Source organism: Chamaea fasciata, unplaced genomic scaffold (assembly GCF_029207755.1).
Source record: "Chamaea fasciata isolate MVZ Bird 193981 ecotype frontalis unplaced genomic scaffold, bChaFas1.0.hap1 SCAF_8, whole genome shotgun sequence".
Lineage (NCBI taxonomy): Eukaryota > Metazoa > Chordata > Aves > Passeriformes > Sylviidae > Chamaea > Chamaea fasciata.
Genome location: NW_027094093.1, coordinates 24611117 through 24751967, shown reverse-complemented (window position 1 = coordinate 24751967; position 140851 = coordinate 24611117). Strand labels below are relative to the sequence as shown.

The window sequence follows — 140851 nt, the reverse complement described above, 5'->3', positions numbered from 1 at the left end:
TGCATGCTTCTATGATGCATGTCTTAATAACATTAGTAATGGCTCTAGGGCTGAAAGCCATGTGGTGGGGCCATATAAGAAGGCCAGGTCTTGAAAACAAGTGAGTGTATCTTGGAGGAGACTGTTAGGAAACTGCAGGGTTGGAATGCTGACATTCCTGATTTTGGTGAATGCTGATGATCACTCACAATTTGGTCAAAAGGCCTTTTGTACGTGCAAAGGACCTGATCCTGAGGCATGTGCCAGGCAGTCTGAGCAGACACATCACCTCCTAGTCTGTCATAGCCTCGGTCGTGCTGGCTGGCAGTTGTACACATTACATGAGGTATTCAGAATCCCACAAATTTGAGGAAAGGAAAAAAAATTCCATGCATCTTGCAGAGTGTAATTTGTGAGGGCATTTGAGGATTCTAGCACGTGCCTTTTAGAGGAACAGCATTTGCTTTGTTGCCTGTTCATTTGCCTACATCAAAATTAAAAAAAGAGAATTTAGAAAGGCTGGTTGCCATTTCCAGCAGAGAGATCTGTTAGCTGGGAACTGTTTGTAGAGGTTAATGTCTCTTTGCCTAGTTGCTCAGTCATCTTTATATAAAGGTCACTTCACTAAAAACTGTCTCTTGGATGAATCATGCTGGTGGCAGATATATCTTAATCACTCTCCCAGCTCATGTACAGAACAATAGCAACAGAATTATCAGTGAGCAAATTGTAGCAATTATGCTAACACATAGCTTGGTCTGTGAGTGTAATAACAAGCTTGTGCTGTTCTTTGGGTGGAGAGAGTTCCTGCTATTAAAGAAGCAGAAATTAAACTGGAGAGTTTAAAAAGTTTGGTCATTGCCCAACCACAAATGGAAATCTTTTCATATGTATATTTCCTGGAATTGCTTTCCCCCTTTATATGGCAGGGGTCCATCCTGCTGTTTTCCTCTTGGAGACAACTGAATTAAAAATACCTAACTGAATTCCGGTGCATTTACTGCTGGTATAGTGAGTTCTTTTTTTAGTTGTTTTTCCAGGCAGGTTTTTTTATTGTCTTCTGGACTTCATATACAAACTGACTACTAAAGAAAAAAGGAATTTGCTTCCTGCAATAAAAACCTGTCCACCTGCATTTCTGTTCCTAGTGCAGAGGTGTCTTTGACTTCATAGTCACTGGACAAAAATTATTAAATAAGTTTTCCTAGTCACAGCTCACTGTGTGTTTAAAACTGGTGTTTATTTTCTTAGAAATTAACTGTTGGATTAAAAAGAAACACTTTTATTTTTGAGGGGATGGGGTAGAGAGGCTGCTGGAGGAGACTAAAATAAGGTTGTCCAGGGGAGGATTGGCTAGATGCTGTGATCATTGTGATGCATGGGTTGAAAAGATGAAGGCTCTGAGGTCTTGGCATAATGGATGCTGGGGATCCCTTTAGTCCAGCTGGGAAGGTAAAGTTGTGAGGCTTCATGGGTGAAGGAACAGTAGTACTGAGGAACTGAAGTGGCTGCCTGTAAGCTCCTTCTGTCCAGGAGAACAGCACTGGCCACCAGCTGAGCAGGGAAGTGCTCTTGGTTCTGAAGGATGGTTGTTGGAGTGCCGCTGCTGGTGGTACTAGAGCTGTTTCTCAGAGCCTTGAGATGCTTCCTGTTCTCTTACCCAGTGTGGTAAATAAATGTGGTAAAGTGGAGGCAGAGCCCAACTGTGTGAATTCAGGGAATAGGAGGAGAAAAGAGTTTTCAAAATTGAAGATGAATGATATTCTTTAGGTAACTGTCTTGGGTCACTTCTGATGGTTTTGGCTCAGTGGGAACCTCAGAGGTACAGAATCCCAAGGTCAAGATAAAGATGTCCCTGCTTTCTAGGCTTCAGGAGCTCTTTTGTTCAAATCTGTACTCTCATTTTTGAGTAGTGTGCCCTGAGCTGCCCTCAGCATGAATAATCCAGCTCCAGCTGTATTAGTAGCAATCGTCTCTGAATGATGGCATCAGAGTTTCAGTTTTTTTACAACCAAATCTAAGTATGATGGGAGGAGATGTGATTCATCATGTGGTTCTGAAATAGACTTTAGGGAAGAGGCCAGGCTAACTAACACCTGTGCATGATGCCATGATTTCTCTGAACTGTCTCAGGATAGGAAATTATATTTTTGATGAGGTTGAAGGTTGTGTCCTGAGATCCGTAATGTAAGTTGTGTGTATGTTGTCCTTTCAGATAATAAACTGCTCTGTTCTTTGCAGTGAAAATGTTACTGAGTCTCATGTCTGTAGAAGTGGAGCCACTGCCAGAAGCAGTAATTAAGACCTTTGCTGCTCAACTCCAGAGATCTCCATCACAGACAGACATTCCTGATGCTGACCTTTCAGTAGTGGACTCCAAAATTGTGACGAGCCTCATGCCCTTTCAGCGGGAAGGTGTGAAGTATGTCCTTTTTGCATGCTAGTCCTTGTCTAGAATTGCGTAGTTTATATTGGTACCCAAATTCCCTTCTTGTCCATGCAGGGTTCTGCATTTCTCTAGAGTGTGGGTCTATTATACTCTGGGACTTTGGGCTTTTGATCGTTTGGTATAGCATGGTTTGTTTGGGATTATTTTTTTTTTTTTTTAATTTTTTAAATTATTTTTTGAGTGACACTTGTGTTTTATTTCTGGATAGAATTCATCATGAATCAGGTGGAAAATAGTATTTTGCTACTCTAAAAAAATTGTTCAAATGATAAATCTGTGATCTTCGTTTTGTGATTCAGTATGTACATAATTGTCATATGATTTTTTATTTTGTAAGGTAATTGTTTTTTTTTCCCAAGTGCGTCTCTTCAGTTGTTGTTGTTTTTTGAATATTAAATACACATGGGAAGGGACCAGGAAATGGGACCCAAGCCCTAAAATACTTAAAATTACTAATTACATGTACAGATAAAAATTTAAATGTCCCTGTCCCCATCATATATGATCATTAGTTATTGGTTTCAACATGCAGTCTAGGACAGTCTGTACTTAATGGTCTTAAATTGCTGTTGTTTTCAGTAATAATTTCTTAGCTCAGCCAGAATGAACTCTGAAACACATGTGAGTAATACAATGGAAAGAATGTGCTTAAAATAGTTGTAAGGTCTTGAGACTACTTCTCATATGAAATCAAAATCTCTGAGGACTGGGCTGAACCACTCTGGTCAGGAGCTTCCATGCTTTGAGAGATCTGTGAGAGCTGCTCCCTTATATGAAGACTAAAGGAGAAAATCCAAGTTTACTGAAGATCACTTCCAGGTGATCCTCATTCGAAGCTCAGTCATGACTTGAGATCATCTTGGTTGCCAGATAGTTTTTGACTATTTCTTTGACCCATTTCTTGACTCCTCTTTCCCTCTCTGTTTTTCCCAGTTTTGCAATTTCCAGGAATGGACGTTTGCTGCTCGCGGATGACATGGGCCTGGGCAAGACCATCCAGGCCATCTGCATTGCTGCCTATTACCAGCAGGAATGGCCCTTGCTGGTGGTCACTCCTTCTTCTGTGAGGTTTACGTGGGCAGAGGTACTGTGAGCTTGGGCATGTGCACGGGCTCAGTAAAGAGCCTGTGTGATGGTTAGACTGTATTGTGCTTTGCAAAAGTTAACCTTCTAAATGTATTAACGCAAAGAAACAAAAAATTGTACTGATGTAGAAACTTGATGGTGGGGAATTATTTGATGTTGACTGTATGGTATATGCCTATTTTTTTTTTTTTTATTGGCTGATTTTCTTTTTGTAGTCCAGCTGATCTGTGGGGAAGAGGGCCAGCTAGAGAAAGTGTGTCCTCTGACCCTCTGTTAGCTTTGTTCCTGCAAGTCAGTTGGCTCCAAGGGGGCATTTTATTCATCAGTGTCAAAGATAATAGTTACATTCAAGCAATAGTCTTGTATTCGAGCCCATCATAGCAGTATTTGCCAGTTTCTTGGCTGGAACAGAGGCCCAGATGCTGGGATTCTCCACTCTGTTCAAAAGGCCCCATTATCATCATCATTAAGTGTCTGTCATAGTATGTCTTTTGGCCTGTCCAGTGTATGGTGCTGACTCCTCTGAGTACTTTATTAATGTTGGTCAAAGCCCAAGAAAGCTTGTATGGTTGAGAAATGTGTCTTGAAATAAAATCACTGCCATAGTTTGTACACTGAGACTGTTGGGTTGCCATAGGCTAGAGAAATGTTCTCTGTGGGAGAAAAAGGTGAGCCAGAGCTTTTAGGTCAGTAAATTCTTTCCAGAGAAGGAGGAGGTGGGAATTTAGCTCTTCCTGAAATATGAAATTGATGAGAAAAGTATTGATTTGGGTTTGCTGGTTTTGTGCTATAACCAGGTTTTTAGAGCACCTTGGTGTGTGTTTTGATATCCAGTAATGCAGCAAAATGCAGGGTGAAAAAATAAAGTTGTTTACTGAAAAAGGGAGTGATGCACCTCATACTTGAAATCTCAAGGTATATAGACCTGTGGAACAACACTGAAGCTGAATCCATTGCTTTTGTGGGATATTTACCAGGAACAAGTTGGGCCCCAGTTTCCTGAAGTATTGGGCAACTGTAGGTAAACTTCTACATTCTGCTTCAGGAGATTTAAGAAATATGAGGCATTTTTGTCTGATTGTTTTTGGTATTTTTTAATTTGAGTGCTTGGTTTCTTCCTTCCCCTATTCCCAGCTGCCCAGAAGGCTCTTGTGGGAGATGTTTCGTTAGGACATTTGATTTAGAGATCTGGTTGATTTTTGAGTGTGTGATGGATGCAGATGTTAGAAAAATGTGTCACAGAAATCCAGAAGGTGAAATTTATTCTAGTGTGTTATCTACTCAGTTCATTCTTTTACAGATGTGTTTTAACTGTAATGGTAGAAGCTTTTGTGATGTCTCTGGAACCAATCTGGCTGAAATTTTCTTCATCTTAGCAATATCAGTGTTCTGTTTTGGCTTTCTGTGCTCAGGCCACTGAGTGACTTTATAGTCAAGGTGCCATAGGAAGCTGGTGGGAAGGGGCAAGGTACTCTTGGGTCAGAAGTGTTGCATGCACATGCATTTGGAGTTCAGCATTGATACTTAAATAATTAAGATGGTAGTTTCATAGCACTTCTTGTGGACTTAAGTCAGCACTCTGTGAAAAATTCAGGATCAATTTTATGGTGTAAATTAGTCCCATGCCTTTTATAAATGGAGAGGGCAGTACTGTAGGAGTTCCCAGGTACTTTCCTTTGTTGCCACCTTTGTCTTAAATTTTGACGTGGTGTCAAGTACATACTTTTTTTGGTTGGTATCTAACCTTGCCTGCATGTTTGCTGCTCATTTTGGTTGTGGTGCTTTTAGTAAGTGGAGAAGGATAGTTAATTGTTACTTTCTTACATACTGAGAAATATCAGAAGCTCACATTTAACTCCTGGTGCTGCTGCATGAGGTTGCTGATGAGTGGAGAGCAATGATTGTGGTTGGGGGATTTCAACAGGCAAAGCTCCTAGAGACAGAGATGGCATTTCTCATCACCATTTGGTTACATTTCTGTAGGGACCAGATCCTGATGGGCCCAGACAGTTTTCTGCCGAGCAACATCAGCAGAACTCAAATGTTGCAGGGAGCTTGGTGTCAGTGGGGACAGAATTACAAGGGAAATAGTGGGTGGTCTGGCTAACAGATGGGTTTGGGGGAGGATATCTTGCTCTGGTGTGTGGAGCATTTCAAGAGGTTGATTGAATGACAATTACCACATGAATTTCAGCTGCTGTCATAGAGCAGCTGGTGTGTTGTTAACTTGATCTTTTCATTTTGGGTGGGTTTCTTTTTTGTTTGTTTTGGGGGTTTTTTGGTGGACTTTTTAAGGAGAGGAGGTACTGTAAATGTTCATCTGGGTGAGTTGTACTTCACCCTCATGATGGAGTAAACATTGCTGTAGTGATAGATGTTTACTGCTTAGAAGTCTGTGTTTCACAACCTTAGGTTTCCTATTGAGTGGGAAAACTAAATTTCCCTGTAAGCAGTGGTCACAGTAGTCTCTGGCTTCTGAGCATAGCAGGGAGCTTTCTCAGGAAGTTATGCATATTTCCACTAAAGATCAGATTTTTGGGTTTTTTTGGGGGCATATTACTGGGGTTGGTTTGTTTTTCTTTTGTTTGTCTGTTGGGCTTTGGGTTTTTTTTTCCAGTAAGAAGGAATAGGGTTTGAGCTTTCTTTGCTGTGTAAAGTAGATGTTGCCTTGTAGCCTGAGTTCTGTTCTTGATGTTCCCATCACCAGGGAGGTTGCCATGGGAAGGCTGCTTACCCTTACTGTGCTCCAGAGTGATGTCTAATGGTGGATGGCGTGGGTCCGTGTTCTAAGTAGTCATGAGGATGTTCTGTGTAGTGCTTTGGGATCTTGACAAAGAAGATAAGCATCAGAATGCTTTTAATTTCTTTCCTCTTCTTCCAGGCATTTCACAGATGGCTTCCATCCTTGAGTCCAGAAAGCACCAATGTCATTGTGAGTGGGAAGGACAACCTAACAGGAAGCTTGATCAACATCATCAGTTTTGATCTCCTCAGCCGGATGGATAAGCAACTTAAGAGCACATTCCAAGTAGTTATTGTTGTAAGTGGTACATGAAAATTTTCAAGTTAATTCTGTGCTGCAAATGGGGTAGTCTGTACAGCAAAGAAGGGTGAAGTGGGCCTTATTTAGGACTGAAAGTGTCTTGTAATTGTGTCTGTGATCACAGCTGTCTTCATGAGTACAAGCATGAGGTTTCTCTGAAACCTTTTGAAATAGCTAGTAGAGTTTAATTCCTTTGTGATTCCTAAGGCTGTTTTTTCACTTTTACTGGTTATGGGGCCTCTCTGATTTCATTGTGCTTGGTCATGTCCTCTGCTGGAGAGAAAAGTGTTTAATGTGGTGTGTCAATACAGTAGTCTTGGAATTGTATCTTCTTAAGTCTTGGACTTAAGGGTGGTGTTAGTGTTTATCCAGTAAAGCAGATAACCTTTCCACATCAAGTATGTGGGTAAAGCCTGAAAAAAATCTCCCTTAGCTTGTGTTCCACTGACAATCTGCATTAAGCCTTCTTTGATCACTTGTATCGTTTCTTTTGTAAATTAGTTCAAATTCCAGTTCTTATCTTTTTACAGAGCCACAGTAAATCCATTTTTCTGGATTTCAGTTACTAAAAATTCAAAATATCTAGTGTTTCAAATCCAGCTTGGATCAATAGAGAGCAAAAGTGTGTATGTAGCTCACTATGAGTATTTGATGTTCTCAGTCTAGTTTCCAGCACATATACACACCTGCCCAATGATCATGACAACTGGAACATAATAGTCTTTCTGTTTCTCAGCATCAGATGGGAATGTGGGAATAGATGGAGTCAGAGACCAAGCTACTCATGGGGGAACAGACCTTTTTCATTTTTATATTTTTTCTCCTACACACACTCTGACTAAACATTCTGTCAAGGTGGAAATGCAGATTATTAGTTTTGTAGGCTGGAGGCTACTGCCTTAGAACTTCTAACCAGCCCTGAACTGGCAGATGCTCTTTTTTTGTGTTTATATGTTCAAATTTGGACCCTTTGTAGGTTTTTACAGATGAGAGTAGTCTTACTGAGCTTTCCTGCTTTTTCTTCCAGTCTTCTTTTGGTGGCTGGGAAAATTAATGTAGCTTATTTGTTATTTAGGAGGGGGAAGGCTGTGCCTGAGAGGCTAAGCAGTTGTGTTGTCTTTGCATGCTTTTTTCTATATGCATGGAAAGATGAGATATACCCTTGGAGGGTGCTGATTGCTTTTTTTGCCTTAAGTTCTGCCTTACTATAACATTAGAAGTGAAGCCCATTTGAGGGTGATGTCTGAAGTAGGAGACTATTACCCACCTGGTGAGCCCTATCAGCAGAACAGTTGGATCTTAATTAGATTTCTTTTTTCCTTATCATTTGCATTAACCCCTTATTAAGGGAACTGGCACTGGATAGGCCTCCTATGCTGGCTGCATTTAAAAGATACATAGGGGCAAATGAGTATCAGTTATGGAAATAATATTCCTCTTTCTCCTTCCCTCTCCAGCCCCCTCTGCTCACTTTTTTTTGGTGTTCATTTATGATTCATGCCTGCAAGGTTTGAATTCTGTTCTGTTTGCTTGCAGCTGCAGGTTTGAGTGCAGGAAGCCTGCTACTCTGCATCCTGCCTTTTTGTTTAGAATTTGATGTGACTATCCCAATGCCTGAAATATCCTGAATGAAAGGCCTGTAATACTAGATAGCTGAGAACACTGGGAATTTGTTCTGTAACCTGCATTTGGAGTATGGATCTGAACTGACTTCACTTTCATGCTTGTTTTGTTTCAGGATGAATCTCATTTCCTGAAGAACACAAAAACTGCACGCTGCCAGGCTGCCATGCCTCTACTCAAGGTGTGTATGCTGGGAGCCAGAGCTCTGATTGCTCACATCAGGCTCCCAGGGCAGTGTGGCTCCACCTAGCAGGTTTAGGAGCCAGCAGCTGAATTCTTTTTGTCTGCAAGGGGAAATCCAGGTAATAGTGTACATCCAAGACTGAAGTTTGGCTTTACCACTTCTTTCCATACAAATATTAGATGGCAAAACCTAACTAAACAACTTGAAAAGCTCCCTTGATATAATTGTGGTACTGCCACTGATGAGTTCTGTGGTGATAAGGAAAAGGGAATGTCAGAACTTACTGAATGTATTCAGGGAGAGTAGAAGGGAGTATAGTGGTGTCAAAATACCTTGTTATATGAAAATAATCATTATCAATTACTTCTTGGCACACAAATTGCTGCTGTGTGTCAGAATGGCATTGCCTAAACCCTTCCCTGGTTTTAGAGTTCTAAACTGTTACTGCAGGCTTCCAATGTATATTTGTGTGGCTGAGGCTTAGGAACATTCCTGCTGGTCACATGCACAGAGCCACTAGGAAATGGTAGAATGTGAGATTAGTGGGACAAGTGGCCCACAGAAGGGAAGCAATAGTCAATTATAAGATACCAGGAGAAATGTAAATTCCAATGTTTGCCTGTTGTCCTGGGATCAAAGAATCAAACTCACCCTGGTAGCCTCTAACAGATTTAAGTTGTGGGTAGTTTCTAGACACTGCAGGGTCTTTGCATTAGAAGAAGGTAAATGCAATTCCTCTTCAGCAATTAATCAGCAGTATGTATAAAGAGAAGATGTGATCTGTGATGGCTTTATAGCAACCAACTTTAATATGCAAGATTCTTAATGGCATGCTGAAGATGGTTGTCCTTGAATAACTTGGTTGTTCTCCTTAAAGGCCTGACTCATATCTTCTCTTGGTTTTCAAATCACTTCAGGCTTTTAATGTTTGGAAACTTAAGTAGGAGGTCCAATTCTGTGAGCAGTTTGAAATACAGTAATTAGTGTGTATGTCTGAAATTGTGGAAAATAACAAATTCGCCCTCATTTTGAGCAAAATGCTCAAAAAGCATCCTTTGCTACTTGAAGCTTTGTAAGGATCAGCTTGTCAAAATTATATGTAGGCTGGAAGATACAAGAGTGAAAGATGGTAGCTGTTAGGCAGAGGTTAATTGCCTGTATGCACTTCCTGAGAATTTATAGTTTTATGCTGTCACATCACTGGTCTTAAAAAATTGAGAGCTGACGCTTCTGAAACTGAATTTCAGTCTTCCCAAAGCATTAAGAGTTTCATGTTCATATTGTGCATAATCTCACCTGCAATGAGCATTGCAGTACCGGATGTTTTCTGTTAGATGTTCAGGTAAACTCTGTTTACCTGGTTGCTGACTAAAATTTCTGAAGTATTTGCTGTAATAGCCGTTTTTCTTCTCTCCTTGCTTTCCAACATAGGCATTTTGCTCTAAAACTATCCCCTTTGGCAGCTGTGTCGTCAGCTCCTAATGAGTGATGCTGTGGTCACTACTGGCACAACATATCACATCACACCAATGTTTTTGTATTTGAAAGAATTGCCAGAATATTAGGAGCTTTCATCACTTGAATACTGAATTTAACAATTATACTGTGTGATACCTGCAGTGGGGTAGAAATGGGAGTTTTTCATTATTTTATGTGATACCTTGAAATTACTGAATAAGGGGTGTGGCTAAACACACTGCTGAGGATAATATTCTTATTCTTGCCTTCTCTATCTTAGAAGGATTTGAGCAGCAATAGGGCTCTTAGAAGAGACCAGAAAAAGATGTAACCGTAGGCAAGTCCTTGAGACGTAAAACTGCTTCAGTACTTCAGTCCCTGCCTTCAGGTCAGTGCAGCTGTGCCAGTGCTGTAACCAGAGCCCTTGGAGCTAACTCATGCCTTACTAGTCTACCTTCTAAGCATTGCCACTTCTAACTTTTAGCATAATACTACTTTATACTATTGGAAATGGCCATAGTTGCTGGTATTTCCTGTGAGGATCTCAATGTCCTAAAGCATAAAAGCTTGAACTGACTTTTAGGGACAGAAAAAAAAGAAATCTACTTGGAAATGTGATCCTTACATGCTGCAAAGATTTATGAGTCCACAATGACACCGGACAGATCTAAGTTAAAATGTTCTGGAGACAGAAATGTTTGTCAGTTCTATCCATACTTAATTAATTTTTTTTATTTTGATAAGATCTGCTCTTTTGACTTCTCCATTTGAATAATGAATAAAATACATAAATTGTTGCAAGTGTTTATACAGAACTGCACAGTAATTGGATTAAGTTAGTACTTTGATAATTAAGATTACACACCTTGGATATTAGTTTCTAATTTGTCTTGTTAGATAGCCAAACTGAATCTCCACCTCTCAAATCTTTAGCTCATGGTTACAGCATTTAAAGCCTTGTTTTAGTTTTCATATCTGATACTGACCCTTTGCCTTTTTTCTCTCAAAATCCTATCTCCCTGTTAGCAGACAAATTCAACAAATATAAAACCACCACACAAATAGTACCATAACTCAAACAAGCAAACCTAAACCATAACACCGGTTTTCAAAATGAAGTGGTGTTTTTAGCCATTCAGTCATAATTCATCTTTTCCTGCTCTCTTGTATATTTTGCAGAGCAAGTGTGGTATGGAATTGTCAAGCAAAGTCATGTATTAAACATGTCACCTAAGTCTGCCGGTTGGGAATTTTTAGACTTTTTTTTAATATTAACAAAAGCAAATTTTGTGTGCAGCACTCAGTATCTTTTGTGACATACTTAGCTGCCACCCTGACAGATTCAGAAAAGTTTTACCTGAGACAGAGGAAGAAATTTTTTAATGGCTGGATGTATGCAGTGGCTGTGCTCGCTGCCTCATGGCTTGCCCCAGGTTGTCAGTAGTTTAGAGTAAATATATAGACATGTTATGCCAAACTTACCGTTAGCGGACTGAACTTTGAGAGAAACTTATAATTGCATGAGCAGTAAGGGTGAAATAGTAGCAGTAAGATGTTTAGGCCATATTTCTTATTCCCTTCATATTCCAGTGGATGTGCAAATTTGTGGGTGTGCAGACTTGTACATGGGGGAGAATGCTCTGTCTGCCTCTGTGAAAGGAGGTGGTGGAGTTTGCACACAGTCTGTGTGCATCCCTGCAGAATTATGGAGAAGGTTGGGTTGAAAGCTGTAGTAGAAAACAGTCCTTTGATGTTTGGTCATGTGGCAAAAATTCTGCTTTCAAAGTCAGCCAGCTTTCACACCAGCAGGTCTATGCTGGCAGCTGCCTGAGATTTGTCCCCAGCTGCAGCACCTCTCACAGTACTCAGGGGCCAGGGGCTGCTGAGTTCAAAGTGGTTTTTGTGTCTTGTTTCCATGCACTTCAGAGTGAGAATAGCTTCATACTGTTGGGCTGTGGTTGAGTCACAAAAAGGCCTGGCTAGGCCTGGCATGTCCTTCCCCCTGATTCAAAGCTGTGTCAATTCGTAATGGGACCTACTTGTCATCTTGCTGTTTTCTGTAGTTTCATGTTTGGGACTAAGTTGTCCTGGGCATACTGACAATACTGGTTGTTCCCTTTACCTCTGCCCTTCATCCGCTTTCCTCAGAGGCAGAAAGTATCAAGAGTATTACATTTCTTGTAAGCATTTTGTTTTTTCCTTCTAAGATGAGACTGGCTGAGAGACATAAACTTAGGAGAGGGAGTATACATACTACCAATATCCTTAAACCAGCAAAGCCTCAGGGATGTGGATGGAGAAGAAACAAACAAAACCGAAGCTTTTCACTGATCTGTAGTGGGATCTCTTGGGGACCAGAGTGGAAAGGATTCTACTTGTTTTGACCAGCCAAGGTACTGCATGGTCTTTACTTCATGGAGTACTGCAAGGCATGGAAACTAGGGAAGGTTCCAGTGGAAAATGGATGAGTTTTTTTGAAGCATGACAGGAAGTAGTGAAGAATTACATTGAAAACTGAGAAATAAAAGGTACTATCTAATCGAAAATTCCAGTGGCATTAAATGTTCTTATATTCTTTGTGGTCTCTATCAGCATTGCACTCCAACACACGGATAATATTACTAATTTGATTGTTCCCATTGAGCTGCAGTTAATAGTCTGATGCACATCCTGATGTTTGCAGGATTAAAGGTCTTCGGTTTTGTTATGGGAGTCCAAATACACTGTGTGGCTGGAATCTAAAGCCTTTATGCTTGGTGCCCTAGAGCAACTTGAGAATAGTGGAGAGAAACAGGTTCATGCTGAAGGTGGAAGGTGAGGAGGGAAGACAAAAATTTCTGTTTCTGTCACGAAATAAACAGCAGCTGTCTTTAGGTGTTACAAATCTGTTTGGATTAGATAAATAAACCTTTCCTTATTGTCACCTGCTGAGAGAAGGAACTTTATCTTAAAACTGAAGAAGCTGTGGGCCCTTAGGGCTTCATCTTCAGATCTGCTCTTACCTTCCAATTTTTTTTCCTTCTTGGAATAGGAAGGCAGGTTAATTTGTTTCAGTCATAGCTTATCACTGCTGTTTGACACACATTGTCTGTCTACATGTTGGTTAACAATAGGGAAAGTATTTATATTTTTTGGAATAATTACTGTAGGATCATCTTAGGAAATGCAGAGCCCAATCTATTGCCCAAGAAGAGAAACAGACTCCTCAAAGCAGCTGCTACTCCTTCCCTTTATCACATCTTCTGTTTCATCAGGTGATTATTTTATTATGGTCCTTCTCAGATTTTTCATTTTGCAGGATAAGCTATTCTTAAGCTAAGCAGTTTAAAATGACACAGTAAGCAAAAACTGGGGACACGAGTAATTGTACAGCCAGAACCAGCCACACTTATTTTAAAAAGTATGTCAGTCTGATAGCATATGGCAGAGCTCCTGCTGTGAAATTCACTTAACACAGAGACAGTCATTGTATGTTAATGAGGCTCTTTGTGTGTTCAATTATTTGTCTGTCACATAACCCCTTCGCCTCACCTGCTCCCCTTTGAATGGTTGGTTGCTGGGTCTTGACCTCTAAAGTAAGTGCCATCATTTCATAAATTATTCTTTGACTTTCAAAAGTGACTTTTGTAAATGTTTTCACAGCTGTGGAATTAATTCTCGCTGGTGTATTGTGTAATGCTACAAAGCCACATTTGTCTTAGGCTACTTAGTAAATGAGAACTGCAGACCAGGTCTCCACCAGTTCTGTGAACTTCATGCCTAAATGCATGAGCAGCTAATATTAGTTCATCTATGTAGAAATATGTATCATTTGATTACAAGATCTGATTTTGTTAGAAAGTCCTTTCTGGCCCCTGCAATCTTATTTTCTGTGATGTTGTTCCATATTATTGTTACAGACCTTTGAAGAAGGAGGCTACGTGCTCACTCTTGGCAGCACAGAAGGTTCAGCAGGAAACAAGAATTAAGCAGTGATCAGCAGAGACTTCTCTGCAGGAGCAAATCTTTATTGGCATCTATTCAAAATGAGTTGCCACTAGAAAAAGAAAAGGGAATCAAAGCCATTTCTTTCATCCAGAATTTAAGTCAGCCTTCAACACTTGGAAATTTGTCGTCCTAGGATTTTTTTTTTTTCTTCTGTTCTTTCCTGAGCTCCATCTGTCACGGGTTTTAAAACTGAAAGGGACCTTTGGGATAATGAGTTAGACCACCTATGTTCCATGCAATTTTCTGGAATTAATTTCTGAAGTTCTTCACAGCTCTTGTAGAGTTAATGTCTTTGGAGATTTGTTTGTTTGGTTGATTTTGTTGTTGTTGTTGTTATTTTCTTTTATTTTTTTTACTTTTCAGTTTGATTTAAATGGTTAATTAGAGGACGTGTCACAGCCCTTGGTAAGAGCTTGCAGTGGTTGGATACCTTGTCTTTTCAGAAATAAGTTACACACAGCAAAGCAGCAGCTGAACAAGTTTAGAATTCAAATAACCTGTAACTTTGTGATCCTCTCTTTTGACACCTATTTAGGGACTGGGGAAGGAGCCTGAATAATTGTTTTGACTACTGGGGAATTAGTGTTCCAACTTCATCTTGTGCATCTTGCAGGGAACACTCTCTGAGAAGCACGAACCTTGAGAACTGCATAAACCCTTTCAACATGGTTGGGTTTATGTTGCATTTATTATGTCCCTGGTCTGTTTTGAGTGTGTTCTTGCTTTAGCTTGATCCAGAGTTTTCTTACATGAGATGTCTGTCATCCATGCCTTCATGCTTCCCTTTTTCTGGCAGTTAACCTTCTGTTGGTCCATGAGGAACAAGTTTAATTTGGAGGTTTCTTGCACTTGTGGGACTTGCTTGTCTTGCTTTTCCACAGATTTCTCAGGGTAGTGTCAGCTTCCTCTTCAAAGGTTTCTGCTAGGTGTCAGATACTGTCTAGGTTCTGTTCAGTTGTCCTCTAGTGTTACTTTAATTTTAAAAAATGATCTAATTTCTGCTTGATCACTGTTTTGTCATGGGATCTGGTATCTCTGGTCCCTGTGACACCTTCCTCTTCTGAGTAGCATCAGCACCTGTCTTGTGCAAACTCTCACCTTCTGACATGCTCAAATGTTTGACCTCTCCTCTTACTTAATTCAGTAACTATTCTGCTGTTTTAAATGTTTATGGAAATTGTCTGATCCTGGTGGTGATCACATATCCCTCTGGTCGGTTTAATAGGGATTATTCAAGAAGGCAAGTCCCACCTTGATCACAGCCTATATAAAAATAGCTGATAGAGTCTTGAAATTAATTTCCGGAACTCTTTTTCCACCAGATTTGGTTGGTAAGTGGATGAAACAGCTGAATAGATCTGGGTGACTTGTTGATCTCAGTGAAATGATAAAAGAATTTAATTTTCTTTTTCATTTAAATGTGAATGAGCTGTTGGTACAGATGTCACTCAACAATCTTTTTGTTATTCTAATGAACCTGCATTAAACCATGTAGGAAATTGCAAGGCACATGTAATTTAACTACAATATGTGAATTTATAGCAGTAGAAATTCATAGCTTATATCCAATAATAGAATTAGATAATAGTGGTAGTATGAAGGTAGAAGTGTATCTTGGAGACTTTAATGTCTATGGTGTAATTTTTTCCCTGACTTCTCAGGAATACCTACTTTAGATCCAGGCTCTCCGTCCTCTTCCTGTCTCCCCTACAACAAATTTTACAGTCTTCTTACATGATTTGTATTTATTCTCTCGTGTTCTAGCATCCAGCCAGCTGTGCCTACACTCACCATTGGCTATCAGATATTCTTCTGGCCCTTCTTCAGAGAGCTTCATTTTTTCCTCCTTGCTAGTGTAATTTTAAAAAAAAATGAACAAAAAAGTAAGAAAAAAGTCCTCCTTCTTTGTATCTCTTCTGCTTTGGGAAAGACAGTCTGCTTATGGCTTGCTGTGGCAGGTTTCTTATGAGAGAATTTATTTTGGAGGTGGGGATGTACCTGCGAGGGTGTGTCATTTTCCTGTGATAGCTGATGCCAAATGAAAAGTGGAGCCAGGCATAAGATACTAATGTGTCTAGTGGGTAAACGGTGATTCAGAAAGTACTGTAGTAAAAATGGATATACCCTTCTTTTAGAGCATGTGGATGGCTATTAAGAAACCATGTGGCTTTTCCTACTCCCTGGAAGTTTGAAGCATTGTCCTTGAACATCTTGAGGCAGTGGTAGCTGAAAGCACCTGTGAAAGTGAAGCACTCCTCCATTTAGGGTACTTTCACAGGGTGGTCTGGGATTTTCTTTCAGGACTGGGGTGACTTCTCAAGTTCTGCTCTGTGGTGAGCTGTATGATAATGATGCCCTGCTTGGTTTTCCCAGGCTGCCAAGAGGGTGATCCTGCTTTCGGGAACACCGGCCATGTCTCGGCCAGCGGAGCTCTACACGCAGATTGCGGCTGTGCAGCCAACCTTCTTCCCACAGTTCCACTCCTTTGGCCTGCGCTACTGTGACGCCAGGAAGGTACTTCTGGGGGAAGGTGACGCACTGGGACTCTGCAAACAACACTGTAATTTTTTTTCACAATGTGGAGGCTTTTTCCTTTCTTCTTTCTGCATGATAATATGTCTTTTTTTGAGAAAGTTTCTCTGCAGAGTAACATTCTGAAAGTTCTTAAGCGGAGGGGGTCTAGATTGTGCAGCGAGACATGAATGCAGTAGTTTCTCTTGCCTTGAAAGCCATGGAAACAAAAATGGGGAAAAATAATCCCCAAACAAATGTGGCCATAACTGGTGAAAGGAGCCTATTCTTATCAGATCTTGCCCCCTCGAATTTTTTAAAGGGGCAGGGTAACTAAGGAGCCTTTAAGCAGCTGCAGATTTGGGCTAATTGATTTTAAAAAAATAGAAAACAGCAAATAAACTAGTTTCTAGTCTTAGTCACTGATCCATTCAATTTAAAACTAGTCTGACTAGATTCTGTTTCAAGATTTTATGACAGAAAATTGCAAATGAAAGTTTGTAATTTTTTATTAATTCAACCTCCCAGTATCTGTACTTTTAACAATGCAGCAAGTGAAATGTCACCTGTTATTTACAAGATATCCCAAGACTGTTTCCCAAAATACATGCTGTGAATTCATTTTTCAAACTGGCTGATGTTGGCAAATATTAGGTAGTTTCTATCTGAGCACATGCTCTTAATTTGTAAGAGTTGGCAGCTCCTGCTAGCACTGTAATAAGTTTACTGACTCATGGAAGATGCTGTAACACTTTAGTAAGAAAATCACAGTTGGACGCATGTGTTCTGGAATGTTACGGATCAAAGCCAGATGCATATTTTGGCAAAATAAATTCCCCTCTCCCCTCCCCTCCTCCACCCCTTAATACAGTCAGTAGCATGACTAACCTTATAGCTAGTATGATTTTTTTTTTTTTTTTGTCTCATGCATTCTAGGAGAGGATGGAGGATGCAGTGAATACTTAGGGGCTTCTTTCTCTTTTATTTCCATTTATGTGTTGTAGCAGTTTTCTCTTGGGAAAGACAAAATCAGTACAGATTTTTAAGGTTAAATCTATTTTATCAATTTATGTAGCTGATCAAGGTGATGAGGCTCCTCACATCTCCATTATATGCATTTCAGGAGGGAATATGTAGTGGCTTACTTTGGATTGTTATTCCAAGACCAGAGGTTGTATTTTTGGATACTGCCAATACTATTTAGAACTAGAGCTGTGAGAAAGATTTCACCGCTCTCTCCACTTCGATTTTCGGTATTCCTGTAGCTGTATTCCCTATATTTACATGTGAAATTGCAGCAGAAAGGTTTCTTTTTTTCCCTTGCTTCACCATTAAAACTGTATTGGTCTCTTCTCTGAAAGACAGTTGTTTGAAAGGTGCTTCTTTTGTGGAATGTACCAATTTTGATGCCACTGTTCTTTCTCAGGGAACAAAAGATAGGCTGGTAGGAGAAGTGATGAGCTAAGCTTAGTTGAACAGGTGTATATTGCCTGCACACAGGATCTTGGAGGATAAGCCAGGTTCAGAGGGGGGTGCTTCAAGGAGGAGTAAATGAATGGCTTGTTCAGAGGAGCTTCCAAGTGATGATGCTTTGAAGAGACAATGTTTGGAGTGATGTCTTCTGAGCCACAGTTTATTTCTGGTTTGCTTGAGTCTGAGCCAAACACAGTAATGGCAGAAATCGAGTATGTCAGGAAGCAGAGCAGGAGTCAGGTCACAGTGGAGCACAGGCAGTTCTGACCTAGCATGTCAGACAAGTGTAACAGCTCTGTAAAGGCATTTGGGTTAAGAATGTTTGTCCTCATGCTGTTAGAGAATATTTTTGTGTCTTTCTGATTAGAGCTGAGATAAATGTGCATGCACAGAACTGCAGTGAGTTCTTTTGGCCTGCTCAAAGCTGCAGGTGGAGAGCAGCAACACCTTGTCGTGTGAGAGGGAATATCAGGGCACAGGGCTGGAGTAGGGATCCCTGCCACCTTTCTGCATAGTCGTCTTCCCTGAACCTCCCTCAGCTCTTGTAAGTAGGAAGAAGGGAAGCTTGTAAGTAACCTTTTCATGTTGAGTGGGTTAGTTTGTATGCTTCTACCTTATTGCCATTTTTGTCAAATCTCCTGCTGACCGTTAAGTTCTTGCCTTGTCCACATTCCCTGGAAATTTATTCTGCTTTTGGATTGTATGCAGCGCAGTCTCTTACAGGTATGACACTAATAACTGCTTTGATCTTTCCCAGATGCCATGGGGTTGGGACTACTCTGGATCGTCCAACTTAACTGAACTGAAAATTTTGCTGGAACAGTCCATCATGATCCGACGTCTGAAATCAGATGTGCTTTCCCAGCTTCCAGCAAAGCAACGCAAAATGGTTGTGGTGGCTCCAGAAGGCATTAGTGCCAAGACCAAAGCTGCATTGGCAGCTGAAGCAAAGAAGATGGCCAAAGCATATGAAACTGTAAGTCAGAAACTTATTTTTGCAATGAGCCATTGCTATTTCATGTGGTTTTATTTTAAAAAACTTTTTTGTGAAAAAGCAGTACCCTGAGTTCCAAGGGTCAGAGCCACACCTCATGTGAAGGCACAGTTTTAAATGAGTGTACAGCACAATCAAAACGAGCTGAGCTTGATTTGCTTTTGATCTAAGTGGTCTACTGTGTCCCTTTGTGTGAAATACCATTTCCTCTCTTTTGTTTTCTCTCTTTTTAGTAATTTCTAACTGTCTTTCATATCCTCTGCCTCTCTACTTACTCTCCTGTCTAGCCTTGTTACCTCATTCAGCCTACAAAAACAGCCTTGTTTGAGTTGTGTTGTGAACAGAGCAGTAGCCAAAAATGTGAAGCGTTTATTTTTTGCTTTTCTTGATTGTTTTCCTTGTATGGGTGGAAAAGGCATGTTCTAGGCTCCTAAGTTGCTAATACAGTTCTGTAAGAACTTTGGGGTTTTTCCTTGCCATTTTAGTTGGGACACGCTTTCTCAACTAAAACTGCACTTGTGATACGCTTGTCATCCAACTGGTAGGAGTTGAGTGGGAGGTAGGAAGGGAGGTGTCAGGGCTGTGTATCTGCAGTACCTAATGGTGAGTAGGAGACTTCCCTTCCCGGCCTCTATTGTTGTGCTTTTTTAGGCTGACTTTTTTCCTAGCAAAGTGTTTACTGGCAGCAGCAGAAACACCAGATCTGTAAGCAAGAAAGAGAAAAGGCATTTTTGAGACTCAAATTTGTTTATGTCTTCCTTCTACAGAAACAGCAGCAGAAGGAAGCTCTTCTTGTCTTCTTCAGCAAAACAGCAGAAGCTAAAATCCGCTCAGTCGTGTAAGCTCCGTGTCACTGCTTCATTCTTGCCCAGTAAAATGTGGTTTTCTGCTGAGAACAGGGAGACAGTGCCTTTGAGATAACAGTGCAGGGACATGAAGCATAGCCTCAAGTCAGTCTAGAAAAACTTGTTTGTAATTACAATGGCACTAAACGTTTTCTTCTCTTGGGGTTCTTTGGCTGAGTAAGTCTTCTAATTTCATTCCAGATGCAAATCTAAACTGTCATTTGAACCATTTAAAATGACTTTGTGTTTGGGACTAGGATCAAATTCCCTGGTCTGGACCCTTTTTCAAACTAAGAAGCGGGGGAATAATGAAATTAAAAACATAAACTGAATTTCAGAAAACAAATGCTGCAGTTCTGCTGCAGCAGGAATCCTGAACCAAAAAGCTTATGAGATGGGCAGAGCTTTAGTTGCTTTAGGAATCACACAGCTCCTATTGAAGTTCTTGGCTCTTCCACAGGGCTCACATGGGATCTCAGTAAAAGTTTTGTACCACAGGTGTGCTTTTAACTCTCTCTTCCCTGGAAGTAATTTCTTTCTGTGCCCTTTCATCCTTTGCCTTTTTGCTGGAACTGCAGAGGAGTTGCTTTAGGTCATAGCATAACTTTCTAATAGGTAGTATGGTAATAATATGAAAATGGTTTACTTTCCACAGCTCTCTGAATGTAAGGACCAACTGATGTGCACTGTGTGATTTCACAGTCATAGACCTTGCTGCAAAATTTGTTTGGCACAGAACTGCACTTCATAGTCCCAGCATTTATTTCTGTAGAAGAGTTTCTTCCTTTTATGTTAGTGAACAGTTAGAAGACTTTCTTCTTTTTATTTCAGTTGCAAGTGTGAACTGAATATAAAACCATAAAGTGCCATTTATTTGACTTTCCTGTAGGAAGTAGTCCATTTTTTCCTGGGGTTTCGTAGTATTTAAAATATCAGTTACTACAAGTTGCTAAGGTACAGTAGCATCTAACCAATGGTACTGTCCTATCATCAGCAGCACTTTCCGTGTCCTATCCTTAATGACTTACCTTCCATTGTTTCCATTGAAATGACTTGTCATTTGTTAAATAGAATGTGGGAATGAAATATAAAATAATTATGATGTGTTGGTTGGCATCTGCTTACTACTCTGAATGTTTGCTTTGATATTTGTTTTAAAATACAGCAGTCCCACTTCTCTCCCAGATTTCTTTGTTAAAAATACTGTCATGTCATGGGGATCTGGATGACATGAACCCTGCAAACTGCTAGGAGTCCTTCTTGGTCCTTTGTAACAGTTGCTGCTGACCTAAGATGTGTTGACTTTAGCAAAGGTCTTGGTATTCCTGATCTTCTCAACAACTTTTCTGTTCCAGAGAAAAAAAAAAAGGCCTAATCTGCATGGGCTTATAGGCGTTCCTCAGGCTCCAGTTAACCTGACTGTAATACAGGTTGCCACGTAGAAGTGCGTTCTGTAGCTGTGCTGCTAGTACATGGGAAAAGCTAGATGTTTCCATTTAAGTCCTTTAAAAGGAGTCTTGTTGCCTCTCATTGGCCATTAGCCTACATGCATGTGGAAAACTCCTCGAAATAGCTGACAAATTTAGATACTTAAGCTGGAGTAACTTGTCAGGGGGAACCTTTGCAAGAAAAGGGTTTTTTTTCTAATCAGTGTGTTTAGAGGTGTTTTCTTCTGATATAAAACCAATCCCAAGTTAACCCAGGAAGTTTAGCTGCATACAGATTATTTTAGTGTATTGTGATTGTGCAGAAGTTAGAAATACAGATAGGTGAGTGAGATTGTAATTAAGTATAGATGACCTTCAGTCAACTAGCCTGGGATGGCATATTCCAAGTAGGATATAATAAACTGATTCTCTTTGACACCCAAGTATAATGTAGGCAGCTTGTGTGCCTGTGGTGAAGAAAAAAATGAGGGAATTTTCCTTTCTGTATTTTAATTTATAGAAGACTTGACTTCCTACTTGCACTTTACTGCAGCTTTTATGCTAGCCTGTTTCTTTGTGTTAGTGTATAGATGGGCAGTATCTTCAAAATTTGTTGTGTGCAAAGTCTGTATTTCCTCAGCATGTAATCTTATAGTGTTTTGGTGTTTTTCCTTTTTCATGTAGAGAATACATCCTGGAGTTACTGGAAAGTGGGAATAATAAATTCCTGGTGTTTGCTCATCACAAGATAATGCTGGATGCAGTAGTTGCAGAGCTGGAGAAGAAAGTAAGTGACTGATTTGTCTTAACTTTATCACTGTTCCAGCTTCAAAGCTGTTGAACAGCCCTCTGGATTTATGGCTGGTCAGATAGTTTACGACAGTTAGTGTCAGAGATGATTTCTGCTTGCTGTGCTTCTGACTGTGCCCTTCACCAAGGGAGCCGAGCTGTCAGGGTGAATGCCTCACAGCATCCACTTTGTATTAGCTGAATGGCTTTTACTGTATTTAATGTTCTTTAATTCCACTGTCTGCCCTGGAGCTTGTGAATTCTTGGAGGAATGTTACCCTGTGTTGCCACTGTTCTTGAAGCTTTCCTCAGAGGGAGAATGAGACTACCCAAGCCCACCATCCTTGCCAGCCTTTACCTCTGTGGTGCTCTTACATTTTTGAACTAAGATACTGTAGGGAGACTTGATAGACCTGCCAATCATTTCTCTTTGCTTCTCTTGTTTGTCTAACTTTTCATGTGATATTTCCATGGATGCTTCTAAAGCATGCTGCATCATGCTTGGGGCAGTGTGAAGAATGGTTTAAGGTAACATTCTGGACCATAACCCACAGTGCCACTGGTGGCTTTGCTCAGTGGCAGCACTGGACATGGAATCCACTAAAACATGGAAGGAGTATACAAGAAAGGGGAGACCAGGTCCCTAAACAGCATCTTCTGCCTTTTCACAGCACATTGAGCACATTCGCATCGATGGCTCTACATCTTCAGCTGAGCGGCAGTCTCTGTGCCAGAAGTTCCAGTTATCAGAGAAGCAGGCTGTGGCTGTCCTTTCCCTTACTGCTGCAAACATGGGCCTGACATTGTCTGCTGCAGATCTGGTGGTGTTTGCAGAGCTCTTCTGGAACCCAGGGGTAAGTGTCCTGGAGGGAACGGGTTGGATGTGATTAAGAGATGTAATGGGCAGGCAACTTTCTCTAGGGTTTGTCTCTTTTTCTGATGTCTGCTGGCTCTGCAACCACAGGTGCCTGGGCTTGAACCTGTGAGGCTGGTTTACACGGCTTGCTGGCAGGGGAAGGTGGCACAAAAGGGAAACACGCTTCTGTCTTAATTTGACAGAGCTCTTAAGGGTTTGCCCAGCCAAGACCCGAAAGGGTCCATCATCAGTGCTGACCTTGTACTTTGGAAAACTGTTCAGTGCCTTTTGGGAACCTGGTGTACCAGATTACTTCTTGGCTTAGTCTGTTTGGGAATACAGATCTAAACAGGATCCAGATAAGAAGAGTTTTTTAAGCAGAAGAAGTGAGATCTTCTGTTCTGTGGTGCTTACACTGTTTCTCAGATATTGCAGTTTTCACTTTTTATTTGTCATGTTTTTACGTTAAGATTTTGATCCAAGCAGAAGATCGGGCACACCGAATTGGACAGACCAGCTCTGTTAATGTTCACTACCTGGTGGCTAAAGGCACAGCAGATGACTACTTATGGTAAGAAGAGAGAAAGACACTGTGGTTTTCCTGACATGTGTTCCCACTGTTTGTCACATCTGTGGTGTGAGGGGTTATTGCTAGTGCTGATTTCCACGGCCTGTGAGGGGAGGATCAATATGTGGCAGGGCTGCTGCAAGCTGGTGACATGGCCTGGCTGCAGTGGACATGACTGAGTGGCTGACAAGCAGGAGCAGTAAAAGTAGTTACCTGACAAAGAAAGGGCTCTTAGAAATTTTGAGAGAGGTGATGTATCTAAAATCTTCACAGTCTCCATGTAAGGAGGAGGAATTAGATAACAGCTCAGAACATTCCTGTGCTAGGGTACTGTAAGTGCTGAGACTTTCAAACAAAGTCAGCAGACACTGGAGATGGTTCACTGTATTGTAGATCAGTTCTGAGGAGCAATCCTGGCTACTATGTGCTTGGACAGGGAACTGTGGAGGACTGCACTGTTGCCTTGCTCTTGCTCTTTAGTGAGCCCTTTAGATTGGTTAAAAAGGTGCTATTGACCCACCTTTGGATAGTTGTGGTATGAGGCTTTTTGGCTGCAGTGAAAGTGGACATTAGTCCTTGGAGCTGGGGAATCTAACATCTGGGGGTGGGCAGGATCTGAGGAATCTTTAGTGCTGCAAGGGAGCTGACCTGCAAATGATGAAAAGAAATTAGCCACCAGCTGCTTCATTTAAAGTCCAAAATTCCATCTTTATTACCTTGTTTAAAGGAATGAATGAACTACGTGAACTTGTGCAGTTCCCAGAGTATCATGATGGCAAGTAATTATAACCCTACAATGCAAGGATCTGGAAGCTGATGTATCACCCAAATCTCATGGAAAGTTAATGACAGTAATTCTGCCTTTATTTGTGAAATGCTGTGTGTGCAGTCATTAGTGCTTAATGGGGAAGAAATATGGCTCTCGAAAGGACAGTGGCATCTTTTTAAAGACAAGAAAAAGAACAAGAGGATGAGGCTATTTGGTAAATGCATTAATTGTGCTGTGGCCTTGGCATCTTTCAGTGTCCAGTGTGCAGGTGTGGCCGGGACCTCTCAGCCTCATGTGCCAGTGATGGATTCTTCCTCCTGCTGTACATTGGGAGTTTTCCTTGAAATGCTGATGCATCTGTTGTTGGAATTTACCACTGCTTGGCTTGGAGACTGAGCACACAGGCTACTAAGAGGCCCTTTTAGCTGCATGTTTTTGGTCTGACTTCATACCATTGGTGTGGCCTCAATCAGCCAGTTTCTCTGTTGAATGTGTTCTCCAAATATTTATAGCCCAGAATCCTCTAATTGTTACCAATTTAATTGATTGGTATCTCAAGACAGCATACAGTGATTATAACCAAGAGCAGGACAAGTTAAGGAACCAACAAAGCTTGGTAGAAAAGCCATCTTTATAACCAGTTGTATCTATTTTTAATCTACACATAGTAAATGAAGAAGTGTCCTTGGGTTTTTTTCCTTTCAGTAATATCTGTTTATCACTCCCAGGCCAATGATTCAGGAGAAGATCAAAGTGCTGGGTGAAGCTGGTCTTTCAGAAGCCAATTTCTCCGAAACAGCTGAGTCAACTAATTACTGTCCTAAGGTAATTGACCTGAAAGAATATTGGTGATCCCTGGGAGAGGCTGAATGGGCTTTGGCTTGTGTACATCTGGATTGTCACAGGTGACCTCACACCTGTTCTGCCCTTAATGCTGCAGACCAGATTGTTCAACTCCTCCCAGGATCCATGCCTTGGCTTGGACTCTCCACAGAAGTTCCAAGCCTACTACTTGCACGGAGACCTGGTAGCATCCATGTTACATATATGTATTTGAGTATATATGCATGAGATACATATGTGTTTGTATCATGTATGAGCCGTACACACATGTGCACTGTGTAGGGGGAGTGTCCTCTGATTTTGCTTACTATTTTTTACATGGAAATGTGGATGTAGATCCTGTTCTGTTCTGTTTCCTCAGCCAGATCCAAAGCAGAAGACAATCTATGACCTTTTCCAGAAGACCTTCTCTGAAAGCAGAGATGACGCTGATGATATTTTGTTTTTGGAGGCAGCTGATGCTGGCTGTGAGTTTGACTCTGGCAGTGCCTTGCAAGACAGAGAAGCAGAAACATGTTCAATGAGTCCCAAAAAAAAGCGGCGTATTGAGGAAGAGTAAATGGTGATAGCTAAAGAGATGGCGGATAAGAGATTTTTTTTTATTAAAAAAGAAAAACCAAAAGCAATCATGTATTATTTTTTTAGTTTTTGAAAATAAAAGACTTGAAGTTTTCTTTATCTCTGGAATGTTTCATCTCAAAGGATGAGAAGGCAGTCTGACAGTATGACAGATGTGCAGCACACACCTGGCAGCCTGCAGGGTTTGCAGTCCTGGTTTTGCTGATGACTGAATGGACATGGGCAAGTGTCATTCCGCTGTCATTCAGCAAATCGGCTTCCACAGTCGTTTTGTTTAAAAAGCAGATAATGGTTGTCTCTCCCCAAGGCAGAATTCATGAGAAAACCAACTCAGCAGCAGCTGCAGAGTGCTTTTAGCAACGTTTCTCATTCCCAAAGTCTGTATTTCTTGGAATTTGTTCACTGGCAAATTTGGCCATTACTTGGATCACTCACAGACTGGCTCTTGGGTATTCTCTTTGGCCACGAGGAAAAAAGATCCAAACAGATCTTGATGTTTTGTGGAGGTGGGGAAGAGGAGGGAAAAGAGTAAGTTACCACCTTGAAGCTAAGTAATGTAGCTGCGTGCCAGTAAGTCTGCACTGCCTGTTTTAGGCACATGTCTGCCTCTGCACACCCATCTCTGGCCTTGTGCTGAATATTAGGACCTGCTCCATGACATGTGCTTCTTCTGTCAGTGGAGGGTGAAGCTTGTGCTTGACTGCCAGGGATTAACCCTGACTTCTCAGGGAGGGAGGGCGTGTGGGTGGGTGTGTGTTTTCTTCAAGACTTCACTGATTTCTACAGGTGAGTGAGGAGAAGGGGATACAGACAGACTTTTGTTCTGTAAGAAACTGATTCTGGACTGAACTGTTTAAATAAAAAGTTGTTCTAAGTTGTGACTCCCAAGCTTTTGGTACTTCTTCTGTTTCAGCATTCCATCTCCCAGTTAGCTGTGTTTTACAACCGTAATCTGTAGAAAAGGAGGCAAGCTGAAGCCTTATATTTAGCTCCTGGAGGCCAGCAGCTAACGTTCTCTAGAGGTGATGTGCCTGGCTCTGTGCAGATACCAGACACTGCCAAAAATCCCTCTCTTGCAAGGCAGAGGAGAAAAATGTTTGTGCCGTAGGATCAACCTAATAACATTAGGTATTTTTTCCTGCAATGAAGGGTTTGATTGTTCCATTTTCAGCTGGTGTCGTCATGGAAATGGCCCACAGGCTGCGTGTACAATTGTGCTGGGTGGAGAACTGCTTTTCATTCATGACTGCAGATGGTGCTTTGGGGTGAGCAGATGGGTGTGAGCAGTAGCAAGGGGTGTTGTGACTGGGCAGCTGGAGGAAATGCTTTATCTCTGGGTTTGAGGCTGAGAGTTAACCATCACTGCTCTTACTTCAACAGCTGGCCAGGTGATGAAGGCACGCTTTTTGACATTTTTGAATGTCTGTCATCTTGAACACAGAGTATTTAATCTGTCTGTAGGACGAGTGATCTTTCTACTTGCAAAGTGGGTTGTTCTGAGTAAGGGGTGAGAAATGTTGCTGTCTGCTGACTGAAAAAAATGCAAAAGGCATTATTTGTGTACCCATATTGTTGTCTGCTATAGAAGTAGTTTTATTTATAAAGCTACAGCTATTTCAAAACAGTACTTTTTTAAGATACACTGAAAGTACCCTTGGAGAATTTCTTCTGCTTCTTATTAACTCGATTTATCTTGTCTGGATGTTGGTAAATCCCAGCCCTGCTAGAGGAATGCTAGGTGTACCTTCCCTTTGTTAGGATCCATAAAATCTCAGCTGGTTTGCTGCACAGATTCAGAGGTTTTTCAAATACACCTGAGATTCACTTCATCCTTACTACATGAAAAAGGGGAGAAGAACCTTGGAGAAAAGTGCTGTTAGTGATTACTTGGGATTGGAGAGACTGCAGCCCTTATCCCAGTGGCACCATTACTCCCTCATTAATAGGGTGAGGAGGTGGCTGGGCAGCTGGAAACAGGCTCAGACAGGATCTCGAAGGCTTGCTGACAAGAACCTCTACAAAGGCAACGTGCAGGATGCCAGGGAGACCCACAGCAAGCTCAGGAACATGGAGCACCCCTGGGGCCTCTTGTGCCTGCCAGCTTAAGGTGATAGAGCTGTATTTTTTTTTGGCTTTATCTAAAACCAGTAGAGGAAAGGGAAGGATCCATCTTACTGGATCTTGGAGCATCTTACTGTGGCTGGATGCCTACATCAGTGCTCCCACCCGTGTTGGAGAAAGGTGTGTTTTCAAGGAAGATGCCAAATAGCAACCACTGGTTAGAAAAGCAATAGGCTGGAGCAGTTCCTACTAAGTGTTCTGTGTTCCCCAGGCTGGCTAGCTTCATGAGTTGAAGAGTTCAAGGGGGTGGACTGTCAAGGCAAGGCTGTGCTGGCTTGTCTGTGTCCTTCATCTTCTCAGTCCCTTGGAAATGTGTGTTTACTTTGGCAGTGCTGGGAATGGCTGTCACCCAGGGTGGCTGGGTTTGGTTGTTTTGCTGGAGCTGTTGTAGATGATGGATATGACCATGTGCTGTATTGTCACAGCAAAACTGAAACCCAAAGATACAGACCGCAGAACAGCAGTAGATTTCTTCTCTGGATGTGTTGGCTTACAATTTTCATTTTTTTTTTTAACCATATCGTCACTAAGCAGCCAAAGGAACTTATATTTTTTCTGCTTTCTAATATGTTGGTATCAAAGCTGTATCCTGTGAGTCATCATTTTGACGAGTATCTGAAAAGGGCAGATATATTCGTAGGATATATCAAATGAAATTTTGATTCAACTGAGGGAGATATAAATACCATTGCCTAAAGCCTTGCTGAGCCCTCATCTCAAACATTGCTCTGGCCCACCAGCTCCCCAAAGAGCTTGCAGGGATGATCAGGGAATGAGGAGTCTGGCATGACAGAGGGAATTAAAAATGTCAGTGTTCAAACCCTCAGAGCAAGAGCCAGGAAGGGATACGACATCTGTCCATGAGCATCTCTTGAAGTACAGACCCCACCCAGGGAAAAAGTAACACAGTGGCTGGGTACACTCGATTCCTTGATTCCCTCTTAACTAAGCAGACTGCAAGTGAGGAGTGCTGTCATTGGTCGAGGCACCCGTGGTGGGTATGGAGGAAAATTACCTGCAACCATTACCTGGGGACGGTTTCTCTAGGAGGACTGGGAAGCTCCGGCCCTCTCCTGGCAGGAGGGGATGAACCGTAGCTGGCTCTGCACATCAAAAAGCTCTCAGGCTAACTGGATTACATTTCTTAATGGAGGTTAATGAGTTACTAATCCCCTTACAAGCATTGCAGCTCGGTGGCACTGGTGTATTTTTCCATCTGTGTTTTGGTGCTGGGAATCACCTCTGCAGCGGCACACGAGGGATTTCAGGGCTGGTGGTTTCAGCACTGGGTAACCCCAAGGAAATTAGGAAGTTGGCTTAACCTGACCTTAACCTGATGCCAAAACTCTTGAAACCTCATGGTTTAGGGCTGGTATGTGTTATGATAATAATTCATCCCCATTGACTTCTATATATATTTATTATGATTTACTTTTTCTGCAATCCTGGTCACGCGTTCTGTTCCTGCTTTGACATCTACGTGCTGCTTATTCTCTTTTAAAACGAGGTGAGTGAACGGAACTCCTCCTTCTCCTCTTCTGCTGTGACCTCCCTCGGTGGAAGCCCAGCAATGTGAGCTCCGGCGGCGCCGGCGCTCACGCACGGCCTGGGTGTCACACTGGGCTCCACAGGCTGGGTCAGGCTGCAAGGGGCGGCGGCGCTCCTCTGCTCCAGCCTCCCTGCTCGAGCATTGCGGAGCGCACGGCACTCCAGACGGTTCGGAGGTGTCTCCATTCAGTGAGGGAGGCTCCAGCAGCTCTCTGAGCAGCAGTGCGGCCGCCCTTGCTCACAGACTCTCCCTCGGGGCTGTGCCGTGTCCCGCGGGCAGTTCTCAGCGCCCGGAGCCGCATCCCGCCCCGTCACTTCCGGCCGCGCCGGCCCGCCCGCACCTGCGCACCGCGGCTCCTTCTCTGCGTCGGCGCCGGCGGAAGATGGTGAGTGAGGCCGGGCCGTCGGCCGCCATCCGCCGCCATCCGCGCCGGGGCCGCCGCGCTGAGCCCGCGGGGCGCGCCCGGGGCAGCGCGGACCCGGGGCCGGGCCTGCGCCGCCTCCCCGAGCCAGCCCCGGCTCCGCGCTGCGCCGCGACAGCGGCTCGCTCCGTCCGGGCGGCCGCGGGGAGGCGGCCTGGGTGAGGGGAATGGCAGCCGAGGCGCGGGGGACGGAGGGGCTGCAGCTCCCCGTGCCACAGCGGGCTGGCCCCGGGACGGACCGGGCTCTGCTCGGGCTTGACGGCCGCACCGCTGCCCGAAGTGCCCCGGCAGGAGCTGGGGGCTGCAGTCAATGCATCGCTAATTAGCTCATGCAGCTAATTTCATCGCTGATGTTCCAGGGGAGGGCGGCGAGGAGGATTGGAGGACTGGAACAGCTCTCATGAGCACAGGCTGAGGGCGTTGGGCCTGTTCAGCCTCAGAAGAGGCGACTGAGAAAGATTCTCGTTATATAAATGTATAATAATTAGATAGTTAAAGTAGTGTACGAGTATCTGAAGGGGGCTGTCAAGAGGCAGGAGCAAGGCTCTTCTCGGTGGTGCCAGGCAGTGGGACAAACGGGCAGAAAGTGATGCGCAGGAAGTCCCACCTGGACACGGGGAAGAGCTTTTGTGTGCACTGACCGAGCACTGGGAATGGGCTGCGCAGAGAGGGTGTGGAGTGTCCCTCAGCGCAGCCGCTCCGGCACCGTCTGGATGCAGTCCTGTGCCGTGTGCTCTGGGCTGATCCTGCCTGAGCAGGGAGGTTGGCCCAAGTGACCGCTGGGCTCCCTCCCTGACCCATTCCATAACGCTGTGGATAGGCAGTTTTCCCAGCGGCAGGGGGAGGCTGCAGCCCGGCGTTAGGGTGCTCAGCACTCAGCCGCCATGCCGGGAGAGGGGAGCAGCGAGGAGGAGGCTGTCTCTGCAGAGATGAAGCTCATTCTGGTTTGCTTCCCAACAGGCCAAGCGCACCAAGAAGGTCGGGATCGTGGGTAAATACGGGACCCGTTATGGTGCCTCCCTTAGGAAAATGGTGAAGAAGATTGAAATCAGCCAGCACGCCAAGTATACCTGCTCTTTCTGTGGCAAGGTGAGAAGTCTCCAAAAAGTCTTTAAAAATCACATTGTTCTTGATACTAGAAAGGTGATTTGATGTTTCAGTTGTTTTTGTACTGAAGAGAAACATGCATAGTTCCAAGATAGGGACTAGTGTATAGTGAGCTTTGGGCTACTGTCAGAGTCCTTCAAAAAGAGAGTAGGCGTTTCACATAAATGTTTAGTAGTAGTTAAATGAAAACAAACATTATTACATTTCATGATACAAAAGAGCGAGCAATGTTTTATTAATTATGTTTTACATAATTAATAAAATAGACCTGACAGAATTAAAGCATCACAGTTGTTATCTTGATAATTAAGGCTTGACTTGGGCTTTTTTTTCCCTTCAGTAACTTTTTACAGCACACCTGATGGTGAAACAGGTTGCTATTCCCACGTTAAACTTCTGATGGCAGTTGCTTACTTTTGTGTGCTGCATAACTCGGGATGGGGAATATTTCTGATAGGAAGTAATCTTAACTGCATGTGTACATAATTTACGTTCGCTGTTAAATCTAGTTTTTGATAGTTTGAAAGGCCCGTTACCTTATACTTTGCACAGATATTTTTTACTGATATCTTAAAAGTGGCTGGAAGTTTAAAATATTTTCGTTATGGGGCTTTTTCTTGCTTTGATTTGTTGCTTGGTTTTTGTGTGTTTTTAACTTACTTCCTTTCATGTATGAAGTGAGAATGTTCATAGTTTTGTCTGCAGAGCTGCCTAAATCAGGCATAGGTGTGGGCAAACCTGTTGTCACCTCTGCAAGGTGATAGATACCTGCATGGGGAAGGGAGTTCTGTACCCACCACTCACCCTTTAGATGCTGTTTGAAGTGGGTCTGTGTTGAGCAAGATGGGCTTGCCCAGGGTGGCTTGGGAGCAGTGGTGTTACATGAGCACCAAACCAGGTGAGAATATCAGCTGTTGTGACCAAGGTAACTCCCTACTATTTTTCTCCATCAAAATAAGCTGAATTTTTAATGATGCTTTCAGAAATGACCCAGTTCGTATCTGAATGGGAAAGTGTTTCAGAAGTGTCTGCAGAATTTGAGTAAAAGGATTGTCTGTCCCTTTCTTGTCTTAACTTGGCTTATAGGAGTACTGTGGTGTGATGCTGAAGTCCTTGTTTGGCTTTTTCAGCTGATGGAGAGTGACTTTCTTTTTTTTCCATTTTTTCTTCTGTTCCAGACCAAAATGAAGAGGAAGGCTGTGGGTATCTGGCACTGTGGATCCTGCATGAAGACAGTTGCTGGTGGTGCCTGGACTTACAAGTAAGGAAATGAAGAAGCTCCAATCAGAGTTTATTCTCACATAGCTGAGGCATAATAGAGCTTTTGACTTTCTGGTTTTTTTAAAAAAATTGATATACTAACCATTAAGCAGATCTATCTTCAGGTAGTGAATGGCCTGTTCTGTTAAAATTTGATTGCTGTGGATCAAAAATTTGATGGCTGTTCTTTGCAATAGGCAAAGCCAGACTTACTCCAAGAAAAGTTATTTTCATGTTTTCCTGTCATTGTAAAAGCTAAAAAAAAAAAAAGAATTATAATAACCTTTTTTGTGAGGGTGCTGTTGCTACTCCCTTTCTTTGCTCTCCTTCCCCCACAGTTCTGTAGAAGACACTCTGGGCCCAGGCAGAGCAGTCGTGAGGGGTCTGAGCTCACGCATTGGTGCATGTGGTCGGTGCATGACTGGGAAATTTGGGTTGGGATGTAGCCAGTGAAGTTCTGTGTGCTTTGTGGACCAAGGCCTAAGTTTTGCTGTCAGGAAAACAAGTGGAGTTGGACCCTGTTTGGCAGTGCAATCAGATGACCACAATTTGAAATGATTAGTGCTATCTCAAAAATAAGTAACACCAGCACCGTTGTTGTGCCTCATGCAAATGACTGCTTCTTTCTCCAGTACCACCTCTGCGGTGACAGTCAAATCTGCCATCAGAAGACTGAAGGAACTGAAAGACCAGTAGAAGCTACTTGGTGAAACATCCTTTTTTCTCCACTGTCAAGATCTGTCCTTTTATCAATAAAAGGGTGATAATGGAGTGGAATCATGTTTGTCTTTTCTGCAGAATGTCCTGTCTGTGTGGTGAGTGCCAGGTGCGCACCAAAGCTGCCTCATCATTGCCTTCCTCTACTGGGCAAGGGAGAGAAAATAAAATGAAAGGTCTGTGGGTTGAGGTAAGGGCAGGGAGAGATTCCTCACCAGCTACTGTCAGGGGCAAAACAGACCCGACTTGGGGGAACCAGTTTAATTTATTACCAGTTCTGTCAGAGTAGGATAATGAGAAAACCAAATGTTAATTCCAGTCACCACTCTCTTTTTCCCAGGCTCAACTTTTCATTTTCTTGCCCTCTCCAGCAGCTGCACAGGCGGATGAGGAATGGGGGCTGGGTCCATCACATGCTGGCTCTGCTGCTCCATCTTCCCCAAGGGGAGGGCTCCTCTCACTTCCTCTGCTCCTGCGTGGGTCTCCCATGGTGTCACCAGTCCTGCCAGCAGACCTGCTCCAGCATGGGCTCCTCTCCACAGAACACAGGTCCTAACACAGGCCTGCTCCCCTGTAGGCTTCCTGCAGTGTCACAGCCTCCTTTGGATGGAGCCCTGCTTCAGCATGGAGCCTCCATGGGCTGTAAAGCTGGGATAGCAGGTTTATTTTAGAATTTGGTTGCAGTGGAACGGAGGTATGTAGCTGTTTTGGTTAGCTATGGAAACAACAACATTAAAGTATAAAAATACTACATATATAAGCAAATCATGAGAAAAAAGTGTAGGAAAGGGAAAAAAGGAAAAGAGAAATACCACCACCCATGGATCCAGTGATAACACTTGATTGTGGGTGATTTCGATATCCCTTAGTCGAGGTGATGGTCAGAATCTTGATCTGTGGGAGGCGGGGGAGCCCCTGAAACACATAAACTCACCAGGTTAGTGTCTTTAGGTGTGGTGGGAATGCCCAGGTTCCTCCCTGAAGAGGGTGGGGTTTCCACTGTTACGTAACATTGTGGATCATGTGCGATCCCAGGCCCAAAATGTGTCTGTGGTGCTACGGTGCTCTTTGTTGGTTTACGACCCCTTCTAAGACATTGACAGCTCCCCCACGCCAGCGTGGCTGAGCCAGGGAGGAATGCTGTCAGGCCTATGTGAGCATCCCAATGTCTTCCAGGGGAGGGGGGAAGGGGAGGAGTTTTACATCTCATCCAGTTTTGTGAGGGAGGACATTTGCATGATGAAAAGCATTACCCCAACTCAAAGGATCTGCTTCTTGATGGCCTTCTCCCTCATCTGGCTCAAAAACAGTTTGTTGCTTAACAAAAGTAGGTTTAAAGTTGTGCACCCCACCAGCTGCTTTTGAAAAGGCCTAAATTTCAGTGTCAAAGGCAGGCACCTGGAGCATCTCCTGTTTCAGTTTCAGCTGCACTGGCCTGGGTACCTGCAGACCTGTTCCTCTCACACACTCTCGCTCCCCTCTCTGGCTTCAGCTGCTGTTCTGTGAGGTTTTTTCTCCTTAAATCTGTTACCCCAGACACTACCATCACTGCCAATGGGCTCGTCCGTGGCGAGTGGGGTGACACTGGTTCTTTCAGACCCAGGGGAGACTTCTCACAGAGGCTGCCCCTGTAGCCCTCCCACTGCTAAAACCTTGCAAACACGGTGCACTGTTCTGTATTTATAGGTGTAACCATGGAGACACTCGTAGTGCTATCCAGTAGGTTGAGTGGCTCTTGTTACTGGTGAAACCATTAAAAACCACTTTCCTTTCTAGTTAATTGCACACGTTGCTTGAATGCGCTGAGGTGAATCTGAGGAAAGCTTAAATAACTTGAAGAAGCTTGGCTCGTCTTGTTATGTCCTTCACATCTGTGCCTCAAGGAACAGCAAAGAGCTCCATGAGTGGGGGAATGGGCAGGTGTAAGGGGGGGAAGAGAGAACACATAAAGCATCTCTGCCTTTTCGCATTTCCTCAAGGGACTGGGCCATGTGCTGCAAGATGGAGAGAAAAAGAGCATCTTGACTGGAATAGTAAAAGCAACTCATGCTCTGCTGCTGGCTGATTCTTCAGCACCACCCACAGATAACTGTACTACAGCCTGTGGTGTTCTGTTGTGTGCAGATCTCAGGGTTAATCCACCTCAACGCTTTGCTCCCCGTGGCTCATTCCCTCTTGGTCTATTAGCAGGCTCTGGTGTTGGATGTTTGAGTCGCCTAATCCATAGAGTTGCAACAACAAATTTTCATGTTGAGCCAATCCTTTGGACATTCAGTCGTGGTGAAAAAGCTGCTATTTCAGTTAATAATGGCCTCCAAATAATCCATTTAAATTGTCAAGATTCAGGAACATCTTTTATGGCCTGACTTGAGAGTTTCAATTTGGTTTTGGTGGCTGCATCTCCCATCCCTAACAATCCCTAACAGGTCAGAAAACCAAAGTCTTGTTAATAACTTTGGTTATTAACAAAAGTTATAAACAAATTTTCCTGCTGGAGGAAAAAATAGTAACGAAGTAGCAGAGGCATGTTCTTGCTCCAAATTAAGCTTTACATGGATTTGGGTAGTGATAAGCTGCAGCAACAATAATTCATTAATGAGCCTGATATCTTCAAAAGATTAGTTCAAAGCTGGACCTAAGTAGGAACTTTTTCCCAAGCTGCAAAAAGTCTGTGGCTCACAGGTTTAACTGCAGTGACCCTGAACTTGTTTTCCAAACTTTTTTCTTTTTAATTAAGTGCTTCAAACTTCCCTTACTAAAGTCAATTCATGTGTTCAGGTATCTGGGGTCATGCGTACCAACCTGCATATCCTCATATCCCAGCTGGCTTGGTGATGTAACCACTTCCCTGGGAAGCCAGTTGCAGTGCCCAACCACTCTCTGGCTGAAGAACCTTTTTCCTTATACCCAGCTTAAACCTCCCCTGACACGACTTAATTAACATTCCTTTGGGTCCTATTCCAGATCACCAGAGAGATCAGCCCCTGCCCCTCTGCTTCCTCTTATGGGCAGGACAGTGTGGTTCTGCATATTGCTTTTTATTCTTGGTTCAGTGTTCTTGGGTCACATTTTCCATGTGGTGAGACGTGACTCTGCACACCTCTGCTTTCTTCATTAATGCAGAGGTCGTAATTGAAGTACAGGTTTCTGATGAAGCCTTCTCAACTGCTCTGAAGTAGCCATTCATTAACAGGTGCAGAGGATATGTTTCACTGTGTTGATATCCCAGGATGGCTGCACAGGTATCTTATCTGAGATGACTTCTATTCCTGTTGAGGAGGTTATTAATTACCCTTTGGGTTTATATTTGCAAAGGGAGGAAGCAGGGCAGGGTAGAAATACAAAGAGAAGATAAGGATGTGAGACGATCTTTTTGACCTGGATTGTGCGGTCCTACCTGCATCTCTGTGGGATGGGCTGTGGCCGCAGATCCCCTGGGCTTCTTGTGCCGCGGTACCCCGGCGTGCTCCTGGGCAGAGGCGTTTTGTGTCGGTGAACCTTCGAGGCTGCCAGCCCTGCCTGGCGGAGTGGGGGCGGGAGGAGGCGGGATGCGCCGGCAATGCTGCGGGCGGCCAGCGGGCGCCACTGCCGCTCTGCCGCGCCGTGTGCGGGCTGCCGCAGCCCCGCGGCTCCCCGGCAGCGCCTCTGCTGCAGCCGCTCGGCTCTGCGCTTCCTGCTCCCCCCCGAAACAGGCCACGGAGGTCCATTTCGATTGAAGCAAGAGTTTGTGACAAAAGACATCGGGAGGTTGAAATCGGAATGGGCAGGCTGGACAAGAGGATTTTGTAGTCATTTGTCACCTCTAGGAAAGCTGAATTTGTGTCAGTGATCAGCCAAATTCTGTGTATATACTACGAGAAATTTGTATTGACAACTATGTGAGTTGGCCAGGTGATCCTCCAAATTTGTCGTTTCCTCTGGGAATCTAGGGTGAAAACAGGAATTCTAAACAGTATTGCTTACTGCTTTCAGTATATTTGCTGTTAAGCCTTAGTCAGGAACTTGGACAGAGTTGTCTTAGATGGATAAGCAGAGAGCTGATAATGTGTCCTGGAGGGCATGAGCTTATGGCAATGTCTGACCCATCTGGATTACAACAGCTCTGGGAACTGGAGAAGGGTTTGATGGAAACAGACTTTAAATCTACCTGAATGTTCTGTAGATGTGGCTGTGCAGGTTGGTTTATCTTTGTTGCTTTTGAAGAGCAGGTGAGAAGGGGACCTCTTTCTCAGAGCAATCTGTCAGTCCCATGGGATTTTTCTTTCAGGATCAAGGGTATAACCTAAGGGGATGGTAGCTGTGTGGTGGCATTTCAGGTACCAAAAGGTGTTTCAGGAGCCCAAAGGAACTTGGAAATAAAAAACCAAACAAGCTTGGGGCAGCTTTCCTCATTCTGATTTCTGTTAGGTATCTCTTTTTTTCCAAAACAACATAACTGATTTGGCTTTACCCTATTTGTGCTTCCTGTCCCCTCTTGGTCACCGACACCCTGTTTGGTCTGTAGGGGATCATAATGCTAAGCCTTGGGGGCACCACTGGTGTTATGCCATGTATTAAAGACTTTTAGGGGTTAAGGGCTTACAGGAATGAGAAACCCCAGCCACAGGCACTGGTTGCCCTTTCTGCATGTCCTGACTTAAAGGTAGTGTGAATTCAGCCTGTGTGCAGGTGCTCCCTTTTGGCTTGGTGTCTCAGGAATTTGACTCTAATACAGCCTGGCAGTTATAAGCAATGGACACCATGTTTTAAGGAGTATATTCCAGTGTGATTTCTAACTTTCATGACCATCAAATATTTTGCTCTTACTGTATGGTCAGCCGCTTTCCTCCTTGAGTACAACGAAGGGTTGCTCATGGCCTTCCGAAGTTCCCTCATGCCCCTTCCTCCATGCTGCATCCCAAGGAGATTTCAATGGCACTTCAGAAACAAGAGTGACTGATGCGGGTGAATCACCTTCCTGGTGCAGACTAACCCTGCTTGGGATTGTCTTCTAGGTCTCTCCCTAGAAGGAAAGGAGATTTAGTGATGAAGTTTATTGCTGGCTTTGCATGCAGCTCAGAACACTGGACAACAAAAGAAGCAACCAGATTTAAGGAATGATGTGAGCATCACTGTGGACCTGATATTTTCTGAGCCTGAGAATTGCTTTTCTTTTTCCCAAAACAACCTTGTGTAAACAATATTCCTTTCCCATAACAACAGGTGTTGTTTGCTATTTCTGTTACTTAGCCAATGGGAGAGGTGTCAGCCCTATGGACCAATAACGTGTCTTCTTAGTGCAGCATGTTGTAAAAGGGCTGAATGAATTTTAAATAAAGCCTTCTGATTACTACTGCCTTCTGACTGGAGTCAAGCATCTTTATTTCGTGTCCTGTTGCGACACACCACTTCAACAGGCTGCAAGTCACCGTCTGATTTTACATACTATCCTAGCTTCCACCTGCTGCTCATCCCACCTGGATTTTTAGCAGCTCCACTTGGGGAAAAATTGCATTACAGAGCTGGCCCAGCTCCTGTGGATGAAGTGGAGAGGAAACATCTCTCTGCTACCCAGCTATGCAGTGGGGCTCCCAGCTTTCCTTGGAGAAATCGTTCCTAAAGGATGCTACAAAATGATTTGCAGTGGCATGAGATTGTGTATTTCCAATGGCTTGAGGTGCCTGCTTGAAACTGGCCCCAGTGCTCTGGAAGTGGGCAGTTGCCATCGGTAACACATCCTTCCTCTGAGTATTTGATCTCAGCGGATGTCTTTTGAGGCATGGAGTGTGGCAGAGTTGTGGATATGCCTCAGGTGCCCTTATTAGATGCCTGGATGCATTTTGAAAATGGCTGCTTAGAAAATGTCTAATTGCTATTCCACATATTCAAAAAGGTTTTTTTTGTTGTTGGTTTTTTTTTTTTTTTCTCTTGTCAAGGCTTTGGCATGCCTTGGATTGCTAAATATACTTTCCTCTTGCAAATTCTTGGCAGGAATCTGTGTAAGGAATCATGCCAAGCAGTCTCTTCAAATGTTAACAAGCTCATCGGTGTGGCTTTCCCAGTGCAGGGTTTGTGCTCTTTTTTTTTTCCACCTTCCTTCCCAAAAAACCCCAACCCTTCTTTTTGTACACTGTTGCTCTAAGCACATGAACTATGGCAGCTCTACAAGAAAGGATTTTTCTAACCAGAGCCAAAAAAAAGTGCTTGTTTCGTGTTCAACAGTTTGGTGTCACATCCCTGCTCAACCTCTCGGGGCTCCTGTTGAGTAGGAAGTGTGGATTTTGGGGTGCTTGTGGAAAACCTAATCCATTTCCTTTCGTCCTTTGCCATTCTTGCTTTTCCTCTGTTCTTAGCAAGCTGGACTGTGTCCTTGCATGGTAATTGTAAATTTGATGTCTTTCTTCCAGAAGCCTATTAGCAAGTGAATAAGGCTGTCATGCTCCCCTTTTGTTTCCTCCCCAGCGCTTATCCGGGTGCAGAAGCAGCCCTGGAGGTGGTGCCTGCAGCCGGGCAGGACCCACAGATTAGAGCTTCAGGCTGGGCTGCTTCTCTCCCTCTGCCCCAGGCAAAGAGCAGCGCTGCTTTGGCATATGGAATTTACAAAGCAAAGAAAGCAGTGAGAAGCCAGTGCAGCATCCCTGAATGTCTCCCCAAAGGAAACCTTATCTCAGGACTTGGGCATTCATCAATTCGAGGTTACACACCTCCCTTGAGTTTCACTGGAGACAATTTTGCATGAGCATTTGGAGAGCTTTGCCTCTGACTTGCTCTCCTGGCCTTCAGTCATCTGCTGGACGCACCTTGGGAGCAAGCCTTTGTGTTCAGGCTGAGATGTCGAATTCCCCTCCCTGTGCTCCGTCCTACCTCCTCCTCATGGAAAGAGCTCAGTGTGGGATGCAGGGAAGGTGCTGCACAGGAATAGAGTTGTGAGGCCAGAGAGCCTGAGTTCATCACACTGCAGCCTGGAATGAGCAGTGGTGTTTTTGAAGGGACCTCCGTTCACACCGAGGAATATTTATTTATAACTCATAAATTTGGTTTCAGGAATTTGCTCTGTGACCCTTCTCCATTTCTTTGATTAAACCTCCTATTGTAAGAGGAACATTTTATTTTGCAGTCCTTCCCCACCCTGAGTCAAATGTCCTTCAAGTCACGGCTTCGCTCTCCCCTTCAGGCAATTCTGGAATAGCTTCAGCTCTCTGAAAGTGTGGAGAGACAACCTGATTCCTCCAAGTAAATATCCTTGATGCTAAGTGATGGACCAAGAGGGCACTTGCCTTTTACACTGAATATACTTCTTCCAAGTAGCCACCTACTACTGGGCCTCACCTTTGCAGGAAGAAGTTCTGATGCAATGCAGGATTGTCTGTAATATCCCAGCTGTGAGGCCAAGTTGATTGCTTGAAGATAGGATCTTGGGCTCTATCAATCATGTCTGTTTCCATTCAAGTGGCTGCATTTGAAACTGTCGTTACTGTGATGGATTAGATTTGAGATTAAAAGGCAAATCTGTAAAGGGAACGTTAAAAAAATCCTTAAATGAAAACTAGAACCAAGTCATACAAGGGAAGAAGAGGAACAAATAAATAATCTGGGCATTAAACAATTAATTTTTAACCTTAGTCAGCTGAAGATGTATTTTTCTTTTTGCATGAGGAATATGAAACAAAGAAATGGAAGTTCCTGTAGCAAGCAAGAGATGCTTGCTACAAATTAGGTCCACCTCTGACAGAAATGTTGTGTATGCTGTGGTGCTCCTTGGGGACCTCAGGTGAAGACTGTGCTGGTACCTGTCAAAACAAAGAATGAAAACAGTCTAAGGAAAAGATAGAAGATGGTAAACAATCAAACAGATATGGAAGATTCACAGCCCTAAAAACAGACTTGTTTTCTGAGCCCATCAGCAGCCTGGCCATTGCTTTGGTTTGGACTATTATTACTGCACCAGTGCTTAGCAGTGATGGTTTTACAACATATACCTTAATCACTGAAAAGTCATTTCACATTGCTTGGAGAGTCTGAGGTAGAAGAAATGGTGGTAGAGCTGCTGGTTGTGTTACTTTTTTTGTTCTCAAAGGGTAGAGAGTGATTGTACATGGTAATCAGGCTACTTTGTTTGGTCAGTGTTCTGTCCTGCCCTTTCCCACTGCTTCCCTTCTTTGGTGTGTTTGTACCTTACATGGACCCTTCTTGATGTTGTGAGGTCCTTAAGGCGTGAAATATCTTCTTGTTTTGGGGCAAACTGAGCACAGAGACTCCTGCATGCTGCCTGTTACCTCTGTTCACCTGGAGCATGGAGATCACCCAAGCCTTTGAGAATATATTTCAGGAGCATTCCCTGCCATCACAGCAGGAAGATGGTACCTTTATCTAAGGGAAAACTTGGCATCACTTGCAGAAAAAGGGGTTGCATAGAAATGAGACACACTGACTTGTGGATTTGCTCTAAATCAGCTGCATTTTTAACATTCAGAAGCCAACAAAGATGAAAGACTCCTGGTCAACTTCTCTACTCCCTTGGAGAAAAAAGTAAAAAGACTTGATAAATATTTTGCATTAATAAATTCCATTTGTCTTATAAAACAAAGTTTGCCAGCTACCAAAGCAGGAAAAATATTTTACATAACTCTGAGTGCGACGTCTAAAAGGTTGCTATGAGCCTGGTTTGAACAACTCTTTCCGTATCCCAGAATATGAAGGAATGCTAAGCTTCATCCAAGCTAGGAACAAGCTTGCTGCATGTATCTGTGTGGTGGTTCAACTCTGGCTGGTTGCCAGGTGCCCATCAAAGCTGCTTGACTCAGCTTGGGGAAATTATTTTAATTTATTGCCAATCAAATCAATGTGGGGTAATGAGAAAATGGAAACCAAACTCTTAAAATACCTTCTTCCCACCCCTCACTTCTTTCCCAGGCACAACTTCACTCCTGATTTTCTCTCCCTCCTCCATGGCCTTGGCCAGCAGTGGGTCCATCTCGGAGCGGGCTGACATTGGCTCTGTTGGACACAGGGGAAGCTTCTGGCAGCTTATCACAGAAGCCACCCCTTGCCATGCAAACCCATGTACTTTTCTGCCAGACAGTTAGATTTATTGCAGGCTGGTCCAGCAGGTAAGAGGTAAGCCATGGAAAAAGAGATAAAGATGTGTACACATCCCAGAAGCTGTTTGTGAACCCAAAACAATGTCCCTCATTGTGCCGTGGGAATGTTGCTATAAAAGGCAGGAAAAGCACAGCTGCCTACTATTATTATTTTGTTATTAATTTTTAAGTGTGATGTTGATTAATTAGTGGAGCAGATTCCCCAGGGATATTTCTTGGTCTGGACTACCAAGTTTCTGATTCTCAGGGCAGGAATTGAGCACTGGCTGTTCCTGCTGATCCTGACAGGGTCCATGTGATAGTTTGCATCGCCCTGCTGTGGTTTTGTGTCAGGCTGTGGAGTGTCAGACACCAGCCACAGCATCTTGAGGAGCTGCAGGAGGCTTTGCTTGCTTTTGCAAGCCCACACCCTCAGTCTTGGTTATCACTTCTTGGTATAAAGAAATACAAATTGTTATGAGTCTCAGAAGAAGGAGACACCCAAGCCTGAGGCACTCAGGGTGCAGCTGAGGTCTGCTTTCAAATAACAGTCTCAAGACCACTTCAGGTTTGGCACTTGGAGCATTCTGAGCTAAGGATGCTTTTTTGGCTTTGTAGAATGCACATCATGGCAGTTGACCAATCTCCCTCCACCCTTTCCCTCAGTCTTCTCCTAGGTGTCAGCTTGGCTTGCAGGAGCTGGGGTTGTTTCTCTACTCAGTTTAAGTCCATCTCCTGGTTACCCCTGCCTGCCTCCTTTAACATGAACTGGCTGCAGTTTTTTGTATTCTTACACTTCCCCTTGAGCCTCCCTTTGCCTTGGGCCATCTGCTCCCAAACGATCTTTTGGAAGGTGGGGGTGACCAAAGGCTCAAAGGTCTCTGTCAGTGTTGAGGCCAGGAAATGGTGTGAGTTAAAACACAAAGAAAATGAGGGATGCAGCAGCTCTGGGGATACAAGAATTGTCTGGAGCTTGGTTCCTAAAAGCATTGAAGCCCCCAGCCTTGCTGCCAGAGATGTTCATGCCAGAAAGATATACCATGCTGAGCCACGTGGGAAGTGACCATTCCCTCTTGGGAAGGTCTTTGAAATAGTCGACTAAAGATTTATCCTGATTTGGGGTGAAAATTTATTTGTGAATCCCAAACAATGTCTCCTGTGGAGCTGTGGGAATGTTGCTATAAAAGTCACGAAAGGCCCAGCTGTCTACGATTATTGTTTTGTTGTTAATTTTTAACAATAAGGGCAATTACCCACTGGAACAGATCCCCCCTGGGATATTTGTTGGTCTTGGGTATTTAAACTATGAGGTCCTGTGAGCAGAGACGTGTCTAGGGCAAAGTGTGCGTGCAGCACCGAAAGTCTCGGTGCCTTCAGCCATGGCTTGTGCAAACCTACTCTCAGCTGTGTTGCAGCGGTTCAGGAGGGCACATGTGGCCAGACATGCTGTCTCAGCAGAGGGGTGTCTGCTCCTGCTGGGGTGACAATAAGTCTTAGGAAAACTTAGAGACCTGAGTAGCCCTGAGCACCTGAAGATTTCCCAGTTTTATCAGATTGATATTTCACAGCAGAATGGCCTGTTCAGGCTATATATAGCCAGCCCCTAGCTGAGAACAATTAGCATTTGTTCTAACAGCAACTGAAGCTCTTCGGAAAGAGTTTCAACAGCTAAAGGATCAGTTCTTGGTCACCAAGGGCGGGGTGTTGTTTTGGTTTTATCCTCCCCCTCTCCCCATCAGCGGACCGTGCAAGTGCCTTCTCTTTTAGGAATCAGCTCTGGAACAAATGGAGACTCGCCACTAAATTATATCTCTGGGCAGAAAAGCAATGCCAAGGCAGTTGGTTGATTTTGTAATGTAGGACAGAGCCCCCCTTGCCCTGCGTGCAGTTATGCACAGACTCCTTGGCAGCTAATTAATAATTTGCAGTTAAGCGGCGGCTGCTCCCTTGCATCATTTCAACACAGTTGCCAAGTGGAAAATTGAAAAGCAAGAGAGAGCCAGAGAGAGGATGACAACAACAACAACAACAACAACAACAACAACAACAAAGGTTTAAAGTTCTAGGAAATTTCACTATGTGAGGTCAAAATTCCTGTGTGTTCGGGGCTGGGCTGTTGGCTGGCAGGCACCTCTAGTTAACATGGCAAGGCCCTTTCTTTTCAAAGTCCTGTTGTCCTCAAGCACCTCCTGTTTGAGAGGAATTCCTTGGTTCTAAAATGCATGTGTTTGGGGAGGGGGAGGATGTGGGGGGTACACAGGACTAGGGCAGGTTGAAGAGAAGTCGAGTGAGGGTTTTTCTCATGATTGGGAAAGTAACAAATGCTCTGAGGGATAGGAACAGGCAAGAAGGGATGGTGAAGCAGACCTCTCAGGACAGGACTGGGAAGAGGATGGGGATGATGCCACGAAGGAATTTGCAGAGCAGGGGATACCCAAGAGTGGGCTTACAGCCAAGGGAAACCTCGTCCTAGTTTTTCTGGATCCTGAAGAACACATCTTGCCAGGAGTCTCTCCTCCCAGTGTTCTGGTCAGCAGTTGGACTGTGTTTGGCCTGTTCATGACACAGAAGGGCTTTCCTCTGGGTGGAGAGTTTTTTAGCATGGTCTAGTTAGATAACAGTAACAGTATTGTCTCGTGAGTTAGGTTTTCCACTCTTTATGCTATTAGCCCTGGGGAAGAGCTGGGGTACAGCAAGAAGTACAACTGCTGAATTGAGTACTTGGAGTTTTCTTACATCTTCATGCTTGAGGTTGTCAGAGATGTGAGGAGATGTGTGCCAAGGGAAGGCTGGTGTTCAGAGCATCTGATGAGCTGTTTCTGCTTTGCCAGCCTTCTGTTTTCTCCTCTCCATGGAGAAAGCCATGGAGGCATCTGAGTCTTCCCATCTAGAGTCACAGTAGTCTTCATGAGGTTGGCAGCTCCAGGATCTGTGTGGCTGGAGGCTGGCAACTGTCTGTGGGAAATAGGCAGAAAAGATCATCAGTCTCAAAAACATCACCTATGAGGAAAGGCTAAAGGATCTGAAGAAGGAAAGCCTTTTGGAAAACATTTGTTTTTAAATACACAAAATATTTTGCTGTCAGGTGAAATGGCCTCATCAGTTCCCTGTTTTCATTGCAGACCTGACAAGAAGTGATGACTGAAACTTCAGCGGTGGGTTAAGTGTTCATTGGACATCTTCAGGCCAAGTAGATCTGGTTGGCTTTGCTTTGAGTTGGGGTTGGAGCAGAGACTTCCAGAGGTCCTTCCCAGCAATAAAATTCTAAAAGTCTGTGATAGGAACAATTTCCCTGCAATAAGGATGGCCACACTTTGATGAAGTGAGTAATAAAAGCGACAGTAATGTCACTTCTGGAGGTTCCCAAGTTGGAGATTAGGGAAGCATTTGGGGACAGCTGTCAGTGTTTGAAGGAGGGAAAGCAGTGTCCTCCTGATGTGTCTTCTGGTTTTGACTTCAAAAACCATCAGCTCTTAACTCTCAAGCACTGACATCTGAGGTAATCAGGCTATGCATCCTCCACTTCTGCTTGGAGGATATTGAGGCTTACAGATACTGGCATGAGAGAAGATGGCGGAATCTGGGAGGCCAACTGGTTCCGTTAAGAAAACTGTTGTCTTCCCATGTTCACCCTCTTGGTTTGGGGGTTTTCTGGAGAGGGAAGGAGGCAGTGGTGTGGATGACTCATGGGCCTTTTCTAAGAAGCCCAGTAATTCTGGGTTGAATCACTGAGCACACTCAGGCAGAGCTGCAAATACCCAGAAGTCTTGGCCTCCTTCTGCTGCTCACATTTCATGACTTCATTAATAAATCTAAACCTGGGGCTCACAGTCCCTTCCAGGGAGGTGTGTTTAACAGCACACATGTATCATCAGCCACATCTCTTCCTCTTTGCCCTGAGCCTTTGTACACAAAGCAGTGATGGGGGCTTGTAGCTTCTTGCAGTTTCTTGCTTCTGTGGGATTCCTGTGGGCTGAGCATGACTGAATGGCTGTGGTCCTGTGGATGAGAAATGCCTCACACCCTGCTGGCAGCGAGGAAGGATTACTGTTCCCCTGCTTAATGCGTTTGTTTAATGCCCATTCCGTGAGGCTGTTTCTCAGGCTGTTTTCCTTGCAGGATATGTCTCTGTGTGTGCAATTAGCTAAGAGACATTAGCTTAATGACTTGTGCGTGTCTGAGTTAGGCCTGGCCCAGTCTCGGATGGCTGCCTTTCTCCTGTCTGGAGACTTAATTCTCTGCTGCACAAACTGCTCTGTCATGCTCATCCCAGGGGTTGGATGCAGACAGTGTCTCTTGCTGGTCCCCAGCCAAAAGAACCCTGCTATCACACATAATTACCTCCTTGACTCATCGTGACTTTTATTGCTCCCACCCCCCCCGCTTTTTTGTTTTGTTTTATAAGTTTGATTTGTTCTTTCAAAGCTATTGTTTCCATCCCTGTATTCCGAGTGGCTCCAGAGGACTGCAGTGTATTCATGCAGAAATTACTGGGGCGGGCTCTGTGGTCTGTTTTGTGCAAGAGTTCAGATTGAGTGATTGTTCTGGTCTCTTCTGGCTGGTTTCTGAGCTTATGGGTAAGGCAGAGGGAGAGTAATACCTGGACAGCAAGCTGCATTGCTCAGGAGCCTGGTGCTGAATCAGAGTCCCTCACCAAAATGCAGATGACCATTTCTTTTTAATGGACTGGTTGTCTTGGTCGTCTGAAGTGGTCTACCACAGTTGGCTGAGCAGTGGCTCAGGTAAGATGGAGAGGACACTGGTCATCCAGTCTTCTGAATAGTTCCAGAGCTAGAATTTTTCAGGACTGCAAGAGTAGATCTCATAAGGAATCTCTCCTCCCCCTCCACCTTCTGTCCTCAGTCATTTTCTTTCCCATGTACTTCAGCCTCAGCTTCAAAACTCAGCCCAACAAATGTGTCTGCAGAGGGCATTGGTAAAAGACAGGTTCCTCTTTCTCTGTTCCAGGCTGCACTGAAACTTCTTCTGGCTCAGCTGGATGACTTCTCTAGGCAAAAATGGATTAAGTTTCTAGGGCCACCACTGTGAAACTATTTGCTGTGATTGGACCTGCACAACATTATAGGAAGATAGGCAAGCAGATAGGGGTATCTTGTGAGCTTGCTGATAGGTAAAAGCATGGTCAGATGGTTTTCTTGAAGCACACATTGTCTGCCTAATGCTCAGGTCCTTTCCTGAAAAGTGAGGGCAGGAGGAGTACTGTACATTTTCGCTAGCAGTAAGTCAGTTTATCTGCACCTCTGGTCTTGTGAGAGGTTTCATTGGGCCTCCAGCACCTTCATATCCTTTCCAGTTCCTCCCTCCTTGTGCTACTACCCATAGGTAAGGTCCTTGAAGTCATCACCTGCGGCTCACTCTCAAGAGAGACCTGTACTTGTTCCCTTGGTGGAAGCTGAGGAAAAAAGGAGTGCTGGAGCAGACCTTGTTGGAAGACTTCATTCCAGGATTTCTCTATGGGTAGGATGTGTGCCACAGAGGCAGCTGTTTTGCTGGTGGTTTGAAATTCTGTCTGGAGCAACAGGAAAACAAGTGACAGGTTCATATCTTTCATTGCTTTTCCTCACCAATTTGCACTTCTATAGTAGATTTAGCAAGGCATCAGCTTCAGACTTGGCACTGGGAGGAACAATCTGAATTAATTTACCTTATCTCTGCTATAAAAACTCCAAGATCTATCAGTTTATTGCCATCCTGGAAAGGACTGTGACATTTCTCTTATTGCTGAATGTATTGTTCATGTTAAAAAGTGTCACTCATGTTGTTTTTTGACGTAGATGGATATAATCTACATCAAATCAAATACATTTCTTTCATTGATGTAATTAATGAGCAGAAGGCACGGGGCAATTGTTAAATTGTTGAATACTGCAAATTAAGGCTTTCAAGAACAACAACGAATCCATGCCTATAATGGAAAGAGCAAAGACATGCCAATCTTGTTTAGTTACCTGGTTATAGGATTCAAGATCCTTTACTGACAGTTTCAGAAAGGGTGTGACAGGGTAAGAATGTAAGAACACCAGATCCAGTAGCTCCTACTGAACCAAACCCATATGAACACTCTCATCAGACATGCTTTTTATTTTCTTACATAAATTGTTTTCCTATTATGAAAACCAGTCCTTTTTGTGAAACTAAGCATTTCAACAGGGTACATCTCTCCCTGAGGACATTTCCTGCAGATTTTTCATGGGAAACTGACCAAATAATCCAATTCTGAGGTTATTTTCTTTTAAATCCAATTTATGGGCCTTTGCCCATAAAACCTTTGCTGAAAACCTTGTAGGTTTTATTTCTTCATCTTAATCTTGAGAAACGTGTTAAAAAGAGGTCAAGGACAATCACAATTTTTAGCAGCAAAAAGCAACATTTTAACAACATTTCTTCTTGAACAGCTGGGCTAATTGTTCATTAAAATACTGTTAAAAAGCTTTGAAGAGGAACAAAACCTCCATGCATCATCTCCATCTGTCCTGGAAGATGGACAAGGAAACCACCAGGAGCTCATGAAGCAGGGACTGTTCTGGACAGGGAGCAGGTTCTTGGCCGCTCCGTGCATCTTCCTCCCGCAGAAGGCACTGAAGGTCATCATCACGCCCACTCCTCAAGGCTTTCATTAAGTGCATGGATTTGAGTTTGCTATGTCTGGCTCTACACACAGGCTCTTCCTGACCCCTGCACCAAGATATTTCTGCAAAGAAAAGTCCAGAAAAATACTTTGAAAAGGACTTTCCTCTTTTAGATGTTGAGGACAAAGCTCCATTTGGGCCTGTGACCATCTTTAAATCAAGTTGTGTCAAAAGATGAGTCCATCCCTTCATTTATCAAACAAAACATCCTGATCTCTCTGTCATCCAGGCCTTGCACTAAAGCTCTACAAGTACTGGATGTGGCTGGCCGAGGCAGTGTTCTGCCTGTCCTCACTGCTACCATGGCGTTTTGGGGTTATCCGTGAAGAGGTGAGAACACTGGATGCAGATGGATGCGCTCATGCACAGTCATTCCCACTTTTGCAAACACCACAGGCCAAGCCCCCTGCTTCCACCACAATTCCTCCATTGGGCTCAGAGGGATGGAAAGGGTAAAAGGCTGTAGCAAGCCAGACATGGAGGCCAGCTATCCCATGCACAAGTCTCCAGTGCCTTAACCTCCAGACCACAGCGCTCAGCGTCTTCTGAAAAAGGGCAAGGCTGTACAGCAGAACTGTGGAACTGGAAGGCTTGTGGGCTGAAATGAGTCCAAAAGACATATTAACAGGCATGAGAGGCCTGTGATGAAATAGCTAAGGTATTAATGCAGCCAGAGGCTGGTAATGAATACAAAAAATGCCCACATTTACCCAAGAGGTCCCAAAGGTCTTTTGTCCAGAACATTGTGATCCTTAGAGAAATCTCTTAAGAAAGTTAAACCACAGGGTTAGGACTCCAGGACAAAATCTGGGTTACTGTGGTCTCTCAACTGTTCTGACCTCTTGTCTGATGAGACCTGATTTGCAGTTTTGTGCCTTGTAAAGAGCATGGGTGTCATCCCTTGGGACTTGCCCCTTGTCAGGTGAGGGTGCCCTCCTGCCCCTTTGAGTGGTGTGTCTCCCACTGTGCCCTGTGGCTGTGCTGCAGATAGAAAAGCTTAGTTTGTGTATTTTCAGATAAGATTCTGTCCCCGGGTGACAGGGGAAATTGTGAATGCTCAGGTACTACCCACGATATACAAAATGTTCTTCTGATATTTAGCTCTCCACCTCTCAGCTGCTAAAGGAACCGTCTGATGTGCAGAGCACAGGCCAGTGCTGGATAAAATGCCATCATCACAATCTGACCTTCACTTCTTGCTTCCTCGGCCCATTCCTTTTTTAATGCATGGAGAACCTGGAAATGGTCCCTTGGTGCTGAGCAGAACTGGGTTGCAAGGAGAAAATGGGACCTGGAGGCTGATGAAAGCAGAGAGTTGGATGGCTGAACATCCCTGGTGCTGGATAAAGTGCAAACATCACAGAAAGGAGGAAACAAAAGCAGGTTTAATGGATCTTCCTCTAAAGTCAATTCCAAACGAGTGCCCATCTGACTGGCTTTTTGGAGTGGCTGAACCCACTTTTTAGGACTCATGCACTGCAGTCAGGCACCTTTTTGACCATTCCAAAAGTGTGGCAGGCCTTGACTGTCCCCAAGGCTGTACCCACACTGCTCACCTTATGTCTGTGTGTCCTTTAGCTTCTCCATCTGTCAGAATTTTTTCTTCTTTTGTATGTATGGTTTCCCATTCAGAATGCCCGAAAGAGGAAGGGCTGCTGAGTAGACACCTTGCTGCATGGCACTGGCATGTCCCTTGGCATGAAAACACCACCAATGCTGTGATTATTTTGTGCACCTGATGTGAGAGTCGGAACAGCCATTCTTTGCTTTGACCATTAACAAGTCCTGATGTGAGTCCAAAACAAGCTTTCTTGAAACAAAATAGTCATTTTCCAGCCTTCCTGTAGAAGCCAAAAGTATTTTAAATTGGACTGGACTGGCCTAAACACAGGGTGGGGAGGGAATCAGTAGGTTTGGGACATTTTAATAATGAAAAGAAGAATGTGAAAGGAAGGATTAAACGTGGTGTTTTATGTGTATTTATTGAGTCAATTTATAAGGTGCCTTTTGCAAAATATCTTGAGCACTGCGTGGAAAACCACAATGCAAAATATTTGAAAAATCTGAACATGAAGCCAGCGTGTCCCAGCATACAGCCAGGAAACAGAGGAGAAGCTGGCACTGGGAGCAGTTCTCTAATCACCAGGCCCCAGAAAAAGGAGATCTGTGTCTGCAGGACAAGGTGAGCCATCACAGGAAGGATCTGTTCCCTGTGCTCCAGACAGCCCCAGATGAGTCTCTGTGGGCAGCATGGAGGACAAATGGCTTAGCCCATCAGATCTCCTTCAAAGAGAGACCTGGATTGGCAGATCTCAGTGGAGATAGGGTCATCCTGGCTGATCTGGGAGGCCTGAAGGTGGCCCATGGCAAGCCCAACTGGTGAACACATAGGAGCAGGACTACCTGAATGGGAGCACTTTGGGGAACGCAACCACTGCTCCATCTGTACTGCACAATCCTCAGGACTGCTGCCTCTGCACCGTTTTCAGGGAGAGGTCAATTAGAAGCCCATTTCACCTGTCCAAGGCAAGAGCACAGATGTTTGTGGCACAGTTTCTGCTATGGGATTTTCTCTCTTGGAACTGAAGCATGAGTCTTTGGCACACTGCTGTGCTGATTGCTTTTTCCTGTGAGATGGCCAGAACTACCCCTCCAGCTGTGGGGCTCTGCTAAACCCTGTGGAGGGGCTGCCAAGTGTTCCCCAAAATCTTTGTGAAGTCCATGGGACACCTATGCGGTGAGGAACACTATAGAGAATGCATTTAACAAGAGTGCTTTGAAGTCATGAATACTGGAAAAATATTCTGCGGAGGATTTAACTGAATTAAAGAACAGGTAAAGACCTCAAGGCAAAATTGCCACACCTCTATATAACGTCTTCAATCATTTTTAAGGGTGGCAAGGAACTAAAAATGGGTAAAGTAGAAAAATGACCATGCCTATCACTTTGAGCCATACAAGATGCATTTTTTAGCATCTGTAGCACAGTTAATTTCCTTATACAGTACTTTTCCTGAAAATAATTTGCTATAATAAAAATGAAGGAATACCATGCCCATGGAACAGAGTTTAATCTGCAGTACACAAGGACATATCTTCAGGGGAGGAAGCGTACTTACAAGAGGAGGTTTCATTGCAGGAAGTACTGCTCACCAAATTGCTGAGTTGTCAGCATATTTGAAGAGATAACTTTGTTTTGCAAACCCAACCTGTGGAGTTTCTGCCGTGGCAGAGGCTGGGAGAGATGGGTGAGATCAACAAACATTGTGAGTGGGATGGCCTTCATCACTTCCTTCCCTACAGTCAACCACTTGCCTCTTCCAATGAGAAGAGTAGAATACTTAAAAAATACCCAAAAAATCCCAAGAAAACCAGCTCATAAAACTTCATCTGTTGGCAGTGAGGCCCAAGACAGGACTTCATTGTGGTTTTAGCTCATCTGACTGAAGGTCAATCCACAAAGTAGCCCTTTGGTTCGCTGGGACATTTATTACATATATTAAGGCTTTGGGCAATCTGTGTTGGGAAAGGGGTTTTGGACTGGTGTCCCTTGAGAGTCCAGGGTCTTTCAATTATGAGCTGCTTGTCCACCTGTCTGTCCCAGTGTTGGAAGAGGTGTGACAACAAGAACTATGAAAGCCAAGCCTTCCATTTCCATCCTGAATGAGAAGCATGGACTGATGCACCTGCATCTTGGTGTGATAAGGGCAGCATCACCTGGCTTTCTGTGACGTGGTTTTCGGGTATTATCTGGACATTGTCCATATCTGGAGGACTTTACCAGCTAGGAGCAGAACTGATTTACAGTCTGACAATTTTCAGAAGTAAGAGTGTGCCTAAAGCAGAGAGGTGCTAGTATGGATGATGTTAGAATAGGGGTTGATACTTGAAAGTGCTGCAAAGCATTGCTGGAGGAGCTGGTTTGCATGCAGGAGGATTTGACCTTGAACTTTCTCTTGCAGTTCAGGCCAACACCCTCTGCCCCCTGGGCCTGAAAAATGTTCCCCCCTCCCCTTCTTTAAAAATATATTTGTTATGTCTAATTTTTCTGGCCAGAGCACTGGTGCAGACTTGTACCCACAGAGCTATGTGGGTCAGGGGTGGGAGGTGATGTGACATGGGAGTGACTTTAGCTAAACTTACTGGAGTCCCCAGTGCAGTTACATCAGCACAACTGCTCTCTTCTGGAGACAGTTTACTGTCATCCCAGAGGATGGTGGCTTTACTGTCCCAGTGTGAATTCTTCCTGGGCTCACACTTGGCTGTGACAGCCACAAGCTGACTGTGACATCAATGCTGCCAGTTCCAGAATGGGTTTGAAAGCAGACACCCAAAACTCTGACCTGCTCATGTTCAAGGGACCTGCCAAAGGGCTCTGGGTGTCTTGGAGCAGTGTCTCTGATAACCCAGAGCATGTGAGCTTGGATCTTGGCTGCTAAGCTCCAGACTTTATGTGGGACATGCGTGGCTGTGTGAGTAATGAGGCTAGCAGAAGAGTCCCTGTCCGAGGACAAGCTCAGGTTAGAAGAGTCATGTCCCCTGTGATCCCATGAGTTAGGCACAGAACAGGACATGGACTGAGGCAGTGACAGGACAGGTTTGTGTGCTTCAGCTGTGGAGTTGCAGCCAGACTGCCTGGTCCGCAGCCAGAGCACTGCAGCACCCAGGCCCAGCTCCAGAGTGGCTCTGCTTGGGATCACACACAACTTCCTCCACCCCAGCTGCTGGGCAGAGTGGAGGCCACTGCCATGCTGCCAGGTGTGTGGGTGAGTCACAACTGCCCCCACCCCCAAGTCAGTCTAGACAGAGGGAAGTCCAGCTGCCTGCAAACCCCCATCCCATCAGCTTCCCAGCCAGTGCTCTCCTGGCTGGCTTGGGTAATTTGGAAGGACTCCAGTGGAGGATTTGGCAGGCTGATCTCTCACAGTTCTTCCCAGTTCAGACCAATGTGGTGAACTGGTTTACCGAACACTTCATACTGCTCACTGTGCTTTTGCCCTTCTTTGAGTAATTGCTGTGTTTACTGGCACAATGTCAATACTCATGAAGTGACACCCCTTGTCCTCATGTGAGAGGTTACTGTCATGCTGGAGTGGAAGCATCTACTTGCTTTTGTGGGAGAGAAGTGGATATAGAGGGCAACATGGTGATTTTACAACCAGCAGTGTTGAATATATGAAGCTATGTGGTTGAGTCCCGTTTCTGCCACACCAGAGTGGGTTTTCCAGTGAATTCCTAGCAGTGGGGGATCTTCAAGGTGTCCTAAAAAAGACTCTACCTGCCTGGGAGGATGCAGGCAATATCTCAGTGGCATGTGGATCATGCTGAGTCTGCTATCAAACCTCTCCAGGTGCTTATCACTGGCGTTGATTTTTTTGATGTAAATAGTTTGTGTAGACAGGCTGACATTTTCCCACAGACCATGACTTAAACCTTGTGGGAGTTCATGTGCAGGCTGCTGGTGGTGAGGGTATACAGGAATCCTGGCTGGCTTACATGCAGCTACCTGCCCTGACCTGTCCCGTGAAATTAAGAGATGCAAAAGCTATATCCTAGGAGATCTCTTGTGTTTATGCTCTGCTGGGTCAGGCTGGCCCACGAAAGCCATTGGGCTGAGGTTGTTTCCGTATTGGCTCAGTGGCTGGAGGAGTTTGAAAGCTGGACATCTTTTTGTAACACCAGCTGTGCCCCCACCTCCTCTCCATGAGGCAGGGTAGTCCTGCTTGCACAGAAGGATGGCAGTATCCTCCTGACACCCTCTTCTAGGCATATTGATGCAGCACTAGGAAGCAGTGGTAATGTCCGTCATGGAGACAGATGCACAAATCATGAGAACCTGAACTATTGAGACATTGGGCAATTCAAAGAAACACAAGTGGCAAGAGGCTTGTGGGTTTTTTGGTGGTTTTGGTTGGTTTTTTGTTTGTTTGGTTTTTTTTTAATTTCTTTTTTTTTAGCCATCACTTTCTGACTTTCTGTATCCATTGCAGTTTATAGTTCTGTGTTCAGATTTTTCCTGCCCACTCTCCTTGCATTCCCAGTGCATGCAGCCCTGCAGAAACGCAGCACTGGACTGTAAAGAGTTGACTCTACCCAGGAGCTCCTGGCATCCGGCAGAGGGCAAGCGAGCTAAGATAGCGATCCTGTCCCTGTAATCCCCCCTGCAATGATCACTGCTCAGGGAAGATCTTTTAGGATTGTTTTGGGCTCTCAGCAGACAAGATCACATTATCCAACCCTTTTTTTCCCCTCTTCACCTGCCTGCATCTTTCCATTTCTCCTGGCCAGTAACACCATATTTTCTTTTTTTTTTTCTACACTCGTGTCCTGATTGCTACTGGCATGATCTTCTATTCAAAACTTCTAGCTATTTTTCAGTCTGACTAGATACAGGAAGTAATTTTTTAATGTTTTTTGTTTCCTGCGTTTATTTCCTGCAGTTTTGGAAGATCTTCCTCTTTTTTGGGTCTGTTTTGGATCACAGGCCCTGGGGTCTTGAAAGCTGATTCCCCAGAGAAGCGGTTGTTTCTCCAGCCCACTAAAAGCAAGGAGCAGTTCTGTCCAACATGTGCGCAAACATTACTCAAATGGCTCCTGCTGCTTCTTTGCACCTACAGTACATCCAGAAATTCACATTGTTACCTGTTACTGTTCCAGCTGGCAGCTTCTCAGTCCCATGTGCTGCAGGACAAAATCTTCCTAATCAAGTCTCCTTCTTTCTGGGAATGTTCACTGTTCACCCTTACACCTGGCTGAGAATAGCATTTAAGATTTAATCAGAGAAGTAAAAAATAAACAAGGCAAGTTTGAAGAGAAGCAGATATTCCTGTCCTTTATTTTGGGATGCTCTCTCTTTGTTGTCAGCACAAGTTAGTTTGTCATCAAAGGGAATTAAAATGTGGTTCAACTCTCAAAAGACACTGCGGGAAACCAACCCCAGTTGCTGTGCCTTTGCTTCCTGTAAAAGGTCAGCACTGGGCTGTACTTGCTGGGAGAGTTAAAAATGCTGAAGGAAATCATATACTCATTTCTCTTTGAATGCTTGTAGTGCATAGGCTCCTTATTTTGTTAGGTTCTTCTGGGAAATCCCAGTAACAAAGGTAAGTAGGCTTTACTCCAGCTCACAGCTGTTCTGGTAGGTAAAAGAGTGAGTAACTGGTTTATTGCATTAGACAAGGGTGTGTTTGCTCCTGACTGCTCCCTGTTCCACCCTGCAGCCACACCAGCAGTGTCCACTGGCACAGAGTGACAGGAGGGACATCTGGATGCTCTAGAAGGATGGATCCAGCATGGATCCAGAAAATGGATCAGGTTCTGATTCCACAAATATCCCAAGAGCCAGGGTATTGCATAGGGCTTGGGGGGAGGTAGATTTGGACCCTCTGTTTCAGAGCTTTTGGGTGAGGGAGGAGAACCTGTGCTTGCAGAAGGCTCATTAGAAAACAGCTCTCTCTGGTGGGGTGGGTTTCATCTGGAATCTGTGAGAGACAATAAACAGGATGTCCCACAATGACATTTTTATAGAGCTGCTTTACAGAGTGGCGCTGTGCTTAAAATCCAAATATAGTTTATTTGAGTGGGAGCGTCCTCAGCTTTAATGTCTGCTTGCTTTCAAAGCAACATGATAGAGCTTGGCTCATGCAGCTCTGATGTCCAGGCAAACCCGTGATCTGGATCCCTCCTGCTATCTTCCTAAAAGCCCCCTGCCTTCCCTTGAGCTACACTGGTGCTCATGCCTTGAATTTTAGCTGTAATGATTTTGTGAAGGGTTAATTAGCAAGCTGTGCTCTGCAGCGGAGATGACTTCATTTTAAGGTTTAAGCATCTTTGTACATCAGGCCAGTAAAATATTCTTGGAAATAGACACAGAGCTATAAACCTAAAATCATGCTCTACTGCTGAGTGAGATACAAGAATCTTTAATAAAAGGTCTGGTTAATTACTAGCATGTGATGGCAAGTGATGAAGAGAGGCTGTGGGCTGTTTGTTCAACGTGGAGAAGAGGGGGCAAGAGTCAATTGCTGTATTTGATTCTCCAAAGGGAGGGTTCAGAGAGGATGGAGCTGCTTAGAGAGACACCACAAATGGACAAGAAACAACAGGGACAAGTTGCTGTGAGGGAAGTTCTGTCTCAATAAAAAGAAAATAATTTCAGAGGGCGAGTGGTTTACCCCAGAGTGGCTGTGGATCTCCATCCCTGGAGGTACTGGAGGTACCCTGGAGGTACTCAAAACTGGATCAGAACAGATGCTGAGCAACCTTTTCCAACTCTGAAGGGAAACCCTGTAAGTCTCTAGCTGAATGCTCTGCTCTGCACACCCACTTTAGGTGGGGGATTCCTGGAGGTATTAGTTTGTGGGGCCACCAGGGGCCTTTTTCCTGGGATGGAAGGAATATACAGCCTTGGGCAGTGGTGGCCCAACCTTCTTACTTTAGTCATGCCTTTTCTTTGGCAGGGTGTCCACATCAGCAAGAAAGTGAAGAGTTTGTTAGTCCAGCTCTTCCTCTGTCACAGCGAGGGTCCAGAGAAGCAAGCCAGAAAACAGCAGTGATGCTTGGAGAGAATGCAGCAGAAGGGGTCTTGCTTGTGGGCTGCACATCAGTGCTTGTGTTCATAGGCTGGTACATATAAACATACTGAAAAATGGAAAGACTCACTGCTGTAGGAGTGTCTCAGGCTGCCTGGCTGTTTCAGCAGGGCTGCACCAGTGCAGGAGGGCTCACTGTGCTACCCTGGGATGAGATCATCCAGATCATCCCCTCCCACACCTGTCTTGACAGGTAGTGTGCTTTAAAGCATATGATTAAATACTGTGAGTTGAGGCCCTGTGCTTTTCTGCTGGCCCCTGGACATTTTTATGCAGAGCTGGTTCCTCAGTCTTTCTCCTATGCTGTTGCTGAAGAGGGCAAGGGGTTCTGTCTGCAGGCAGAAGGGCAGAGTTGGTGTTGCCCCAAGGTCCCCTACAAGTGGTCTCTCCTAATGAGCAGGGTGAAAGGTGGGATAGAGCTTATCTAGGTCCTGGGGAGCTGTAGGATGAGGACCTGTTCCTGGCAGGATGCTCTGTCCCTTCAGCTCTTGGCTCCATCTTCCTCTGCCTTGGCCACATATCCAGATATGAGTCAGACCAGGAGAGGTGCAGACCCAGGGCCAGGGAAATGGGACTAGAGAAACTCTTGTTTAAGAATTTGGTAGGGGGTTAAAGGCACTGCAGTCCTGTGTGCTCCCTAGTCCTGGAGTAGCTCCTGTTCTTTAGCATCCAGGGGACTTTTAGTGCTGGGGTTTTCTTTGTGCTAGACATAAATGTCAGTGTACCTCCAAACACTTCTCTTGCCCTAGGAGAGCTCTGTGCTCTGAGTCAAGATCTGAATGGCCTGTCTTGCCCCAGCCAAAACACGACTGTTCCCTGTGTTTCTTCCAGTACTTGTTTTATTTGTCCCATGAGATGAATAAAGTTACTTCCCCGAGGAGGCTTTGACATAGGCAGCTAGAGACCGGCAGCTGGAGTCCTTTCTTAATACATAGTCACACTGCACTTTCCTTCATCCTGTTCCATCCAAGCACTTTCTGTGGACTCATGTAAGCAATCCCTGCTCTCCCTGGGGCTGCAGCCTCTTTCCACTCCATTCCTGCATGCAATGTTGTTACTCAAAGCAGTATCTCAGCATGGTGCCTAGAAAAGGGCTGTTTTCTCTCCTGAGTAGGTTCTCCAAAGCTGTTATTACTTTTCCAACAGCAAATACAAAGCAAGTGGAAATGTTGACTGATGCTGCTAACAAAATTCTTAAGCATCTATGTGGCTTTGAAATGTCTTCATCCCACTGCCCTGCTCAAGGGGTACCAGGCACTGAGGGAAGCCTGTTAATGCAAATGTCAAAATGATCTTTGGGTTCTCATATCTGTCAGGGGGATACTGTCCCTCTGCTGTTCCAGGGACTGGGAGGCAGTCCAGCCCTCTCCAAGAAGCTGGACCCTTTAGCATCTGGACTCACTGAAACAAAGGGATTTTTAATCTTACTTTTATCTTGGGATGTAAATCCCCATGGAAACCATGGATCATATTGGAAAACTCAGTAGGTGTATGGACTGTGGTGGTTCTTACACCCAGGCACATAAGATTTTGGGAGCATTCCTGCTACTGAAGGGAAATCATGGTTGAGTGATTTGCAGAGGGAGGGTCTCTGAGGCCAAAAGAAGAGGTCCTTGGGTAAGAAGCAAGGGCTGTTAGTCACCAAAAATAAACAGTACTAGTCCCCATTCCCTTTAAGTTACAGCTGGAATTTTGTGTTGTCTGTAAAGCCACTGAGAATTTAGGATCTTTGTAAACAAGTCACCTTCTGCTGATATCCTGAGAACTGCCACTGAAAAACTGTAATAAAGAAGCTGGGTACAGTACTAGGTCCTTTAGCCACCCAAGGCCCACTTCAAACAGAGATTTGTTTAAAGTAGGAATATCTCTGCAAAGATGCACTGATACTTTGGCTCTTCCTTCCTCTCCCTCAGCTACCTCTCCTTGCCAGGTCCTCTTCCAAGAGCAATTAGCCCTGGTACCTGCAGAAATCAAGGACATTCTCCACATAAATCCTCTCTGCTTTTGTTTTATCATCCCCATAAGCCAAGCCACTGTGCCTGAAATGCCTAGGTCAATACTGAACCTTTTTTTCCTTACCTCCTGGTCAGCTGCTTGGTTTCAAACTGTTTTAAACACCTGCAACTAATGAAGGCATCTTTGAGGGAAGCTTAGGGATGAGTGAGGAGCGACTGCTGGGGTGTCCAAGTGCCCAAGCCTCTGCTATGTACGGCAACTGCAGACCAGACAAACTTGTGACACCTTGCCTCTGTGCCCTGCACCCCTGCTGGAGAGCAGTGGTGCCTGGGAGATGGGTAAGCACTGAGCACCTGGCCCCTTAGCATGAGAATCACCATTGCTTTATGCCTTCGAGCTAATGGGTGGTTTTAACTCTGCTAATCTCTAATCAGTGCTGGAGAAACCTAAACAAACTAGCCTGGACCATTCCAAAGCATTCATAATTACTGGATCAGGCTCAAAGATAATGCATTTAGGGCTGCTCTAAAAACATTTCAGATAGGGTGAATGTAAATAAAGTGGCCTATAATTGACCCTCCTGCTGACATCTGAACTCTGGCTGTGCTGATGCACCTGGGGAAAACAATGTGAGGATGGAGAGAGGTGCCTCGGGCATCAGGCAGGTCCAGACCTACCTCTGAGTGTGACCTGTGGAGCAGCAGAGGTACGGGTATGGATCAGAGCCACGGGAGCTTGTGGGGTACCTGAGTCCCTTGCATGGGAGCCAACCAGATTCCAGAGAACAAGTGCTCATGGAAGTGTGAAACATGCTGATGAATTTTTAGGGGAGGTGGAAGTACAAGAGGCTGATGTGCAACCACAGGTGTAACTCTGGCAGTGCAGGTAAGGTATGCAGTGGACCTCTGGGCACCTAACCCTGACAAGGAAGAAGACATGATGCTGGGAACTTATTTCTGGGCCATTCATTTATTTCCTCAAAAGCTTGCTGTTTACAGTGTGATTGCCTTGGGGAGCAGCTGTGGGCAGGATGGAACAAGAGGGTCCTGCCAGTGCCTCCCTCCTCCCTGCAGGGCTCTGCTGAGCTCACTCCCACCACCCCAATTCAGTGAGAAAAGCTACTGAACTGGGGTGCCTGAAGGCAGGTTAATTTCATGCGTCGAGGCAGCATGGGGCTGGAGCATTGGGACCTACAGCCCTGGGGAGTGAGGGAGGGACAGAGAGCCAATTCTGTGGCTGGATCCAATTGCCTGGATTTTAAGGAAAAGTGTTCCTTTTGAGGGGGAGTAAAGGTCCCCCCTGCAGGAACAGAGGGCAGGACAGAGCTCCTTCTGCCCCTGCTACCAACTCTGGCCTTGGTCATGTTCCTCTGGCACCCCTGGGAAGGGATAGGGATGAAGGAGGAAAGACCCCCTGTCATCCTACTCTGATGTGCTTCACAGTGAGCCAGAGACAATTCCTACCTCCCAGTACCTTTTACTCATGGCCAAACTACGCTGAATCTCCAGGGAGAAAGCAAAATTCTTTTATGGCTTTGTCCTTTGTCAAGGATGAATTAGGAAAAATAAACTCACAAACAGAAAGTGGAGGCCCAAATACATCAATCCCAACCTTCCTCCTCACAGCCACCCCTTTGTCATTACCTGCCTCTCGCCATGTCTCGGATTCCAGCACCCACCATAAAGCACTTTGTGTGAGAGGACTTTAAAAATAATTAAAACACTTTTTAAATCTTCTTGACTTTTTTTTTTCTTCCCCCCCCCCCCCCCCCCCCCCATGGTCTATTACCCATGAAGAAAAAATGAGGGAAAGAAAAAGGCAGAAGGGCACTTTGTTTCCCCTCCCCACTCACTCGGAGCTGTAAAATACTTCTTAATCATTGGGAGCAAGAGGATCTCTGTGCTGGGCCTCCACTTTTTGTTTGTGAGTTTATTTTTCCTAATTCATCCTTGACAAAGGACAGAGCCATAAAGGAATCAACCAGCACGTCTGTGGGAAAAAACTGCCCTGAAAAGGGTCGGAGGAATACTGTAGCATTTCCAAACAATTCCAAGGGCTAAAGCCTGTGTGAGATGCAGCTTCAGCTATAACTTGCCTTTCTAGGAACAAGCGTACATCTGTTTGGCAATGCCATATTTTGTAGGGTAAAATAAACCCTTGAGAACAAACAGGCCAGCTTATCCAGAGGGGTAAATGCCTGGGAACAGAGCTCACTTGTTAATCCTAAAACTGTCAGCAAAGACCCACTGGAGAAATTATAGCTGGCCACGGGCACTCAAGCTGTTTCCCTCTGCCTCCCTGCCTCCCCCCATCCCCACAACAGCTGTAAAATCTTCTTTATTGTTCTGCTGGAGTTGGAGAGCAGCACAGAGAGGTCTCCCAGCCCAGGGCTGCAGCAGCAGGGGTAGGGGGAACATCTGATCCATTGTATCTGCACCGGTGTTATTGCTTCAGTGGCAGACAAAGAAAATGACGGCGATAAAAGAGGGAGAGCAGCCCGAGCACCTACTAAAGAGGCATATGAGCAGGAAATCCTGGCTCGTTCCCACATCTGAGCTGCGTACGGTTTCTTTCCCTACAGGATCATTATGTTTAATGTCCTTCTGCAATTCAGGCAGCTGAGCCAGTGGAGCCCCTTCCCTCCCCCCTCCTCTCTACCTTCCCTTCTCTCATCAGATTTCCAGCCCTCCCTGTGGAAAAATGATTTGTGCACGAGCAGCCTACACAACGGTGCTTAGAAGGAATTTGCCCCTGCCAGGAGTTATTAATGGCACCCCAGTAAATGCCCCCAGCAAAATGGGCCACTGCAAGCATCAAGTGCGTGTTGAAAAATCAGGTTTAAATCGTCCCTTGGGCAATGACCTTTTGGCCACCTGAAAAACGCAGGATTGGTTCGCTGTATAATTAAGTTCAGGCCATCTCTTGTGCTTACACATGCAGAAACCCAGATGTCAGCTTGGTGCGAGTCAAAGTTCTGGGCTCTTTTAAAGCACCAGAAGACAGACTGTGAGGGCATAAGATTTGCCACTGGAAGAAAACCTACTTTGAATACTTGGAATATTTAACTGACTGCAACAGATAATTAGCCAAACCCTCTTATGCCTCCAAATATAGATTCATTAGTCATATGAAAATATCTCATTGGAACTAAATGTGAGTCATTAGTGAAGTCAACAGCAGATCATAAAAAAGGTACCAAGAGCCTCCTTCCCGCTATCCCTGAGAAGTTGTAACTGTGCAGTGAAAATAATTTGCTCCATTTTCAATTGAACATCTGCTGGGAAATCTGTTTAAAAGGGAGGCTTTTGAAGGGCTGCTGGTATGCAGGGCTGTGCATCCTATTTTCCCACTTTGAGATTTGTGGGAGTAACAATTGCAAATCCTGTGCTGGGCTTTTTTACTGCATTTATTTTTTTGTCTTCTGGAAGAGACTTTCTCAAGTTGCCCAGGCTAAAATTTGGGCTCTGTAATATAAAAAGACATTTTGTAACATGAAGCAGAATAAAAATCTCTCCATTATTTGCTTGTAAAATTCAGGGGAACATGTTTGTTGGCTTGGAATTTCAGAGTCCCCTGCACTCAGAGCAATGAGTACCGCTGCCACAGGGACCCCAAAACCAACTGGATACTTTCCAAAGTGAAATAGGGCTGGTTAAAATCGGTGTCCAGCTTAAGCAAGGTGCAAACAAGTAATGGTGTGTTTTAAAAATTAAAGCAAGTGGGTAGTTCCTCTATGGCGAGGTATCTGCAGCATGACAGGCAGCCAGAGAAAGGGACCATGCTTGATTAAACTCTTGTAAAACCTGAGTTATTGTTTGGGAAGACCCAGGGACCAGGATGGGACTGCATACTCAATCCCAGGACGTATCACAGATTTCACAGAGCATGCTGAACGCTGCAGTCCATCAACCAACCCTGCAGTCATCAATCTCACAAACATGTTGTTGTATAACTCCAGAGCAGTGAGTAATCCCGTGCCAAAAGTTGTGTCGCGCAAGTTGTCAACAGCAGCATTCTGCATTTTTCTTAATTTGAAAAAAACTAAAACCAGAACAACAAAAAATTACACCAGCAAATTTTAAATGCTTCAAAGCTGTCCTTTTTCTTGTGGCTGAGGGAACTCAGGCTGCCTCACTGCCTGACTTTAAACATACACCCCACAAAGATATTAACTGAATTTTCCAGCTTCTTTAGCTCAGTTGCATTCCCTTGACTTTGTTACTATTTTTTAAAGAAAAAAAAAAAAAAGTCACCTCTATGTACTACCCGTTGTAGTTAAAATCTATGTAGCCTGTGACAGTCGAGCAGCAGGAAAAGGAGTGTGATAGGGTTTGAAATGGGCTTTTCATACCACAACCCCAAAGCCCAGGGACCTCTGTGCCTCTGTTTGTACTCCACTTTCGGTCACCCTCGTGAGGCAGTGCCACAAGGGTGATGCTGAGTCAGCTGCAGGCAGCTTTGATCAGGGGGCAAAATACCCTATGGGCAGCCAGGCTGGAGACATCGGGCATCCCTAGGGGCATGGAGCCCTAGGTCTCCAAGAGGTCTCACCCTACTGCAGGGTTCTGTTCCCATGGAGGCATGGTGGCTCCCTGGACCAACATCTGGTGAACAACTGGGTGCTGGGACTGACCCTGAGTCCAGGTGCTTGTCCCCATTCCCATGGTGGCACCTGGACTGAAGTGTGGCTTCTTGTGCCAGGCCTGGCACTTTTTTGCCAGTGGGGTAAGAGTGGGCCCTTGCTTAGCCCGCCAGCTCTCTTCGTTTTTGGGGATGTGGAGATCATCCAGTTCCCCCTCTCCCAGCACAGGGTGTTGCTGTGAGGCACGACCCCAGCCCTCTGGTGGAGTGGGATCTCCATCCCTCCCTGTTCAAGGTGTCTCTGTGAGGCGTGTCTTGACTCCTTTTGTGTTTGTCCCCGCTGTATTCGGCGGGACTGACCCCCGTCCGCAAAGGGACACCTTGTGTCCCACTGCAGTAGGCCCTCGCCCAGTGTCGGTCAGACTCCACAGCTCCTCTTTGGGTCATCCCCAGTCTTGTGTGCGGCTGCCCCAGCCCACTCTGGGTCTGATCCCTGCTCCCCACCGGGAGGGACAGCCCCGACCCCCGCGGGGGACCGGGGGCGGGCGCGGGGGCGGCTCTAGGACCCAGCAGCGGGCGGCGCGCCCGGCCCCGCTCAGCTCCGCTCAGCCCCGCTCTGCCCGACTCCGCGGCGAGCCGTGCCGAGCCGTGCAGTGCCTCGCCGTGCTGTGCCGTGCCTCGCCGTGCCGTGCCGCGCCACGCCGCCTGGTTCCGCTCCTTTCCTCTCCGCCCCGCGCCGCCCCGCCGGGGGGCCGAGCGGCGCGTCCACCTGCCGGCCCCGCCGCCGTCAGTCCCGCCATGGCGCTCGGCGGGGTCGGGCGCGGCGCGGCGCGGGCCGCCTGGCCGCGGCTGCTGGTGGCGGCGGCGGCGGCGGCGCTGGCGCTGGCGGGGCCGGCGCTGCCCGAGGTGCTGTTCCGCTGCCCGCCCTGCACGGCGGAGCGCCTGGCCGCCTGCCCCCCGGCCGCCCGCCCGCCCTGCCCCGAGCTGGTGCGGGAGCCGGGCTGCGGCTGCTGCCCGGTGTGCGCCCGCCTGGAGGCCGAGGCGTGCGGTGTCTACACGCCGCGCTGCGCCGCCGGCTTGCGCTGCTACCCCGACCCCGGCGCCGAGCTGCCCCTGCAAGCCCTGGTGCAGGGACAGGGCACCTGCGCCCGCCGCCGCGACACGGCCGAGTACGGCGCCAGCGCTGAGCGCCCCGCAGGTGAGCAGCGCCCGGCCCCGGCCTCCGCGGGTCCGGCACGGCGCGCCCAGAGCCGCGCACCGGGGACGGGGCACCGAGCGCTCTGCGCGGCGCGCCAGGGACCGGGCGCTGCGCGCCGGGGACCTGGGACTGGGGACCGGACGGGCAGTGGGGACAGTGCAGCACCGTGCAGCGCTCACCGGGTACCGGACACTGGGGACAGGTGGGCGCTGGACACCGCGCACTCGGGAACGTGTGCCGGGCAGCGCCGGGGTGCCGGGACGTCCAGGGGACAAAGGAATCCTGAAGGGTGGCCTCAAGGGGGTCTTCCCGGGGCAGAGCGACGCCGCGGGAGGGCAGACAAGGGGGATCCCTGCGGGAGAGGAGAGAGAGTAAGTCCAGGGAAGCACAAAGAGGAAAGGAATGAGAGGGGCGCTGGAGGGGGGACACATCCCTGAGCTGGGCAAAATGGGATATTTGGGGGTGCAATTACTTCGGGGGTTAGAGAGGTTTCCTTGGTATGGAACAGGAATCCCAGGGGTGGAATGTAACGGGGGGAGGGGGGGGGCGGATGCAGGGTCTGCTCCTGGGTGCAGGATGGAGGTTGTGGTCTTTTTGGGAAAAAAACCCAAACAAACAAAACAACAAAACACCATGGAAACAGATCGATGTGAACTTTGGGGAGATCCAGCTGCGGGGTGGGGAAGGTCCTTTGGGCAACAGAGAGAAGTGAACGTTCAGATTCGTGTTTAGTGGAGGAGTGAAACCACCCTGAAGGGTAATGCATGCCCCAGAGATGTGGAGAGAGGTGGTGTGGGAGGCCTGGTGGGGATGGGGGAAGCTGAGGGACTGCAGGGTCCCTGCTGTGTGAGGAACCTGTTCCCTATGGCCACCCTTCCAGCAGAGTCCGCCTTGGAGATGAGGTGACCTCTGCCAGCTCCCGTGGGGGTCCTGGCCCTCTCAGGCCCCCCTGCTCCGGGACGTGGGTGCAGGGACAAGAGGAGCGTGTCCCGGGGACACATCCCCGGGGCCGGGGACGTCAACAGGCTCCTGACCTGTTGCTGCGATTGCCGTGGGAGGGAGCGCTTTTCGGGCTGCTGATATAGCAGTGCTGGGTTTTGTTAATGCCTCCTCTCCCATGCGATCAACTGCAAGCTCTTTCCTTTTTCGTGAAATGTTGAGAATTGACAAATTAGCTCTGAAATAGAAACTAGCACTTTCTCCTTTGTAATCACCCGTCCTTGACTTCTGCTGCCTTGCTGGTTTTGCTCCCCTGGCTATGACTTGGGCTCTTGACCCTGTTTGCATAACTAGTTCAGCAGCACGACTTTGAATTCCCTCCCTTCCCTCTTGAGGCTTTGTTTAAAAGTGCTCTGAACAGGGCTGTACCTCTTGGCTTCCCTCTCCGTGAGGATGGGAATGCAGCCAGGTACCTGTGCATGCTGCTCCGGGTACCTGTGCACGCTGCTCCGCTCGGGGAGGAGAGATGGAGAGAGTGGAGTAAAGGAAAAACAGCAGCATGGAAAGCGTTGCACGTTTCAAGCTGCTACTATGCACAGCGAGGCTGTGACTGCTGTTCTTCCCACTCCTGTCCACTCTCCTATCCCTGCTCCCTTGCCCAGCTGTGAAGGGCTGTGGGGAGCTAGGACTCTGGAGAACAATGTTGATGCAAAATCTTCTGTGATTACAGAATATGAGTGTCAAGGGAATGAATTTTAGACTCTCGAAGCCAAGGGCATTTAGATTTAAGGAATTTGGCACTGACTTCCAGGCTTATGCTTTTACAAAAAGCTGGGCTGGGTGGAGGGCATTGCAGTGATGGGCTAAGAGGTGATTTTCTGAGTTAGTACTTCTTTTTTTCCTTTATTGACTTTAATTCAGAATTACGTTAACTTGACTCAATATTTTGCTTGATTTGATTATCTTTATTCCTTTACAATGGGTGTGATTTATTTGATTGTATCTCTGTGGGTAATACACACAGATATAAATAGTCCAGTTTAAGAACCCTATAATGTATGTGGTGCTCTGCAATATCCATAGGGGGTGAATAATAAAAATACTGGCACATCCTTAACCAGCGTGATGTGAAACATGCGGCTGGAATATTCACAGTTGAGCATGTCTTGGCAGAAGAACTTGGACATCCAAAAGGGTTTACACTCTTCAGATTACAAAACTTTTAACAGGTTGTTGTAGCCATTAGGAAAAAAAAAATCCCAACCAAACCAAAATAACCAAACCCACAATAAAAACAAAATCCGAATCTGCCAAGCTTCCCTTGATACTCTTCTCTTCAGACTCTCATCTTTGATCCCATCTGCACTGTGCTTGCTAAACATATATGAGGGAGCTTAGTTTGCTTTTCGTTTTAAGCAGTGACAGGGAAAGCACTCTGGCACCCAAAAGAGCAGGGACTGGAATTTGCTTTCAAATGCTGATGTTAAGCCAGTTTCAAGAGTGCCCCAAGAGCAAGTTTTTGCCTGCAAAAAGCAGGTGTTGAGGGTTTTTTTGGTGTGGTTGGTTTTGTGGTGCCTTTTTTTTTTTTTTTAAATGTGCTTTAAAGTATTTACCCTTTTTCCCTTTTCCAGCTTGAAAAGGCTCCTTTGGCTGATTCAGGACTGGAATGCAGAGCTCGTGCTATTCCTAAATTAAGAGGTTGGCAAGTTTTTTGTCCCTGATGAGAGGCAGAAGGATTGCCCAAATGAAACAAGGAATAAAACTCTGCAAATTCTCCTGCTATGGCTCCAGCATTGTTTAGTCTTCCACTAAGGTCTGTAGAGCCAATCCTGAAATGGTTGTAGGCGGAAAGTAACATAAACCACCATGCAGCTAAGAAGCAGGGGATGTTGCTCATTGCACAAGAGGCTTTGGGTATTTTGGAGATGTTGGGAATGTTGGAACAAGACAGCAGCAGTCTGTGGAAATCAGTCTGAGAACTGCTGCCCTCCCTGGGGAGGCGAGTGCATCAACCCCCTTCAGTGGTGGGAGTGAGGTGGAGACTCAGCATCTGCAGGGATGAGTCTACTTTTAGGTAGTTTCGTGCCTCTGGACCACATTCCATTGCAGTTTGTTTCAGGTAATGGTGTAACAAATTCCCGTACTTTTGACTGGAGCTGCCTGACTTGGGGACAGGGTTGTTACTGTGTGTGCAGAGCTCACAGAGCTCCTGCTGGTATTGAGCCTCTTTATTCTCTCAGCACCTCAGCAAGATTATCATGGTGTTTTGCAGATGGAGTAAATGACGTGCCCAGTGTCCTCCAGGACACAGGGAGCAGGATGAGGACTGTCTTTTCATTGTGTTAGTCTGTGTCCTGGCAGAAAATGTCTCAGTCCCTGCAGCCACCTTCTATTCAAAACAGGCCTAAGGTGGCCATATGGGTCTGGTAGACACCATGTGATCTGAGAGGCATTTTAGGTACCACTGGGGTCTTTCAACTTCTCCAATCTCAGCCAGAGGGTGGGGATCCTGCCTTCCGTTTTAACCATGATGAACTGGAATCAGGTGCTTGTGTGGTGTTGTCCAGCTTTCAGCTCCCATGTCCTTTGCCCTTCCTTCTGCTGGGTTCAACTCTCAGTTTATTCAGTCTGGTTCAGGAGATAGTCCTGCTGCAAGCCAGCCCTAGAAAACAAGTGTCAGATCAATGACCTGAACTTACTCAAGGTGCAGCAGGGTGCACAGCAGGATGCCAAGTGCTGCTCCCAGGTGGGAACTTATGCTAAGAGGTGGAACAGGGCAGATCTCAATTATGTCAACAAATGCCCTAGATCGTCTTGCTCAAACGATGAGAATAGCTAAAAAACATATTTTCTCCTCATGGAGACAAGATCCTAGGAATAAAACTTGTTCCACTTTGAAAAAAATGGTTCTTGAGTCACTGTTCAAAGCTGACCAGTTACGAGATTTTTTTTCCCTTTGCCAGCTCAGTTCAATTGTGTTTGTAGTATTATTTTGTTGTTGGGATACTTGTGCTAATTTAGTGGGATATGTCTCAGAACCCACTGCTAGCTAATGAGTTCTGCTATGAAATCCCCCTTGCTTATTAAAACGAATGTGTTTTTCAGTCCATGCCAGTGCAAAGTAACCTTTCCAAAGGGAAAGAGAGATGTGCAAAGAATGTGGCTCCAAGCAAATTTAAACTTGAAGGGTTGGGGTTGCCTTACTCACCTGACCAGGGTCTCCACTTTGAACTTCCATGACACAAAAACAGCGTCAAAATAGTTAACTGTTAAAAACACTGCTTGTTTTAGCATCCAACTAAAATCCTTATTTGGGTAGCTCCAAATGCCACACATCCTTCCTTACAGGTCAGATGTCAAAACCTTCATTTCCCCTTGGCAGGCAGCTGCTAAAAGACAGTTTAATGTATTGCTTGAAAACGCAGACGACTCTGAGGTTGGAGGTAGCATAATGTAACTGGAATTTTAACAGCAACTTGAAAACCATGCCAGTAATGCCATGAATGCATTTTTAATTTCTACTGAATTGCCAGGAAGACTTCTGCTTTTCTCCTGCTTTTATAAGGAAATGAAGCATCCTTCATGACTGCATGTGCATATGTATATCTGTCCTTCTTCCCCCACAACTTCTGACCCTGTCAGTCAAGTTGGTGGGTCCAATGCAGTAGTGATTGTCCTGAAAGTAGTAAATGTGTTGCTAAAACGTGGGTGAGGAGTAGAGGACAGCCAGGCTGTGAGTGTCCCCCTGTGCTGGAAGCATATGAGCAAGAGTGAGGTTGGTTACGAGTGCAGCAACCAGGCTTTCAGCCTGGCTTGTGCAAGCTTGGGCATTACCACACGCCAGGGAAGCTGCCTACCAGAACCAAATCCACAGGAAGTGTGTTAATATGTCCATAGCCACTACAGCGGCTCTGGCCAGGATAAGCTGAACATCTGCACAGTTCTTGCCTTGGAAGAAGTTATTAAAAGCCAAATGCAATTAGTAACAGCTGTAGGAATGATAGATGAATGAGAAAACCACACAGCTCATCTGTCCTCATTGCCTGTGGGCTTTGCCAGTAGGTGGACCAGGTCTTCACGCTTGTTCGTGGCAGCTGTGTCTGGTCAAGAGCTAACCTGGTCATCTTTCAAGTATTGAGACAGTAAATAACACCTTTGTGAAGTGGCTTCTTGAAAATGATGCTACCCCCTGCCACAGTCCCACTGGAGTTTGCCGTGGTGAGATTGCTGCTGGTGTGAAAATGGTGGTTTGGAAGGGAGGGAGAAGCCTGGGAAGATTTCAAGGCTCTGACTCAAAGCAGAAATGTGTTTTCATGCTGTCCCTTGGCAAATGATCTGTTTCCTTCTTGCCCTTTGCAGTTGTTTCCTTTCCTCTGGATTTCAGGCTTATAGTCACAGAGTATAGTATTTGTCAAGGGAACACCAAGAAGCCCCGTCTGTGAGAAAGTGCATGTCGTTTGTTTTATCCACATCCAGGAATTGAGCTGAGATAAACAATTCAGGAGGCAAAACAGTGAAAACTGGAATGTGAGAGGTGTCTTTGTGTGTGGCTCTGTACATGACCTGGCTGCAGTATCATCTGGGTCTAATTTATCTGCCCAATGGGCAGCTGTTTCTGTTATCCACAAACACAACTGGATTTGTGAAGGCAGGGTTTCATCCCAGCAGCCAGCAGCATTCCTGTACCTGCTTTTCCTGGTCATGTGTTCTGAGCTATGGAGCTAGGAGAAACAGTAGTTTCCTTGGTGGATTTTTTGTGTTTCTGTTTGGATTGGACAATTCTAAGCTTTCTGAGCATAGTAACATCTGCCTTTCCTGCTGGGACTCCTTCAGGGAAGATCTTTTGCTCTAAGCAGACAGAGTAAGAGGAAGGCCAAGGTAGACTGTAAAAATGCTGTAATAAAGCATTTCTGTTACAGAAGGAAAGGTGAGCTTGGTGTTGTACTGAGCTTTAAGGCATAAGAATTCCTGTTTTCTTTCCTTGAATTGGGGTGAGATACATAGCTGTGATCAAGTGTCTGCTTAGCAGACCCTTTCTGTGTTAGATGCAAATCTATTGCAATTGCTTGCACTTCCACTGTCGATTTCACCCATCTTCATCCCGGCTCTCCCTTGGGGAGGTGCTGCCGGAATCAGTGCCCCTGTGACAGTGTCCTTTAGCAGCACATACTGAACACATTGTGCTTGGCTTTCCAACTTGTCCTCTCTGACTGCATCTGCCAGAAGGGGCAGGTTTGTCCTGAGGCCTGTATTAGTGCCCCATGTCTTCCTGGGGGAGGGAGCTGTAGTACCTGTGTGCGCCAACGTGGTGCCTCATGGGTGTGCTGAGTGTGCTGTGGGACTGGGAGGCTGACCATGGTGCATGGTCCTGTTGCGGACTTGTGAGAGAAGGAAAAATCCTTGCTAGTGGTTCTAACATATTGTGCAAATTATTCTGCTGAGCTGATGTCGTGGCAGCCGTGTGCCACCTTCTTAGCTGTGCACATTCTCATGCTCTGTCATACGGGTCTTGGTCTTTGTTTGGACCCGCAGAGCCATGATAAAAAGCTTACCCAACTGAATCTTCACTTTTCTGGAAGGATGAGTTTTCTGCCAATTTATCAGATTTCAAATCTAGTCTTATTATTCTTTTCACAAAGCCAAACTACCTTCAGTAGACCAAGTCTGACTAAAACATCTCTGCCTACTTTCAGCAGTCACTGCCAGCAAGCTGGAAGGTCTTTCTCATTCACAAACTGGCCAAGCGTGACCTCATTAAACGTTGAGCTGACACCTAATTACAAGAACACATGATGTGAAGGCTATCCTAGGCAAAGCATGAGGAGAAAAGGGTTAGTGCTCAGTTATCGGAGCTTTGCTGCAGCCCAGCATTTGACAGCTCTTTGTAATTGCGTTATTGATTGATTTCTGCTCAGTGTTTTGCCAGACATGTCATTTAGTGGGATACCAGTGGGAAGATGAAGTCTCTTGTTGCATCAGCTTCTGGCAGAAATAAATTGTTTAAGAAAGGAAAGGATCAGGAATTACATGCCTTTGTTATGGAGTGGAATACTGGGAGACATCAGGTCACTTTTATAAGCCTTGAACTGTCCTCTGACATTGCAGCTTTTATTCTGAAGAAAGCTGCACTGTGTCTCTTGGCTGGTAAGGGAACAAGTTCACTGCCTGGTGCTCTCTGTAGTGAAAGATCCCATTAATTCTGCCGGCTGCAAGGAACGATTTCTTGGTATTTCATTCTGGACTGTAATTGAGAGTGACACAAAGCACTGGTGGGAATTGGACTGTGTAGATATCCCTGCTTTTTCTTACAGTTTTCTGCAGATAAACCAGCTCAGGTGGGTTGAGGGTATTTCTAATGCTCTGCCCTTGAAATATATAATATTTTCAACACCTTACTCGCTGGAGGCAATTTTAGAGAGGTGTATTTGTGCCTCCTTGCAGCTTTTCCTTGTGATGTGGGATGTCTACAACATTGACACAGTGCACTGCACTCACTTGCATGACAACGTGTGGGATTACATGTCCTGTAATATCATGAAAATTCATAAAGCTTTGCCCAGTATTTTTGCTCCAGACTACAGCAAAATTTCCCGGTATGATGTTCCTGGTCAGACTTCAGCCAGAAGTCTGGTCTCAGCTGTCCCGGCTAGTTGTAGAAGACTTGAGTCCAAGCTGATGAATTTCTCTTGGCTTGGTGAGGAGATTGAAGCCTTCCTTCCTTCCCTTGTTTTCTCCTTGCCGTTTTCCAGCTAGAAAAGGGTGAGCATCTGACAGCCATTTCTTCAAGAGTGCTTGCTGCTCAGTCTGAGGTGACTGGTGAGTTGCTGAAAGTGTTTTTGTGGTTTTGAGTTTCCTTTAAAACCTTTCTGGTACTTTCAAAGATCAGGTGTGTGTCCTTAGTGTGACCAGTAAGGAGTAGGGAGTGCCTTGTATTTAAGAATTCCCACATTTTGGTCCCATGAAACTGGGCAGAATCTGACAAATTTTTTTTGTATGTGGAAAGTTGTGTTGGGTCATTTGCTGTTTGAGCCCAGGAAGTTTTGTCTGCAGTGCTCAGCACGCCATTTGGCTGCAGATTGATCCAGAGGAGTGTTCTCCCTCCTCTCCCATTGCTTCCAGGGGATCACCTCCCTCTGGCTCTTCAAAAACAAGCAGAAATGGGGAGAAAAACTCAGGTTTAGTGAAGAGGAGTGGCATGAAGAGGAGAAGCAGGATGAGTGGCTGGCATGAGGCTCCATCTTCTCACTTTTGGAGCCCAGAGATGGTGCTGGGGGTCTTCCTCCTAGCCCTGACTACAACTGTAGCTACCAAGGCTGTGGACAATCCAGGACATGTGCCTCAGAGGGTCTCCAGGGTGCCTGGTTTGTGTCCTTTGGGACCTGGCTGCTGGGAGGGCTTGGTGTGAAGGCTAGAGCCACCATGGTGTTTCTCTTTTCAGTGAAGCTGACCCAACAGCCCTGGGACTTTCCGTGGCTGTTTTTAGTTCCTCCTCATCCTCCTTATTCACTCTGCAGTGCCTGTGCGAAAAACAAATTCCAGTTTTATTGGTGAATCATATCTTGCTACATGGGGACACTGCTCAGTAGCTGCTTTGCTATTCTAGCTTTGCAGCTGAACCAGTGTGAGGAAAAGGTGAGTGATGGCACTATAATGAGTCTTATCACTACTTTCTGAAGGTTGGTAGAACTGTTCCAGGCTCTGTCCCAGGCTCTGAAAAGGCATCTCTTCATCCAGATGATCGAGGACAATATTCGTTTTCTGGAACCTTTTCTCTCTGCACTACTGAGCTCCAACAGTCATTCTTCTAGCATGGTACCCAGCACTAACTAAGGGCCATGATTTTGATAGGGTCTGTTATGTGTAGGGAGCCCTTTCTTTTTGTTTGAACTTCATCTGAGCTTGGTAAATAGAATGACAGCGATACCACTACTGGACCATCTTGATCCGACTGTGATGTGAATGAACAAGTAAATAATCTGCCAAGATGGAAACTGGGATGAGAAGGCCTAGGGCAAGGGCTGGCCCATGGTAGGGTCCCATTTCTGAGGCACCCTATCATGAACAGCACTTCTGCCATGGCTTCTGCAGGGGTGGTTTGGGCAGGATTTTGTTTAGGCAGAAATCCAAGTTGTTACCATTACAGGGATCATTTGGAACAGAAGATTTGGTTTTCGAGTGGTGTTTAGGGAATATTGCCATTCCTGGGACAGGATGCTGGGTCAGCAGTACAGGTACTAATTAGAGGCTAACCCACCAATTCATCACTGCATTTAAAGAGCACTCTGGAACTGGGAGAAAAAAGTGAGACTCTGGCAAAATGGTGCCTTCTTACTGGTCAGCTCTCTGTGGGAATTCTGAGTCATTTTGTTGTTGTTGATTTTAGTAACTAAAATCAGTGTATTCTCTCTGTTTTTTCCTTGCCAGACCCCACAGACCCTGTCACCCCAAGCTTTCAGATTCCATTAATTCTTGTGCATTATTGAGGGATTTTGGTTGATTAGATTCTTGCCTGGAATTTCTCTGCAGAGGAGCCCAGCTTCCCACTGCCTGCAGATGGGACCTGTAAAGCTCAACTTCCTCATGCACCCAGCTGGGTCCTGGGAATACAATTTCTGATGTCTTCAGAAAAAAACTTGGAACCCTGCTCCCTTCAGAGCACCTGTTGCAGTGAGCATGGTCAAGCCTGGGCAGGTGGAAAGCAACTGGTGTACAGAGCTTTGAATAAAGCCAGAATGCCTGTTTTGGGTTGGCTTCGGAGGTCTAGGAAGGTCTAGACCTCTCTGCACATAACTGAGGCATGGTTGGTCTGTGGGCATGGGGAGGAATTTGGCACGGAGCCCTCTGAAGCAACTATCTTGTCTAGTAAAACTCAGACTGTGGGAGTCAGTGTGAGGAAATAACAACATCCACTTTGGTTTCTGCAGGCTCTGTCCCGGGGGCTGGTTGGGTGTTGCAGAAGGCCACAGGAATCCTGCTTGTGACCACAGCCAGATTAATGGCCACTTGGGCAGCTTTTCAGAAGTGAGGAATTTGTCCACTTTCACAATAGTGGCAAGAAATTCCACATGAATTAATTAGTTTTATTACAGGACTTGTCCTTCCTGCTCCTCTAGGGCTGCCTGAAACACTGAACTCATTACATGAAGAGATGGAAATAGTACTAAAAATAAGAACTGGTATTCCAAGCCTTTGTGAGGAAACACACAGAGTATACTGACATCCTCCACCAGATGTGCTTCCCAAGCTGTGACTTTTGGCCAGATGAGATCTAAACCTGAGTTTTAGATCAGTTGCAGCCACATGAACACTCGAGCCTGCTCCACGATGCAGTCTTCTCTCAGCCTCTTATTCCCTGCTCAATTTAGGCTGTTCATCTAGGCTTCGTAACTACTCCCACAATTTCAGTTTGATGCAGTGTTCAGATCTTACCCTTGGAGGTTGCACAGTGAAGGCTGCACACGTTCAGTCTCCTCTCCCCATTAAAATGGGTTTCCTACCTTGCAAGGACACTGTTGGCTTTTATGGTGGTGAAGTGCTTGGAAATACGCCTGTGAAAGGGTGCTGTGCACTTGAGTTATGGTGGCATGGGACTCTGGAAATGTTTGATTGAGTATAGTCAGAGTAATGTTAGACTGAGTAAATATTTTGGGAGCCCAGAGCTGAAAACTTTCCCTTGCTTACGTTTGTGGGGGGTCAGCCTGCAGAAATTTACCACCTCTCAACATTTAAAAAAATGTTGTCCATGGACTCAGTGTGCTTTTATTTTAATCCCTTTTTAGAAGTGCTGATGTTGTCTTGAGATTTGCCCTGCTGGTAGGGGCAGGTGTACTGCTTGCTGGTCATTCCAGTGTTTGATTTATGAACATTGCTTCAGATACTTGTGGTTGGACTGGGGTTCTTATTTTGAGTCTCACCTCTCCTTTCTGCTCAGCCCCAACTTTGTGACCCAGGCTTGACTTGGTTTTTTTTTTGGATGAAGTGAGTTCAATCTGACCAGTGAGGTGGTAAAGTTCCTGCAGATCCCACAGCACCGAGTGGTTTGGTTGCTGCTCAGCCTTCTTCAGAATTGTGACGCTCATCCTGGACAATGGCCAAATGAGCTAACAAGGACTGAAACACAGAATTTTCGGCATTAACAAAATGTGCCCTGTACAAAGAGTAAAAAATGCAAATGCAGACATAGATTCTTCTAATCTCAGATGGTTGGAAAGCTGCTGTTGTTCTAGTAATGTTTATTGTGGATTTCAGTCACTGCTTTCCTCCATTTTTCTGTTTATTTTTTTATCACGCTGGTTTCAAGGATTTGTTACCTTACTCCTGGCCATTAGGCTGGTCCTGCACATGCTGAAACTGACCTTTGCAGATTCAGCCCACACTGAAAGTGCTTGGGCAGTGCAGATACAACAGGGCAGTAGGTCAACCTGGCTGAATGTGTGTCATGTTCATAATCTGGCCTTAGCTGACAGCCAGCAGTGCACAAATTGGGAATTTATGAAAAGAATACAGAGTGAGCCTTGTGAGGTGGGAACAGTGCTATGGAAACCCATCATGCTGCAGATACTGCTCAGCCCACGATTTCAGGGATTTCCAAAGCACAGCCTGGTGTGCTGGCTGCTCACAGAGGTATCTTCTTTATTTGGTGAGCTGCCCTGACTTCCAACAGTGGGGCTTCAAGTGCTGGGAGAGGCAAACAAACCCACAGTGATGTCTGTGTACCTCAGTCCTGTGTCTTGAGGCTTCAGCTGTGGTGAGAAGGGAGGTCCCATCACTTGGGCTGTGCCCAGTGGAAGCACAGCCCTGCCCAGATCTGTTTTTATCCTTAGTTACAGGGTGTGCTAGGAGGGTTGAGCCTCCGGCTTGGCGTAGTCAGCTGTATCCTGTCCCCTGGAGCTGATCTGCCCTAGCAGAACTAAAATGTCTCAGCTGACCTAAAAAACTGCTTGTAATTGAAATGCAGTGGCCCCCATAAATATTTAACTGAGTCTGTGTTTTGCTGTGCACTTTTTTCTAGTTCCTCTCTTTTGCTTTTCCCTGCCTATGTGTGGATAGTCAACTGAATGCACATCCCCTCCATGGCATCCTGTGATGAAACGGCATTTTTGGCAGTTAAATTATGCATCTTGCTTGTCTTCCATCATCATCGTGTTTGAGAACTGATATCAAGCTCAGTGTTGAGTGGCGTGAATGCTCCTGTGGGAATGTTTACACCCCACTATGGGCTGCCCACTACCATACAAACCAGATTTTGACAAACCTGTGCACAGCCCGCATTAAGATTTTGCAACTCTGCTGCTGAAGCAGTGGACTCCCATCAGATGAGGGAAGTTACCAAAGTTTTGCCCAAGAAATAGCTGTGGATGGATGGGACTTTAAGTTGTGTGGAAGAAAGAGCCTGCAATGCAAGGCCGGCAGCAGCACACTGGGCTGAGCTTCGGAAATCTCTGAAATTGTGACCTGGGCTGGGCTGACTGCCTGACACTAGTACCTGGGGCTTGTGCAAGGTGTGCAGCCTGCCCTGTACTGGAGTAAACCCAGCTGGGCTGCTCTCTTTTCTCTGACTGTGGAAGCATGCACGATGCCTGGAGGACTCATAGACACGGCCTGGCGGGGACTAGGACAGCACAGATGAGGTTGCTCCCATGGTAGAGTCAGGCTGGGGGTGCTTCAAAGCCATCATATGGGGTGACCCATCATCACACCTCAGCCTGGGGCAAATGTGATTTCTCCATTGTGTCAGTGGTCAAGGGCTGCATTTTCAGAGCTGGGGAGATGGTGTTGGTTCCCCTCCGCTCTGAATGCAGCACCGGACCCAATGCAGGGCTGTGCTGCCATCCTCTCCTGGCTGACGTCCTGGAGAGAGTGGAGCTCTGCTGTTCTCAGCTGGGGTCAGACTCTGAGCAGCCTTGGGCCAGAATTACAAGTTTGCCCTTTTCCCAGACAGACATATGCATCTGTTTAAGGCAGCCAAGGCACAGGGTGAGTGAGACTGAATCTCCCTAAAACTGCCCCTGTTTCCCAAGGACCTGACGCAGTGGGATTAGACCCCAGAGTCTGAGCACACATGTGTTGCAATGCTGCCTGGAGGGTGCTTCTGTCCAGGGGCTTTCCTGTGGAGAGACATAGCCGGGAAGCAGAAATAGCAAGTGACTAAATGTCACGGTTACATTCCTGCCATCTGAAAAGAATTCACTATTTTCTTTTGGCTGCAAAAATTAACTTCCCTTTTCTCCTCCCCAAGCGGGTGAGCTGGCTCCCGGTGGCTGTGCCCTCGTGGCGGATGCACAGGACGGTCCAGGTCAGACTGAAAGGAAAACTCTCCTACTGGGGTCTTTTCACTGTTGTGCTTCTTTCTAAAGAAAATGCGCAGGGCTTTTCTTGGCCCTTGTGAAGGCCAAGATGCAGGTCTGTAGCTGGAATAGGATAAGACTGGCCTCATTTGGGAGCTCTTCTGGGTTTTGAGCTGCTTGCTTCCCTTCTGCATCCTGCTGAGCTGTGTGGGGTGGGGGCTGGTGGCTGGCATCCGGCTTTTTGTTATTCATGTAATTAATCTCATTCCTCCCCGACTGTGGTTCTGCAGCCCCCGGGCACAGACTGGCTGTTTGGCCTCTGCTGCACAGTAAAAGCTCCACCTGGGAGTCAAGGAAACTGAGGCAGGTACAGCTGAGTGTGTTGTTCTTGGGCGTGCTTATCCTTTGGTCCTGGAAGATTCAGTAGTGGGACTGTACCTTAGGACAGTAAGTTCCTTAGACTTAACAGCTTGCTAGTTGCTCCAGTGAGGAGCACTACAAAAACGATGACGGCACCACATGTTGCCTAGTTTGAAGATGCCAGGGTGGGAAAAACACTGAAAAGGCTCCAATGCAAAATTCCCTGGGATTTTTTAAAATTTCTTTTAATACTGTTTGCAATAGCAGAAGTATGGATTTTTGTGCGATGAGAGCCTGATGGGTAAGGAATGACTCAGCAGCTGCTCCACCTGGGAGCGAGTCAAGAGCTTGGTTCTTTGACTTGCAAAAGACTTTTGTGGGCCCTCTGGGATCCCCTTAGCGCCAAGAAGAAAATATGCATCATTATACCCATGCTGACCACGTGCATTCAGGGCAGCATGCTCATCCCAGTCTCTCTTACCCTCTTCCTTAGCTGCCTTTTTTTTTTTTTTTTCTTTTTTTTTTTTTCTCTAGAACCCTGTACTTTTTCCCCATTGCATCTTTTCTTTTGGTCAACGACTTGCTTTCTTTCTTCCTCTTGTGTTCTTGCTGCGCTTCTGCCAGCCTCATTTTCTCTCCCCATGCTTGGTCTCATATTTACTTTGCATATTTTCAGCAGGGTGCTAGCAGGATTATTGTGACCTCTCTGGCTCAGTGAGGACCTGCTGAAACCTGCCATTCACTGATCCAGCGACAAGAGCCGTCAAGAAGTGCTCCTGCCAGGTTGGGAGGGTCAGGGCAGAGCTCTGCACAAGCATGTCTGCGAGCTGTGGAGGCGACACTCTGGCTTTGGAGTATGATGGAATCCATGTGTTGGTTCCTGCTTGGGACTGATCCTTTTGGGTTGCCTGCCAAACCATTTGAAAGAAAAACCAAAAGGTAAAACTAAGGTTTTATTCTGGTAACTTCGAAATATTGACATTTCTCCTTGGGAACACAAAGGAACCTCAAAACAAGCTTGCAAAGATATTTCGGGAGACCAGCAGCTAAAGAAGTTCACCATTTGAGCATCTTTAAAGAAAGAAAAAGGAGTGAACATCCACACTCTCAAAAGCAATGCCAAGGAACATGCCACCAGTGACCCAGGGCGTGTGAAAAGTCACCCCAAACTCTTCCTATGCCTGAGAGGTGAACCCAGGCTGTCTGGGCTCCCACACTGTAACACATGGGTTCTGCAAACCGCTGACATTTCAGTTGGCATAAGCAGCTGGTGTTTAGGGGAGAGCCTGGAGGAGCACAGTGATCCCCCTGGGCTCGATGAACCTCCTGAGCAGCATCTGCAGGAGCCAGTGGGATCTCTGGTTCAGTGGGTGTGGAAGACTAGTCCCAGATGGCCAGGCTCTTGGTGGCTTGTGTTGTCATTTCTCTTCCAGTTCTTGCTGAAATTGGGCCATAAACGTACCTCCTTGGTGGAGCTGCTGGCATACAGGCTCCCTCCACCCAACTGGCCCCAGAACTGACCACAGTCTTCTATTTTTTTTCCTTCTAAAAGGACCAAAAAGAAGCCTTGGGTTTGACCATAAGCCAGCCTTTTTGACTTGATTGCTGTTACTGCTGTGGTTAAACCCAAACAAAACCAAAACCTGGAATGTTTTCCGTATGTCCAGTTTTAGTTCCTTTTCTTTTCCAGGTCATCAGCCAAACCAAACAGCCCCAAACACACCCCAGGTGTTTGCACTGTCCTGCTTTTCATGAAAATGCACAGTTCATTTATAAAAATCTGTGCAAGAATTTGGGGTTTTCTACTCGCTCTCTTTCTTAAGGGCATTCTGAGAGAGATCCTCTTCTCTGTTACAGCTATTCTGAGATGTTTTCATCCTGCACTCTCTCTCCAAGGTGGGGCAAGGAGAAGCCATCAAGAAGCTGTGGAAGGAGCAGTGTGACTGAGAACCAAAGTGGACTTTGGAGCAGAGTCCTCCAATGAAGTTTTCCTGGGGGTGATGTCGGCCCTCTGGATGGGTTAAATGTCTGCATCTATAGCCACCCCCTTTCTCCCTTCCTGCAAACTGAACAGGGCTTTCGTGGAAGCCCATCCCAAACCTAGAGCTGGTGGCTTGTAAAGTGGTGCCAGTCCAGTCCTTGGACTGCACTTGGACCAGTGACCATCCACTTTTCAGAGGGTGGGGAGGCCAAGTCCACAAGGAAGGTTTTCCCTGGTTTCAGTGAGTCAAGTGACCATTATGGCATGTAGGCTGAGACATATGTAGACCTTTATGTCTTGGCTCTTTTTCTCCAATTACCTGAGGTGCTGTCTGTCGTCTCAGCATGTAATTCCTCTCTGCTTTGCATCGTAATTCCAGCCGGTGCAAATTGCTCTCCTCCTCCGCTGATATCCGTTCTCTGACTTAGCATTTCTGCTGCCGCTGAGTTCTGGCCTTCCCCCTTTGGGGGCTGGCACCCACCGAGCCCAGCTGAGAATGTGGCCCTTTGTGCCGGAGCTGCTTGCAGGAGCTGGGGAGCTTTGCCTTCCCTGCTGCGAGCCTTTTTGGCTGGAGAACGTGTGCCCTTTCCTGGTGGGGAGGGATTTAGGGGTGAGGGGGAGGTGAGAGCGCTCCTTGTGCTGGAAGAAAAATGATGAATGACTCTCTTGTGCTTCTGAACAAAACCAGGAAATGGGGGGGGGCGGGGGGAGCAAAAAAAAAAAGAGGAAATGAGAAACAGTAAAGAGGCCTCCCCCGCCTTCATATAAGCAATCACTCCACAGCATCTGGAGCCCAGTAAAAGGGCTGTTCCCAGAAGACCTCACACTCGCCAGCCACACAGATCTCCTTTATTGCAGACTCCTGGGGATTGCACCCCCAGCCACGTCCCCTGTGCTGGCCCTGCACCTCAAACCAGCCTAACAAGGGCAAACCAAAGCTCAGTTTCCGTGGCCATGAGCACCAGAGATGGTCGTGTGTGGCTCGGCTGGCAGGGCATGGCCCAGGTCCATCCCTCGGATGTGGTTGTGATGCTGTCGAAGCAACCGGAGCACCTGCACGCTGTTTGTGCTGGCATGCTGCCTGGCACCACCAGGGCACAGACAATTGTGATACTCTTATCTGGTGTGAGATCTGCTGGAGTGGAGTCACCTCTCTGCTCTCTCCCCCAAAACTGTTTTGGATGTATTAGATGCAGTAGGGATGAGCAGAGTGGGTCACTGGCCACTTCAATGTGTGGTTTTAAGCAACCTCCTTTGTTATTTGTTAAAAAATGTATCTGGTAGGAACCTCAATAGGTTAAGTTCTTTCTTTCTGTAACCTTGCTGGAGTTACTAGTTTAACCATTGTGGAAGGGGCTTATTGGCAGTAGGAAAACTGTTCCTAAGTGCAGCTTTAAAATCATAATGCAGGTTTCAGAAACAGAGACCCTGAGAGGAGAGTAGTTCCCACCCATTTTCAGATAGAGGTGATCACAGTTGATCACCAAGCATCTTTTATCATCCCAACCAAAACACTGGGTACTAATTTATTTGTAGTTCTTACTCTGTTGTCTTCATCAAGTCCCCATTGAATTTATATTAGGTGGGAGGGGATTTGGTTGTTAGTTTCTCCTTCCTGGGCTGAGAGGAGCTCTTCTCTTGGATGTAAGTCAGTTAGCTGTCATCCTCCAGTCTGGTGATGGGGGATGTTTCTGATGTGATGTTTGGGTCTTGCCTGGGAATTTTTGGTGTTCAGGGCTCTGTAGCAGAATTTTTTGTCACATAGGTAATGCAGATACTGGGGAACCTCTGTGGTGATCGATGTTTTTGCTTCTTATATCAGGAGGTTATACTTCCACCCAGGCTTTAGCTCAGTGCTTGTTCACCTGCTTGTGTGACCCCATTTTCATTCATACAAATCTGGAGGTTTGAGTGCATTATCAGAAAAATACATTCTCTCTTTTTTTGGGCATGGGAAGAGAAAGTTTTCTGTTGTGAAAAGTTAAATCACCACTTTGGATATTTGTTGCTGTTCTTGAAATCCCCTCTTATCCCCTTGTCAGCAGAAGAGAATCCTTATCCTGTTTCACAAATGCAGTGTCATCGACACATATCTCTGCTTGGCATGTTCCCAAAGGAGCTGCTTCTTGAGGGGCTGAGGAGAGGGATGGCCAGGCTCACACAGGTGCTCACATGGAGGAAAGGCAGAAATTGCAGAGCAGTCACAGACACCCCACTGTTTTACAGAGACACAGGAAATCAGGTTACATCCTTGCAAAGTGGTGCGTTCAGGTTTTCCCTAGGTAGTTAATGCTGAGGTTGGTGGAGATGCTATGGATTTGGGCTATTCCCCTCGGGTAGCCTCCCTGTAAATTGGCTGGACTCAAGAGGAAAAGCAGTATTACTCTTGAGTTTAAAGCAGCTCCTGGAGTTGCTCAGCATCTAGAGGAGTTTGCTGAGAGGGACCGTACTGGAAAAATCCTCAGCTCTTCCCAAAATCCACAGGGGAATCCACCTTTCTGAACTTGCTCTACCTTCGCCCTTGTGCCCTGGGTTTTGGGTGCTTGAAGAGGCGTGTGAGAAGCCAGGCAGGCCTCCACTTTGCACTGCCTGAACCCTGGGGTTAGCTTTGGAGTGACCCCTGAATTGAACAAATTTGGAGGTAGTGGTGAGAAGAGGCACTGTAAGCCTTGCCTGCAAGGTCTGAGCTGTGCTGCTGTGGGCTTAACGAGAGCAATGGTGTGTGTGGCAGGTAGCAAAGATAGATTTTGTGTTTGTGTTGCAGAATGGTCAGGGACTGGGCTGGGAGCTGGTTATTTTTTATTCAGCAGTTATGTGACTAGTCCTTAAAAGAAGGCAGCTTGTGATTCACCCCATGCCTCCTTTTGGCTTTACATGAGCAGTGCTTTTAAAGCAGGGTTCCTGATGGCTGGGGAGGGGAGTGTGCTGAGTCAGCAGCTGTTGCTGCTTCTGGATGAGACCCTGGTCAGGGGTGTGAAGTTTTGGGGATGCCTCAAGCCATTGCAGCCTTCTCTGCTGGCTGCCCCTTGTGAGGGGGGACCTTGTGCTTTTGTTAGTGTAAACCAGCAGCATTTGAGCCTGGTAAATTTATTTTCTCTGGAAGTCACTTGGTTGGAGACCCTGGATCAGTTGACTGGATGAGTTCTGCATTTTGGTCCTGAGCCCTTCAAAGTTAGATGGGCCCACAGAGGGAGAGAAATCTTTGGAATTGTCTTCCTTGGGAAAAGCTCCTCGAGAAGTCTGACTCCTCGGTGGTTTCCATAATACCATGCTGAGGTGTCTGCATGTCCTAATGTCTTACTAATTTGCCAGTGATGATTTTTTTGAGTTATTTTCAACAGGCGCATTGTGCAACTAATGGGCTTTTTATTGGTGGTAAACAAGCCGAGCTAGACAGGAATGCTGCCGAGGCTGGACTGGCAGGCTTGCCTCTCAGTGCTGTAGAAATAACTTGTTCGGGGTTTTTTTTCCTTCAAGAGGGAGACAGAACCTGTGTCTCTCCTGCAGCCTGATGCTCCTACCAGCTTTCCCATGGAAGCAGTGGCAGAGCAGCTGAGGTGCATGCTCTGCACCTCATCACCTGATTTTTAGGTCTAAAACTTCTTTCTGCATTGGTTTAAGGGAGTGTAACCTTTGGTGGGAAGGCAGTGGCTTAGCCCACACACCACAGCTGGCTGGTGCAGGGCCCAATCCTGTGCTGGCCCAGAGAGCAGCTTCCTGCCACGCAGTGCCTGGGATGCTGCAGCTGAATGCACGGAGCTGGTGGGTCTTTGTAGGGGCTGCGGAAAACACCCGGTCTCTTATGGCACTTCTCGTTTGAGGAGGTCGAAACTGTGGACAGGGAGCATTTCCTGACTCCTGGAGGGGGGTGAGGTCAGGTTGGACACCCACAAAGCGTGTGGGCAGCGGCAGGGCCCGGCCGCGCTCCCTGCGGGGCTGGGCCGGGGCTGCCGCCGAGCGCGGAGCCGCGTCTGCCCTCACCGGCCTCGCTCCCTGCGCTGCGTGTGCCACCGCCCTCCAGGATAACCTCAAGTGAAAAGTGTCAGACTTCAGTGGCCAGGAAAAGAGTGCTGACCTATTTTGGACACTTATTTATATTCAAGTTGCTTCTCTCTGTCTTTGTGAAAAAGTTGTTGTGACTCCAATACTTTTCTAAAGTTTTTCCCCTCCCTTAGCTTTTGTTTGTAACAGGATATGATCTAGGACTAACATCTGTATTTTCCAGTAGCCGGAGTAAATGTCTTACTATCTTTTCTTTTTCTTGCTGAAACAACACTTTTACGGGCAAAGCCAGTTTTATAATATAGCCAAGCATTTAGTTGCATTTTGTCTCAATTTTTGCAGGTTCTCCTTTTGTTAAAAGTCTTTACTACAATTCACAATTTTCAGACCAAAATGGAAAAAGTTTGAAGTATGTCACTGCTGTTTCTGATTGTGAAAAGTTATCTAATGTAAAGTCACAAAAATTACAGAAAACAGTTTGGGTGGGTTTTTTTGGTACAGTTTCCTTCTGTCACTTACTGGCTGTATCGCTTTGCTGGAATCATGATCTTCTGAAAGATGTTACTGGTGAAAATGTTTAGGTTTTGTTTGGGTTTTTGTGGGGTTTTTTTTTTGTGTGTGTGTGTGGGGTTTTTTTTGTAGGTTTTTTTTTTGGTACATTTTTGTTCTTTGACAGCTATTAGCTAACTTTGTGTGCTGCAGTTCACAGTTAATTTCTTACGTTTTTTAAAACTGAAACTGTAGTTTCTCTGACAAAATTCTACCATTAGAATAATCATTAAATCTGAACAGCTTGGCCAGGGTAGCTGTGTGCACTGACCCTAGGTAGATACTTGTCGTCCTGTAGATTTTAGGACTTGCAATTCTGTCAACAGTAAGAATCTAAGTTAGATACGTAATCAACAAGAAAAACAAAGGCAAATGCTGTGACTATTCATCATTCCTCCATATAAATGATGGTTGTATTAGTCCATTGTATTCCATAAAGTTTTGTGCTTTAATGTAGGAGGGTTTTATTGTGTATTTTTTTTGTTAGTGTTGTGGTTGGGTTTTTGTTTGTTGGCTTCTATTCTTTTCTCTGTGTGTCTTTAAGACCTTAAAGAGCAAGTGAAAAAACTTGCTTTATGGAAATTGCAAACCCTTTGGCTTCACTAGCTGAGCTCGCAAACTCACTGAACAACACCAACCTTGCACTGAACTAGCTGTGCCCTGTGCAAGTGCATCTACTTGAAGATCATATGCAGCTCCCAGAAGGGCAGTGGGAGCCTTTCCATAATCCTTGCCTGCAGCTGGATTTGACTCAAAGTATATCTGAGAATGATTATGGCAATTTCTTTGTTGAACATAGTTTTGGCGGCTTTTGTGCTGTCACATCTCTGTTCTTTCTTTAATGGCTGACAGGAAATTACCAGTTTGCATGCCCAGACGGACACACAGCCACTTGTATCCCCTGTGTGCACCAAAATGTCTCTGTGCATTGCTGTGGCTGGATGGGATGATCCCACTGCACCATGGCAGAAGGGCTGTGCTGGCTCCCTGGGCTCCCATGGCTGATGGCTCTGTGGCACCAAGTAAAGCATGGTCAGGCTACAGCTGCTGCTGCTGGTGATGTTGGTCCTGTGCAGGGTTTTGGAGAGAAGGACTGGAGTTTTATTTTGCCCTACACACATGTTTTTCTCCAGTGTGCTCACTGTGATGCAGTTTGTGGGTGCTGAGTCTGGGGGTGGTCTTCATCCAAACTCACCAGGGAGTGGAGAGCTGGAGGCAGAGCACTCACGATACATCGAAAAAGAGTGTTTCAGCTTCTGTCAGTGAGAAATATCAGTTGAGGTCCGAGGCTTCTGGTCACGGCCTTGTCCTGAGAAGCTCAGTATTGCCCTTAGAAGGAGTAGAATATGGCATGTCAAGTGAGACCTCCCCATGCTGCATGCCGGGGTTTGGAGTATCAAATGCTCTTTAGCTTTCAGTGGTTTGTTCATGTGTGTCTAAAGTTGTTTCTGATCCTTGTTTGTTAAAAACATTTGTAAAGCTCATCTAAAAGTAGGTTCTGAAGGTAAAATTAGTTCCTACTGCTGCTGGGATCAAAGGAATACAGCAACAGTGTCCTCAGTGGTGTGTGGGTTGGGTTTGGTTGTTCAGACTAGGCCACGGAGAGACCAGACCAGACTATGACCCCTTCAGTGTAAAAGAAATATTTTTTAATATTTTGTGTATGTTCAAATGGACAGCATTTCTTTGCTTTTGGAAGAGCTGTTCTGGGTGACAAAGCACCCTAACAGTAAACATAACAGTGAAATGGTGGGTTCCAGAATAGATGCTTATTTTGTCTCCTGATACCATCCATAAGCTGCTGCAGTGGAGCAATGCTGTTGGCATCTCCTGGTGAAATCTACTGGTGTGCTTTCACATCAGCAAGATAACCAGGAGTTTACTGAATTCATCTGGGATTTGCTGGATTAGGCATGATGAGAGGCTGCTGAGTCTGGAAGCTGAGGGACTCTCAGGAATTAATGATGTGTATATGCTCTGGATTAGTTTTATCTATAGAAGTTTCAATGCAAGACATTTGCTGGGAATTGAAATGCTCCTTGTTCAAAATGAGCAGCATTCTCCCTGCAAATGAGAAGGCAAACTTAAAGGAGGGATGCTCTATATTGAGTTGGCCTACTATGATTTAGCTACTCTATGTGAAACTGAATTCAGATTAAGCTTCCCCTGTGTAAACACGCCAGGTGAGGAATTTTTTTTTTTCTTTTTTTTTTTGTGTCATGAATTGATACAGTAAAGCAGAAGTTGTAAAGGAATCTGCGCTAAGCAGAGGGAATGTCCCTGGAGCTGGCAGCACTGGCAGAGCTGGGGATGGGGAACACTTTGAGGAATGCATAGCACCCTCCACTTCAGTGCTTAGCCCTCTTACATCCTGTCCATGATATATCAGGTATGAAACTACAATTTTCCTATTCTGGACACACATGGAGATGACTGTTACATTTTCCTTGAGTCCATCAAGGATTAGTCCCTTTGCACTTTGGCTTAGTTATCTTCATGATTGCCAGTGGACTTGTGCATTGTGTGGCTTCACCCCTTACACATCAGAGTGTCAGCAGAACAAATTTTTTATAAAGTTACTGGGGAAGACTTATGTTTCCATATTGTCAGTTTCTTGGAGACATTTGGATCCAAAGCTGAGGCTTGAGTGTTCTTTCCCTGTGTTGCTGCTACCGTACTCGTCTCTAAGCAGGAGCACTGATGAAATTACAGTGCACCTCTGATAATGTGCACATATGGCAACTCTCTGAAGTTTCGTATTAATTTTTATTTTTCATGTGGTGAATAATCATGCTCACACATCCAGAGGGTTGAGGAAAGAACAGTAATTGCTGGATATGAATTTCAAAATTCCCTGTGGAAGACTGTCTAATTAGATTTAATGAGCTGGCTGGTGAGCATGCGTGTGCATGTGTGCTTTCACCACCTCTATTGAGCCAGCTGGCCCAGAAGTGCTTATGTGTGTCTGAGGTGAATTGGAGGAGTATGTGGAAGAGATATTTTTGTACTTGGAGAGGGCAGGTTTGAAGCAGACTTCTACCTGCTTTTCTTGTGTGTGCTGTAATGAGGAACTTCCACCATGGAGGTGAAGCATTTGATAATGCAGGTGATAAATTGGAAGTTGCTTTGCTGTCGTTTCAGCTGCTTAAGTGAGGAGGGATGGGAGCAGAGTATCTGTCTCCATCTCTGGAGTTGGTATCCCTTCCTCTGTAATGTACTCCTCAGAGCTGCTGGTGCATGGGGTAGCAGAGCTACAGCAGGTCACACGATGTGTGTCACTGAGCTGCCAGGAGAAGGTTTTGAATTAGCTGGAGGCAAATGGTCACTGGGGCTGGGATTTTGTGAGTGAGGTGGATTACAGCCCTCAGGTTTGAACACTGCTGTGTCTCTGATCTGCTCTGCTGGCTGGTTTCCCACCCCTCCATCACTGGAGATAGCCCTGAGTTGGTTGTGTGCAGTTTGGCTTTTTTGCAGGGGTCATTGTCATGGATCAGTGCTGTTTCCGAGAAGGACCAGTGTGAGTAGAGAGCTGTGCTGAGAGGGTGGCCATTTTAATGAGGGGCTTTCGTGTGGTTTTTTGTCTCTTTTTTTTTTTTTAAATATTAATTAACCTTTGTTTTCTGTCAAGAAAGTTGTCCTGAAGCATGACTTAGCAAGGCAAACATGCCTGGACAAAGGAAGCATTAAGCCTGCACAGAGGGAGGGGAGAGGGCTACACCTCTAATTACTTTGTGTGCATGTAATTTTTTTCCCCTCTGGTGACTGATGGGTCTTGAAAGGACTTGCTGGGGTTGGTGTGTGATTCACCAGGGCAGAGCGTGTTCTGGGCTGAGGCTGCCGGCTGTCTGGCCCTGGGTACCGAGGGCAGGCGATGCCCTTGTGCTGGTGTTGCTCACGCCTGAGTCAGCACTTGTGCAGCGCAGCTGCTCCCCGGCTGGGGGCCAGGTGTGGGATTCGCTGCTCACACCCCAGCCCAGCTGGACAGGAGGATGCAGAGGCTTGGCTCTGCCACGTGAGCACTGTCTGGAGTGGGCTGCTGTGGGAGCATGTTGAGCAACATCTGGTAGGAATGCGGGTGCTCAGAGTCGTCCTTGAGTGGGTGTGAAGCACTGAGCTGCCAAAGTGCTTATGCCAATGAAGGGGCTGGAGAAGGAGGCAGTCCTGAACCCCTTTCACACATCCCTATCCCCAAACAGGGAAAAAGGGATCAGTGCTCTCCCACCCTCCCAATAAACAGCAGCCTACAAACTGCTCAGCCTGCCACCCTTTCCTTTTCTCTGGTCTTCCTGCCTGGTCCTGGAGCCTGTGGTAGGTACAAAGGCTCTCCTGAAAAAAAATGGGACCTGAGATTGCCTAGGTGGGGAGTTAGAGCTCATGATGTTCATGTGGGAAGCAAGGAGAGGGGAACTGAGGTGAAGGAGAAAAATGGGTAATGAGCAGTAGTGGGAGTGGTGTTCAGGGAAGAGGAGGAGAAGCTGAGGCTGTGCAGAAGAAAGGAGGAACTTGTGGAGTGGGCTGCAGTCCTGACCTCAAAGCTGATGGATTAGGAGAGCTTGGCAGAGATTTGGGGATCTGGTTTTAGGCAAATAGTTTAAAATATGTGGAATTCAAGGAGGGAGCTCCAAAGCTAGTGGGCTTGGCTCTTAAAGATCCCACAGGGCAGAATGAATTTTAGTCAGCTTTCTGTAAAGGTTTCCTCTTTCCCACTAGTTTTTGGATCCATTGATCAATTCCCTGCTGGTGGGGTGGTACAGATGTCTGACCAATGATTTTCATCTTCAAAGTTTGGTAAAAATCACTGACCAGACAGAGGAGGAAGGGCCCAGTTAGTGTCCACTTGGAGAAGAAGGCTGCAGCATGGGTTCAACTGGAATATTAGACATCAGGGCATCTGTGTGGGTGCTTCAGGGCCAAGACGCACTCTTTGGCAATACTGCTCCTGAGATGCCTGGCTGTCTTTGGGAAATGGTACACTTTCTGCAACAAAATCATGGAATCATTTAGGTTGGAAAAGGCCCTTGAGATCATTGAGTTCAACTGTAAACCCAGCACTGCTGAGTTCACTACTAAACCATGTCCCTAAGTGCCACATCTTTTAAATACCTTCAGTGGCGATGCCACCACTTCCCAGGGCAGTCCACTCCAATGTTTGGTAACCCTTTCCATGAAGAAATTTTTCCTGATACCAAATCTGAACCTCCCCTGCTACAGCTTAAAGGTATTTTCTTTTGTCCCATTGCTTGTTACAAGAAGGGCCAGAAGGGATTACTGCAGAATTCGATTTGGCATATAGAAAAAGCCTAACCCTGCCATGGCAGTTGAGAGATGCAGGGGATGGGACTGTTTCTGAACTGGGTGGTACAAGATTTGAGTCCTATAATTTTAGATATGGGGTTTCCCTGCTTCTGGGCATGACACTCAGTAACTTAAGTATATCTTACTGTTGGGACTTTTTTCCTGTCCCTTTCTTTTCACCAATTCCTCTTTCCTGATGCTTTCATAAGTCCCAGTGGCTTGCAGAAAATACTTTTCATATCTTCCTACCCCCCTGATGTGCATTTCTTCCATTGTTTTCAGGAATGAAAAATTGTCTCTAGCAAAAGGGAATGAGACTCTTCGCCATTTTGAGCAAATTCTTGTTCTACCAGGGTGGGGAAATCTATCAGGGTCACCTGTTTGGTTGGTTCCACCAGCTCTTCTCTGCTGATAGAAGATTAGCTGCATCTTGTAATTGAGTTTGGTTTTGGGCGTGGTTTTTTTTTTGTTTTTGTTTTTGTTTTTTTTTGGTTTTTTGTTGAAACAACCCCACCAAAAAAACCAAAACCCAAACCACCCATCTGTCTGGTAGTTCTTTCATTAAATGGAGCTGAGGGACTGCAGCAAGCTACCTCTTTTGCAGGAATCTCTTTCGGCTTGAAAGGAATTATTCATGCAGTTACGCAATCCACAATGAATTTTCAATTTGTCACAGCTTTTCCCTGCCTCCTCCCTTTTGTCCACCAGCCCAGCTAGGCTCCTGCTGAGTCTCTTCATTGGCTGACATGCTTTAGCAAGAGTTCTAATGTGTAGGTGCAGTCCTCATCCAGCACCCCTCCATGGAGTGCGGGGCTGCAGTGCTCAGTGAGGTTCTAGATTCTTCCCAGTTTAAGCTCTCACCTTCCGAGAGGAAAGCCATCGTTTTTCATCATGAATTCTTTTCTGAGAGCCTGCAGTTGCTTGGCGTCTTGGCTTTCCTCTCTTCATCTGTGTGGGAAAGCCAAGTGGTTCACATTCCTTGCAGGAAGAAATCTTGGAAGCAGAGGACTATGATCGTCTGCAGTCACAACCTGAAGTGTGATTGAAGTGCACAGGTATTGGGGAAAATCTCAGGAGCCTTCACTTCATGAGTATCAGCTCAGATGGTTGGTATCTGAGCTAATGTTTCATTTTTCTCAGACAATATCAGAGGTGGGTTGGAGGTGTTCACTGCTTATCCTGATGTAGGGAGCTCTGCCACCTGCAACAGGAACCTGAGCTGCTGCTGTCACCGGTTAAATTTTAAAGAGGAGCCTATGTGTGCTGCACATCTGTGGTGGGTTGGTCCTGGCTGGATGCCAGGTGCCTGCTAAAGCTGTTCTATGGCTCCCCTCCTCATCTGGACAGGGGAGAGAAAATAGAAATAAAGGCTTGTGGTTCGAGATAAGAGTAGGGAGCAATCTAGCACCACTGCTGCTCTTGGATCAGGGAATTCATGCATGTGCACCCAGGTGGGATGGCAGAGAACGCTCCTCCTGTCCTCTCCTTCTCCCTGCAGAGCCTGGTGTTTGCAGAGGATTTGCAACAGGAGTATGGGGATGGGGTTGTCCTGCAAAAATGCTGTGGGGCTCCTGAGGTCTCGCCCTCACTGTCACGTGTTGCCCCCTCCCCTCTCCCCAGGGGAGAGTGGATCAATGGGGTGGTCTTCTGCTGAAGGGGCCATGCAGTGGGTGATACTGGGGCAGCACCAGCACATTTAGTGAGACAAATGTTCGTGGGATGTGGATTTTCATTTTACTCCTCCCATTCAACACTCTGTTTGGATCAGTGGTAGGGATTACAGCTGATAAAGCTAGCTGTTGCCATTAACAAAAGCATTTGCTTTCAAATCACTAAGAGCTCCAGCAGAGAAAATAATACAAATTCACTTGCTGTTCATGTTTCCAGGGTGTTCATGCCTTGGAGATGCACCAAGATGGTGGAATAAGAAGCTATAAGGGAGGGTAGTACACTCCTGGGACTGTGATCAGGACTATGAAGATCTATTCACAAAAAATATAAACCAAAATAGAACAAACCAAACCAACACTTCCCTGAAGACCACTTTTGCTACTCTCCCTTGGTGCAGCCCTGAGTTGAACCTGACACCCCCATCCTTCTCTGTGCTGATTTGTGTTACTAATTTCTCTTGCTGCAACAAGTGTTAAACCCCAGCTGCTAAGCAGCAGGTCTGGGCTGTGTTTCAACCCCGTCCTCTTTCCCAGGAGCTGTTGATATGCCTGTGCATGCACCCTTCATGCTGTGTCCTCCATCCTGACACAGCTTTTTCCTTTCCTCTCCCTCTCTCATTTTTTGAAGGGCTCAGGCTGGGGGTGTGATGTTTGGATGGGGATTTTTTAGGGATATATCTGCCTTGACAATGTTCCTTGACAGCTGTCCCAACCTGAACAGAGCAGAAAACTTGTGAAATATTTGAATTACTGACTAGTTTGATGGTCTCCTGGGTAATGGGGCACAGGGGCAAATCTTGCTACTGGCAGACATTGGAGTTGGAAGGAGTTCTTTGCTGCAGAGGGTACCCCTGAATTCCTACTTGTGGTGAGGCCAGCCCAGCTAGCCAGAAGGGTCCCCTGGGCCTGCTGTATTTCGTTTGGTTCTTAAAATTACTTCAAGTGAATTCAAACTTCATTTCTCCTGCTTGATCCAACCCTCTCCCTGGGTTTCCTCCATGTGTGATGTGCTGGAGTCATGGAGATGTGGGAACACCTCCAAGCCTGGATGGTGTCTGGAGCAGAACATGCCATTCCTGTGTGTGGGGCTGCTGTGGGGTGCCACGCTGAACGCACAGGGGCCGCATCCCCTGGCTCCCCCTGTGCAGCAGCTGGAGGCAGGTGCTGAGCAAGCCTTACCTGCAGCCTTTGCAAGGTGAGCAGCTTGGCTTTGTGCTTTCCTGTGGGCTGCTCCATAACATGTCTGTCCCTGCTTGTTTGTGCCACCGCCTGAGCCCCGGGGATGGGGAGGGCAGGATCCCCTGTGCTGCTCCAGGACCTGGCACCAGAGCTCTCTATGTCCCCGCTCGGTGCAGGCCAATGCATGCATGTGTTTTACAAGGCTGAGTTCACTGTACCCGTTCTTTGTCTCTCCCCCACCCCTTAAAACCTCCAAATCTTACTTTTTTTTTTTTTTTTTAAATTCCTATCATGTGTATGCACACGTCATGCATCCAGAGCATCTCTGATGGCAAAGTGCAGATCTTCCCCTTTAACACCGCTACACTGTGCCATGCCATATTAACTCTGTTCAGAGGGCATCTGGGCAGTAGAGTGCAAACATGGTCCTTGTTTGGCTCTTGCACTCAGTAAAGACTTCTCTTTCTTGCTTTAAAGCAATGCACTGGCTGTCCCATTTTGAGCCTGGCTTTCTTCCAAACGAGCCTGTGTGTGGGCACGTGTGGATTATCTTTGTCTCTATGGCTACCCTGAAAACTTTTGAACCGGAAAATTCAGTGGAGGGATTGAGCTCTAAGATACTGGTTTCCTATGGCTTTTATGGAAATAGTTGCTGGGTGGTAGGACTGTACCTTGTTCCTGTCTTCTAAGGGGTTGAAGCAGAAACTCAGCCAGTGTTAGACATCAGAGAACCAACAATGTACTCACAAGCACACTCTCAGGAAAGATACATAAAACTCCTTAAAAAACAAGCTTTGTTAGTTATATCACTCAAGTGTATTAATATTAATTAGGTCATTTAACTAATTACCTGTTCATCTGTATGTAAGGGGCAATTGATAGCTTACTGATGGGTCCCAGCTGGAAACTGTAGAGCATGAGAAACAGACCTTGAGAGTCACGTGTGGGCAAGAGGGGGTTGATTATCACTTCCAAGAGCTCTTGTTTGCTAGGGCTTTAAATCATTTTGGCAATGCTTGAGGTTTCATGTGGAATGGAGGAGTTCTGTCTCTGATGAGGGTTAAACACATGGTTTTTAAAAGAGCATTAATGCATGTAAGCTATTCACTGGTGCATGCTTGCTAAGAGCTGCTGTCAACATTATGAGATGCTAACAAGTAACAGCACTTACAAATATCATCATCATCCTTATGTTTTGTCTCTTTTCAGGCACCTCCCCAGCTGGGGATTCAAAGATGTTTCTAATTAGTCACTGTTTCAGGATCTGGGAGATGAGAGTTGCTGAGGCTCTGTTGCAGAGATGTCTATATTCTGTCCCTCCCTGGATCTTATTCCAGGATGAGCATTGTCTTTTCTCCCCTCATGAAGGTCACACACTCTACAGTGAGTGTAAGGAGATAAAGCAGGGGACACTGGAAGGGGAACCTTGTGTTGTTTCCTGTGGGCTTTAGGTCTCTTAGAATGGAGACAATCACTGAGGATTTACTGGCTTGTCCTGCACCATGACATTAGGATGTGCCAAGTGCTTTTTCTTCCTCTGCCTTGTCCAGTTGCAATGCCAAGCAGATACTGTTTTGCACCAGTAGGTTTTCCAGCCCAACTGTGTCTCTGGGTGTTTTCATGCTAGGCTGGACAAGATTTGGTGGTGAGCAAATGTGTAGTCACTTGTCAGTCTCCCTAGACTGACTGTGGGAGTCAGGTCCCATGAGTGATTTTTTCAGTGTGCTTTTTTAAACATAAGTGGTGACATTTCCCATGTTACATTCATCTCATGCCTGGTATAATAATCTTTGGAGCCTTTCAAACTGTTTGTTACTCATTTAATGAAAATTGGCAGAGATGCCAATTTTTTTGTACATAAAATACTACAAATTTGATGTTGGAAAACCAAATGGAAAGAATTCATCCATGCCAGTCCCCTGAACAGACAACCTCCAAGTTCTGCTCCCTAGAGAACCTTCCAGTCCATTGTCATTTTGGGCAGAAGATATGTTCAAACTGGCCTCATCCTCCCCCTAGTTCAAGAATATTTTGGTCGAAATCTTGGCATTTTAATGCAATTGTTCCTTTCTGGCTTGTTCAGCCTTTTCTTTCCTATTGTTTGCAACCTCCTGAAAGCTGTTGCTTACACCCCTGGCAGGTTTATGGCTGTCAGACTTTCCTGATTCCTTCCTCAGCTCCCTGAGTCCAGTTCCATTTCTCCAAGTGTTTTTTTGATAATGCAGCACAACACAACCCTCAAGTTCAGACTAAGCTGCCACAGAAAGTGCAGTCCCCAGAGGTTCCATGTTGGAATTTTGATGGAATGTGTTCGAGCTACTGCTTTTTTTCAGTCAGACTGTAAGGAAGAACAGGGTCACAAGTTAATGTTGCTCTCAGAAGGTACAATAAAGGCTTGGTCTGAGATGAGGAAACAAAGAGGGGGAAGTGTGTCCTTACCTGAAACGAGAGTTGCTGTTGCTCAAAGCAAGGAGTGAAATAACATTAAATATAATTGATCGTGTGGCATAAGTGGTGGAGACAAGGCAAGGACGTAGCTGCCTCTGGACAGCTGCACATGAACAAGCAGCTGTCTTGGGAAGAACTTCATCTGCCCTGGGAAGAAACTGCTGTGGATGGGAACTGGTTAGGGCAGGTCTACTTCAGCACAAAGTTGCATTGTGCAGTCTTTTTTCCCTCCCCTTAGGCCATCTGGGGATTTTCTGGCTGGTCCTGTCCATGCTGCTTTTTCTGGGTGCTTGAGAGATCTCTAATAGGTGCTTGTGAACAGCTGTGGGGGATGAGCATCAGGCTGGCCTAGCTGATTAAGGGAAAATGGGTTCAGAGCAAATTAGGTGATCTGGGGGCATTAACTGGTGGAAGAGGAGGATAGGATTTTTCCTTTTCATTGCAGCAGCCTTCTGAAGGTGTGCTAGGATCTGGGGAGATAGGTAAATGGCAGCTGTATTCATGGAAGTACTGAAATAAGATTCTCACTGCTCTTGGCAAGAGTCCTTTGCCCTGCTGTGTTGCCTTAGCAAGGCACACTCATCTTCCAGTTATTAGTCATTCGCTTGTTACTTCATTTTGTGGAGGAGATTATAACCAGCTGAGGCGATATGGCAACGTGAGAGACCAGGCTGCTGTCTTAAACTGCTGTATTGTCCCTTTGTCTTTGCTTTGTCCTCCTTCCAGACCCATGGCCATCCAGACCATACAATGGAGAGCAGGCACCAAGAGCATTCCTTAGGGTGGGAGGAGCAGACAGTTTGGATTTTTCCAAGTCAAGTTGCCCAACACTGGAGTTATGTTATTCACCGTGGAACAAACAAGGACTAAGCATTGTGATGGTGCAGTGTTGATTTCAGAGAATTTATAAACTGTGATGAATTTATGGAGAGCAAAGGCTCAGGGCTGGAGGACTTCATCATGTGGCTGCTTTTTGCAGCCTTTGAATCAACCAGGCCTCCGGAGGTTCAGCAAGAGCAGGTGGATTTGAGGGAGCTCAGCTTCAGCTTCTGAACCTGAACATCCATATTACCTAATCCAGTCATGAAGCAGTGAGATTAGGGGTGCTCACCCTTTCCCTTGGAGCCTGAGCGTTGTTCTTTGATGAAAAAGTCTTTAGAAGACAAGATTATCTCTAAATCAGCCTGTTCAGCAAACTGTATACTGGGACTCTGTTGTCCTGGAGGGACCTCAGGTCAACATGCTTATTTTAAGTGATAACAATAGCATTTGATCAAGTGGCTCAGGTGAAGAGTTAGATTCATCACTTCCAGAAGACCTTTGCTCCCAGGGTTTTTCGGTTCCTTCAGGACCAAATCTTGGCTCTTCTGAAGCTGTTCACTGACTGGGAGCAGCATTCTCCCTATGAATGAATAGCTTATTAATGCCTGATGTTTCTTAAGGGCAAGTTGGAGACTACTGTTGCCTCTTACATGCCTGGGCTCACATGTGTTTTGGCACGTACACTTCTTTGATATGAGAAAATGCAAATCACTTCTGCAAAGTTGCTGATTCTTGGTGTATGAGGGAGGGAGGAAGGGAAAAGAAAGAGATGCACCTAAATCTTTCCTGAAATTTTCAAGTTCGAGGAGTGTCCAACCTCTGCCAGGCTTGGTAATCACGGTGCCTGATGCCAAGCAAGAATAGGAATTTTTCAGCAGGTAAGAAGGTAACAAGAGGTGAACTGTGTTTGGTGCTGTGGGGAAACATCTGTGTTCTCCCCACTCACCCTGCTGTGTGGTCCAGAGGGGGGCTGTGTCAGGGTAACTGTTCAGAGGTGGTTGTCTGTATCTCCTGCGTTTCTGCATGGGGTCAGTTTTGCTTAGTCTGCATGGCCTGAAGAAAAAAAAATCAAGTCAAATGCATGACTCAGGATTATTGACTGGGGTTATCTTAGTTTCGGCAGCTGCAATGCATGAGGTTTTTTGTGAAGAGGCAATTTTTGGAGCAAGGCAGGTGAGGTAATTACCACAATCCTTTTTTTTGGATTTTGCTGAACGCCTCCAGCCTTTGCAGGGCTAAAGAGAGAAAGAATTCAGAGTTTCCCCCAATCCTCTGCCCCGTCTTACTTTAACCTGTATGTTCAGTGGTAATAGCATGGCATAATAAAGGGGAATTATTTATGTGGCCCTAAAAGGACAGTCAGAGCAAGGGACTTGCACCTAAATGTCTGTCCATTTTAGCTATGTGGCTGTCCTTGCCATAGTTACAAGGATTTTTCCCTATCTGCTGGCTTGACACTTACAATCATTCTGTCAAGGATGGGATTTTTATGGTCCCCTTTTTATAGATGTGAACTGCTGGATAGAGTGATAAAATTATTTCCTCAAGGTCTCTTAAGGATCAAGAAGCAGGGTAGGAGGGCTCGATTCCAATTCTCTTGAATCCTAGTTCATGAACTTGGCTCTGAGACTGTTTATGGGACCTTCCTGGTGTCAGGATTGACTTCCCTGAAGTCAGCTGTATTGTACCACCATAAATTACCTTAAGCAGATTATGGCCAGGGCCACATTACTTGCTTTCAAGGACTTCACTGTGAAACAGAGCACACAAAAATTGGAGTGGGATCAGGAACAAAGAAAGTACTGAAGACAAAACTCTTTGGTCGGTCCCACAGTCAGTAACAGAATGGGCACTGAGACTTTCTTAGTCTACCAGAATCCATTTTTGTCTTAGTCTAATTCATCCTCTTTCATTTGCATTTCCCCTTTTTTTGCCTAACATTGGTTTTGTTGAAGAAATGTGCCAGGCCCTGTGACATCCATGACAAGGCCATTCACAGTCCCTCATGTTGAGCCAACACTACTGACTCCATCTCAAACAGACCAAAGATGAGGCCACAATTAGTGGACTTAAATGTTCTGCAGTGGCAGGGTTTTGTGGTGGTGTTTTTCTGTGATGGTGTGTTTTATTTTCTTTGGTAGTATCTTCAGAAAGAGGGAAGGTCAGGGTGGCTGTGATCAGAAGTCAAGGACCCAGAACTGATGATACCAGAAGCACTGGCACGTAGCCTATATGGACTGGTACTGGTGCTGTCCTAGCTGTAGCAGTGTAAAGACGAGAAAGGCAACATCTGTGGGGAAGGTGGAATTAAAAATGAAAATTAAGAAAAGGAAGGAAATTCTGTGGGGTGGCAATAGTCGTGTGAATAAATGTCTCTGTAATGTTATTGGAAAGATCAAAGTTTCCAAAATAATATTGCTGTGGGAACTTAGGAATGTATCTTAATATCTAGGAATACACATTGGCAAACACATTTTATTAATAAGGTAAGACATAAATATGCCTGCATGTGGTAGCCCAGATTTTTTCATTAAATAGAGCACCAGCTAATGGAGGTGCTATTTTAGGTTTTGTTTTGGTAACAAGTGTTGATATTAAGAGGGCCTGATTGTACAGAGGAATGTTGGACCCAGTGTTCATAAAATGGATTCCTTTTAAATTAGATAGAAACCTAAACAAAAGTAGATCTGGAACTAGGATACTTGTCTTTGAAAGGGCAAACTTTGAAAAATGAAAAAACCTGGTGGCTGAAGTCATCCGTGCAGAGAATGGTGAATGCAGAGGATACGGAGCCTCTAATTCAAAATGCAGAAACTATCTGGACCAGGGGTCCTAAGCAGAGAAGGAAAACAGGGCAGGAAAGGGCTCCTTGCTGAAAGCTGGTGAATAGCTACCTTAAAAAGGATAGCTGGGATTAAACAGAGTCAGTAAGGAATGGAAAAAAAAGACTAATTGGCAAAAAAGCAATGTCTTAGAGGTCAGGAAGGGTAGGGATAAAATGAGATTTGCCAAAAGTCACGCTGCGTTAGGTTTGGCAAAAGAAATTAAAACAAATAGCAACTGGTTTCTCAGCTACATAAATAAAATTAGACTTGAAGCTGCTGTGCAGCAAGGACTAACTGGATGATCAAAGATGATGTAGGTATGGATCCATTATTAACCAAATTTTGCTTCATTGTTAAATGCAGTTGGAGGGGATGAGGACATGGAAATCTTAGAAACTGAGGCTTAAAACTAAAAGTCAAAGAATCAAATAGATTGAAATCAGTCAGAGGGCAGGAGCACCAGCCCTGGTTGAAACTGTAGGTGTGAAGATGTTGAATACTTGTGGTTGCACTGTTAGGCCCATTGCTATGAAGAGAGAAAGCCCAGACAAACCCTTTCTGATCAATAATGTGGATGGTTGAGAGGGTCAGAAGTGGAATAAAGCTGAATAGAAGAGAGTGCTGGGATGGGCAGTGAAAGACCAGGCTGAAGACATTGATGAATGGGACTTTTGCTAGTGAAACCCACCAGTGGACAGTTAAGACCTGTGTGTGTTAATTGATCCCAGGGTGAGGGGGGACTTCCATGCGGCTTTGAAGAAACCATCCTGGCTCACCCTGTATCCCTAGAGAAGTGTCCCATGGGGAGGGAAGCGTTAACCCCCTGGAAAGCAGCTGGCAAACCCTCAGCAGCAGTCATGAGCCTGAAAAATGGATGTAGGCAGGCACAGGTGCAGGGAAGAGCTCCAGGGGAATGGGAGCGTGTGCCACAGGGAGGACTTGGCTGCTCTGCAGAGTTATAGGAGGCAAACAAAGACGGGGAGGGGAAAGAGCACTGAGAGGGAGAAAATAGTGTTGTCACGAGGATGTCATACCATAACTCAGCCCTAATAATACCCTGTCTAGAAAATACGGTATCTCCTCCTGGCTGGAGCACTGTCTTTCTAGGATGACATCTCCAGGTGATACCTCAAGGGCAGGGCAGGTAGTTTTCTGCTCCCAGGGAGGCTGCTGTGATGTGTCTGATGGCGAGTCTCATGTCCAGTGGTTCAGGAGGCCCTTGCACTAATCATCCCAGGGGGGACTTTTTTTCCTTAAACAATTAATTTTCTAAAATGTTTTAGTTCTTCTCATGAGCCCAGCAGGTTTTGTCAACACACAGGACATAGTGCTGACCCTCCCATGCTAATGCTCTTTCAGTTTGGCAGAGGGCAGGTTTTGCTATGGGAGAGTGATTGTTAAAGATCAGTGTGACCAAATCCAAAATAAAATTGTGCTCAAAAGAGTTTGGGGTTTAATTCACAGTACAGTTGGATTTAGGCTAAAGCAGCATTCCTGTTTCACAAAAAGTTTTACTGTACTGAATTTTCAAAGGGAATGATTTTGTTGTTGTTGTTAATACTGGTTTTTAGGTGTGGGTCCCTGGTCTGCCTGGGTTTTTTAAAATTGATTTTATTTTAAATTGTAGAGAACCAAGTGGCATGACATTCTCTGACCTAAAGCAAGTTTTCATCTATTTATTTATTTACTGAGATTTTATTGCTCAGCATTTCAGAGTAGCAGAAGTGTCCCATGTGTTTGTTTTCTTTAGGCCCTTGAGTTTACTCTGCAGCCAAGCCAAACTACTCCAGCTTTGGGGGGAGCTGAAATGAGGAAATCTGTACTTTGTGACCTTAAACTTTAAATGAAAGGGGATTTGGGAAATAAGTGAGTATTTGCAATAGGTAAGCAGGGGAAAGCTTTAAAACAAAGCCCTTATACAATGCCAGTGACTAGATAATGCGGTAAAGTTGGGAACAGAAAGAGACAATTGGTTGCTCAAGAGGACATACCAGGTGTGTTGTCTGAGGCCAACAGTCCTGACAGAAACAGGGAAAAGGACAGCTGGCAGCTCTGATACTTTAATTGCAAATGAAACAAAAGCTGGTAGGGGAGAAACTGAGAAGTGTCACATGCCTTTAAGACCTCCAAAAGGCTCTTCTCCAGCTTACAGTGGGCCTTTCTAAACTGATTTATTCCTGTGACTCAGTGAGGGTTAGATTTTAAGCATTTGCTTCTCTCCACTTCCAAGCTCCCCCAGCATGGCCATGCTGCCTTTGGGGCAAAGGAGCAAGATGCGCTTCAGACTATTTATGGCTTGTTCTACAGTTTCATTCTGGGAACATCACAGGGAGGCTGATGGCTGTTTTCATGCCAAATATTCATCAGCCTTCTGCCATTTTCCAAGTTAATTTGTCTGGATGACTTCTCCAATGACTTCTCACATTTTCCACCAGCTGATGCTCTAAGAGTTTGTTCTTTTGTCTATCTCTGGGGCTGTTTCATTGTATGGGTGCTTCTCCATTTTCTGTCCAATTTAAGGATTCAGGCTGACCTTGTCAATTGTGACAACTGATCAAGGTCATTTCTGTAAGGAATCATCATCTGGAGACCTCCATCCCAACTCCACTGCAGTAGGTGTGATCCGAGCACTGCTCTTTTGTTTGGTGGAGGTTCTTGGTTTAGGGATCATTCCACATGGTGTCAGGTCATCTCTTAAGGCATTCACCTCTGCTCCCAGGTTAATTTTTCACAGCTTTACAGCCAGAAGGACAATGTCCCATTCTCCAGCCTGCTTCCTCGTCTAGTTCAGACCACAGATTTTTGCTGTGTGAATGGCTGTTTTGACTAGAACACTACAAAAAACATTTAGTCTTGACTTTAAAATCACTCATAACATGATACACTATCACAACCTTTTTGTAAACTATACCAATGGCTAGTTATTTGGATTGTCCATGTTTATCTAATTCAGTAGTTTTCATCTCAGTAAAAGCTGCATGTTTATAAGAGTTGTTAATTCCTTTTTGTCTTCCTAGACTTAACTATAGGTGTAGTGAAATTTTCCCTGGTTGCCCCCTTCCTTTCTAGTATCTGATCTGACCAATCTGTCCGACTTTCTTCTGTGGTGCTCCATTATATATTTTAGGAACAAGAAAGATGCTTGTGTGGAATAAATCTCCAAAAGTTTTATTCACTTTTGCTTTTCATTATTGATAAGCAGTTCCTGTTCTCCTCTTCTACCTCCTTAAATAATAATTATCCTTGTTGCCCCATCAATTTACACAGTATTATGCAGACCTCAAAAGAGGCAAAGTCGTGTCCCACTGATTTCTTGTCTTTCCATGCATCTCCCATGCAGCTGTGGGGATGCTGGGAGCAGAGATGATACAGCTTTGCAGAGAAGGACCCAAATACTGCAGAGGCTGGGTGTACTTTGCTTCTTTGGAGCTCACTGGGAATGGAAGACCTTCCTAATTCGCTTTCAAAGAGGGGATGACATAGCAGCTGGTGATATTACACATGGAGAGAGTGTGGAAGTGCCCTGAAACTGGACATGCCCATTCTACCTTCTCTGGTCCTGTAACAAATCCTGTCTTTGAATGCAAAAGTTGCATTACTCTTCCTGTGAGGTGTTAAATGCCACCAGTAACTCTTCCCTGTTGACTGCAAACCCTTCCTTCCAGCATTGCCTGTTTGCTGCTCCTCCAAGCATGCTTTGTAAGTGATGTAGGAGGGAGTAGTAGTGAAATGAGTTGTTAACTCAGTTCTTGCAGTGTTAGGGATATCTCTGTTCTTGAGGAACTTGATGATGAAGAGATCTGTGGCTGTGCAGGGATCAGCCAAATGAAGCTGGTAGAAATGAGATCAGCCCAAGGCATTTTTTACCCTGGTATTCTTCCTACTGGTATTCAGTAGGAAGACTCAAATGTAAATATGATGATTGCAAGCACATGTGGCTGTGGCTGTCCATCTTGAGACCTGTTCAGTGAAAATTGGATTTATCTGTTTGCCAAGAGCAACATGCTTTTCCCTTTAACCCTCAGGAAGCCTTTCAGCTTTAGTCTGGCTGACACCATCGTGGTTTATTTAGCAAGGCAAAGCATGGTGAGGCCAAGGGAGTGGTATGAGAGGCCACAGCTGGGTTTTGTGAGACACAGGAATGGGGCAAGGGAGAAAACAATTAGGAAATAGCAAGTGTTCTGGTGCAGAGTTTTAGAGTGGGAACTTGTAATGTTCAGTGGTAAACAGCTGGTTAATCAATGCCAGATTGTCTCCTGGAAGTCATCTTAATTACTTTAGCCTGTGCCAGACACTGATATCCTTGAAACCTGAAAAATCCCATGAGAAGGTGCTTTCATTGGTCCTCAGCCAGCACGTTTCACTGTGTGACAAGAGCAAGTGCTGATGGGCTGGGGCCATCAGGGCAGCACTGGGGGTGGCACCGGAGGGGTCTGTGTGTCAGGGCACCCTGTGCAGCTCGTCAGGAGCTTGCAGTGAGTTCCTTGCTCTAGGTTGGTGTCCCAGCTCTCCACATACGCAGCAGCAAGAACTGCTGCTGCTGTTTTCCGTGTGCTTTGGCTTTGTTCCTGTGCCCTTAGCTCATGCCAAAGCCTTCTGTAGTTGCGAAAAGGCTGGGCATTTTTATTTCTTTTTAAAGAAGAGGTGTCCTGGCTCCCAGCCCCTCACCAGGGCTGTGGTTGATTTTGGAGGCATGCATGGCACACAGCAGGTGCACTTAGCATTCTGAAGGTCACTCCTTGGCTAAGGGGTCTTCAAAACCTGTCTCAATGGGGTATAAAGGCCAGCACAGTGGTGTTTGGGTCTTTTTGCTGACTTGTTCCTGTGGGCTGAGGGGAAAGCTATGAAGCAGGAACAAGAAGATCACTATTTTTCAGTTTCATTTGGCATTCTATGAAAAGATCAAGCAGGGCACAGAACTGAACTATGAAGGTCACTCCTGTAAGAAGTTAGAAAAGCCCTTGATATATAAATGGCATCTAAAAAGGAAGTATAGAAATTCACAGATGTATGGCTGGCTAAGAAATGTGATAATCCATGTGCAGCCTCTGGCTTGGAAAGTCCCTGTATCATTGGTTTCCAGAAGCAGAGGAGATGATCAGTCCTTACAGTCCTCCTGATATCAGCTGCTGGTCACAGAGGAGCAGCTCATTCCCTGACTGTTCCCTGTTTCCCTGGGAAGCAATGCTACAGAAGCTATCTGCTGTCCCCTCTCTCTGTCGTGGTTGAAGGGGGAGGTCACTGTGGGTTGTACAGCAGTACCTAAATTCTCTGCTTTCCCTAACTTTGGAAGACGGGGTGTCCTTCTGAGGAGGACTTGAACTGGTGTTCCCACAAGTAGAGTCCAGCTGGGTTCAACTATAAACCCTAAGGAGGGTTTTTTTCATAGGAAAAGTGTCTCTGCTTTGTGCATATGAGCTGTGCTGGAGGAAGAGAGGAGGGCTGGGAGAGGTTTAGAGACTGTAATTTGCTCACTGCATCCCTCCCAAGGAATCCAGAAGTTTGTCTTGTTAAAGACTGGTCTGTTTTCCTCTCTAGTGAAACAGGAGTGCCTGAGTAATTGTCAAATGCACAGGAACATCCATTACCAGTTTGGGACAGAAAGTGCAGAGTTAAATTACATTTTGACTCTCTTTCACTTCACTCTTCAGATATTTCTTTTCCTGGGTTTGAAGTCTTGTTGGACTGGGACAGGAAGAACCAGGGGAACTCATTCGGCTGCTGCTAGTATGCCTTACATTTTGCTCGCTTCAAGGGTGGCTTTTGTGTTTAGACAATGGAGAAAAGATACCAGGCAGCAGGGATAAAGGATGGTTGGACTCAGCACTGCAGCATGAAATCAAACTGGAACTCAGCACTGGGAGAGCTGACAGTGCTTTGAATATCTTATTCTCATAGGAGGGGTTCTGACAGGACATTGATGCCTGCTTCCACTGGAAGAGTTGGAAGCCACAGAGTTTGCAAGGTGTGACACTGGCTGAAGAGGATTCTCTTGTACGTGGCAGGCAGGAGAACAAGGAACTGAGGTCAGGGGACGCTTGGGAGATGGCTGGTGGGGGTGGGGAGCATACCTGGTGGGCATGAAAAGCAAGTGGTGGTGTAACTGAAGAGCATCCTTCTGGATGCATGAAACAGATTGTGGGGATTGCTGCATCACAGCCATGGCGTGTGGTCGTGTCATGAAGCATCACTTCAGCCACCTACCCTGAAACTGCAATAGTCCTGATTTCAGCAGGTCATCCTGCTTTTAGCAGGTATAGAGCTCCTGGGCTGCTTGTGTGGGTTACAGTCTGTGTTAATATTAAGCAGCATAATGTATTTGAGTACATTTGGTACTTCATGACAGTCAGGTGGCCAGCTGAGCAGTCTCAGCCTCAGTCTGCAGTGAGTGAAATACTGTCTGGGATGGTGCCCATCCCATATCATGGCCTGAAAGCTGTGGAAGGATGCTGGGCACAGGCCCCTGTGAGGATGCCACAAGCCAGTGAAGGTGCCCAAACTCTTTGCCCCAGGAGGCACCAATCCTGTTCTCCCAGTGGCAGCAAAATACTTGGTGTGTCTTAGTGGGAAAACAGCCAACCTTACAGCCAATGCTGCTCTATGTTCTCAGCTACTCTGTGCCTGGCTTCTGGTTTCACCGGGAAACAGACATATAGGAGCTGGCAAAGGGCATTTCAGGTAACCTCTCCTCAGTCTGCAGGCATGAAGGACCCTTGTACTTTCTGGAAGGGATTCAAGCTCTGCATGCATCAAATGCAGGCTTCCTGAGCTGGGCTTTTCTGTTGTTCAGGCCACCTGGAAGGATGTGCCAGAGGAGTCTCACAGTGTGATTGTTTGCGAGCGGTAGCTGGCACCAGCACAGCCGGCACTGGGTGGTTGGAGGGGGACATGGGGACTGTGTTTTGATTCTGCTTTTCCTGTTTGTTGTAACTTGGCAGAGGCAAAGTTTCAGAGACAGCAAAGGCAGCAAGATCCTTTTTCTTTTCTTTCTTCCTGACATGTACTACACCACCTTCTGCCACGAATTCTGATTTTTTTTTTTTTCCTGGAGAAACAGAGTGGGAAGAGAGGATTGGTGGGGTTGAAGTCTGCAGGCTTGAAGCACATAATCCAGAATATTTAGCATGGGGTTTATTGTCTAGAGAAGAGACTTTCCTAGAAGCAGCCCCAGTGATTATGAGCAGCCGTCACAGTGGCTTTTGTTCCTGCTTCAGGTGGAAAAAAAATTTTAAAAGGAAGAATGAAAAAAGAAGCAAACTTCAGCTACACAAAGCCCTCTCCCCAAGGCCTGTTCAGAAAATGGAGATAAAGCAGCAATAAAGTCAAGTGCTCAATTAAGCCAGATGTATGTGCTTTAAAACACTAACAGATGTGGCAACAGTGGCTCTAATGAAGAGGAGCTTTATGAACCAAGTGTGGTGGGGATTGGTGCGGGGTGCTCGTTGCTTCCTGATGGAGAATAGTGCAGCAGTGCTTTTGTTCTAGGGACTGATGAAAGCGAGTATGTAGCTGCTGGGGGCTGTTCTGTCTCCTTGGCTCCTGCCCCCTTGCCTCTGGGATGGCTGTGGTTACAGTGCTTTCCAGTTGTGGTGGTCTGTCGGAGAGCAGTGCAAGTTACAGCACTCCAGGGCAATCTACCTACTGACAGCTTCCCACCTTAGGGCTCCTGGGACGGTTTAGTGCCCCTCTTGATGAGCTCCTTCCCCACACCCTATGCCTGAGGAGTTATGTCCCCTTAAATGACTGCTTTGAAAATTTGCATTTTGCTTTGGAAATCTGGGGGTTCCAAAATATCACAGACAAAGGCCAGGTAAAAGGTGTTGCATGTTGTACAACATGAGCAGAGTACAGTGTAGCTGTTCTTGGTGCAGAGCAGCTGTCTGGGCTGTGGCTGGGGAGACTGACCCATGCCAGGTGTATATCATGTTCGGGGCTGGTTTGGAGGAGGACGTAAACATCCATATGCCACAAGCCAGTTTATGGTATTTGGGGTGAACTCCATGGGAAGGCCAGTCCTTCTTGAAGCCAGGGGGATTCCCTGAACTTCCTTGCCAAAGCTCATTGTTTCATTCTTTGGGTTGTTTACAAAGGCAGGGGTGGTTTTCTCTAACTTGGGGGCCATCCCACCCAGTGTATCATCAGATCTCACTTTTTAAGGGCTCTTTGCCACATGCCTGGATCTCTACCAAGGCTTTAAGTAGTATCTGGCTGAGAAAGGGGTGCTGTATAGATCAGGTGTAAAGCAAACACACCAGGGCCCTTGGTGGTGAGCGTGTTGGCTGGCTGGAGCTTTCTGGAGCTATTTAAATGGAAGGCTGACTGATGTGCGCCCCAGCTTCCATTCCAGCTTCAGCTGGATTATCACTTTTATCTCCATCACTGTGTTCTGTGGTGGTCTGTTTCTTAAGCTTTGCAATGCCTCCATCCTCCTTGGGAATGCAGCTACTGATGTTCCCCTGTCTTTTCTTCCTTCCTCTACCACAGTTTTATGACTCTCTCTTCCTGCCTTTTGCTCAGCAGGAGTCTGCAAACTCCTGAGTTTTGAATTTGGACAACTTCATGGGTGGCCCAAAATAGTCATTTTCAGACAAAATGAGATCCAGCCCTTTTTTCTATAAAGGCAAGAGACCAAAGCAACAACATCAGAGTGAAGCAGCAGGCTGCCTGGCACTGCTTCCCTCACACCTGTGGGAAGGAAACTTCCCCTTCTGAAGGCCAAGTGGCATGGATGTGGCTATGCTGTAGGCTCTGGAGGTTGGAAGTCACTGAGGGACCATAAAGGTACATTGCATTACTTGCATGTGCATGGCCCTTGTATGCCACAGACAGTTATTACAGATCAAATTGCTGCCTTCTGGTAGAGTGTCCGTGAGTTTGAACATTTCATTGTGTTCCTGCATTTGTGCATGTGCCAGTCAGCAGTGGGATGAATCTGCAAAGTCTTAATTTTGTCAAAGCTCCCAGGTTATTTCAGTAGCAGTGTTGTATCAGTGAAGACTTTATCCTTAGAGAGTAGCAGTTACTTTGTTTCAGTAAATGCACATACTAAGATAAATAGTAACTGTACATAAAAAATACACATGCAAGACCTGGTTCAGTCCCTTCTCATGGAGTACTTGAACACAAGGGTTCAAATTCAGCTCTGCCTCTGGCTGGGAGAAGTGTAAAACAAGGGTTAAAGAAATTGAGCAAGGTGACTGCAAAGCTGAGTGAAATACTGCCCCAAGAACAGATGACCAAAGTGTTTTGACATAACCTGAAACAATTGTGGTGTTGCTTAGCTTGGATGTCGAATGAGAAAAAAAACCACAGTCTGGGAACAGCTCAACTTGTGGCTTAAATGTGGGATATAGTAACTAAGTAATAGCCCTCATGAGAAGGGAAGACTGACTGTCAGTGCTGGAGGCAGGTGAGAGATGCTCATGGGCAAAAAAGGCTCAACTAAATTGCAGCAGCTACTACCTACAGTTCAGTGCTCTGGTTTTATTTGGAGGCACCTGTGCTTTGTGCCTAGGGAATGCAGGTTTCTGGGGAAAGAGCAAACAGGGTTGCTCTTTAAGGGCTGGTGCATGGCTCAGGGGCTGTGTGGGGACAGTGGATCCAGCAGAGCTTAAGGTGACACTGATGGTATTGGCTGTTGGGCTCTGGCAGAGTTTCTGAGAAGGTAGGAAGAAATTACTGTAATAATAGTGTGTTTTGAAAAAGGCAGACTTTGAGGAAATGTGCAATGATATTTGGGTGGGTGGTGAGGGGAGCTCTGGTCTGAGCTGCCATCTGGAAAATTGACTTTGGAAAACTGAGATGTTATTTAAAAACTAGTAATACAAATGACTGAAGTTCGTTCCAGTGGTATGCATAATAACTGGAGAAGCCAGTGTGGCTGAGAAGGGAGCGGAGCAATACCAGAGATAGGGGAGAGATGGCTCTCACAGGCAGGATGAAGCACCTTTTTGCATTTTAAGTGTTTTTGCTTTATTTTTGGATTGTTTTTGTTTGATGGGGGGTTTTTTATTCCTAGTTTTGAGGCTTTTCCACCTTTCTTGAGGGTGCAAGGTCAGACTTCTGGCTGTACTGCACACAGCCTTCCCAGATGGTGCAGTACTCTACTGCAGGCTCCTCCGGTTATGCCGTGTTTAGAGCCACTTCCCTACCAGCCATTGATCCTGATCGGGGTTGTGAACAGGCACCAAATGGTTACTCACAAATCACTGAATTGCATTTGGGCTTCCAGAGCCAGAGGACATCTTTTTGGTGAGTTTTTGTCTATCCTTGAGGAGCCGGAACAGGCAGAGGGCATTGTCAGAGACCATCTCCCTTACCTTCTTATATGATGGAACCCACAAAATTTCCCTCAGTAACTTCTCCTTGAAGCAAGATGTCCTCCTATATTTGGCTAAAGCACCCTAACCAAGAGACATGGACATATGTCAGTATTTCTTCTAGTAGTCCATCTCTTGTTTGTGCAGGTTTAAACTGATCTTTGGCAGTCTGTCTCCAGCTAGCATGGTGTTTGCTTGCTGCCGCCTGGACCTTTACGGGTAATAATTTAAAAATAGGAGAATAGTCCAAAAAGGTCCTGTATGCTATACTTTTTCCCAAAATGTGTGAGGGAGGCAGAAGCATTTAGTGTGATTTTGAAGAGTTTCTTGTTTGTGATGATGTGTCCATGAGATCATAAGTCCTTCATCAGTCCTTCCTAGCAGGCTGCAGAGCATCATACCTGGGAATCAGCTTTGCTGAGATTCACAGCTCCTGTAATTCTGGCAGCATCTGGCTCTCCTGCAGGAAAGAGAGGTCCAGCAGCCTAATGCCAGACAGAGATCATCTAAATAGTAATGAACATGCAGCCGTCCTCATGGAGGCTGCAGTAAGGAAAACTCTTCTGTGCTTGCATACTCTGGCTTGTGGGATGCAAAAGTCCTGACAGATTTGGACTCGGGGTTAGAGATGAGCCCGTGTTTCCATTGTGGAAATACAGGTAATTCAAACACAGCAGTTAAACCTATAGGAAATTAATTAGGTGGTTTTGTGGTTCACTTTTATTCTGGAAATTCATAGGAACCAAGGATTTAGGCACTGATCTTATACTAGGAGTTGCTTCAGGTTTTTTGGGGTGCCTGAAGACCACACAGATGCATGTGAGTGAGTGAGGAAGGAGAGCAGACTTGGCCTGGTAGGATTAATGGCTTGTTTCATTCAGGCAGAAGCCCCTAATGACTAAGCAGTAACTACTCTGGGGATTTTACAGACAGGGTCAATGTCAAATTGGGAAGCTGCAGTGCAATTAATTTAAGCTGGGAAGTGTTTTCAAGTTAATTCATTTGGTTCTGCTGGGAAGGTTGGAGCTTTGCAGAGGGCTAATTGTAGAACTGTGTTGAAAAGGCTGAGATACGGTTCACTAACAAGGGGGAATGCTTTTATGGTGGCAGGGAGCTCGGAGAGCCTCACTCAGCAAAACCTTCCAAACGCGTTAAAGGTCTTTCCCCTGAGCATTCTGCCTTCACACATGTTGAAGTTAAGAACATGCACAAAAACACTGTCATCAGCCATGAGATGAGACCCTCTGGCTCCTCAGCCTCAGCTTTTGGGTAAGTGCAGAGTGTCTCTGCTGTAGGTGTGCACTGGGATGTAGAGCAGCTCTGTGCTCAGGAGAAGTGGTGAAAGAAAAGCAGGATTGTAAGTGGAAGCTTGGTAAATGAAGGGGCTTGAAGCATTCTCCTGCATTTTTGAGGGTCCTGAACAGCATTCTCACCATTCTTGGCACACAGTGAACAGCTGGTGCAGGAGAGAGCAGGGTGTCACAAACAATATGTACAGGCTCCCTGCTGGCAGGAGGAAGGCTGGAGCAGACCTTCCCCGGTGTGGTTTGTGCTTTGCTGGGTCTGCAGAGAGTGGACTGGTAATGTACTACATTGCCTTTCAGTCAAATCATTTGGAAAGAAAGCTAACAAAACAAACCCTGCTATTTGGTCTCTCCTCAGCCTGGTTGCACGTTTCCATGAAATGATGGAAACTTCCTATTTTTGTGAATTGTGTTCCTGTTTGAGATGCAGTTGGCATTTGCTGACGTGTTTGTAGATATATTGGGAGGTGGAGGGGGAGGAGAACTAATAGGGAGACAGGCAGTCATACAAACGTACGCACATGCAGAAACACAGAGGCAGGCTGTGTAATTGCACAAGTCTTGTATCCTTGGAAAACCAGTCTACAAACATGGTTAAAAAAAAAGAAGAAAAGACTGAAGTAAAGCCCAGGGGAAGGGACATCTTGATCCCTCTTCTATCCTCATCTGACATCAGCTTCATGTCAGTATTGCTTCTCCCTTGGTGCTGGAAGGCTTTGTGTGCAGAGGTGCACAGGTGTGCTGCAGGGCACTGTGCAGTGGTAAGAAGTTTTCCTCTGGTTCTGGCCCTGGATGGATGGAGAAGGGAAAGTTGAGCTCTCCAGCCACCAGGAACAGGCAGAGAAAAGAGAGCAAAGCAGGCTGCTGAAAGCTGTGCTGCCCGGAGTCAGTGTCCCTGGCACTTTGGAGGAGCATAAAGCATTTCCTGTAGGATGCCTGAGTCAAAGGAAAGCACTGGGTGCCCCTTGGATCACCCCTCGGTGCCAGCTGCTCAGGGCAGGGAGAGGAGCTTGCTAAGCAACCCCTGGCCAGAACATGCCGTTCCCTCCCCAGTCCTGCCTTCCCTGCTAGTAGAGATGGGCTGAAAAGATCTCATGGCAAAAAAAAAAAAAGAAAAGAAAAAAAAAAAAAAAGAAAGGGTGTTTGCATAGCCCTAGGGCTTTTGGCCCCAGGAGATGTGAGAGTGCTTTGTGGACAGCTTATCACAGAGGTCTTGGAGACCAATGCAGGAATTTCCTGGCTGTGGTGTGCAATTCCTCACTGATACTGAGTGAATTGGTGTGATGAAATAACCCTGGGAGTGCAGGCAGGCAGAGAGTCCCGGGGAGCTCTTCAGCAGGTGGAGAGATGCTCTGAAGTGATTAGTGTCCCATGGTAGCCTCTGTTTCTGAGAGATTGGGATGACTTCAGGCCAGTCCTCCCAAAATCTGGGTGGCACAGACACCTCTGGACTTGTAAGTCCTTTGCAACCAAATCAACAGCTTAAACATGACATGTTGCCTGTGCAGAACTGGATGAGTCTAAGAAGAAGAGGCTGCTGGCTGAGGAGAGAGGACAGGAAGCAATGTGGGGGTGTCCCTGTACTTGAATCCAGAAGGGGTCATGCACAGCTTTTCCCTCTTTAGGGCTGTGAATGGCTGTTAAACCCAGTCTAGATGAAATAGCTTTGGTTTCTGAACTGACAATGGCCAGGAGCAGAGGAAGAATTTCTCTATAATTCTCTTCCCTTCTGCCCTTCCCCTGAGCATCCATGGTTGTCCTCTGTGAGAGATGCTGTTCCAGGGCAGGTGATGCTTCTTCTCTGATGTGTGCCCTTCTCCCATTGCCCCCTCTCCTACACAGCCCTTTGCTTATGCTCTCTCCGTGGCATTTCCAGATGCACTTTTGTGCAGAGTGAAGAGTGAAACTTGAGTGGGAGCTTTGGTTTCATCTGCCTCTGGACAGCTGCATCCAGACTGGCTCGATGACGCTTGGGGCCAGACCATGTACCATACTTTCCCTCTGCTGCTAGCTGAGTGTGGATGGATGCTGTGCCACGACTTGGTGCTTTACAGGTTGGCAGTACTAATCAGCAAACCCTGGGTTCTTTTTGGGGGTAGGGTGTGGGCCAAGGGTCCCAGGTGTGTGGGGGGGGGGCTTTGCTCTTGGCAATTCCTGCTGTGAGGAAATTGCAATGCCAATATAATCCTTGTTGGCAAAGTTTTTCTGAGGTTTCTGAGTTCCAGGTCAGAAACAGACACACCAGAGCTGTTGCACCTTTGCCCAGGGCTCTTCTAGAAGTACTTTGGAGACTGGTAAGGCAGAGGTCACCGGGGCTGTGGCTGGGGTTTGCTCCTTCCCTACTTTCCTACCAGTAATTCTTCTGCTGGGAGTGTTGTGCATATGAAAGAGCAGGCTTAAAAGCTCTGTCTGCTCTCAGGCTGCACAGGACAAGCACTGGCTTCCTGGCAGCCTGGGACAGGCAGCTCTGTTCCTTACAATAAAACGTGGCAAGCAATAAGGCATTTAAATTATCCTGGAGTGGTAGTACTTGCAGACACAAAAAGCTACAAGAGTTGGAGGCAAAAAAGGCCCCAAACCTAGATAAGATGGATGACACTGCTCAGGGTGAAAAATCTCTTTAAAGATGCTGCATTCCTGCAACCCTAAATGTGCTCACTCCTGTATATGGTGCAGTGCCAGGCCAGGACTTGGGCTTTTGCATTTGCCCATATATTCCCTGCATGGCTTTGGGCAGCACTCTCAAATATTTCTGTGCTTTTTTTTTGTTTTGTTTTGTTTTTCTTTAACCATGTGCAATTCAGGATAAACACCTTTCTGTCTTCAGGGTAATTAATGAACTGCAAAGCCCTCAGACATCTTCAGAAGGAAAGTGCTGGCCAGTGGAGGCTGTGATTGCTGCAGGAGGCAGATGTAAGCCCCGTCCAGCCCAGGACACAGCCAGGACCCCGAGTTAGTGGGGTTTCAGGCAGGGCATTGAAGGCCACTTGAGTGAAACTTTTTGTGGGCCTGGGACCTTAATCAGCATTTAAACACCCCAAGCAGATAAGCAAATGCATGTGAAACCCTCTGGGCAAGCTGTTGATGAAGGAAAGCAAGTGCAGAGAGAGCAGGAGCAGCACTGGCAAGAGTGGCTGCAGTCCTTGGCATGGTGTGTGCTCCCTGTGATAGAGCCTGGCCCTGCCATGGTAAGTGAGTGCTACTGGCTCCATCTCGTTGTGCAGCCCAGATACGCTTCAGGGCTCTTCAAAGGGATAAAAATATATTTTTAACCTGAGGCAGCTGCCTTTTTTTTGTGTGGTACATTTTTTCTTGCAGCTCTGGAAGTGACAAGTTGTTTTTCAGCCTCCCTGTTTCTCAGCTGTCTCGGCAGAGGTGCCTAGAGGTTTCAAACCAGATTCCCGAAAATTTGAGCACTGGAAATTGGTAGTCACTTTTGAAAATGTTGGCGAGACATTGCAGCTCCCTGCAGATGTTAACTGATGGCCATTTGAACAGGCTTTTTCCTCAGCCAAGTCCTCGCCCCATTGAAGGGAATGGGAATTTTCCTTGAAAAAGGCCATAAAGAAATTGTTTTCTTGGCAACTAGAGAGGTGTTTCATGGACTCTACATCAGCACTCAGGAGAACTTCAGCTATCTGCTTAGATTCCTGCCACACTTGTCCCACCCTGCACAAAACTCTCTTCCTTTTGATCTACAATAACACAGGAGGTGTTTTCCACATGCCATAAGAAAGAACTGTAAAATAATTGTTTTGGAGTTTGGCACCACTCCCTTACAGATATTTAGTGTGAATTGAAATTGGTCAGCAAAAAGGTGTTGGCCAGGATGACAGACGGATTACGGCTCTGTGTCTTGAGGCTATTACATACCTGCCCATCCCATGCTACTAGGGATGGTAGGTGGCTTCATTGGTTCATGGATTGTAATAAACAAGCATGACTTGCAGCTTTTGAGCAGCATTAAAAAGCATTATCTGGCTGTAAGAGGGGTTGTTTGGCTTGTGGCATGCTCTGTGCTGTCCTGACCTCGAGTCTTCCTCTCTCCACTCTTCTTATTGCTCCCCGGCCCTTTTTCTCTTTCTAATGTGGTCCATCACACCTGGTGCTCAGACTTCTCCTGTGCATGTGCCTTGTCCTGAAAGAAACACGGGTGCTCTGCACATGGGAACCTCTTCTGTCTCATCTTCCTTCCCCCGTGATGACTCTACCCCTGGAAGCTCCAAGTCAGGATAGCTTCTCCTAAGAGCAGCACCAGATTTGGGAGACGGAAGAGCTGCGATGGGCCTCTGCCACCAGCCTCAGGTGGACCAGTCCAGCTTGGCAGCAGGGTCAAAGGCATGGCTCACCATAGTTGACTTGGCCTTAGAGAGGAGAGCTTACAGTCAATAGCAGCTAGACCTTCCTGGCTGCTGAGCCAGTCTTGCTCCTGTGATGGTGCCTGGGGAGCCAAGACCAATCTCTCCTGTCCCTGGGTGTGTTCATTGTGCACATTGACTTGCACACTCCACTCCCTTCGGTGGTTTTCTTTGGGCTGACATTTGTTAGCATTGGAAAGTGAGAAAATTGAGCAAAAATATTATCAGAAGCAGGTTTTGTGAATGAATCAGCCGACAAGAGGCTTACCAGCTCGCCTGCATTTACTAGCACAGTGCTTATTTGGGCAGATGTCTATATATTTTAGTTGGAGGCAGGAAGGAGTGAGAATGGATGGGGGAAGACATCACTTCCAGTTTGCTGCTTTTCTGTCAGTTTGTACTATCTTTTTCTGAATGAAGCAGAGGACTGTGGTGTGTCTGAGAAGCTGCCCTGCTGCTGCCCTTGTTCTGCTGTTGTTGACAGCTTGGGGGGCACCAAGGAGAGGAGCACAAAAGAGGTCAGAGGGCTAAAACTCTCCTAAGCAGCTTGTTGAGGATCAGGGCCTGGCCAGCCTTGCCCATCTCTTCATGGTGCTTTTCTATTTGATCCTCTCTAAAGGCAGCCTCATGGCCTTCTCTCTTCTCACTATGTGTTTCTAATTAACGGGGAGACTGGCGTATAAACAGTATTCCTGCTCAAAATACTGCTTGTCTGACTCCTAGGATGATGGCCAGATGGCAATCACCAGACAGCAGCCTAGACTTTGAGCTTGCCCATCTGGCTATCAGACCTGGTCTCAGTTCTCATCTGGAACCAGAACTGAGGAAAGTAATGGACTCTGCCAGATTGGTTTTGCCCCGTGTTTGCTTTTTAGTTGCTACCTAAGCAGCTAAAAACCTGCAGACCAAATGCATTTAGTATTTCTGGAAATTGCGAACAAGTTCAAAAAGATCCTGGACAAATCCGCTGAGGGATGGGTCTTTTGGTGGCTTTTGAATCCTGTGGGTCAGATGCTGTCTTCAGCTGTGAAATTGCTTTTACTGCAGCACAGACTGGGAATGGTCCTTCTGCTCCCAACCAGCTGCTGATGGTTTCTCATGAATGGCAGGCTGGGCTGGATGGCTCCTTGATCCAGTCCACCTGGGCCATCTTGGCATCAGGCAGCTGCATGTTTGCTAAGTAAGTTCAGACAAAACTTGTCTAGTAGTTTCTCCTTTGTGAGCTCAGGGTTGTAATACCTGAAAAGAGCTTAGAAAGCTGTGGCAGAAATAAAACACTTTATATTACTATTTTTCACTGTCATGACAGCAGGGCTATACCCTGACAAAAAAAACATCATGCAGATTCTGAAAAAAGGAACTGTTAACATCTCTAAATGCCCTGTATGCTTGGTCCTCTGAAAAACAGGAGAGATCCATAAATTAAGCACTGTTACGTGAACTAAAGCATGATGCTTGCCATGCACAGTTAGATGTGATTTCTTTACCTCTAGATGAGTGCCTGAGTTCCATAATGCTTGGAAGCTGAAATTGGAGGTGCCAGAGAGAATTCTGATGCTGGGAAATTGGATGCTATACTTCTTCCTTGGCAATACTGAAAGACACTTTCTGTTTGTCATCAGCACCAAAACAGCCTGGTCTGTCCCCTGGTGTGGTACCTATGGAGCTGCTGAAGAGGTGTTTATATATAGAGAGATACAGAGACATACAAAGCCTGGCCTGGGTTATTGCACTGGGAGGTGATGTGCATGTGTGGGTTCAATCCTAATTTGGGCTAGAAGGGACTTGTGGAGGTCTTGCTTCAAATCCCGCCTTAATTCAGTGTCAGCTTCAATATTTTATTCAGCTATAGTATTGGATGTGCCTGCTCAGCCCAGATCAGAGCAGGCAACAAGGAGTGATCAGCTGTCACCTCCTAGGCATTTGGAGCAAACAGGAGGAATTGAGGTCTGTCCTCATTGCCACTGCAAAGAGACTGGTGTCTGCAGCATCGTGAACATCGTGTCCTGCTGTGACAAGGTTTGCTCTCACAAATTCATGGTGAATTGGGAAAATGCATAAATCACAGAGCAGAGAAAAAGGGAAAAAAGTCCAGAAATCCCCAGATTTCTGCTAACTGATTTTGAAATGGCTGAACTAGCTGGGATCTTGTGGCTTTCATCAGTAGCAGAGTTGTGACTGTTCTGCTGTCAGCAGAAGTGGCCAAATGCAGAAGTAGGTAGAAGCTGAATGGGTAACAGTGTATGACAAACAGTGGGAAAGATGGTATGGCAAGGATGATGATCACTAAAATGGCAGGATCTCCAAAGGATGTTAGGGGTCCACATGGCCACAGAACAGAGGTGAAAGCAGGCCTGAGAATTTATTTTAGCACATGAATATTGAGTAAGTATTCCTGGAGATACTCTGAGGGATGATAGATGGACTTAAGGTATTGTTACTAAACACTGTGGTTTTAAGTGTTGGAGCTGAAGTACACTTGGCATCTCTAATCCAACTGGACTTCTGATGGGAAAATTGCATTCTTGGGAAGTAATTTAGAAGGTCACAGAAAAGCCAGAAAGAACTTCTCCAGCAGTGATTTCCCCTGCTATCTAAACTCTCTTTTAGAGTGGTAATAACTCCAGAATGAAAGGATCTATTCTCACCTTCCAGATGAAAGGGCTAATGCAATTTAAAATTTTTGCATGCAAAGATTTTATGGCTTGGTAAGCAGCCATGTCTGAAAATGATCCAGGGCAGGATGAACACGTGAGGCAGCGCCTGACTGAGCTGGACGCTTTCCTTGTCTGCCCCGTCTCCTGCAGATAATGGTGATGACCGGTCTGAGAGCATTCTTGCTGAGAACCACGTGGATGGCACTGTGGGGATCCTGAGTGGAGCTGCAGGGAGGAAGCCCATGAAGACAGGCATGAAGGAGCTTGCAGTGATGAGGGAGAAGGTGAACGAGCAGCAGCGGCAGATGGGCAAAGTCAGCAAGGTCCATCACAACCACGAGGACTCCAAAAAGTCACGGCTGTCGACGGGCAGGGTGAGAGGGCAGGGCTGTGGGGAGCTAAGGGGGACAGCTGTGGGCTCAGTGGGAAATGCTGAATGCAAAGCCTAAGTGGCATCTGCAATAAACTGTCTTAAAAAGAGAAAAAATAAATTGAAAGAAAAAAGCAGGGAGAAGCAAAAGAGGAAAAGCAAACATTTTTGGCCTGATGCTGGGGCTGAACACAGTGTATGATGAACTTTGATGTGCTGGTCAGGAGGCATTATTTTCATTGCAGCTTCACCTCCTGAAGGGGGGCTTCTACTGGCTCAACACCCACCTCTGCAGGGGTGCAGGCATGCCCTTTGCCCATGCCCACTGGCTTTCTCAGACCCTTTTTCCGTAAGCAGGTGTGGCCCAAGGGGATTTGAGGGGCCTGCTGCAGGACAGCCTCAGTCCAGGTTAAAGGAGGCCACAAGCCCCAAGGATGACCTGTGTGACTGTCCTGTAGAAGGGAGAGTGCTCTAAGACCTCCCAGTCTCCTTGCCTGTCCCTGTTATCCAGTTCTGGGCTGTGACTTCCCTCTAGTGGGAAGCTTGCTCAAGGCAATTAGATGGGATGGGGATGGAGACAGAAACCCACCCCAAAGGGTCCACAATATACATCCTTGTAAACATATAGGCTGTTAATATCTGGGGATCACAGGGACAGAAAGGAGCTTTAAGAGTCCTCATGCCTTCCAAGGACTAGGCAAAACAGAAGTTCAAAATAAAATGCAGGCACCATCAACTTCAAGAGTTCACATACTGCTGCTGCTCCTTTGCAAAAAAAAACAAAACTGCAAAAGCAGAGAGGTGTGGACTCAGTTTGGCTTACATCAGGCATATTTCAGCCACACTGCCTTGGCTGGAAGCCCTGTCTGGGAGCAAGAAGGATGCCTCCAGAGGCTGGTTTTGGCTACTCCATTCCCAGGTCTTCCTCTCCACTCCCATGGAGCACTCTCACATGCTTTTGAGTTGCACTTCTGGGCCAAAACTGCATCAGAGGTGTGTGCTCTGGGCTATGCTTATGGAAACCCTCCTAGGCTGTCTGGACTAGCCCTGCTTCATGTCACTTGTCACCACCAGTGGGAGCCATGGTAGCCTCTCTGAGGTATTTCCTCTGTATCCAGGACTTAGGACCTAGTATTACGTTCCCTCTTGGCCACATCAGGTACATGGGAGACATGCATGTCTGTGCACAGCTCTAATTTTGGGTGCCTGGAGGTGAAGTCTGCAGCAGGACCCAGTGGTAGACGTGTGTCTTTAGGGATACACATGTTCATCCCTACTGGTGTTCCCATTGTTCACAGTGTTGATGCTGAATGGTACCATTGTTCTGATATTTTTTCTGCTTGCTGGGCTATTTTCAGACCCCTTGTCAGCAGGAGCTGGATCAGGTCCTGGAACGCATATCCACCATGCGGCTGCCAGATGAGCGAGGGCCCCTGGAGCACCTGTACTCCCTTCACATCCCCAACTGTGACAAGCATGGCTTGTACAATCTCAAACAGGTAAGTGGGGGAGAGTGGGAGCTCTGGGGCTGTCTGTGCTTCCAGCAGCAGCCCTTGGCTCACTGTCTGTCCCCACCATGTCCAGACACAGAACATGCATAGTTCAGGGCTGGGCTGATACCCTGTGCATGATGTGAGGTGTGGGGTAAATAGCAAATGCTGCACGTGGCATGGACAGGTTTAGTTACACCAGGTGCATCTGCCACCACAGGTTTGCAAGTGGAGATGAAATCCACATCCACACATGGCTGCAGACAGTTCAGAGATGGAGAATCAGTTTAGTTCTCCTTCCCCACAAGAGCTGCTTATCTATCCAGGTCTATTTTCTTGAACTTTGAGCCAGGTCTTGTCCTGTCTGGGCCCTGCTGCAGGAGAAAAGCAGAGGCACTGAATACTGACCAGTCTTGCAGACAAAGCAGAAGGCTTTGGGAGTCAGGAAGGTTTCTACTGCACTTTACTGCTTTTCCTCCCCAAGTCGAGGCTGGTACCACAGCTCCAGGAGGGATTCCTTCTAGGCAGGTTGGGGGTTGGGGTGCAGCATGCTTCTGAAGGTATTTATGGGACCCAGAAGAACTCAGAAGACTTGTATCTGAATTCTGACTTCCTGGCTTCATCCATGCCAAACCACCAGGTGTCAGTGGCTGAGGAGTGGGGAAAAAACTGCCAGGACAAACAGCAGAACAACAGCTGGTGCAGGGTTGACTGGAGTCACCTGTGAATAGTACCTGGATATGAGGATCCCTTATAGCTGAGCCTTTGGAAGGGACCCATGTTGTTTCATGGCTAGGCCTTTTACTCAGGGCTACTTCAACTCCTTGATCAGAAGCATTGAAAAAAAATAAAATAGGATGATCTGAGAGAATCTCCCTCTGTCCATTCTCCTGTCTCTGTCTCACTTGGACCCTCACTCATTCATCCCTGAAGAGTCTTATGGGCTGGCTGGATCCCCCAGCATGAGCACACTTGGAAGGGCTGGATGGAGCAGAGCTGGTAAATTGCCTGTAGGATGAGCCATGTCTGGGGAATGAGCCTGGACACTGCAGTGATGCTTTGTGCACTACACAAATAGAAACAGTCTCTGCTGCTTCTTGTGCTTGGGGAACAAGTCAGCCTGCTCTGGCCTGCTTGGCATAACCTCTGTATCTCCCACTACATCTTGTTCAGAAATGTATCTGCTGGGGCTGGAGGGATGAACATCACGTTCAAAGTGCCTGCAGCACTGCAGGGCAGGAGGAGGACAATAAATATTAGACCAAGAAACTTTTCTCTAACAAGACTGGGAGGACAGAGTCCAGGTCCAGATGCACTATGGTCCCCATCTCTGTTCCGGGATGAGTGAATCTCTGGTCTGGCTGTAGGTGTCTTGATCTCATGTTTATTTAGCCTAATCTCCAGGTGAGAAGAATGTTTGAGTCCTCTGTCAGTCTGTCTCATCCCTCTCTCCCAAGGGATCTTTGTCTCTTTGGATGTTTTCATCCATGGTTGGCAAAGGGTGATGCATTTCAGGGACACTTGTCCACCTGGTTCATTAAAATTGGCTTCTTGGTCCCTGGCACAGCCCCTGGGGAAAGAGGTTCAACCTTCACCCTGTACTGCTGGAGTAACACTGCTGGTGCAGCAAAGGCCCTGGGGATTTTGAATACAGCATCCCATGGATTTTGCCTGAATCTAAACTAGTGACAGGTCACCAGAGAAACCTCAGCTCTGCTAGCGCTGGGGCTTTGGGCTGGGTGACCTGGGAAGTGATTTGTTTTGTCCTTCTCTTGACTGACACCTGTCCTTTCCCTCTCCATGCAGTGCAAGATGTCAGTGAATGGGCAGCGTGGCGAGTGCTGGTGCGTGGATCCCATCCACGGGAAGGTGATCCAGGGTGCACCCACCATCCGCGGGGACCCTGAGTGCCACCTCTTCTACACAGCCCACGAGCAGGAGGACCGGGGAGCACACGCCCTGCGGAGCCAGTAGACAGATGTGATCTTGCTGGCTGGAGGTGGCTCACTGTGGCCCCAGTGCTGGATTTTACATGGGTTTCAGCATGTCTCTTTAGGCTCTGGAAGAGACTGGGTGCTGCCCTCCTTCCTCATCTGCCTGGTTCCTGGGGAGGGGAGGGATAACGGGAGGGGAAGGCGGTGGGGGATTTACAAGGAGAAGGGACTGCTTTCTTAGTCTTTCACCCAACATAAACCAGAGAACTGGTCTTTTTTGCTCCTCGCCCTGCAGCCCTGCCGTCCCTGCTGCTTTGTGGCATCTTTCTGCACCCTCCAGCACAGAGTGCCATGTGCTCCCTGGCCCCTCCCAGGGGACAAAACCCCTTGCTATGAGTGGGAGAGGGTAAAAAAATGAAAGAGCCCAGCCTTTCCCCCTCTTTTTCTCTCTTCCCCAAGACCAAAGACTGTAAATACTGTCAGCTGCCTCTTGTGTCCTGCCAGTCAGTCTCGTGTCCCAGCCCAGCCATCAGTCCTGGCATGGAATGTGTTATGGGGGGGAGGGAAGGAAGAAAGACCCTGGATTCCCAGCTGGAACATACCACCACAGTTGGGATGTGTTCCCCAAGGAAGCAGTGGTGAGGGAAAGGGCTAAAGATGAGACAGCTGCCACCTTGCCCCCTAAAAATGCTCTTGGGTTCTTCCTTTGCTCATGCTGGGGCACAACCAGCTCCACAGGGACCTGGCTTCAGCCACTGGTCTGGGAGCATGGGGCCTTTGGGTGATAGCAAAGCTAAATGCTTGTTTTTCCAAGGGATTTGAAGGGCTTTCGCACAGTATTTCGTAGGGTCAGCTTATGCCAAGGGAGCTAAAATGAACTTGCTGAGGCTGGGTGGAAGGATGCGTGTGTAGATTTAGGATAACAAGCCAGGGAATGTCTCTCTTTCTCTCATTCATTTTTTCTTTATTTCTAGATAGGAAAAAAACAAAACATCTAAAATCTGTGTTCCCAAGCAGCTGCCCTTGTCCCTCCGTTTTTGCTTGGGACTGAAGTGATCATCTGTTATTCAGCACATAACTTTTTTCTTTTTTAAAGTAAATTACAGTATATATCTTGCTTTGTAAAGGCCCTCACACACACACACACACACATACCACACACACACACACACACACTCCTCTGCCCACATACACATTTGTATAGATGAAATCCAAGTGATTCCAGGTGCTCTGAGAGGTTTTGTGCTGGCCATGCTGAGGAGAGATGTCTGCTGTTAATTCACCTGTTGATTTCTTTCTGTACAGAACACACTGATGCTGAGAATAAATAACTTCCCCATTGCCTAAGCAAGGAGATTTTATTATTTTCTTCCTTTTTTTTTTTTTTTTAAAAAAAATATGGATGTCCTTATTAGGGCAATTGCAAAAACTCTCTCCTTGGAGTAAACGTCTTGGGTTTTCTTAAATGGTTTGTTGTTTCTTGTCCCCCTTGAACCTACATTTCAGATTTGAAGTGTGAATGGCACAGGTGGGCTCTGTAAATTAGGGCTGTGATGCCTTTGCAGGGGTTTGGACATGGCAGTGGAGGAGACAGAGGAAGGACCCCCTTTGGGAAGTTGGGGATGGGCATATGTGGATGTGTATGAATGGGAACACATGAAAGAAGAAAACACACCTCCATGCAAAACCAAGTAACTGTAAAAATGATGCTGTTTTCTGTTAACATCTGAGGGTGTTCTGCTTTTTCATATAAAACCTGCACATGCTGGCTCTCATCTGCAGTTTGTACTTTGTTTTGTTTAGAAGTAGGGAAGTTTTCTTATGTTTCCCTTCTTCCCTTTTAAGAAAACTGAGCTACATAAAGTTGGAATAAATTAAATAGGATGCCAAAAAACCATTGTCTTTCCCCTCCACAGTGCTTGCAGGATGTTTCTTTGCTTGATGCATCACATGCAGATTTGTCCCTGGTCATCCTTTGTCCATGGCTGACAGGCAGTAATGGGAGCTGAGCTTTTTGTTGTTACTCGCCCTGGTTGTATGAGGAGGGAGGAACTGGTGTCACTCCTCCTTTGCCTGGCTATATTCCTGCTATACACATGAATCCTTGTGAATCTGTTGGGACAGGGCAGGGAGGACGGGCTCTGTGTGTGACGAGAGTTTGGCTGAGGTGCTCCACTCATGGGGCTGTGGAGAGAGGTCCTGCACCTTCTCCAAAGGTGAGAAGTGCTGCCAAAGGGAGTGTGACAGCAGAGTTCAGTGTTTGGCATCACAGAGAGGCAAATAATAATGATAAAAACCCCCAACACTACATTCAGTTAAACTGCAGCATTGAAGGAGAGGCTCTTTGTTGGCTCCAACATCCTGCATCCAGGTGGCTGTAGTATCCCTTTGGACTAACCAAAGGGAGGCAAAACCACTGGGCTTCTTCTTCTGTTTTCTTCTACCCCCTGCCACGAGTTTCAGACTGACACATGTCAAGGGGCTTTCCAGTGGTGAGGAGCACCAGGAAACTGTATGGGGACAGGAGGCAGTGAGTGCATGGGGCTGCAGGAGAGGGGAAAGAGGACAGGCACGATGGGGGGTGGGAGGTAAGCTGAAGAACATGGGAAAAGGAGCAAAATTAATATCCTGTTCTGTGCCTGTGGAGTGAGCTGGAGGTGGCTCAGGTGATGCCGTGGGGGGGGGAGGAATGCTGAGCAGCAGAGTGGGGTACAAGGATGCTCCAAGCCAGGTACTGCCCAAAGAGGGCTGGAGGTGGCAGAGATGCCCAAGCCCAGAGCCCAGCAGTGCCTGGGGCCACCCTCCTCTTTAGGGGCTGCAGGGGAACAAACACGAGCTGTGACACCTTCCACTAGTCCAGGCTGCTTCAGCCCTATGCAACCTGGCCTTGACCACTCCCACGGCTGGGGTATCCATCCACAGCTTCTCTGGGCAACCTGTTCCAATCATCCTCACAGTGAAGAATTTCTTCGTAGTATTTTTAGTATAAAAACCTTGCAATAGTATAATATAAACAATGATATTTAATGTAAAGAACATTTCTGGTGTAAAAATGAATGACCGTACCTGGGTGCAGCTTTAGCTACTTATACACGTGTATACAGCTCCAGCTGCCCTTAGCGATGTGATTTATTAGCCCGTAGCCGAAGGCAGCACACTGACTTTTTGGACGGAAAGCCCAATGTCAGGGTCTCTGCGGCTGCAAGCGGCGGCACCGCGGCCCTGCCCGGCCGGCCGGGCCCTGAGGGTAACGCGGGCGGGGCTTGGCGCCACCTGGTGGCGGCTGCGGCGCCGCGCGGCTCCCGGTCCCTGTGCGGCCCCAGGGGGTCGGGCTCGGCCGTGTGGGGGAACGGGGTGTCCGTCGGGGTGTCCATCGGGGACGGGGTGCCTGTGCCAGCTCCATGTGCTATAACATGGCTGCGGGATGCATTGTTAGCCCAGCCCTGGCGACCCACGGTCTTCCTCAGTGCAGGGGCAAAGGGGATGATTTCGCCTCCCGCCCCGCTCTGGGCGCACGGGGTGATGCTGGCAGGTGAATGGAGGGGAAGCGGGGCACAGGAGCAGGGAGATCGGGGCGGGGAGTGGGACAGTGAAGGGTGATGGCTGCCTGGGCGGTGGGGCAGGGTCAGATCCAGCACCGGGGAGGGCAGTGGGATGCGCCACCAAGAGGTGCCACAGAGTGAGGACCACGGCCTGGCGGGGCCGAGCACCTCCAGGGATGTTCCTGCCACTGGGACATTGGGGCAAATCTTCCAGCGGCCTCAAGAGGTCTGAGACTCAAACAGCACGTCTGCTCTCAAGCTGTGGAGCTCAATAGCATTTAGGGGCTTAACGTCACTGGTTGCTAGGTACTTCACCCTGGAAAGCTGATTGAATGTGTGTGCTGTGCCCCACTGCCACATCCATGCAAAGAAAATTTAAAAAAAAAAATGTAAAAAAAAATCTAGCTTTGCTTTCAGGGAGCTGTAAAGTTAAGCTTGCAACTTTTACCCATCACCTAGCAGACTGCTCTAGTATCAAAAGCTCCCCTAAAGCACTGCCACCATTTTACCCCATGCCCTGTACCTCCTTGAGTACCCTTGTGGAGCTGGCTGAGCCCCCCAAGGGACCCAACATAGGCAGCCGTGGGATGCTCGGGGTTGGAGCAGCTCACTGGCAGGCCCTGGCACACAGATGCTCCACGAGGGTCAGGCACAAGCTAACTGAATGCATAACTTTATTAAATAAATGCTTTGTCATGAGAAAAGACAAAGATCAAAGAGTAACATAAATTATAAGTTGAATAAATAGTATACAGCAATCTTCACTTTTTAATAAAATGTGAGATTTTTTTTAAGTACAAAATGCTAAACAGAGCATTAAGCTCTTCTTCCATTGTCAGTTTTTCACAAACTGCTTTTTTTTTTTTTTCCCACCAGTAAGATTATGAGTATTTCTTGTTTACTGGAAAAAAAACAACAAAACAACAAAACCAAAACGAAACAACAGAGCTACCGTATGTATGTAAAGCTATAAAAAGCTACCGTAAAATGTGTAGTGAGTATTGCTTAAAGATAAAAACCAGGCAGGAAACTCGGAATCTGGTGTGTTTTAACAACTGTGTTATAACGGTGGGTAACTTGCATGGTGACGTCTGTCCCGGTGGCAGTGGCGGTGGCTGGTGGGGCTGGGGAGGGGGCCACAGCAGGCAGGGCTCCTAGCCAGGGCCAGGACAGCGGTCTGGAAGCGAGGTGAACTGACAGTCCTTTAAATATACAATGCTCCATTTGGGGGGAAAAAAAAATCAACAACAACAACAACAAAACAAAAAAAGAAGAAAGAAAACTAAACCAACAGCAAAGAATTTTCATGGGGAAGGCGAAGAAAAGGGGAAGGGGGGAGAGAGCGGAGAAATAGTGCAAAATGCTCTTGTACTAGTGGTTTTCGAAGTCCACTGCAGTACAGACAAGGGATAGCCCAGCCACTGAGTGCTGCTCCCTGGGCAGATGTGGTGGAAGGGCTGTCCTGAGCCATCCTTGTCCCCTCCTTCCCAGCTCGCATCCTAGATACCAATGTGGGCTCGGTGTAAATACCATAGCCAGAGACCCCTGAGCCTCACAACCCCCTGATGCACAAATTGCCAGCATCTCCTGGCGTGCCTCAACCCTCCCCAGCTTCCAAATCTGCCCCTTCTGGTTCTCTCATCCTAAATGCAGAGGGGTGCTGCTGGGTATTGAGAATAGGAGTACCTCATCACTGCCACCCCAGAGGGTGACCAAGCCCTTCTGAAGTCACTCTCATTACCAGGACAACCCAGGCTCCAACCCCAGTCCTAAATATTAGTGCAGCCTAAAAACAGCCTCGTCCTGCTGGGGATCCTTAAGGGAGTGGGCAGCTGGGAGGGTCACTTGGTGCCCCATCCTGGGAACCAAGGTGATCTGGGGGGTGAGTGTGGTGCAACTCAAATGTCCATCATCCTCCCCCCAGGTTTGTGGGAACAGGACAGACAATGCCATCCCAGCATGGGGTGTGCAGGGGTGAGGGAGGCTGTGTGGGATGGATTTTGGTACTCTGGGCTCCCAGGGCCATGTAGTCTTGCTTTGCAGGGAGAAGACGGAGCATCGCCGTGTGTCCCCTGCCCAGTGTCTGTGGTAGCCTCATTGTGACACCACCATGGTGCCCTGCGAGCAAACCCTCACCCCGCAAAAGCATCCTCCCCAAAAGGCAAGGTCCACGGGCATCTGCTGCCCTCTGCCTGCTCCCATCCCACCCCAAGGGAACATCTCCTTTCTCTGCAGCCAAAGGCTTTCAAGTTTTGGGAAATTAAACAACAAAACAAACAAACCAAAAAAAAAGTAAGAAAGGAAGAGAGAAGGAAGGAAGGGTCCTGGGAAAGGTGGTACTGGCCTATGACAGTCAGGAGGTTTTGCACAGGGATCAGCAAGTGGACAGTGTCAACAATGGTGTCCAGTGGCCCTTGGGGTTAGCACAAGCTCCTCCTCCTCCTGCTGTCTTCACCCCATTCTTCACTCCACTTCTACCCCAGCACTAACCCACCACTCTGATAAAACCAACCCTGCTCCATCAGCCCTGCAGAGCGTGGAGGGGTCCCTCTCTCAGCCTCCACCATGCTCCCCTCCAACAACATGGAGTTACCCCACTCCAACAGACTTTTTTGGGAAAGATCTACATTTGGTGGCACACTTCCTTCTTTTCAGCCTGGGAAGGTGCTTTGTCCCCAGGCTTGAGATGTGTTCCGCTGGGTCTCTGTGGAAGTCCATCGGCAAAACTCACCCCCCACTGTCACTTGGAGGGAAATAACTGCAGGTGTCCAGTCCTGCCCTCCATCAGGGTAACATCCTGGTGGGGGGCCCACGGGGTGCTTAGGGGAGTAATGTCATCTCATGGGAGGCTGTGAGGGCTCCCAACCTGTGGTGGCAAGAAGCCTTCATCAGAACCCCTTAGTGCTTAATCCCCCTTGTCCCATCCCCACTGGTGGGGCTCCAGTGGTGCTGTGGACCTCCGTTTTTCTCTGCCCAGGTCCAGGAAGCTCAAAGGGATTTGGGGGTTCAGGAACCTTCCACCTGAGATCAACTGTGTCTTTTGGCCAGTGCTGGCTGCCAGCTCCAGTTGTGGCAGTAGGATGTGGTTCCCAGCAGGTGTGTTTCCCCATCACAGCTACCAGACCCCACAGCTCCCTTTCTTTCCTTCCATTCACTGCAGGATCTCCTCCCAGCACCAACATCATGGAGACCCTTGTCATGGATAAGCAAGAGGCAAGAGTCCCAAAGTCAAATGCAAATGTTAAAAACAACAAATGAGTCAGGAAGGCAGCCGAGGGCTGTCCCAGCATGCCCAAGGCAGTGGGTCTCCATGGTACGGTGCCTGCTGTCACTCAACAAGGAGCTGGGTCCCAGGTTAAAGGCAAGGGCCCATCACAGGAACCTACTGCAGGGTGGTGGGAATCAGCCATGGCAACATGAGCAGTGTTCTCAATGCAAAAGGATGGAGACTGGCATTTTCCTACCCACAGGGAAAGCTATAAACCAGCCTTAACAAAAAACCACGATGAAACAAAGTGGAGGTTTGGGGTTTTTTTCCCTTGGAGCAAACCACATTTTTGGCTGTGAAAAAAAAAATCTCCATAGTTGGTCATCTTCGTGGTGGCAAAGGGTGAAGAGTTTTGGCCCTGATTCCCCTGTCCCCATGTGGCGATACTTCAGTCTGAACAGTGATGCAGTCCTCAGTGTTGATCAGGCCCTGATCCCACAGGCACCAATGCTCCTCCGTAACTCTGCTTCTGTGCTTAATCCAGCAGATTATTTGTTTTTGGGAGGGGCAGCATATCCCCCAATTGTGTATTACATTGAAACCTCCAGATTTCAAGGTGAAGGTGTAGCAATGAGGGAAAGCCATGTCAATGCACACACACGTGCACCCAGGTGACGAACACTTTCACACCTGGATAGACAAAGGTCAGAGTCCTGCTTGTCCAAGAAAATTTCTGACCTTCCAGTCACGATGAACTGGACAGGGAAGACTGTATTTCCTTTTGTGATGATTTTTTTTTGAAGTCCAGATACTTTCTGGGGGTATTTGTACTGTTGCAGGATCTGTGTTTCCCTCCACAGCTTATCTCCAGACACAAAGCGAACAGTCCGACGTCTCCTCCCTTGCTGAAATCTGTCTGGACTGGGGGCAGTCATTTGAGATGGAAATCAGCTCAAGTGAGTCCCAGCAACATGGAGAGGACACTCTGGAGGACTGCAAGGGGAATGCTGGTGGCCACAAGATTTTCTCTCAAGACCCTTCAGAAATCAACTATCTAACACAAAAAAAAAATATAAAAATAAAAATGAACCTGCCCAAAACCCGTACTGGAAAATCACCAACTTGGAGAGCTTCCTACATCGGGGTGACCTCTGTTTGTGGCAGAGAGGTGCAGGCAGCGTTGGGGAGAGGTGCAGGATGGCAGAGCAGCCATGGCTGGTTTGTCTCTGGCTCTATCCTTTCCTTGCTGAGTCCTTGTTGTCAAAAGGCTGTTGTAGATTCCGAGTCCTCAGTTTCTTCAGGGTTTATTTTTCTCTCTTTTTTTCCTTTTCTCTTCTTTCTTTTCTCTTCTTTTCTCTTTTCTTCTCTTTTTTCATTTTCTTTTTTTCTTTTCTCTTTTTTCTTTCTTTTCTCTCTTTTTACTTTTCCTTTCCTTACTTCTCTCTTTCTTTCCCTTTCTGGTTTTTTCATTTTCCTTCCTTTCTCTTTTTTCTTTTCCTTTCTTTTTTTCGTCTTACATGAGATGAAAGGAATCGGAGTCCCGAGGTGTGGGGAGGTGCGGAGGGGAGGGTGGGAGTCTGGGTAGGTAGTGATGGGGCGGAGGGAGGGGATGCGGCTTCACTCCACATTGCTGCTGTCGAACGCGTGGCACTGCAGGTCTCCACTCAGGAAGTCAGTCCCTGGCAGCTTCATGCCATACTTGTCCACACACCAACACAACCCACGCTTCCGGCCCCGGGAGGGCTTGCACTGGGGAGACACCCAAGGGCAGAGATCATGAGCTGACCACCAGATGCTGTGTGGCTCCCTCCCTGCAGATCAGGCCTTGCCCTTTTCACACTGGTGATGCAAACCCCACGGTAGGATCTGGCTCCTGCTCTCTGCTTTCAGTACATCCCTATCCCTGCTGCTACCCCAGCCCAGGGTTCTCTGACTTTCCCCCTCCCTCACCAGCTCCTTCAGGATGCTTACTTCAGGCCAGATGGCACTTGGAGCCATCAGCAAGGCCACCCACCACCAAACGTGTCTGGAGATGCTTGCAGCAACACCCTGACTAACCCAGCAAAGGAGAAACTTCCATCCTTCCCACCCAGGGCAGCAGCAGAGAAAAGCCTTTCAGGGTGGGGAACATCTTACCTGCTTCCTCTTGTAGAAGCCCTTGCGGTCGCAGTTGGGGAGGTGGACAGCACGGGGGACCATCCGCTGGCTACTCTTCAGCTCCTGCAGGGACGCCTCCATGTGCCTGCGGCATGGGCCCTGCACACAGGGAGATCAAATGTGAGAAGGGGAGTGCCTCACAGAACCTTCCAGCTGCAAAAGACCCCAGGTTCCTCCCACTAGTACCCATTTTCCAGGGGTAAAAGCCCTCCCATGGGAGCCTCATGGAGGGAAGGTGAAGGCACCCACCAGCTCAAACTCCTGACGGAGCTCAGGGATGACGACACGGGGGTGAGCTGTGTTCTCAGCCATGCCCACGAACTTGGCCAGGGTCAGCTTCTTCCGGCGGTCCTTCTTCAGGGCTTCAGCCTTGAGCTCAGACAGGCGCCCATGCTTGGGCCGGTAGGCCTTGGGCGGGTAGGTCTCCTCTGTCATCTCCGATGTGGTCGGCTCCTCATGCTCCCGGGACTCCCGTTCTGCAAGGGAAGGGGTACCAAACTGTCATTCTCCATGAGATGAGTGGGACTTGCTTTTGTACAGAGAGCCTTCTGCCCAACCCCAGAGGAGATCTTTGCATCAGGCAGAAAGAAAACAAATAACCAAAGGAATCCCTTTCCCAGCTGCTGCCTACAGCCCTGGCTTTATCCCACTGTGTGGGACTTAACAAGGTTTTTGTGTGACCTCTGAGCTCGGGACAGGAAGGTGTCTAGAGGGCACGGAGGAGTCAGAGGTCTAGGATGCATTTCCACATACAAGTGCCATCACTTTTTTTTGTGGAAAAAGACCAGTGTGAGGGTCATCCTACCTCCAGGAAGGGCCAGATGACACATAAATGAGGCAGAGAAGCCCCTGTTTATCCATGCTGAGAGGATTAAGTGATAAATTTATACTTCACCCTGCCTTGAGAAGGCAAGAGCACAAGCCAGGAATGGCTGAAGATGAGACAATTCCAAAGCCAAGGTCAGTCATACAGCAAAGCCACCATGTGGCTGGGCAGGCACTTCAGCAGTGATAGCCAAAGATGTGGCTGACAAGTGCTGGGATCTCCACAGTCCTCAGCTTGCAGCCCCACTCATGGGATCAAACCTGCTCCCATCTGCTGGCCCACATCAAGCAGCCAGCAAAGCCAAGGGTGACGCTGCCAAGTAATGTTGCCTGACTGCCACTGATGGTACTGACAGCAAAGGGGGACCATGTTTAGGTTCTGTCCACGGCACCCATCTTCCTGTAGACCCCCCAGCATAACCTCTGCTGGCAGGATGCAGTCAGGAGCCCTCAGCAGTTGTATATAGGAGCAACCTAGTGACAGTCTAAACTTAGGTGACTTGTGACATTTAGTACAACCACCAGAATGAAAAAGGGTTATTTCTCGACTAAATTTGAATACAGCTTACAGCTCGTGAGGTTCCCAGTCTCCTGACCCCTGGGTCCCCAGCCATCCAGCACTGATGACAACTCCGTGCTGGAACCAGCAAGTGACCATGAGGAAACTCACTGCAGCAGAAGGAAAGCATCAGAGTAGCTGAAATCTGTCCCTGAACAGCATCTCTTTCAATCTCTATGACAGTGAACCCAGCTCACCCCCTCCTACAGGAGGAAAAAAGGCTCAGGATTAAAATAAAAGCAGATATACGCCCCCAACAAGGCAAACAGGATCTTTCTGCAGACCGACTGCTTCCTGGAGCCCAGATGCAGCACCAGGAGGGAGAAAGGTGAAGAGGATGCCACTGCTGCCCAGGGATGCCTGAGGATGCCCAGTGGGGGGCACAGAGGAGATGCTCAGTGGCAGATGGCAACGCCAGATTGTCACACACACCTCAGTTGGGGCATTTGGAGGTGATCGAGCAGACAGGCTGGTCACTGGGTGCCCAGGCCAACCACAGGTACAAGTCTCCTATTACTCCTTGCCCAGGTGACCTTGCACTCTCCCAGCAAAAAACTGAAAGTTTCTCATGGCCACTTACTTATTCAAGTGGCCCTTTGTATTTTCTGTTTCCACAAGTACAGCACTGGATCAGCATCCCCAACTCTATGCGCTCCTAACTGCCAAGAGCAATATAAACAATAACTCCCTGCACCATCCCCAGGACTCATGTGGCTCCCCAGGACAGGATCATTTTGACATTTTGCCCCATGATGCTCATATGCTTGGGGTTTTATTCCTTGCTGTAGGACTCAACTGCCTGCACAGATAAGGCTCCTCTATTCTAAGAGGATGACAGACAGGGGATCGAAAAGAAATTGAGTAAACTGGGGATTACTCCCCAGAGAATGAAACAATACAAGGTACAGCTGAAGTGCATCCTTTGCCTCAAAAGATATTCTGGCAGCTCAAGGTCCAAAAGAAGAACGGAGGCATCTGCAGTGACTACGCCCTTCTTATGGCAGTGAAACACACTGTGTTCTGTCCCAGGAATCCCCTCTGGCGTCCATGTCCAGGCCTGGAGAAGGCGCTGCCAGAATATCTCCCTGGGCTGCCCTACAGTAATAAGGGGAGGGAAGTTCCACATTGGTGCTGGCACAGCCCATTACTTCCACAATAACAAGTAAGTGAGGCACAGCATCTTAGGGCAATCCTAACAAATTAAAAAAAAAAAAAGCAAATAAAGACACAAGGCAGTGAGGATTCAGTCAGAAAGAAAATACAGGGTGTCCAGTCCCCAGGACTCACCATGCAATGGATGTTTGCAGCAGCTCACACTGCTCACATAGTCAGCTTTACCCCCTTGCAAGCACTTTATCACTCCTCTCCCTGAAAGCTACCAGCAAGCCAGAGTGAACTGGGGACTAATGTGGAGCCTTTTCAGCAACGATAGATGAGAGCCACAGGAGCCCTGTGCTCTTGCAAACAACTGATGGGCACTAAAAGCTGCCCAGATCCCAACCTGAGTCCCGTGCTTTCTGTGCTTTCTGCAGGGCTGAAAAAGCACCGGGAACTGACTCCCTACACCCTCCCTGGAATGCATGTGTTCCCCCTCAAGTGGGAATATACGCTTGGGATGTCATACAACAAGGGATAAAAGTGATGGGACTTCATCATCTGTGACTCAGCAGTGCTGTCGAGTTTGGGTTTTATCCCAGTGATGTAAAGAGTTACCTCCATGGATGCCTTGAAGGGATCTCTTTCCTCCAGCCTCTTTTTATATGCATTTTATAGCCAAATTTCCTTCAACAACAAGGCTGACGCAACCCCTTCTTCTAACAAGCCAATTTTGACAAACTGAAGGGAAGAGGTCTCTGACAAATTCCTGACAAGCTCTGGGCAGTTGGTAAGGGGCATTCCCAGTGCCAAGAAGAAAGGGAAAGGCAGAGCCAAGGCATGCAGCACCCATGCAGCCCCTCCCTTCTCTTCCTGGCTGGCCCATCCCCCTCAACCTGCAGCTGCCCACTGCCACCAGACCGGACAGTCACATCAGCATCTCCAGAGCTCCTGCACCCATCCTCACCCACCAGCTCATTCATTAACCTCTGTCTGCCCTCAGGCTGGCTCATGGCAGGCAGCATTTGGCACTGCTGTGCCTCCATGCCTGAGGAGATGCTGACGGGACCAATGCCCAGTTTCCCCAAATGAGCCCTACTTGTGTCAAAAGACTCAGGGAGGAGTTCAGGCTGGAGTTCCTCCTCCCTCACTGTCAGGTTCTGGCCTGCCACACAGCCCCTTCCCGCCTACTCCCATCTGCCTGCCAGCCTGGTGGCCACCTGCAGAGGCAGAGCTGCCTCTCTGGGGGCACAGGGCATGGGCAAAGCACGCTGCATCCCTGTGGGCTCAGGGCATGGGGAGGAAGGCCCTACGCACGGTGTCTCCAGAAGAGGGACAGTGAGAAGCAGAAGGTGGGTGGCTTGCACAGCTCCGTTCCTTCTCCCCACAACTCAGGAGGGGATCACCTCCCAGTAGAAGTCCCAAGCTTACTGGCACAGAAAAATGACACAAAAGAATGACACTGCTAGCCAAGCTGAGGATGCCTGGCTACCTTGGAGGTGGCATGTGGGCTGTAGCCACTTCAAAGGGATGTTGACCCTACAGCCAAGGCAGGAGACTTAACTCAGTGCCACCCCATGGCTTCATGTCTGGTCTGATCCACTGATCCCAGGGAAAGAGGGGCAAGCATGTGGAAAGGTTCTTGACCCAGGCCAGGCCAAAAGGACTGTGCTGTTGATACAAGCCCTGGGAGGCAGAAAATACCCACCCACAGAAGGGCATGAGCTGTCCTCTGCCTTGAGCTGATGCATAGTGTCTTCTCCCCACTCCAGGCTAGCCAGAGGGAGCTCCCTAACAGGAACCATTTCCAACCATTCCCTGAAGAAGGGAAGAGGAGTAACAAAATACCAGGCACTGTTTCTGGGAAGCCACAAATTGCTCCTGCCTGGCTGCCTGCTGTTCTTAAGAGATACCACCCAGAGCAGACTACACATCATCCTGCCCCGCATCAAAACTCAGACTGGTGCTCCTTGGGCTCAGATGCTTTGGACCCATGTGAGTTCCCAAAAGCGTGGTGGGTGCACTCACATGGAGGAGCCAAGTGTGTGGGAACACTGCATCCCTGCCTGCTGGCATTACAGAGTGGAGCACGAAACTTTTTCCAAATGGCTGGGAGGCTCAAATTTTTTTAACACATTTTCACTGGTTTCTCACAGAAAGGATCTATTGACCGCTGCTCCTAATGAACCGTGCTCATTACAGCCACAGCCCACTCCTAGAGGACTTACTGTCCGGTTCAACACCACCCCCAAAAGCAACATGCACCTAAGAAGTGCATGCACAACCACAGCACAACCCTGCTGAACAGCCCTCTTGATTATTATCATGATCATTATTATTTACAGCATAGGCACTAACATAATACACCACTTAAGCAGGAAGGTGTTGGAGAAAGACTTAATAGTGATCTCAGTTAAACCTCTAGCACAGGAACAACACAAATATCACTCGTGGAGGCTTTGAGAATTTGCCCAGTCCTTCCTCTGTCCCAAACTCAGCCATGTCTGTTCAGAGGTGCTCATTGCACATGGGGCTTATACAGGAATACTGTTCTTAGGTACCTGGCTAGTAAAAACATTGAGTATTTTCCCCAGCTGCCCTCCCCATTTGTTGCCACTCCAGAGGAGGGGACATGCTTGACCAACACCAAAACTTCCTAGTATGGGCAGGCAAATTCTTCCCTGACCTTGCCTTGCACCTGTGGCCATGATGGGAAAATAAAAATTCCACCCTCCTGGTCAGCACACAGAGACAGCCACTGTGTTTGCATTCTCAAGATGCAGGCAGGGAAGGGATAATTCAGGCAGGGAAGGGATGCAAAGAGAGAAGAGTCATCTCATCTCATCTTGCACCCTTTGGCAGCTGGAGAGTACAACCCAGCAAAAGCATTACTGAGCTCCCCAGAGGCCACCAGACTCAGTGCAGGCAGAAGCCCAGGAGCTTTCTCCCGCCTAAGGAGGAACAGCTCGCATACATTCCTGTGCCAGGCACAGCCTGCAGCACAGCCGTGACCGGCCCCCAGCCCTGCCGGGGTGGTCAGTGGAGCGGCCCAGGGGCTGTGCTGGGGCTAGGGTCACTGCTGACACCACCGCCCTGGTGAGGTCAGGCAGTGAGCTCAGGCAGCCCAGCCCAAGGCCATCTGGCACCCACTGGAGGCGGAGCAGCCAGGGCTGAGGGTGGAGCCTGCAGCCAGACCCTCCACTAGCCCAGGGTGTTGTCTGCTGGAGAGCCAGCTGCAATGTGCCTTGGACTTTGAATGAACTTTTGTGCTTTGGTGGGGTCTTGGCATCACGCCGGTGCAGTCTATCTGGTACGGACTGGCAAGGGAGCACGCTGGTAATGCTTGCAGGTGATGAGAGGCTCAGAGGAGACGCCACACAGCAAGGAGGACAGAGTAACAGCAGCCCTGCTGGGACTGCCACCCCACCTCCCACAAGTCTTAGCAACATGCAAGACACTTAAAACAAATGTACGTCACATAACACCCGAATGCTAACACTGAGGTGTTCTGGATGGCCAAACTCCATTGCAGAGATGCTGCACCCTCCGAATTGTGACCAGCCCCATCATTTGGCTTGGGTGATGATTTTTGGGTGGAACAAAGTCCAGTCTCCTCTCCTGTGACTCCAATGATCACATTTAGGCCTCCAAAGGTCTGAAGTTAAGAAAGGTAACTCCCACCACCTCTTCAGTCTTGGTCCCCTTGCAGCCTGTGATGTAGTTCCCATGGGCCAAGCTGTTTTGCAGACACAGGAGCAGTAATAAGAAAACACAGACCCTATTTCCTTCCCTGGGAATTAGGATCTTCAACAGCTGCCAAAGGCAGCAAAACACTTTTGTGATTTGCAGAGTGTGGAAGTAAGTCTGTAGCAGTCAAAGCACTTGTGAAGTGCTCCCAGAAACATCCACTCTGCCCCACCACACCCAGTCACCTACCAAGGACAGATGATCAGAATCCAATCAGTCCATGGCTCAAAAGCCACACAAGCTTTTGGAAGAGGGGCTCTAGGGTATTCCAGTATCTTATACCCCTGTGACAACATGGTGGAAGTTGATGAGACCTCACTCCCTTGTTCCACAGAGACACTTTTTAAGGGAGGGATATGGATCAGCAAGGCCAAGCTCAGAGAAGAGACAGAAAAGCATCCAGAGAGTTGGCTTGGAAGGCTAGGACTTATCTCCATTTTATTAAGCCAGGAGCCAGGAGGATGCTTGGGAACAGCTCAGAAATACCTGAAGAGCTTCAGAGAACAGGCACTGATGGCAGAGGGATGTGCTATTCTGTGGCCTTTTTTTTTTTTTTTTTAAGTCATCGTTTGGGCTTTACTGAACTAGCCTGGAAGACCAGCTCTTTCTCAGGTGATTAATGTCTCCTCAGCAGAAACCTGCGGATGCAGATTCTGCTGCATCAGCCAGGGCTCACCTGCAGAGCGTGAATATCAGGTGCTTGGGCTGCCCCCAGGTTCACAGAGGATTCATGGGAAAGGCAGATCATCATCCTGATGACCTCAGTGTCCTCATACAGAGCTGGATGGGGGAGAAATGCAGCTCAGCATGTGGGAAAGGAGCTTCCAAGGGAACCAGCTCATGTTTTGGTCTGCTCTGGAAGTGCAGGACCTATCTGTAGGAGTGGATCTCTGGGTCAGCACGACTTCGCAGTGCCAGCAAATGCCATGGAGGTGGGAGAGGTACAGCTGTGGGAACTGGAAGCTTAAGGAAGGATCTGTGTTGCTATATGCCAGATGGTACTTCCCTCTGCAGTTGGGAAGTAAGTAAGTTGCCCTTCCTTACTGCAGTCACAAAATAAAACTCTCTGAGAGCAATTCTGTAGAGCAAGGAGAAAAGCAGGTTTGGATATGGGGAGCTTCATGATGGAAGCTCCTTCCCTACACATTGCTAGCTGTTAGTTCAGCAGTCTCCAAGCACCCATGCTGTGCTGGAAGAGCCAAGCTTGTGCACCAGCTGGTGGGCTAGACATGCGCTACCTTGAAAGGCTGTGGCTGAACAGGAGGTGTTGTCTTTGTCTCTTTCCAAGGTCTTCCCAAATCTGTTTACAATCAGTTCTCCACGCAGGTGTGGGAGTTTGCAATGCACATATAAGACACACAAAGACAGGGAAAGGTCTGAGTCAACAGGCAGCATACAGCCAGAGACTCTGGGTTCTCATGACAATGATTTCTGTCCAAGAGAGAACCCAAAATGTCTAACCAATGAAAGAACTGGGAAACTTTCCAGAGGTTCATCCTCTGGTAAGATAATGAGCAAATGTCCATCCTTTTCAAACAAATGATGCTGATGTGCACTATCTTGCAAAATTGCAGGCACTCTGTTGCTAGATAGCTGCTTATATCAGCCTGACATTTCCTGAACAAAGTTATCTTCCAGAGAACTGAACTGGCAAGTGGAGGGGAAGGAAGTATTGCAGGACTAGATTTATATCAAGAAGCTCCTGTTGCTGATGCACTGATGATAGGAAGATAAAACTTATTTCCTTCACATCATCTGGAGACTGCACATGTTCCCCATTCCATATGCTGAAACTGCAGAAGAAGCTGAGAGGTGAATTATGACCCACAGAAATCTAAATAAATCATCTTTCAATATCAGAGTGACCAAGACATATTCTTCCTTCCTGGAAATGATGAAGTAATTCAGCCTTTCTTAGTCTCGCGTCTTTTCCAATAAATCCACCCTAGTGGCAGATTTCATTGGTTGCAATAAGGGAGGCAAAACCCATCCGAAGCTGCCAAGAAACTAAGAGGAGAAAAGATTAAAAAAGGAACACGCAGAGAAGACAGCATGAGTCTCTGCCTAACTGACAATAAGGGTGAGGAAAATCTGGACTAGCTCCTGAAAAGCATCATTGAATTGTTTACCTGGAGTTTCTCCATGGAGATTATTTGTGACAAAAAGATGAGAAAACACATGTTTTAAGGTTTTCTGAATCAAACCAAAAGGTGGTTTGATCATTTGGCCACCAGAGATGACTTGGAAAAAATCTTCCTGTGCCCACAGAAATGAAAGAGGTGTGATGGCTGGAACCCTGAAAGTGTCCATCAACTATCATTATTGCATGAAAAAGAAGCAGGCAGGGGGACTTTTTGGATGCAGGTAGCTCAACAACAGCAGTGGAGGAAGTGTAACTAGGGAGAAAAAATAAGTAATTTGCCCTCGTGGACTACATGGGGCTTGTCTTCAAAACTCAGGTGAAGAGTGGTATCAATATACATGAGACATCAAGAAACTTGGACTTAAAAGCAGGTGCTGCCAGGATGCTGATGCTATGTTCGTTTCTGAAACCCAAGTATTACAAGTCATAGTAGAGTCAGGTGCTAAAAAGGCCTCAGAAGCTGACCCATAACTGAAAGTGTGCTGCTGGTGGCTATCAAGAGCTGGGATGTCAGTGTGGATACTGTAGCTTTTTACCTTAGGAACAGTACAAAATTAGAAGGAAAATCCTGTATTAAAAGAGAGGATCCTGAGAAAAGCATGTCCTACGAAAAATGCAGTCACTACAGGTTATGCTAAAGCTCACTGGGCTGCTTACAGATGAAGGTGGCTTTTGCCTTTTGGACAGGGTTTTGAATCTGATTTTGTTTCATGCTGAGCAGAAGTTTTAACAACTGTCCTACTGAAACAGAATCCGGGAAACGTTGCTGCTGCCAGGAGGTGGTGGTCTCCATCCCAAGGTATGTTCTTACAGCTGGTTACTAAGGGTCTCTGTTGGCCTCAACAGCAGTCAGGAACTGGAAGAGCCAAAAAAGCCAAACCCTTCGCTCACCACAAAGAGAGAGGAAAAAGCCCATCAAGGTGGAGTGTGAAGATGCACCTGTGTCAGGTGTTGGACAAGAACTGTTACAACAACAGAAGTATTTCAGACATGCAGATGTGTTTGCAAACTCCAGCCTAGCCAGGATTAACTTCTAGGCCTTCAGCCTCACTTTCAGTTTTGCATTAAACCAGATGGAAAGCTGTGTGAGATCATCCATTGCTCATCTCTGTGTCAGCATCATCACATGTACCATCCATCCTGACTATTACCACCTCCGAGGGATGAAATTTCCAACCTCTGCCCTCAGGACTCCTTTCTTAATGGCTCCTTCTCTCAGAAAGCCTTTGCCTGCAGTAGGCCTGGATGTTATTTAATCTCCACCTAAGCAGGACCACAAAAAAATACCAGAAGCTTGACATTCACACTTGGACATATTGATAAGGAGAAATTTGCCCAACCTTGATCCTGAAGGATGATTCTTGCCTCTCTGAGCCATTTTCCACCCTGTACCACTGCATACATTGGCAATTTCTTTTGGTCCAACACAATGCAAAGATGCTTTTGAATCTTAAAAAAATCACCATGGGTCTCTTGATGGACAAAAAGGTATAGACCTCCATTTTGGGGTTTGAAACTCCATGCAAGACAACTGATCACCCCTTGCCACAGGTCTGGAGTCTTTCTGGAATGGTTGGAATTGTTGTTTCTCCTGCAACCTCAGGCCACTGCTGCTTTTACAAAACCAAGTAATTGGCCACTGAAATGGTTATGAAATAATGCAGTAAAATTTCACCCACATCTACTATTTCATCAGGAAAGAAGGACGCACAAGTAAGAGCAATGACTGTATGTCATTTTGTATGTAGATAAAATATCTTAAGACATATATGCAGCTGTGGCAGCAGCATAATTGACTGCTGGACAGGTATAAGACATGCAATTCTTCCCTAGTGAAACTTTTCTTCTTTTCCAGCATTTCCTTTAAATTAGGAAGTGAAAGACAGGTTCCACAGTTTTCACTGGCTTATTTAATTACAGATTTTCATCATTAGTCTAACACATAACATCTGATTTCTTAAGCATGAATAATAAATGACTCTGTTGATTTAACTGTTCTCTGATGAATCCCATCTGTATTTGGAAAAATAAAGTATTTCTACTGTTTTTATACAAAAAAAAATTATGAATATTGGCCAACTTTGCCCCCAAAGTTATCTTTGAGAAACACTCCTTC

General features: G+C 46.4%; 4 protein-coding genes across 9 annotated transcripts in view; 3 read left to right on the top strand and 1 right to left on the bottom strand.

Annotated features, from left to right (window-relative positions):
• Positions 1–25557, top strand: part of SMARCAL1 (SWI/SNF related, matrix associated, actin dependent regulator of chromatin, subfamily a like 1) — a 32077-nt gene extending 6520 nt beyond the window's left edge. For 4 of the 5 annotated variants that reach the window (XM_066190191.1, XM_066190189.1, XM_066190190.1 and 1 more), the window contains exons 6-17: positions 2221–2401; positions 3362–3512; positions 6396–6554; positions 8296–8361; positions 16183–16323; positions 18551–18769; positions 19555–19625; positions 21744–21846; positions 22520–22702; positions 23175–23275; positions 24770–24866; positions 25246–25557. In XM_066190191.1, coding sequence (XP_066046288.1) covers positions 2221–2401; positions 3362–3512; positions 6396–6554; positions 8296–8361; positions 16183–16323; positions 18551–18769; positions 19555–19625; positions 21744–21846; positions 22520–22702; positions 23175–23275; positions 24770–24866; positions 25246–25443 — 1670 coding nt within the window. In that variant the 3' untranslated portion in view covers positions 25444–25557. The remainder of the gene's footprint in view (positions 1–2220; positions 2402–3361; positions 3513–6395; positions 6555–8295; positions 8362–16182; positions 16324–18550; positions 18770–19554; positions 19626–21743; positions 21847–22519; positions 22703–23174; positions 23276–24769; positions 24867–25245) is intronic. The other variant, XM_066190188.1, reaches the window with a different exon arrangement.
• A 3684-nt stretch (positions 25558–29241) lies between these two features.
• On the top strand, positions 29242–32692 carry RPL37A (ribosomal protein L37a). Its single transcript, XM_066190186.1, has 4 exons — positions 29242–29518; positions 30515–30643; positions 31840–31922; positions 32554–32692. The coding sequence occupies exons 1-4, from the start codon at positions 29516–29518 to the stop codon at positions 32615–32617; spliced, it is 279 nt and encodes a 92-aa protein (XP_066046283.1). The 5' UTR covers positions 29242–29515; the 3' UTR covers positions 32618–32692.
• Positions 32693–64270: 31578 nt separating this feature from the next.
• Positions 64271–123234, top strand: IGFBP2 (insulin like growth factor binding protein 2). 2 transcript variants are annotated; one of them, XM_066190203.1, is made up of 4 exons: positions 64271–64670; positions 117816–118039; positions 119394–119534; positions 121332–123234. In XM_066190203.1, exons 1-4 carry the CDS (start codon positions 64271–64273, stop codon positions 121497–121499), a joined length of 933 nt encoding a protein of 310 aa, XP_066046300.1. In that variant the 3' UTR covers positions 121500–123234. The 2 variants fall into 2 exon arrangements, with proteins under 2 accessions (XP_066046300.1, XP_066046301.1); XM_066190204.1 differs by lacking the exon at positions 64271–64670 and adding an exon at positions 96027–97080.
• Positions 123235–125658: 2424 nt separating this feature from the next.
• Positions 125659–140851, bottom strand: part of IGFBP5 (insulin like growth factor binding protein 5) — a 23974-nt gene continuing 8781 nt past the window's right edge. The window contains exons 2-4 of the mRNA XM_066190205.1: positions 130616–130842; positions 130346–130465; positions 125659–129958 (exon numbers count right to left, since the gene is read on the bottom strand). Coding sequence (XP_066046302.1) covers positions 129827–129958; positions 130346–130465; positions 130616–130842 — 479 coding nt within the window. The 3' untranslated portion in view covers positions 125659–129826. The remainder of the gene's footprint in view (positions 129959–130345; positions 130466–130615; positions 130843–140851) is intronic.

What these genes read in the sequence shown, in the direction of transcription:
- RPL37A (XM_066190186.1), top strand. An exon ending in CCTGCTCTTTCTGTGGCAAG is followed by an intron (nt 30,644 to 31,839) that starts GTGAGAAGTCTC and finishes CTTCTGTTCCAG; the next exon opens with ACCAAAATGAAGAGGAAGGC. An exon ending in GGTGGTGCCTGGACTTACAA is followed by an intron (nt 31,923 to 32,553) that starts GTAAGGAAATGA and finishes TTCTTTCTCCAG; the next exon opens with TACCACCTCTGCGGTGACAG.
- IGFBP2 (XM_066190203.1), top strand. Translation starts at nt 64,271, where the DNA reads ATGGCGCTCGGCGGGGTCGGGCGCGGCGCGGCGCGGGCCGCCTGGCCG. An exon ending in CAGCGCTGAGCGCCCCGCAG is followed by an intron (nt 64,671 to 117,815) that starts GTGAGCAGCGCC and finishes CGTCTCCTGCAG; the next exon opens with ATAATGGTGATGACCGGTCT. An exon ending in CACGGCTGTCGACGGGCAGG is followed by an intron (nt 118,040 to 119,393) that starts GTGAGAGGGCAG and finishes GGCTATTTTCAG; the next exon opens with ACCCCTTGTCAGCAGGAGCT.